Source organism: Chlorocebus sabaeus, chromosome 13 (genome assembly GCF_047675955.1).
Source record: "Chlorocebus sabaeus isolate Y175 chromosome 13, mChlSab1.0.hap1, whole genome shotgun sequence".
In the NCBI taxonomy this organism is placed as follows: Eukaryota; Metazoa; Chordata; class Mammalia; order Primates; family Cercopithecidae; genus Chlorocebus; species Chlorocebus sabaeus.
In genome coordinates this window covers 63,438,249-63,582,427 of record NC_132916.1, presented here as the reverse complement: position 1 = coordinate 63,582,427, position 144,179 = coordinate 63,438,249, and the positions used below count along the sequence as shown (strand labels likewise).

The 144,179-nt window shown below is 39.6% G+C and overlaps 2 protein-coding genes across 9 annotated transcripts; one reads left to right on the top strand and one right to left on the bottom strand.

Moving 5' to 3' along the window:
- Positions 1-8,402: 8,402 nt before the first annotated feature.
- Positions 8,403-23,220, bottom strand: ABRACL (ABRA C-terminal like). Its single transcript, XM_008006851.3, has 3 exons — positions 23,040-23,220; positions 18,058-18,124; positions 8,403-8,992 (listed from the first exon to the last, which is right to left on the bottom strand). The coding sequence occupies exons 2-3, from the start codon at positions 18,116-18,118 to the stop codon at positions 8,808-8,810; spliced, it is 246 nt and encodes an 81-aa protein (XP_008005042.1). The 5' UTR covers positions 18,119-18,124; positions 23,040-23,220; the 3' UTR covers positions 8,403-8,807.
- Positions 23,221-56,558: 33,338 nt separating this feature from the next.
- Positions 56,559-143,820, top strand: REPS1 (RALBP1 associated Eps domain containing 1). Of its 8 annotated transcripts, none has more exons than XM_008006854.3 (20): positions 56,559-57,286; positions 99,879-100,002; positions 102,008-102,204; positions 102,322-102,475; positions 103,078-103,202; positions 103,683-103,845; positions 104,120-104,183; positions 106,206-106,360; positions 118,044-118,165; positions 121,611-121,691; positions 127,013-127,100; positions 127,833-127,934; positions 130,436-130,505; positions 132,053-132,171; positions 133,255-133,319; positions 135,079-135,264; positions 137,592-137,687; positions 140,144-140,292; positions 141,383-141,488; positions 143,555-143,820. In XM_008006854.3, the coding sequence occupies exons 1-20, from the start codon at positions 57,134-57,136 to the stop codon at positions 143,621-143,623; spliced, it is 2,388 nt and encodes a 795-aa protein (XP_008005045.1). In that variant the 5' UTR covers positions 56,559-57,133; the 3' UTR covers positions 143,624-143,820. The 8 variants fall into 8 exon arrangements, with proteins under 8 accessions (XP_008005045.1, XP_008005043.1, XP_008005047.1 ...); XM_008006852.3 differs by having other exon boundaries at positions 130,433-130,505; XM_008006855.3 differs by having other exon boundaries at positions 56,584-57,286; positions 103,078-103,139; positions 130,433-130,505.
- Positions 143,821-144,179: the final 359 nt, after the last annotated feature.

Sequence of the window (144,179 nt, the reverse complement as noted above, 5' to 3'; positions counted from 1 at the left end):
ATTTATGGCCCAGCCTCAGAAATCATTAGGATCATTCCACTGTATTCTATTTGTTGAATCAGTCGTAAGTCTGCCCAGATTCAAGGGGAGGAAATGTAGAACAACCATGGGTTCCGAGAACCGAAATGAGTAGTAGACCCTGAGGCTCAAATGCAGGCGTTCATGATCTAGGCAATGTGCTTATTGTACCACAAAAGCATTCGTAACCCGCGGACAAAACACCCTAAAGAACCAGAGTTATTTCAAGGAATCCAGGAAACCATATGTGTACCAAGCATTGCTAATTAAAAAAAAAAAAAAATCACAAGATCTATAAATTTGGAAAAGGAGACTTTATTTCTTATAAAGGGTTACAACCTGCAAGGTGGTCATGTGGCAAGCTGGGAGGGCTAACTCGAAAGCCAGGCACTTTGAAAGAGAAGGCATTGGGGTAGAAGATATTTGATGAATGGGTTAGCTAAACATACATATTCAACAGGAGCTATGGACATTCATGAAAGTGGTCATGATGCAGGCTAGGGAACAAACATGCATGTTACACACGACCCAGGTTCACCTGCGAGTGGAGACGAAACATTTAAATGTATTACAATTAGGCCTAATTGGGTCTTTTCAGGACACAATTTTGCTCTTTTCAAGACACAAAGACACAACTGTGCAGCCTCTGTAAACTGGCCAGAATGAGTCCATGGTCAGTGGTCTTATCAGGAGAAAGTTACTGAAATTGGTCTCAATTTGAAATGGTTGGGGGTCAGTTAGTCAGCATCTGGTGGAGCTGCAAATTGTTAAAATATTGCATCTCTCAAGGCCAGTGCTCGTTTAGCTGCCAAAGAAGAAAAGCCTCCTGGATGCCAGAATATAGTTATTCTTTAAGTGCAAGAGTGCATGACTTAACCTTTGCCTAGCAGGGCCTCTTGTTTATAATTTGGTATCTTATTGCCACAAAGAGTGTTCTGTCAGACTTATGATCTCTACTATAACATAATGCTGGTAAGTTGTTGTGTCTAAACTCTTTAGGAGTTTAGGGTATGTCTGACCTCCTGTCCTGATAGGCTGGGAACTCACTTTTTAAGGTTTTTCTGAGGTCTTCCCAAGAGGGAGTTCATTAGGTCAGTGGAGGGTTTAGGATTTTATTTTTGGTTTATACATTTTCTGTAGATTGAATAAATAATGTACCTTTTATACATAAATAGTAAATGTATTATTATCTTTAAAGTGTAAGTATTAACTTTATGATTAATAACTCATGTAAAACCTTCACTAGGCCGGGTGCAGTGGCTCATGCCTGTAATCCTTGCACTTTGGGAGGCCGAGGCAGGTGAATCACCTGAGGTCAGGAGTTCAAGAGCAGCCTGGCCAACATGATGAAACCCCATCTCTACTAAAAATACAAAAAAGTAGCTGGGCATGGTGGTATGCACCTGTAATCCCAGCTACTTGGGAGGCTGAGGCAGGAGAATCACTTGAACCCAGGAGGTTCTAGGTTGCAGTGAGCCGAGATCATGCCATTGCACTCCAGCCTGGGCAACAAGAACAAAACTCCATCTAAAAACAAACCAACAGACAAAAACAAAACAACAAACAAAAACCACGTTTGATAAAGATAAAACAGCTTTTTGTATGTGTACTACGTATTATATAATGTATTTTATTCATCATAGATACTGCAAGTACAACAAACAGGTGAGGGTGACATTTTTTATGTTTAAAAAGGGTGATCATATCTTCCAAATTGAAAGTCACTGTCTTCATATTGTCTAATAAATCCCAGAGAACCTCTGAGAAGAGGCTTGTTAGAATGCATTCACAACGTCTGCCGGATCCACAGGCACTGAGGAGGCAGCTCAGCTCCCTGATCCTGTTGCGGGAACTTGAGACAGCCATTTGCCCAGCTCTTCCATCCCCTAACCACAGCCACAACTGATTGGACCAGGGGTAGGCAGCCAACCCAGCCAATCCTGGGCTGGTCAACGACCTATGAGGTGGCTTGGAGCATAAAGTTATCAACTAGGGACAAACCGAGCTACTCAGGATTTTTCTATCTATTTGAATTCAGACCTTGTACAGCATGAAACTGCTAGCAGCAAGAACGGACACCAATAAATCAAAATAATGAGGGAACAAACCAAAGATTAAGTAAAAGCTATGAATTAGAGAAAAGATAGAGGTTGAGGAAGCTAATTAGAAGCATAAAGAGAAGTAAACAGAAAGAACTGTGTTTTATTCCATTTTTACACTGCTGATAAAGACATACCTGAGACTGGGTAATTTATTAAAAAAAAAAAAAGAGGTTTAATGGACTCACAGTTCCATGTGGCTGGGGAGGCCTCACAATCATGGCAGAAAGTGAAAGGCACGTCTTACATGGCAGCAGGCAAAAAAGAGAATAAGAACCAAGCAAAAGGAGTTTTCCCTTATAAAGCCATCAGATCTCATGAATCTTATTCACTATCAAAAGAATAGTATGGGGGAAAACTGCCCCATGATTCAATTATCTCCCACCGGGTCCCTCCCACAACACATGGGAATCATGGGAGCTACAATTCAAGATGAGATTTGGGTTAACACAGCCAAATCGTATCAAACTGAATCTGTGAAAACAACAGAGTGGTGTTAACCAGGAGTCCCCAGTGCAGTAAAGGCTAGTTCTTCACCAGAGCTGCCCATCAGAAGCAGCCTGTGAGACGCTTCTTCATGGAAATGCTTGGGCCTCATCCAGATCGACTGAATCAGAATCTCCAGAGTATTTATTTATTTATTATTATTATTATTAATTATTATTATTATTTTGAGATGGAGTCTGCCTCTGTTGCCCGGGCTGGAGTGCAGTGGTAAGATCTCGGCTCACTACAACCTCCACCTCCCAGGTTGAAGCAATTCTGCTGCCTCAGCCTCCTGAGTAGCTGGGATTACAGGCATGTGCCACCACACCTGGCTAATTTTTGTATTTTCAATAGAGATGGGGTTTCAGCATGTTGGCCAGACTGGTCTGGAACTCCTGACCTCAGGTAATCCTCCCACCTCAACCTCCCAAAGTGCTGGGATTACAGGCGTAAATCACCACACTCAGCCCCCAGAGTATTTAGATGTTGAAAGAGCTACAAAAGTCATTCTGACACGTTCTGGTTTAACAGCCCTCAGTCTGTAGAGGTCCTATAGTGGTAAATGGCCCTCTTTTGGCTTTCAGTGGAGTCCCATATCTTCCTAGTTGCCCCGTATACCTCCTGACAGTTAACCCCTTTTACCCGGCTAAGTGAATCTCCATTCCTTCTAGCCCAAAGTGTCTAACTGAAACATTCAACTAAAGGAGGACTACAAAAAAATTATTTTTTTAAGGAACCGTTTGTTGAGGCTGCTAGAGATAAAAACAACAGGAGAGGAATTTTCGGATAGATCCATCTTCCAGAAAAGTGTGGTTGTTTCAGATTTCTCATCAAAAAAGGCTCCTGAGGAGCTGGTTTTCTTTGAAGAGTTATTTATAACTTTTTTAAAGCAACCGGAAAGCCAGAGATTATTTGTCTATAAATAAATTAAAGGTACACGCATTTCTCTTGACCTTTTCTAGATTTATGAGGCTATACTGAGTCCAATACCTCATGACACAGAGAAATCAGCTTGTTCCTTTGCCATAACATGTTTGTATTTTGTCTGTCAGTTCATTGAACTGTTCCTCCTTATTGTCTGGAATTGTAGGAACTGTGCTCAGACACTAGGGAAATCTGGGATGTCAGTGTTTCCTTATGACAAATTCCTCAGATCCACATTTCTGAATTTTTTTTTTCTGGCTCGTAAATGTTATAACTGCTGTTGATGGTAGAATCCTGGATTCTGAAATAATTTCTTTTCAAAAGTTAATTTTACATTTTAGCTTCAGGTAGCTTCAGTGACTCAGCCATTGTATTGAAAATGAGATAACAATGTCAGTAATCTTTAAATTATGTTAAATAGGCATTTGTTGAAACCTCAGTTCATCCGGTTTGGGAATTATCTAATCCATTCCACCTTTTCAACCCTGCTCAATCATTTGCCCTCCTCCTCTTTTCTAATTTCGGCTATTGTAATGGTATATGGACAATTATCGGCTGACGGGTGAAAAAGACAGTTGCATCAACGTATTAAGTTACCTGGTCTGTAACTTATTTAATTATTTATTTATTTTTATATTTATTTATTTTTTTGAGATGGAGTCTCACTCTGTCGCCAAGCTGGAGGGCAGTGGTGCGATCTCGGCTTGTGACAACCTCTGCCTCCCGGGTTCAAGTGATTCTCCTGCCTCAGCCTCCTGAGTAGCTGGGACTACAGGCATGCGCCACCATGCCCAGCTAATTTTTGTATTTTTAGTAGAAACGGGGTTTCACCACTTTGGCTAGGATGGTCTTGATCTCTTGACCTAATGACCTGCCTGCCTTGGCCTCCCAAAGTGCTGGGATTACAGGCGTGAGCCACCACACCTGGCCATTAATTATTTATTTATTTAGAGGCAGAATTTCACTCTGACACTCAGGCTGGCGTGCAGTGGCACAGTCATGGCTCACAACAGCCTTGAATTCCTAGGTATCTGTGAAAGCCTCCCAAGTAGTGGAGACTGTAGTGGGTCACGCCACCACACCCCAGCTAATTTTTTTAGTTTTTTGTAGAGATGGGTGTCTTGTTTTGTTGCCCAGGCTGGTCTGGAACTCCAGCACTCAAGTGATCCTCCTGCCTTGGCCTCCCAAAGTGCTGGGATAAGTGTGAACCACTGTACTCAGCCAGTAACTTATTTTTAAATTGTGACTCCGGGACACTAGGGCATGCTTGGACTTCCTATGATAGGAGCTTAAGAAAATTCAAGTATGCAAACGTGGTAACTTTAATCAGTTTTCAGTGAACAGTCATTCACTATGAAGATGATAAGCTATAATTATAGATTGTGTTATGTAATCTCAATATACAAAATAGCAATGTTACAGAAGTTAAAAATTAAAGTTTCTTTATAATTAGTGGTACTTATCAAATTATTTTATGTAAGTTTTTTTACAGTTCTTTGTAATTCACCATTATTAAGACATACACTTAGAATTGTTTCTTCTGTCCTAAAGGTTCAAAATCAATGTCCCAACCTTCCTTTCTAGCCTCAACTGTTGTTACACCTCTTTCCTTCCATATCTCAAATTACTTGCCTTTCTCTGATTTTGTATGCAGTGGCGACTCTACCCCTAAAGTCCTACCCTATTATTCTATTGCTTTAAAGCCCCAGGAAACTTCACTTTATCCATGAAAGCCCCCAGGTATCCCCAGGAATGATTCTTCATCTTTGCACCCATATCCCTGTATCATTTACCCAAAGCTTGTTTTATACTATTTATTAATAATACATAGTACTACTTGGGGTTTTTGGAGGACTAGAATTGAATTTTGTTTATTTTTACTTTGCTTTAGTCTTTCCTAATGCCTAGAACAGTGACTTGAACAAAGTAGATGTTCCATATTTTCATTGTGTGAATAAAGGAATGTTGGTGTATAACTGTTGATCATCTCTAATTCCCAGCCAACTGCAGCCAATGGCACTTATTACTGAGATAATTAACTGGAATGCAACTTAGGGCCAAGAAGGAGTATTTTCACTGTATTCACAGCTCAAAATTCACAAGAGTATATTCATAACTCAAAAAAATCAAATCTATGATTTTAAATTTTAACACCATGATCCAAATAAAAGAACTATCTATATGTGAAGTTGATACAAAGGACTAACCATCTTGAATCTAAAGGAAAAAACATAAAACTGTATTGTCGATATCAATGGTAGATAGAAACGATACTCTGTCAGTTTTCTTTAAATAACTGAACAATCACATGAATATACCTTCTCTGGAAGATATTCATTAAACGTTAAATCATCAAGGGCTTGAAACTAAACTTCATTTGATGCTCACCAAGAAGATATTAAACAAATCATGACAGACTGAGTAACAATTTCAACTTCTATAGATTTTTTAAGAGTCTTTTTGATTACACAAGGTCAGCCACCTCATAAAATTCTTAGACTTCTTTGGGCTTCCTACATTGCTTCCATCTAAAGGTTGCTTCAGTTTCTCAGCCTAGACTTTTGCAAAGCCTGTAGATTGTTTGTCTTTTGTATTTTCTAAGTGCCTGATAAATAAAATTTCAATTTAATGTTACTAAGACAGGCAGAAGTAGAATTATCTATACAAATCAAAATTAAAGTGAAAATCAACCATGAACCACAATTCCCAAGTCTCTGTCTACACTCCTAAGCCTTTACTTAGCCTGGGTTCCAGAAGAAAATCCTCACCTACGTACTACACTTTTCTACTTTAACTACCTCAAGTTCGCCATGCTCAGATCAAACTCCCTGAAACTAGCCCTCCTTCTCCATCCAATTTTCCCACCTCTGTTAATTAGTTCATTATTCTCTCAGTCACTGAGGGCATATATGATGGTAGCTTTTGACCATGGCTTCTCATTTACCTTTTCATTTTCTGCCACATAATGGTAAAGATTCATTCTTCCAAAGGTCTCTTATTTCTACAGCGAACCTACATCATTCCCATGTAGCCAGCATCATTGCTTTTGGAAAACTACCCCTTTCTTATTTGAAATGAGGTTGTCAAGCACAGTAACTCACCCCATCCCCACTGAGAAACCAGCATGTGACCTGTGGCCTGTCAGTTCACGGTGTTTCATCCCCCTGGTAAATGTCATTGGTCGAAGGGGTAGGTTTATACTGCAGTGAGACCAATCAGAATTCCCTTCTTGGAATTCATAATTAGATATTATAATAAATGCTCTCTCTACTAGAATTACTAATCTAGAAATAAGTGAATTTGCAACTACCAGAAGCATCTTCCCAGCTATACGCAGGGAGTCTATTTAGAGTAGAAAGAGCTCAAGCCAGAGAAGGCATGAGAGCCAATGTGGAAAAACAGAGAGTTTTGACTTTGTTGAGTCCCTGGAGCCAGCCACGCTCAAAGTCTGCGCCACCCCTGGAATTGCCAGTTAGATGAGTCCAATTTCAAAATTCAGACTCTACAACTTTCTACCTAGGTGAACTTGGACAAGTTACTTGACTTTTCTGTGCCTCACTTACCTCATCTATAAAATGGAAGGTACTATTAGTACCTACCTCACAGGGTTATATGAGAATTAGCATTGTAAATGCTCAATAAAAGTTAGCAATAACCATCAAGTGCCAGTGAATTCTAATATTGTTTGATCTACTTTGAGTTGGGGTCCTGTCACAGCAGAAAGAGCACAGATGAGAGGGCTTTGATTTTAAAAACATGCTTAGAGTTCATTCTTCCCCTGCCTTTGCGTTATCATCATCCCCATGAGGATCCTGAGCAACATTTCAGCTGGCTTGTCTGACCACTTCTTCACTCTCTACAATCCACCCGAATCACTAGTGTCAGGGCCATCTGCACTAAATATCACTGTCATCATGGAATGTCCTTGCTCCAGTTTCTGTTCAGATTCCTCTTCTTGGTTTCCCGGGTCCCACTTTCATGGTCCAATGAACCACCTCTCTCCCCAGAATTCTGGTCGGCCTGATATCTTGCCTTTCACGAGATCATGCCTTGCCGATTTGTGTCCTTCTGCCTTTCCTTCAGTCATCACCCTCATCATCCCGTCTTTTTTTCCCTTGAGATAATCAGCTGCAATCATTCCTCAATGCAAGCTCTGCCCCCTCCAGGATCTCTCCCCTGGCCATTGTGGCTTTCACTGCTTTTACTCTTCTTGGTATTCTAAGTCATTTTAAATTCTGTAACATGCAATCAGAGATTATCCCATATTGTTTCAGATGGGTGTCACCCAACTAGAATTTGAAGTTTATGTGAAGTTTTTAGGTTAGATTTTTTGGCATGTACCCTAACTCAGCAATAAGCACACAATCAGCCTCAAAATAAGTATTTTGTATAGGATCCAACCATAACACTAACCATTCCTATTTCTTTTTTCTTTTCCTTTTTTTTTTTTTTTTTGGTGAGACTGAGTCTCGTTCTGTCACCCAGGTTGGAGTGCCGTGGGGCAATCTTGGCTCAGTGCAACCTCCACCTCCTGGGTTCAGGTGACCCTCATACCTCAGCCTCCAGAGTAGTGGGTACTACAGACATGTGCCATCACACCCAGCTAATTTTTGTATTTTTAGTAGAGATGGGGCTTCACCATGTTGGCCAAGCTGTCTCGAACTCCCGACCTCAGGTGATCTGCCCACCTCGGCCTCCCAAAGTGCTGGGATTACAGGTGTGACCACCTGTGCCCAGCCATTCCTTTTACTGAAATTTGGTAGTTCTGAGAGAATTTGTTTCAGATTAACATAACCTTTACTGCAGTTATCTAATATTGATACAAAAACTCAATTCTGAGAAGCATACAAATACTTAAATGACAAAAAAAGGCAATTTTGAGACAGCTACATATCTTTATTACATAAACATTATAATATTTCTCATAGGAGTTGGTCTTCAATTTGCTTGTTGCTTTCGCAGAATGTCAAATATCTATAGAAAATGTCTAATTGTTTATGAAACAAACATTCCCCTGTCCCTGGCTCCCAAAAAACCTGATTGCCTACAATTCCCAACCGGATTCCTGAGAAAAATAATAGGATTTGTTTATTTTATAGCATCATACATAAATTTTCTTTCAAGATATAAAAAAGGACAGACTCCTAAAACATTAATCTCCTTTTGTTTACAAAGTTCTATAAAAATACATTAAGTATGTTCAAATGTTTGTTCTTTCACTTTATATTCCAGTTTACCAGAAACAAAAAATGGCAGTACATAAAAGATATGTGAACCACATTAATCTTGCAGTAATACAATGTCAACATCATCATGAACACCTTGCAGAAGCAGCTCTCCTGAATACGTTACAATCTTCCTTCGTTTTGCAGCTTTGAGAGTTCCTACCAATGCTTCAAAGAGGTTGGCACATTTATCGTCTCGGAAGAGGACCCCAAATTTCACGCTTAACTTTCCATCAGCATCTAATTTGAGAAAATACATTGTTAGCAAATGTAAAGTCTGTGTCTTACCGTCAAGTATGGCAGATTTACAAAATCTTTAATACATTTCTAACTATGGGCTATCCAAGATTACAATTTAACATTTAACAGTCATAAATTCAACATATTCTCTTCCCACATCCAAAAAGTAATGGAATAAATACATGTTATACGCCTCTTAGCCTTAGGATTATCCGAAGACTGAGAACCAAGAAACATTACAAAAGTTGAATGTGCTACAGTGCTAATATTGCAGATAAATTTCCCGCTTTTTATTTGTTAATTGTTATGTGAGTTTTTGAATCAATAAAGACTACAAATAAAATAGAAAACCGGGATCAAGAGCAGTGTTTCTCTAAGTGTGTTCTGAACACTCGGAATCCCCAGGGTGGGAGTGGGGGCTCCTTAAAAATGCATTATCATCAGCCATTTATCAGGACCACGGAATCTGAATTCCTGGTAGTAGACTCAGAAATCTGTATTTCATATGAGCCCTAGATTATCTTATTTGGAGGCCAGTTTTGAACATAGACATTGAAAATTAAGATAGACCAAAAGTGGATCTGCTGTTAAAAATCAATAACCTGAAAACCTGGAGACAAGAGTAATCTGGGAGACGCCTCCCTATCCTTGGGTGATTCCTTTGATCACCTGACTGAATCCCTGACCTCTTCCTAGCCTTCTACTGCAGGTTCTTCCCTTCCAAAGCTACCCCCACAGTCAAGAGGATGGCCCTCACAGTGAGGAGAGGACCATTTCTTGACCCAAGGTTCTTGAGTGCCCACGCTCCCTGGCGAGAACTGCTGACTGGTTGCTTGGCAAACTCCTACTGTAAGCACAGCACTGTGTTAGACGCTAGAGACAGATATAAGGAAGGAGAGAATTGCTTTTGAACTTTCAAAGCAATGACTCTGAGTCCCATGAGGAAATAAGAAATATACACATAACAAGTTAAAGCAACAATACAAAGCAGTATGTGATTGGATGCCAAATGAGAAGCCAAGAAAATCCATCCCGGCCGAGTGCAGTGGCTCATGCCTGTAATCCCAGCACTTTAGGAGGCCAAGGTAGGAGGATACCTTGAGCCCAGAAGTTTGACACCAACCTGAGCAACATACTGAGACCATCTCTCTCCTAAAAAAATAAACTAAAAATAGCTGGGTGTGGTGGAGTGCACCTGTGATCGCAGCTACTCAGGAGGCTGAAGCAGACGGCTGTTTGAGCCCAGGAGTTCGAGGCTGCAGTGAGCCATGACCGTGCTAGTGCACTCCAGCCTGGGCAACAGAGTGAGACCCTGTCTCAATAAAAAAAGAAGAAAAAAAGAAAATATATTTTACAGTTTAGAGGAGGGCAAGATGTCTTTGGGCAAGAATGGTAAGGAAGACTTCATGGAGGAGGCAGTACCTCTTCCGGATTTGAAAGGAGACAATAACCTGGAGCTTTTTTTTCTTCAGCTTCATTGTGATGATATGCTCTGAGCTTTTCAAAAACCTAATAGTCCTCAGTGGAAATCTCTGCCACCTACTAGTCGTTTGGCCTTGGGCAACTTGTTTAAAGCTCCCTAAGCCTTGGCTTCCTCCTGTGTAAAATGGGGACCTGAACATCTTTTTCTCGGTGCTGCCAGGAGACACAGTTCGAAAGCACTCGGCACACTGCCTGGCACACACTGAGCAGACCATCAGCGACCAGGGGCTCTGCTGTGACTGACACAAATAGGGATAGTGTGCCAAGCCACAGGCAAGGCTAAAAACGAGTAAGGTGGCTGGAGGAACAGTGACCAGCGTGAGTAGTTTACTCACCTGAAATAGATCACCTAAGATGAGAAGGAGGATGAAAGATGTTCTAAAGGGAAAACAGGGAATCTGACTATGTTTGGCCTGGAAAGCAAAGATGTACCTCTTTGATTTTTCAACTTCTACCTGCATGACACTGTGTGTGCAACAGGAACCTGTCACTGATTACAGATAGAAGTGGAGCTGCTGGTAACCTCAGGCAAGTCCTCCAAGCTCTCTGAACTTCAGGTATCCATCAAATGAGGGTAAAAATACCTCTCACAGGGCTGTTGCAAGGATGAACAGACATAATAAAGAAAAAGCCTTTTATAGAGTGCCCAGCATACAGTAAATTCTCAACTTTGGTCAAAATTTTTAAAGGCACCAAAGACAGAAACCTGGGTGTAATCTTGGAGTTCTCATGACCCCCTCATCCCTCAATCTGACACATGTTTGAGTGATGCCACCTTCTTTGTGTCTTCTGTGACTACTGCCTCTCCTCTCCAATGACAGTTAATTCCTTGGTTCAGGTCCTAAGTGTTTCTCACTTGCGTCACTGCAAGCTGCTGAGAACTCCATACCAGCCTCCTTTTCTGCGTTTTTGCCCCTCAATACATCCTCCACATGGGTGCAGAAGAAACAATGTGGAAGAAATTTTATGAGATGCAAACCTCATTGTTACTCTTCTACTTTAATCCCTCTTTCTTTCTTTTTTCTTTTTTTGAGAGAGGGTGTTGATCTGTTGCCCAGGCTGGAGGGCAGTTCTGTGATCATAGCTCACTGCAACCTTGAACTCCTGGACTCAAGAGATCCTCTTGAGCCTTCCAAGCCTCCCACGTAGCTGGGACTGTAGGCATGCGCCACCACACCTAATTTATTTTTATTTTTAATAGAGACGAGGTCTCGAACTCCTGGGCTCAAGCATTCCTCCTGCCTTGGCCTCTCAAAGTGCTGGGATTACAGGTGTGAGCCACCTCATCAAGCCTCCTTTAATATTTCAATGGCTCCCTATGACCTTCTAAATAAAGAGAAGTCCATGGCCTTGCAGAAGAGGCACTTCATCCTCTGGCCTTACATCTATCGCTTGCCTGGCCTTCTGCCATATCACTGCATGTACCTTCTGATTCAGTCACAATGACCTGCTTGCTGTGCCTAAGATGATATGACAGATCCTGCCTTTGTAACAGTGCCCATGTTCGGTCATCTGCCCAGAAACCCAGACACTTTTTCCTAGCTAAATTATTTTTCTTCAGGAATGAATTCAAATGCCACCTTTTCTAGAAGTCCTTCATGATCCCCTCAGTTGAGTGAATAGTTCTTCTTATAAAACTGAGTATATATCTATCAAAGTGTTCACCATCATTTATAATATTAATAGCTAACATGTATTGAGTACTTGCTATGATCCGGAACTGTTCGACACATTTTACAGTCATTAAAATTCACTTAATCTGTATTTCATGGAAGATAAGACACAATTGATTGCAAGAAGCATCATTATTTTATATTACAATTAAACTGCCAATTTAACCATAGCATGCCATGTACTATAAGGTGCATTTTTATTTGAGAGATTTTTTTTTTTTTTTCTTTTCAGTTTCCTTCTTGTTGCCCAGACTGGAGTGCAATGGTGCGGTCTTGGCTCACTGCAACCTCTGCCTCCCAGGTTCAAGGGATTCTCCTGCCTCAGCCTCCCAAGTAGCTGGGATTACAAGCACCCGCCACCACGCCCAGCTGATTTTCATATTTTTAGTAGAGACAGGGTTTCACCATGTTAGCCAAGCTGGTCTCGAGCTCCTGACCTCAGGCAATCTGCCTGCCTTGGCCTCCCAAAGCGCTGGGATTATAGGCGTGAGCCACCGCACCCGGCCTATTTTAGAGATTCTTTTAATGTGAAGAAATGTGTCCTTGAAGTAGAGTATTACTGTTTTACAAACAAGGAAAACAAGGCACAGAAAAGTTTAGTAAAGTAGCCAAGGTCACACAGCAAGTATGTAGAGGAGCTGGGATTCTTTTCCACAGAGTCCAACTTTACAGCGCATATTAATTACTTCCCTCTAGGTACTTCTAATTTGCCTGTCTTTCAGCTACCTAAAGAGAACCTCAAAGATGGAGATGGAATTTTGTTTATTTTTACATCTCCAGTACTTGAGCACAAAGGGGACACTAAAAAAAATATTTGTTGAATGGAAGAATTTAAATATCCAAGTGCTCTCTCCCCATTTAATCTTTTTCACTATATGAAAAATGAGACTTTAAAGAATTTGACTTTGAATGAAAAGATAAAACTAAATTCATCAGTTTTCATCTTGAGCTCATAATATGTAGACTAAAGCAAAATCATTCCAGATACAACTTAAATAATTAACATAACACATTCAAAGATTATACATATCTATATATGCTTTCAAACTCAATAAGTCATCTTTTGCCAGGGATGAGAAAGTCAAGGTATCCTGATGAAGCTGCAAAATTAAAAGTATTTCCATGCTTACAGAAGTTATGATAATTATCTTAAGTCTTCTAACGTGAAAGCTGCTAATTTTGAAGTGGAATTTCAGTTTGCCTTACCAGAATAATGACTAGTACTGTAAAGGTTAGAATTTTAAAACTAATTGAATATGGGCCGGGCGCGGTGGCTCAAGCCTGTAATCCCAGCACTTTGGGAGGCCGAGACGGGCGGATCACGAGGTCAGGAGATCGAGACCATCCTGGCTAACACGGTGAAACCCCGTCTCTACTAAAAAAAAAATACGGCCGGGCGCGGTGGCTCAAGCCTGTAATCCCAGCACTTTGGGAGGCCGAGACGGGCGGATCACGAGGTCAGGAGATCGAGACCATCCTGGCTAACAAGGTGAAACCCCGTCTCTACTAAAAACAATACAAAAAACTAGCCGGGCGAGGTGGCGGGCGCCTGTAGTCCCAGCTACTCGGGAGGCTGAGGCAGGAGAATGGCGTAAACCCGGGAGGCGGAGCTTGTAGTGAGCTGAGATCCGGCCACCGCACTCCAGCCCGGGTGACAGAGCAAGACTCCGTCTCAAAAAAAAAAAAAAAATAAATAAAAAAATAAAAAAAAATAAAAATAAAAAAAATAAAAAATAAAAAAAAAATACAAAAAACTAGCCGGGCGAGGTGGCGGGCGCCTGTAGTCCCAGCTACTCGGGGGACTGAGGCAGGAGAATGGTGTGAACCCGGGAGGCGGAGCTTGCAGTGAGCTGAGATCCAGCCACTGCACTCCAGACTCCGTCTCAAAAAATAAAAAAAAAAAAAGAAAAAACTAATTGAATATGACCAATAAACACTAGGCTGACATGGATACAGAAAAGAAAATCCTACAAATCTTTAGAAATATGCCTTTAACACCTATAACTATCCAAACAACAGTAATGCATGGCTGGGCCCAGTGGCTCACGTCTACAATCCCAGCACTTTGGAAGGCTGAGGCGGGTGGATCACATGAGGCCAGGAGTTCGAGACCAGTCTGGCCGACATGGCGAAATACTGTCTCTAGTAAAAACACAAAAATTAGCCAGGAGTGGTGGCGGATGCCTGTAATCCCAGCTATTCAGGAGGCTGAGGCAGGAGAATTGTTTGAACCCAGGAGGCAGAGGTTGCAGTGAGCCAAGATCACACCATTGCACTCCAGCCTGGGTGACAGAGCAAGACGCTGTCTCAGAAAAAAAAAAAGAAAAGAAAAAGAAAAAAACAATAATAATGCTGCCAAGAGTAAGATGACCTCACTGAGCTCAGGAAAAAAACAGGAGTGTGGGAGGAAGAACAGGAGGGGCATCACTGTGGAAAATAAGACTCATCAGGCCTCCGTCAAGTGGGTGTGGCGAAATGGGTGGGAGAAAAATTGAGTTAGGGAAGATTGTTGATTTCTTTGATTAGGAAACTAAATACATCATGGCCAGACAAAGTGACTCATGCCTGTAATCCCAATACCTTGGGAGGCTGAGGCAGACGGACCACTTGAGGCCAGAAGTTTGAGACCAGCCCGGCCAACATGGCAAAACCCCATCTCTACTGAAAATACAAAACTTAACCAGGCATGGTGATGGACACCTGTAATACCAGCTACCAGGGAGGCTGAGGCACAAGAATCGCCTGAACCTAGAAGACAAGAGGTTGCAGTGAGCCAAGATGGTGCCACTGCACTCCAGCCCGGGCGACAGAGCGAGACTCCGTCTCAAAAAAGAAACTAAATAAATTACATTTTCCAATGTCTTCTCAGTGTTCTCTTCAAACAATACATTCATTCCCATTCCAAAACCAACTCATGGATTTCCCCCTAAACTGACCTGCCCTATACTTCAAAGTCCTACCTGAGATGCAAGACTTCACTGAGTGCCCCCAACTACTACAACTTCCAATAATCTATTTTGAAAGGACCATATTGCATGTCAGCACTTCATAGTTCAGCATACCATTTTTTTTTCTGACAATTGCCTCATGAGTTTTTTATTGTTTTTCTTTTTGTTTTGAGATAGGGTCTCACTCTGTCCCATAGGATGGAGTGCAATGGCTTCAACACAGCTCACTGCAGCCTCAACGTCCTGAGCTCATGCAATCCTCCTGCCTCAGCCTCCAGTACAGCTGGGACCACAGTTGTATGCCACCATGCCTGGCTAATTTTTCAATTTTTTTGTAGAGATGGGATCCTACTTTGTTGCCCAGGCTGGTCTGGAATTCCTGGGCTTACATGATCCTCCCACGTTGGCCTCCTGATGTGCTAGGATTACAGGCCTGAGCCATGGCACCTGGACTATGAGATTTTATTTGTTTTCATCAACTAAGTAGTAAAATCCCTGGGGAAAAGGAACACACTTTATACCACTTGTACTACACAGTTATTAGCACATATAGATACTCAATAAGTATTAACTGATCATGATTCAACTCACTTAGTTGTTGACTACCTTAGGACTTAAGAGTCCACACCAACTTTAATATGCCTCATTTATCTTTTCTTGGGCCATTTCAGTAATGATGACTTGGGTTTGATATAGAAATAGTGACTAAGACAAAAAAAGAGGGAGTAATAGGAAGAATAAAGGCCCCAGAAGATATGCATGTCCAATCCCTAGAATCTGTATGTTACCTCACATGGCAAAAGGGACTTTTCAGATGCAATTCAATTAAGGACCCCACGACAGGGAGGAATCCTAGATTACCTGGGTGAGCCCAGTGTAATCCAAAAAGTCCTTAAAACAGAAGAGGGAGGCAGGCCGGGCATGGTGACTCACACCTGTAATCCCAGCACTTTGGGAGGCCGAGGCAGGTGGATCACTTAAGGCCAGGAGTTCAAGACCAGCCTGGCCAACATGGTGAAACCCCATCTCTTTTATGTTTGCTTGTTTGTTTATTTGTTTGTTTTGTGAGACAGAGTCTTGCCCCACTGCCCAGACTGGAGTGCAGTGGCACAATCTTGGCATAACCTCCGCCTCCCGGGTTCAAGAGATTCTCCTGCCTCAACCTCCCTAGTAGCTGGGATTATAGGCACATGCCACCATGCCCGGCCTTTTTTTTTTTTTTTTTTTGTATCTTTAGTAGAGACAGGGTTTCACCATGTTGGCCAGGCTGGCCTCGAACTCTTGACCTCGTGATCCAACTGCCTCGGCTTCCCAAAGTGCTGGGATAATAGGCGTGAGCCACTGCACCCAGCCAGTGAAGCCCCATCTCTAATAAAAATACAAGAAACTAGGCCAGGTGTGGTGGCTCACACCTGTAATCAAGCATTTTGGGAGGCCGAGGTGGATGGATCACCTGAGGTCAGGAGTTCAAGACCAGCCTGGCCAACATGGTGAAACCCCATCTCTACCAAAACTACAAAAATTAGCTGAGCATGATGGCAGGTGCCTATAATTCCAGCTACTCGGGAGGCTGAGGCAGGATAATCACTTGAACCCGGGAGGCGGGAGGTTACAGTGAACCGAGATTGCACCACTGCACTCCAGCCTAAGCAACAGAGTAAGATTCTATCTCAAACAAACAAACAAACTTAAAAGAAAAAGTGGAGGAGGTCGATGTGATGTAACGTGTGGACTCAATCAGTTCTTGCTTGCTTTAAGACAGAGAAAGGGGACCATGAGCCAAGGCCCCTCTAGAAGCTGGAAAAGGCAAGGAAACTGATTCCCTCCTGGAACCTATAGAAAGGAGTCCCCTGCCAACACCTTAATCTTACTCCAGCAAGACCCTTGTCAAACTCCTGACCTACAGAACTCTTAAGATATTAAATGTGTTGTTTTACATCACTAAATTTGTGGCAATCTGTTACAGCAGGAACAGAAAACCATTGCAAGGGACATTTGATATTAATGGCTTAATGGAATTTTCCAAGTCTGTCCTGTTACTTCAAAGGATTTGTGATTCATGAACAGACAGTGCTTTAAGAAGAATCAAACTATAATGACACAAACCTTGAGAGCTTCTGAGGGACTTTCTAGAACGGGTTTTCACTTGGATGATGTAATTTTAAAACTTCCAGTCCTATTATCCTAGTTGTTGCTGAATACGTCTATTATTCTCATTATTTTCAAAATGCTCCCCAAATTCTTGCATGTCTCGTCTGAGATGTACCAAATACCTAAAGCCACAAGTATAATAGTAATTTTCATTACGACTTAGGAAGAAGACGCGAATACTACCCATTTTGCATGTCACTATCTTCAAGGAAGCTGCCTAGTTATTGCTGAAGAAAAAGATAATTTTTCTTAAACAGTACCTAAAGGGTGATTTATTTTAGTTATCTTACTTAATACCTGATTATACAAAACTCAAGATTTGAGATTTGGAGAAAATAAAGACAATTTAGTATAACTTAGTATAATTTCAATGTAAGTCCCTAGTCATTTACAAGTTTGTAAAATGATGACATTTTAGATAAGATGATTTAAAAAAAGAAGTTTGTAAAATGATAGCAGAACAAAGCAGAAAACATGAATTTTAATAGTATGATAAGTAAAAATTTGAACATGATTCAATTACCAAATTTCAATGTAGTCAGATGAAAGAAGCTTGGTAATTTGCTTTCTATTGAAAAAATAATGAAATATCTCAACCATTCTCTGCATCAGAATCACAATACCCCAAAAGCCCTGTGTCTCCAGATGTCACTTTCTGGCTAAGGGCAGTTACCACCTGGGGCTGTGGGCAGAGCTGCCATACCTCTGTCCTGAACCCCTGGGTGACCCCTTCTAGGCTTCTCCAGCATGCCAGTCTCGCCTGTTCAAGGTAAAGCCACGAGAAATAACTCTATCTCTGTTAGATACTTACTTTTTGAACCCAAACGATGAATTTCCTCCACTAAGAGGTTAACCTCATGATCCACATTCATTGCTGCCTGGGAGAGAAAAAGGAAGTCTAAATTATCACCATTACATTCCATTAAGCACATCCAAATCCAAGGGCCCTTTGTCTTTTTCATGTCGCATTTGTCACTATTAATTTGCCATGTCCCTTTTCCTAAAAATATTTGTGTGATGCATGTGGCACTGAAGTGTCCCCATTTTCCCTCTACCTTTGTAACCGTCCCCTTAGCTGCCTGTACTCCTATTCTCCACATCCGTGGGGGAGAATACAGTCATTCTCCTTGCACCCACGATTCACTCTGAGTAGGTCTTCTTCGTGGTACCCTGCTAGGCACCGAAAATACAAAAGGTGTGTAGCACAGGATCTGCCCTCAGGGATCTCACATTCTAAAGGCAAATGAGGGCCTGCAATGAAGAGCAATGTGACAAATACTCTCTGAGTGGTGGGTCCAAGGCATCTGGAAGCACAAAGGAGTAAACGGCAGGCGGCTTTCTGGAGGTCACTGGGGAGGAGTGGTCCAGCCGGACAGGTAGGGTAGGGCACTCTATACAGGAGGAAATGCATACGTAAAGCAAGGCAACAAAGGAGAAAACGCATAGCACACTTGAGGCAGGCCTAAGCTAGGGGCTGGACACCCCACAATAAACTGACACACACTCCCTGCCCTTCAGCAGCCAGTCTAGTGGGGGAGGCAGATCAATACAACAGCAATTTTAATACCATCCTGTCAATCCAGTGACACACAGGGACATCATGGCCTTCTCTGGGCAATGCCCAGTAAATCCGATTGCAATACATAGCTTGTGGTGAAGATCATTCATCTGCAGATAAGGAGTTCAGAATAAAACAGAAGCTGAGCCTTTCCTTGGCTCACTAAGTCCTCCAACAGCTGGGTTCTGCACACTGTTCTAGCCTCTTCCACCCCCTTAAACTCTAGGCTGTAGCCACATGGGACTTTTTAATCTCTCAAATGCCCCTTGCTCTCTCACCTCCAGCCTTCACACATACTATGGCTTCTATTCAGACTATAGCTATTCCTCTTTCCAGGGGCTAATTCACACACATCCTGCTCCAGCTTAAATAAAAGCCTTCCCTGAAACCCTGGAGAAGCAGTACTCCCTCACTGTGTTCCCATAGCACCGTGCCCCTCATTTCACCCAATTGGAATTACATTTCTGGACTTTCACTACCACAGGGTAAGCTCCCCTCTGCAGGGATCTGACTATAATGCTCACTGCTGTATCATGTCTGACACTAAGAGTAGAGGGTAAAGAAATATTGACCTCATGAACTGAAAAGAACACGCAAAGGCATGAGAGGGATTGGAAGTACACCTGCAGGATGTCAGGAAGTATGAGCAACTGGGTAGAAGATGCATCAGTTCAGTCTGTTTTCAAATCATAATTTTTTCAAATCAAATAAGGGACCAAAACAGTGGAGTTGTGTGTATGGTTTCCTTCGGGGTGATAATTTGCAAGAAACAACTTTATCCATATGGATTGTAACTAATTCTTGCTAGCTGTTAAAAACAAGAGTGACACCTATGACTATATACTACCTGCTTACATGATATTGATTGGGACACTAGATTTTCTATCTGCTAATTATTAAAAGTGCCACTACCATCTGCTCTGTTGCTTGTGTGAATATTATAATTTAAGAAGCTTAGATTGTAATAAAATGTGAAATATTCAATTAAATGCATCTTCATAAAACTTAATATGAAAACTTATAGTGTTTAAATATTGGGGACTTTGTGTTGGTGAAGTCATATCTATAACATTATATGCAATTCAAGACATAGTTTAAGAGCGATACTAAAAAGCTAAAATATACACAGAGTACACAGCCACTAAGCCTGAACACCACGCCATGAGAATAAAAGTAAGAAAAAACTATTAGTAGCAGTGTGGTGGGCAACTGTTGTTTTGTCTACCCAGCACCCATTTCCCATTCTGGCACCGGCAGTCTAAGTTTTGTTTGGATAAAGCCTTTCCCTCCTTATGCTAAACCCATGTATCCTGGGTAGAGCCTTACTCTGGGCTCCAGAAGCAGGTCAGAGCCAGAATAATTGGTTTGATGCATGAGGTAGCTGAGCCCATCCAGAAAAATTAGGTTCAGCCCTGTGATTTTGCTAGAACTATTAGTAAAACGACACTCTCCTTCTACTTGGTTCTAAGATATTAGTTTATAGTCCCTGATGTCAATGGCCACCATGAGAGAACCGCTGGCCAGGAATAGAAGCTAACACAAAGAAATGTCCAGTCATACAACAATGACTGAGCCTATATAAGACCCTGGACTTTCCAACTACATGAACCAGTATCTTTCCTCTTTTTGCTTGTGTTGGTTTGACTGAGTTTCTATTACTTGCACTCTAAAGAATCTTGACCCATAAAGTTAGCTTAGAGAAGAACTGCTGCTTTAAAAACAAAACAAAAAAAAAACTAAAGCTCTTTTTTATGTACTTTACGAATAGACTTTGTGTTCCTCTACTGGGTAGGATGGATAAGTGTAATAGAAAGGCAGATTTGAGAGCCATATAAAAAAGTTCTCTAGCAATTAAAATTGCCCAACAATGAATAAAGTTTGCACCCTGTTCCTAGAAACATTAATGTAGACATAGTAAGGATCTGTGAGGGATGATGAGGAAATTAGCCTGTACTGGACAGAGGGAGAATGAAAATGTCCAAAGAAATTAAGGAACTCCCCAATTCTCTGATTCTCGACCCCCTAGAAAGATGTTATCTCTTTAACACCCTTCTTCACTCCTTCCTCCCAACACCAGCAACACACTTCAGACTTAGCTCTCATTGAATACTGAGAATCAAAGGGGAAATCCATCTATTATATATAGCATGCATACCTGCATTATATTAAGCAAATGTACGTTCATCCAATTTTAAGCATGGAAGGTAACCAGATTTCTTTATACTTAATTACACATCAGGCTCCTTATCTGCGTTAATTCATGTAGTTCTAAGAACCTTACAAGGCATTTATTTATCCTCATTTGAAGGATAACGAAACAGGGGTTAATGCCCCACAACTAAATGCTGTTTCTACCACAGGGTGGTGGCTCTTCTTTCCCCCCTTCCTCTTCCTCTTTTGCCATTATGCAAATACACTAAATATAATGGTGAGTGGGATTGACATGAAATGTGACATGCTGAGCTCTTACCAAGGCAGAATACTTACAAAGCAAGAAAGGCTCCCTGCCCAGACCACTATAAATAGGAAAATAACAGGTTTAGAAACAATTGCTAGTATACTTGACATGTTTTATTTATTTATTATTTAGGAAGGAGAGGGACAAAGGGGGAAAAAATACCTATTGTGACACAATCCTTGAAAGACCCATGGCCTTTTATAATAAGGACAGAATCCCAGGATTGCAGTGAGCAAGATGCAGAACAATGAAGGGGGTGGAGGGATGAAGAGAGGTTGATGGATATAAATACACAGAAGAAATAAGACCCGATGTTGCATTGATCAGTGGGGTGACTATAGTTCACATTAATGGATTGTACACTTCCAAATGGCTAAAAGCAAATAAGTTGAATGTTCCTAGCATAAAGAGATAAACATTTAAGGTGATGGATATCCCAATTACCCTGATTTGGTTATATGAACGTAACACATTCTCACGAGTACCGTGAAACTATGTCTAAGGGAAAAAAAAAAAGAATAAGGAGAGGTGAGAAGCAGAGCAAGTCTAAGGGGAAGAGCTTAATGGTGAAGACAGGAAAATGCTCCAGGGAAGGCGAGGCAGAGGCCGGCCAGGCACTCTAATTGTCGTCGCAGAATCGATTTAGGCTTTGTGCGTGGGAAACACAAAGGAAGCGTAAAGTCGGAGGACTGGGCAGAACCCGAAACCCACCGTCAATACACACTTTAGAATATATTTCAGGACCCTCAGGGCATTGTTGTTTTTCAAAAGTTTGGAGGCAATGCATGGAGATTTTCTAATATCCAAGGAAACATAGCCTACTGGAATAGGTATGTCTGGAACCAGGAACCAACTTTACACACTCGGGCTGGGCACGTTTTCTCAGCCCTCCTTCGCAATCGCGGACAAGCAGCTGGTGCGGGTCAAAGGATGACTGGGCTCCTTCCTCCCTCCGGTCTGGGGCGCGCTCACTCCATATTTGGCCATCCTGCTCCCAGTTTGGGGTTCTGCCTGGTGGCCCTGCAGCCCATCATCACACGGTCAGCGCCGGCACCGGTGCAGGATTGGGGAGCGCCGAGCTGGGCCCCCAGTTGCGGGGCGGCACCGCTGGCGCCCGGGAAGGGCCGCGTCCCGGAAGCCTTTGTCTCCGCAGCTCCCCGCCCGGCGCCGCGGGTCCGTCTCCCCCGTGGCCCGGGCATCCCGAAGCGCCGAAAGAGCGAGCGCCCAAACCAGGAAGGGAAAACGGACCCTGCCCCGGGCTCCAAGAGCCCCTGGTGTCCCCTCACGACTCTGCACCCCCTGACCTGGAGCGCACAGAGCCGCACCCACCTCCGGCGCTGCAGAGTCCACTGCCCTGGGGCCACCACGTTCCTTGGGGCAGTCTCTCCCCTTGCCCCCAGCCCTTCCCCACCCAGCTCTGCAGAACTGGCTCCTGAACCACCGCCAAGTGCAAAGCAGACACGTCGCACCGCGGTAAAAATCGTTCCATTTCTGCCGGCTTCCCAGTCCGCCCCCGGCCGGCGAAACGTCACGTGAGCCGAGTGCGGAAGTCGGCCCTAGAGGTGGGGGCGTGAGCGGCGCGCGCCCCCCGGGACCTCAGCCCTCGAGGTCTCAGCCCAGCCGGTCGCAGCCTCCGCGCGCCCTGGGCCCCTTCCCGGCCCCCTCCCGACCCGCTCCCCACCCGACTCTCACCGCAGCCCGCAGTGCCCGGCGGCGCACCCCGGACACCCGGTCCATCCCTGCTACCTAAGCCACATCTGCCCGGGCGCTCACGCACCTCTCTGCCCGGTTTTCCTTCCCGCGGGAGAACTGGCGCCGCGTGGGTCCGGACCCGGTTACCTTCTTCAGTGCACTGGGGAGGGTGAGGCCAAGAAAGGAAGTGGCTGAGGCAAAGAGAAAGACGGCTGTGGAGGAGGAGGAGCAGGGTAGGGGGAAAAGTAAGTGTTTCTGCGCTCAAGAAAGGGGCCGCCCACACTCCCAGGGACAAGCCTATGAGGAGGAAACTCAGGGGAGGAGACGTCCAAGAAAGGAGCTGACTCCAGACAGGTGGAGCGCCCTGGGCTCCTAGGAAAACGGGTCCGGAGCCTCGATTACCCCACTTTTCCACCGTGCTACTCAGAGCCAAGGATCCCAGGATCTGCAGCTGATGCTGGGCGTCGATTTCCTGCAGAATTTCTCTCCCAACGTAAGAAACAAAGCGCCCCCGAATTGCTGAAGGCAGCTAGAAAGAATGTGGCATTCATGGGTTCCGGACGCCGGGGGCCTCCAGAAAACTACGACTCGTGACTTGAAAATGGCTTAATTCCCAAAACAAAATGCAATATTGAAAGCCAATTTGTTAGACTGCAAAGAAATTTGACTTGGACATAGGTAGTTGTTGACCCTGGATCAGTATCGGTTTCTTCCCTTGTTCATTATTTCCTACATTTAACTTCATAATTCAATTTATTCAGACTCCCTTTGTTTTAGTCACTGTTATTTTAATATATGCGTGTGTGAGAGAGAGATGCTCACCCTACCCAGAGTCCCTTTGGAAAGGAAACAGTTACCCAAACTATTTCTAGAGCAGGGTTTGCACAAATAACCACAAAAAACGTTCCTTACTCCTCCCCACGCCCAGCCCAGCTAGTTGAAATTAAGAGGGATCACGTGACCCAGGAGCGCACAATCCATGAGGTATTCATCATCCTGTGAGGTGGCCTGGAACAAACAGTTCTCATCAAACACGGACTCTGACAATTAGTAAGCAGATCAGACTCTCCCTTGGAAATGGAAAGTGGAGAATGCAGAGACGGAGCCATCTGATGTAAAAGAAAGGTTGGAACTAAGAGAGGGTAAGGCAGAAGGGGCCAAAATGGGCTTCTAGATGCAAAACATTTGAGTAAGCAGAAACCAGGAGAATGTAGCAGCAGGTTGGGTGGAGGCACAAGTGGTAGAAACCAGTCAAAGACAAGCTGAGACCAAGTGATGGAAGAAGAGCAACGAAGACCTGCTTCCCAGGGGCATGTGAGTGTCCAGTTCCCTGGGGCTGCACTGGATCCATCCACTTCCCATGCTTCATTCTAGTCTTTACAGTGAACACCTGTCTCTTGGGTGTGACTGAATGAGTCTCTGTTCTGTAATCTTCAACAAAGGTCTGAGTCTTCTAAGTGTCTCACGGCAGATAAAGTTTAAGGTGACTCCTAGATCTTTTAAGACCTATTTTTTTCTTTTACTTGTTTTATATTGTTACCAAAAGGATTGAGGCCTATTTTTTTCTCACCAAAAGAAAGCCAAAAAGTTATAGTTTATATCTTTCACAGTTGACATAAGGCAAAAAATTATAATTCAAGAAAAATATATTTAGCAATTATCCAAACAGGACCTCGCTATTTTGGCCTGTGACAGGGATCACAATTCATCAGTCAGATAATATCCAATGAAAGGAATAATGAGTCTGGAGTGTACCACTTCTGTTATGATTAAGTAATTAGGATTGTGCTAATTGCCAACCAAAGAAAAAGAAATAGATTACTTTCCCTAAAGAAGTAAACATCCTTGTTAGTATAAAAATAAACTCACCCAAAAAAATACTTGGTTTACACATATGCTAAACTAAGTATAACACAAACTTTATGTTAATCTATAAGGAATTACAATGTAAGAAAGTTGTTTTGTCGGCTGGGCGCGGTGGCTCATGCCTGTAATCCCAACACTTTGGGAGGCCAAGGTGGGCGGATCACCTGAGGTCAGGAGTTCGAGACCAGCCTGCCCAACATGGTGAAACCCCATCTCTACTAAAAATACAAAAATTAGCCGAGTATGGTGGCATGTGCTTGTAATCCCAACTACTCTGGAGGCTGAGGGAGGAGAATCACTAGAACCTGGGAGGCGAAGGTTGCAGTGACCCAAAATCGTGCCACTGCACTCCAGCTTAGGCAACAGAGTGAGACTGCATCTCAAAAAAAAAAAAAAAAGGAAAAGAAAAGAAAAGAAAAAAGAAAGCTGTTTTGATAAAAGAAATATTTAAAAATTTTAGCTAATATTTTTCATATCCAATCCTACTCCTTCAATTTCCAAGTGGACTTCTGTTATCTTTTCTTATTCCCTCAGGAATATCATCATGTACAATGTAAACAATGTGGAAGTTTAACCTATAAAGAAAATAAAATTTATCAGATTAAAGAGTATTTAATATATTTTAAATAAAAGTGCCAGCCACAAAGTGGCAGCCACAAAAGTGCCAGCCACAAAGTGCCAATACTAAATGGTCCAAAGTAGTCGATGACCTGTTCTTTGTCAAACAGAACTGAAAGTAATGTACATTTGAAATATTAAGACAATCCTTATCCATGTATTTAATTGCATAGTATGGACCGGCACTGTCCAAAGGTAATAAAATTGTGAACAACACATGCAATTTAAAATTTCTAGTAGCCACATTTTTTTAAAAAAAGATGAGATTTATTTTAATATATTTTATTTCACCCAGTATATCCAAAATACTATCATTTCAACCTGTAATGGATACTTTGAAATTATTAATAAGATATTGTACATTCTTTATTTCATACTAAATATTGTAAGTCTATTTTGTACTTTACATTTACCCAACATTTCAGGTGTTCAATAGCCTTCTATGGCTAGTGGCTACTGTATTAGACAGTGTAGCTATAGACAATTCCAGAATAAAGCATTGTATTATATGCTAATACTTTACTTAAAAACTTATTACATGTTCCTGGAATGAGAAAAATAACACTATGATATTTAAAAGCTCATGGAAAATTGAAGTCATTATTTTAAAAATGCAGTTGTCTCTACTGTAATGAATAGAAAAAAATTTCTATTTCTTCCTCTATCTTAAAGGATCTCTAGGATGACAATTCCATCCTGGGCACATACCCAACAGAAAAGGGAGATATATTCACAAAAAGACATGTACAAAATATTCACAGGAGCACCAACTATGCATAATATTTCTTTCTTCTTCTTCTTTTTTTTTTTTTTTTTTTTTTTGAGATGAAGTTTCACTCTTGTCACCCAGGCTGGAGTGCAGTGGCGCAATCTTGACTCACTGCAACCTCGGCCTCCCAGGTTCAAGTGATTCTCCTGCCTCAGCCTCCTGAGTAGCTGGGTTACAGATATGCACCACTACATCCAGCTAATCTTTGTATTTTTAATAGAGACGGGTTTTGCCATGTTGGTAGGCTGGTCTTGAACTCCTGACCTCAGGTGATCTGCCCACCTCAGCCTCCCAAAGTGCTGGGATTACAGGCATGAGCCACGGTGCCAGGCTGTATTTCTAAAATACATAATATTTCTAAAATACAGTGACTCAATCCCCTAATAACATCAGAATAAATTGATAAATGCAGTACAGTCATATAATGGGCTATTATCCACCAGCAAGAACAACCAACCAACAGCTGCGTGCAACATGATGATTCTCACAAATACAGTGTTGTGTGAAATGAGCCTGATTATTCCTTTACACAAAGTTTTAAAAGCGAGTTAAACTAACCAGCAGTGTTAGGAGTTAGGATAGTGGTTATTCCTGTTGGAGAGTGAAGGGTAATGACTGAGAGGGGGCACAATAGTGGCCTTATGAGGGGCTGATAATGTTCTGCTTCTTGACCTGTGTACTAGTTACACTAGTGTTTTATTTTTAAGAATTCATTAAGCCAAATACTTTAGATAAATATATATGTATATGTATGTATGTGTGTATATATATGTATGTCTGTGTGTATATATATGTATATTTTTTCGTTTTAAAAAATAAAACATTTTTTTAAAAAAAGTGTAGTTGTCAGGCTATGCTTTTAAACATAAAAAATAAAAATGAAGAGTGGAGTATCACAATCAAGCAAGGCATATTCCAGGAATGTGGGGATTATTCAACAACATTGAGAAAAGTAATAATCCCATATGGCCTTATCTCCAACTTTTATCTTATTCCTTAAAATGAGGTTTCTCATTTGGACTTGTCATTCTGGTTCAGAATGTCATCACCTTGTGCTCTCATTTATGAGGATAGCAATAATAATGATGGTTACATGTCTTGGGCACTAGTTCTTGATCCAATTGTAGTATGGCTTGAGTGCCTTGGATGATATGGAGAAGTAAAAGTAAGCTCTGTGACCTTAAGAAATAATGTAAAAAAAATTATACACCATAAGCAAGTGGGATTTCTACCAGGAATGCACAGTTGCTTCAACTTACAAAAATTAATGTTAAATAATTAATTATATTAATATATATAAATTAAATAAATAGAAAAACCACATAATCATTTTATTAGATGCATAAAGAGCATTTGACACAATTCATTATCCTTTCATGATTAACTGGAAATACAAAGGAACTAGAAATGGAAGGGAATTTCCTCAACCTAATGAAGGGCTGCTACAAAAAAACACAGTAACATCATACTTAATGGTAAAAGACTGAAAGCTTTTCCCCTAAGATGAAGAACAAGACACGGATGTCTGCAAAACAATCCACTAAAAAGCTAACAGAACAAATAAACTAATTCAAAAAGATTGCAGGATATAATATCAATATACATAAATCAGATGTATTTCTATATACTAGCAATGAAAAATCTGAAATGAAAATTTTTTAAAAATTCTATTCCAATAACATCAAAAAGAATTTTTGCACAGGCAGCAAAAGCAAAAATAGACAAAAGAAATGACATCAGACTAAAAAGCTTCTGCACAGCAAAGGAAACAACCTACAGAGTGAAGAGACAACCACTAGAATGGGAGAAAATATTTGCAGACCATACATCTGATCAGGGGTTAATATCCAAAATATGTAAGGAATTCAAACAACTCAATAGCGAGAAAACAACCTGATTTTAAAGTGGTCAAAGGCACTGGGCGCGCCTTTAATCGCGTGTCTGTAATCCCAGCAATTTGGGAGGCCCGAGGCAGGCTGATAGCTTGAGTCCAGGAATTCAAGAGCAGCCTGGGCAACACTGTGCAACCTCTTCTCCACAAAAAAAATGCAAAAATTAGCTGGGTGGGTGGTGCATGCCTGTAGTCCCAGTTACTCAGGAGGCTGAAGTGGGAGAATTGCTTGAACTCGGGAGGCAGAGGTTGCAGTGAGCCAAGATCATGCCAGCACACTCCAGCCTGGGTGACAAAGGGAGAACCTGTCTCAAAGTCTCAAAAAAGAAAAAGGCAAAGAACCTGAGTAGACATTTCTCAAAAGAAGCCATACAAATGACCAACAGGCATATGAAAAAAATGCTCAACATCACTTATCATCAGGGAAAAGCAAATTAAAATCACAATGAGATATCACCTCACACCGTTAGAATGGTAATTTTCAGAAAGGCAAAAGATAACAAAGTGTTCCCAGGATGTAGAGAAAAGGGAACCCTCATTCCCTTTTAGTGTTGGTGGGAATGTAAATTGGTACAGGCATTATGAAACAGTGTGGAGGTTCCTGAAAAAATTAAAAATACAGCTATCATGTGATCCAGCAATGTCACTTCTGGGTATATGTCCAAAGGAAATCAGTATCTTGAAGAAATATCAAGCCAGGCACAATGGCTCACGCCTGTAATCCTAGCACTTTGGAAGGCCAAAGTGGGTGGATCATTAGGTCAGGAGTTCAAGACCAGCCTGGCCAACATAGTGAAACCCCGTCTCTACTAAAAATACAAAAGTTAGCTGGGTGTGGTGGCATGTGTCTGTAGTAGTCCCAGCTACTCTCGGAAGGCTGAGGCAGGGGAATAGCTTGAACCCGCGAGGTGAAGGTTGCAGTGAGCCAAGATCATGCCACTGCACTCCAGCTTGGGCAACAGAGTGAGACTTCTTCTCAAAAAAAAAAGAAAAGAAAAAGAGAAATATCCACAGTCCCATATTCATTACAGCACTATTCACAATAGCTAAGATATGGAATCAATACAAGCGTTAACCAAGAGATGAATGGATAAAGAAAATATAGTATACACATTGTACGGTTTGGTTCTGTGTCTCCACCCAAATCTCATCGCAAATTGTAATCTCCATAATCCCCACATGTCAAAGGAGGGACCTGATGGGAGGTGATTGAATCATGGGGGCAATTTCCCCCATGCTGTCCTCAGGATAGTGAATGAATTCTCATGAGATCTGGTGGTTTTTTGGGAGTTCCTCCTTCACTTTCACTCACCTGCTGCCATGGAAGATGTGCCTGCTCCCCCTTCCACTACGATTGTAAGTTTCCTGAGGCCTTTCCAGCCATTTGGAACTATGAGTCAATTAAACCTCTTTTCTTCATAAATTTCCCAATCTTGGGTATGTCTTTATAGCAGTGTGAAAACGGACTAATACAACACACACACATCCCCAGTGAAATACTATTCAGGCTTAAAAAAGAAGATCTTGTCATTTGCAACAGCATGGATGAATCTGGAGGACATTATGTTAAGTGAAGTAAGGCCAGCAAAGACAAATCCTGCGTGATCTCATTATATTCAGAATCTAAAAAAGTTAAACCCTTGGGAGGTTGAGGTGGGTGGATCACCTGAGGGCAGGAGTTCAAGACCAACCTGGCCAACATTAGTAGAGAAACCCCATCTCTACTAAAAATACAAAATCAGCCAGGTGTGGTGGCACACACCTATAATCCCAGCTACTCGGGAGGCTGAGGCAGGAGAATCAGCTTGAACCCTGGAGGCAGAGGTTGCAGTGAGCCGAGATCGTGCCACTGCACTCCAGCCTGGGTGACAGAGCAAGACTCCATTTCAAAAAAAAAAAAGTTGAACTCTTAGAAGCAAAGAGTAGAATAGTGGTTACCAGCGGCTGGGAGCAGGGCAAGGGATGGAAAGATGTCTGTTAAAGGATACAAAGTTTTAGTTAGACAGAATGAATAAATTCTGAAGATTAACAATGTATTGTATATTTGAAAATTGCTAAAAGATTAGAACTTTTTTTTTTTTTTTTTGAGACAGAGTTAGGCTCTTGTTGCCCAGGCTGGAGTGCAATGGCACAATCTTGGCTCACTGCAACTTCTGCCTCCTAGGTTCAAGTGATTCTCCTGCCTCAGCCTCCCGAGTAACTGGGATTATAGGCATGTGCCACCACGCCCGGCTAATTTTTGTATTTTTAGTAGAGACGGGGTTTCTCCATGTTGGTCAGGCTGGTCTTGAACTCCCGACCTCAGGTGATCCACCCACCTCAGGCTCCCAAAGTGCTGGGATTACAGGTGTGAGCCACCGCACCTGGCCTAAAAGATTAGATCTTAAAGTTTCTTACAACAAAGAAATGATAAGTATGTGAGGTGATGATATGTTAATGAGCTTGATATAATCATTTGACAATGTATACACAATCAAAACATCACATTGTTCACCTAAATAAATATAATTTTTGTCAATTATACCTTAATAACAATTTTAATACTCAGAAAAAATAAAATGCTTAGTAATAAGTTTAATTAAAGGAATGCAGAATTTGTACACTGAAGACTAGAAAATATTATTGAAAGAAAACTTTATTTAGAAAATCTAATTAAATAGAATGACATCCCATGTTCATAGATTGAAACACTTAATATTGTGGTGATGACAACACTCCCTTAAATGATCTACGGGTTTGATGTTATCCCTATCAAAATTCTAACTTTCTTTTCGCAGAAATTGACAAGCTGATCCTAAAATTTATATAGAGATGAAAGGGACCCAAAAAAAACAAAGTTGAAGGACTCACACTCCCTGATTTCAGTTTGCTGCAAAGGTATAATCAGTGATACTGGCACAAGGATAAACATGTAGATCATGGGATAGAATTGAGAGTCCAGTAATAAACCCATTCATTGATGGTGAACTGATTTTTTGTAAGGGTGCCAAAACCATTAAATGGGGAAAGATGGTATTTTCCTTTTTTTTTTTTTTTTTGAGACAGAGTCTCGCTCTGTCACCCAGGCTGGAATGCAGTGGTGTGATCTTGGCTCACTGCAACCTCTGCCTCCCAGATTCAAGCAATTCTCCTACCTCAGCCTCCCGAGTAACTGGGACTACAGGCATGTGCCACCACACCCAGCTAATTTTTTTGTATTTTAGTAGAGACGGGGTTTCACCATATTGGCCAGGTTGGTCTCGAACTCCTGACTTTGTGATCTACCCACCTCGACCTCCCAAAGTGCTGGAATTACAGGCATGAGCCACCACACCTGGCCAAGATGGTATTTTCAACAAATGGTGCTGGGTCACTGGATATTCACATGGAAAAGAATAAATTGGACTCCTATCTCATACCATTATATTAAAACTCAAAATGGATTAAAACCTAAATGTAAGAGCAAAAATGATAAAACTGTTAAGAGACACAGATGTAAGCTTCATAACTGTGGTTCAGGCAATATTTTCTCAGATATGACACCAAAAGCACAAGCAACCGAAGAAAAAACAGATAAATTAGATTTCATCAAAATTAAAACATCTGTGCCTCAAAGGACAATAAAGTGAAAAGACAACTTACAGAACGAAAGAAAATATTTTCAAATCATATAACTAATAAAGATCACATATCCAGAATGTGTGAAGAACTCTTAAAACTCAACAATTTTTTAAAAATCCAATTTTAAAATAGGCAAAGAATTTAAATAGACATTTCTCCAAAGGAGATACACAAATGGCCAATAAGCACATGAAAAGATGCTTGACCTCATTAGTGATCAGAGAAAGACAAATCAAAACCACAATAAGATACTACTTCACACCCACTAGAATGGGTATAATAAAAAAAAGGAACAATAATGAGTCTTGATAAGGATGTTTTTAGTTAAACCTTCATACATTGCTGGCGAGCATTAAAATGGTACAGCTTTTGTGGAAAACAGTTTGTCAGTTCCTCAACAAGTTAAAATATATATTTTACATTCTTTTTTAAGTGTTATTATATATATTATATATAGGATATATAACATGTATATATATTGGACACAGGATCTCACTCTGTGGCCCAGGCTGGAGTGCAGTGCTATAATCATAGCTCACTGCAGCCTCCAACGCTTGGACTCAAGCGATCCTCCTGCCTAGCGCCACCCTCCCACCCCCAGATAACTAGGATTGCAGGCACACTCCACCACACTCAGCTAATTGTTTATAGTTTTTTGTAGAAACAGGGTCCCATTTTCTTGTCCAGGCTGGTCTTGAACTCCTTGCCTCAAGCAACCCTCTCACCTTGGCTTCCCAAAGCCCTGAGATTACACACATGAGCCACTGTGCCCAGCCTAGATTTTACGTTCTTTGATCCAGCATTTCCATTTTTGGTTGTATACCCAAGAGTACCAAAAGCATATGGGCTGCACATAGTGGCTCATGCCTGTAATCCCAGCACTTTGGGAGGCCATGGCCGGTGGATGACTTGAGCCCAGGCATCTGAGACAAGCCTGGGCAACGTGGTGAAACCCTGTTTCTACAAAAAATACAAAAATTAGCCAGGCGTGGTGGCACGCATCTCTAGTCTCAGCTACTCGGGAGGCTGAGGTGGGAGGATCACCTGAGCCTGGGGAGGCTGAGGTTACACTAAGCCGTGATCATACTGCTGTGCTCCAACCAAGGCAACAGAATGAGACCCTGTCTCTAAATAAATAAATAAATAGAATGAAAGCATATGCACACACAAAAACTTGTACATAAATGTTCATAACAGCATTATTCAAAATGGTCTAAAGGTAGAAACAACTCAGCTTTTGAAGAAATAAAACGTGGTACATCTACGCAATAGTCTATTATTTAGCCATAAAAAGGAATAAATGCTGATACATGCTATCACACAAATAAATCCTGAAAACATCATTCTAAATGAAAAAAGCCAGAACAAAAAGGCCACATATTGTGTGTATTCAGATCAAGCAAATCCACAGAAAAAGCAGGTGGATTTGTGGTTTCCAGAGGCTAACAGGAGGTAAGCAGTTACTGGGTGCAGAGTTGGTGTGTGTGTTTGCTGGGGTGGGGGCGGGGGCAGCGGGTATTTAAAATGTTCTGGAATTAGTGGTGAAGGTTGCACAACCTTGTGAATACACTAAAAACTGCTGAATTGCATGGTTTAAAATGGTGAATTTCATGATTCGTGAATTATATCTCAATTTGATCTTTTTTTAAAAAAGGAAACAATGGGAAGACAAGACTGGCTGAATTTTCTTTTTTGAGATGGAGTCTCTCTCGCTCTGTCGCCCAGGCTGGAGTGCAGTGGCGCTATCTCGGCTCAATGCAAGCTCTGCCTCCCAGGTTCATGCCATTCTCCTGCCTCAGCCTCCCAAGTAGCTGGGACTAGAGGCACCTGCCACCTGGCTGATTTTTTGTATTTTTAGTAGACTAGGGTTTTCACCATGTTAGCCATGATGGTCTTGATCTCCTGACCTCGTGATCCACCCACCTTGGCCTCCCAAAGTGCTGGGATTACAGGCGTGAGCCACACTGCCTGGCCTGAAAAAAAAAATCTTGAGAAAAAGGATCGATTAGACTGTTCTAGGAAGGTGTTGCATGTCCCCACTGCTGCTTTATTCATTCATTCATTTATTTACTCATTCATCAAATATTTATTGAAAACCATTATGTGGCAAGTCTCATGTGTCTCCCTCCCAAAGCTTGGTTTGGTCAAAAACAACCTTCTCATATAAAAGAGGATCATTCTTTGTCAAATGAAGACAAGGACTCTTCTAAACTGGCTTATTATACAATACATATCACCATTATTTCTAGAGTTTTCATGGAATTTTCCTTATTTTTCTTTTATCCTTCTTCCATATCTTGCTTTATTATTTTTCTCTCTTCTGTAACTCCCAAATTGGAAACAATGTCTTCAACAAAGCTCTTTAATCGTAAGACATGGAAACATATTAAACTAGCTCCAGTATTGAGTTATTGAAAGGTTACAACAGAAGTTCTCATGGACATCCAAGAATAAGAAACAAAAACGTGCAAGTGACCTTGGCCTTAGAATGGAAACGTTAGGACCAAAGCATTATTGTCTCCCATGAGACAACTCTCCCTTCCTCCCTCCCTCCTGTCCCCCATAACTGATGTTGCAAATGGCCTTGGTCTCCTATGGCACAGCCTCTACTGACAAGTCTACTGGTAATGGTTCAGCTCACCATTACCAAATGAATACAGTCTTTTAGTATCTTAATTCCAGACATTTTTTTTTTTTTTTGAGACCGGGTCTCACTGTCACCCAGGCTGGAGTGCAATGGCATTGTTCACTGCAGCCTCGAACCCCTGGGCTCAAGCAGTCCTCCTACCTCAGCCTCCTGAGTAGCTAAGTCTACAGGCGCACCATAATGCCCGGTTAATTTTTTATTTTTTGTAGAAATGAGTACTTACTATGTTTCCCAGGCTGGTCTTCAACTCCTGGGCTCAAGCAATGCTGTCACCATGGCCTCCCAAAATGCTGAGATTACAGCATGAGCCTCTATGCTTGGCCTCCAGATTCTTTAAACAGAAAACCTAACTGAGCTAGTTTGGATGGATTATTAGTCACACTCCCCCATGCCCTGTCACATCTGCTATGCCCACTACTAGGGCTGCTCCTTCCAAAAGAGATGCATGAGATCGTTTCTCTGTGAAGGACCTGTAGGAGAGGAGTCACCCCTACATATGTCTAACACAGATAACAGCAACTCTTATTATTCAATAAGTAGTTACTAGACCCACATGGATATTTTCTTTTTCATTCTTTTTTTAAAACATTTTTTAGAGACAGAGTCTTGTTATGTTGCCCAAGTCGGTCTCAAACTCTAGCCTTAAGCGAGCCTCCCAACTTAGCCTCCTGAGTAGCTGGGGATACATGGCACCAGCCTCTAATTTTCATTTACACTTAAATTAGTTAAAATGAAATACGACTAAAAATTCAGATCCTCAGTCATAGTAGCCACATTTCAAGTGCTCAATTGCCACAGGGGATTAACGACAACTGTATTGGATAGCACAGAAATTTTCTACTGTTTCAGAAAGTTCTACTGGACAGAGTTGTTACAGATGGTAACAACAACAACAACAACAATGACAACAACAACAACAAAAAAACAAGAACATTGTTAAGAACTCTAAGATGATAACCACTATTTATTTTTCCAATTCATCCCCCACTTTCAACCCACCAACCAACGAATTTACAAATAACCTTTTTTTCTAGGCCTCCTAATCTTGTGATAAGAAATCTAAACTATTATCCCAAAATAATCAACCAAAAAGTCAAAATCTAGGACAGTCCTAGTCAGTTTGGGACAACTAGTCACCCCACCCATGGTTCACCCTTCTGTTTTGTAAATTTCTTTCATTCAGTATACAGTCCTTCTACTTCCTTTTTTCTGAGTCTTTGTTGTAGCTCCAGTAAGAGAGAGGCTACATTATCCTTTATTGAGCCTAGGCCAAATGGTCAGTGCTGCCAACTGAGAATAAAATTTCCAGATCATTAAATTCAGTCATGAGGGCTTAAGTACTAGGTGCAAAGAGCAGCCAGACAGGCAACTGTGGTGATCACAGTGGAGTCAGGGGTCAAGGAGGGCACCAAGAAGCACAATTTCTAACCAAATATCTAAGGTGCTGTCTCGGGAGTCTACAAAGCCTAGAGTGGAAGGGGTTAATGCCAGAAAGCATTGCAGTGGCAATTAATCTGACTACACATTAAGATCACCTGCCAAGCTTAAACAGCAGTACCTAGGCCTTACTCAAACCAATTAATTCAGAATCTCTGGGACACCTATGTTTTAAGGTTCCCAAGTAATTCTAATGTGCAGTTGAGATTGAGAACTACTTGGTCTAGACAAGCTTGTGAAGCCAGCAGCCAGTGAAAGCTCACAGCAGCAGCTGCTCCAAGAAATTCAAAAAAGCTTCTGCTGCTTTTCAGCCACAGGGGCTCACTGATGTCTGTCTAATGTATCCCATAGAATGTAAAGTGTCTCTGCTGCTCTCTTCCTGGGCTCCATCATTCATGGTATCCCTAGGAGGGGCACTCTCTCAGTACGAACAGAGGACAGACTTACACCTCGGCAACACAGGCCCAGCCACGTTGCAAAATGTAAGGGGTGCTCAGGAGTGTCTCTTTCCCCATAAAATATCTCCACACCATGACTTTTCACCTGGAATTCCAGTATTTATACATACGGATGGCTGTCTGTATATGTATAGACACACACGCAAACATGTAAAATAAGCATAGAGTTTGCAAAATCAAGTGTCTGTAGAGACAGGCACATAACAGTGGTTGAAATAAGCCTGGCTGACTTCCTCTTTGGAAAAGGGAGCTCCTATTCAGCTGCATGTGGGAGTGTGTACCCAGTGCTGCTAGACTGTACCGTTTTTCAAGAAAAGATAGAAATCTGGATTTTTTGAAAAACCAAAACTTTCCCGTTAGAAACAAATACGGCAACTCATTAAAATGTTTTAAAAACACTGTCCAGGCCCAGTGAAATCTTACTGCAGGCTGGAAAAAGTCCCTTCAAAATAAGAAATGTCTTTGGGAGTAGCAACAGAATATTTCCTTTCTCTTGTCTCTCTGTTGGGAAATTTTTCTTTTTCTACAAAGCAAATATTTCCTTCAGTTTATTCACGAATTCCTCCCTCAATCCTGCTGAGGGCTCTAGATTCCGTTTTCTCTTTTTCTCGACAACATTTTTCAGAAAGTACTTGAAGTTTGCTGCTTCTATCCCTCACCACCTACCATTTATTTCACTACTTGTAATCTGGCTTCTACCTTCACCTTCTTTCTTCCTTCTTTTTTTTTTTTTGAGACGGAGTCTCACTCTCGTTACCCAGGCAGGAGTGCAATGGCGTGATCCCGGTTCACTGCAACCTCCACCTCCCTCACCATTTCAAGCGATTATCCTGCCTCAGCTTCCGGAGTAGCTGGGACTACAGGCACCTGCCACCACACCCAGCTAATTTTTTTATTTTTATTTTTAGTAGAGATGAGGTTTCCCATGTTGGCCAGGCTGATTTCGAACTCCTGACCTCAGGTGATCCACCCACCTCAGCCTCCCAAAGTGCTGGGATTGCAGGTGTGAGCCACCACACCTGGCCTACCTTCACCTTCTTACTAAAGCTGTTCTCTCTAGCCTAAGGTCACTAATGACTCCCAGCTGGCAAACATAACAGCCTGTTCCCATATCCCAATATTCTGCAGTTCTTGATAGCACCAGACATTGTCACCAGTCCCATCAGTCACAGTCATCCCCCAACAAGGAGGCTAAGTGGTTCAGGCATACTGCTGGCTTGGAATCTGGGCTGCTGGAGATCAGCTTCCTTGTGTCAGAATCTCTAGAGAGCTTTTAGAAATGCAGAATTGTTAGAAATACAGAAGTCTGCATTACATGAAGTTTAGGATGCTCTGTTCTGGTCCACCCTTCAGTCTAATGTCGGGTTAATTTTCTGAAAGTACAGCTTCAGAGTTTGCAAATGGTCTATTAAATCAAATATAAGCTTTTCACCACCTTTTAAAACCTTCCACAACTTGACCACTCTTACCTTCCAGAGTCCTGACCCTCCAGTGCCATCTGTGATAAACCATGGGACCTATCAAACTGCACTACATCCTATTCCTGCATCTGGTCCAGACTATAGTGAGGGCCTGGGGTGGAGATCAGTTCTGTTCTGTAAATGTTTATTTAGTATGTTCTTGCCTTCCTGTCTTTGCTCTGATTGTTCCCTCTGCCTGTTGAGTCCTCCCCTCCCACCCTACCTTCGCCTACTGAAATCAAAGACCAAACTTTGGTGCCAGCTCTGCCACTGAAACTCCGTGTGCATGTACACAGCAGAGGCGACCCAGTCACGCGGGCTGGCTGTAGTTCTGTTTGCGTGTGTTCTTGGAAAAATTACAAACCTCTATGGGCCTCAGTTTTCTATTCCAAAAATTAGTGATAATGAAATCTGCTTGCAGAGTTGTTGTAATGGAGAAGTAAAATTGTGCATGTGTGTGGGTTTTGTTTGTTTGTTTTTTCTGACACAAAGGCTCACTCTGTTGCCCAAGCTGCAGTGCAGTGGTGAGATCTCGGCTCACTGCAACCTCCACCTCCCAGGTTCAAGCAATTCTCCTGCCTCAGCCTCCCAAGTAGCTGGAACTACAGGTGCGTGCCACCATGTCCAGCTAATTTTTGTATTTTTAGTAGAGATGGGGTTTCGCTATGTCGACCAGGCTGGTCTTGAACTCCTGACCTCGTGATCCTCCTGCCTCGGCCTCCCAAAGTGCTGGGATTACAGGCGTGAGCCACTGGGCCCGGCCAAAATTGTGTTTCTTCTTTAAAGCATCCTTCCTCATTGCAAAAGGATTTGAGGAGAAATGAACTAATATAGAAAGCATACCAAACCCTGCCCCTCTTCCTCCCGTCCATTCTGCTTGGTGTCATAACCCCCTCTTGGGAGTCTTACAGCACTTTGAACTTCTTTTGGAACAGTTATCTCATGTCACTTTTTTTTTTCTTCTTTTGAGATGGAGTCTCTCTCTCTTACCCAAGCTGGAGTGCAGTTCACAATCTTGGATCACTGCAACCTCCGCCTCCTGGGTTCAAGTGATTCTCCTGCCTCAGCCGCCCATCTCATACCACTTTTATGTAATGCAAATATCACCCTCACCTTGACTGTACTCAGGTTCATGATTCCACATCCTCTAGGAAGTTCAATGTTCTTCCTTATATTTTTGGAAATTCTTGGGATGTCCGTTCTTATGCTTTCTGCTGGTTCTGAGTTCTCTAATTCCAGTTACTTCTCACATTTCATGGATGTTCAACCATTTCCCCCAAAAAACAGGCATGGAAGGGCTCCATTTCTTAATTTATTCCCCATATCAACCTCTCCCCTGCCCACCCAAGAAAAAAACTAGCATTTGGGGCCGGGCGCAGTGGCTCAACCCTGTAATCCCAGCACTTTGGGAGGCTGAGGTGGGCGGGTCATCTGAGGTCCGGAGTTCCAACCTGGTGAAAGCCCATCTCTACTAAAAATACTAAAATTAGCCAGGCGTGGTGGTGTGCTCCTGTAATCCCAGCTGCTGATGTGGGAGAATCTCTTGAACCCAGGAGGCGGAGGTTGCCGTGAGCTGAGATCGCAGCACTGCACTGTAGCCTGGAGCCTGTCAAGAAGGAAGGAAGGAAGGAAGGAAGGAAGGAAGGAAGGAAGGAAGGAAGGAAGGAAGGAAGGAAGGAAGGAAGGAAGGGAGGGAGGGAGGGAGGGAGGGAGGGAGGGAGGGAGGGAGGGAGGGAGGGAGGGAGGGAGGGGAAGGGAGGGGAGGGAGGGAGGGAAGGGAAGGGAAGGAAAGAAGGAAGGAAGGAGAAAGAAAGAAAGAAAGAAAGAAAGAAAGAAAGAAAGAAAGAAAGAAAGAAAGAAAGAAAGAAAGAAAGAAAGAAAGAAAGAAAGAAAGAAAGAAAGAAAGAAAGAAAATAAAGAAGGAAAGAAAGGAAGGAAGGAAGGAGGGAGGGAGGGAGGCAGGGAAAGGGGGAAGGGAAGGGAGGGAAGGAGGGAGGGGAAGGAGGAAGGGAAGGAAGGGAGGGAGGGAAGGAAGGGAGGGAGGGAGGGGAAGGAGGAAGGGAATGAAGGGAAGGAAGGGAAGGAAAGAAAGGAACGGAAAGAAAGGAAAGGAAAAAGAAAAGAAGAAAGAGATGTCCTATTTCAAAATCCCTTCAGGTGCCCCACTCCACCTGAGGACTTGCCCAGGGCTCCCCCGCTCCTCCCAGCTCCAGCCTCCTACCTGCTGCCAAGCCCTGTCCTCACCTCTCCCTGTCTGTTTCCAAGTTCCTACTCCTCAGGCACCAGAACTTCCAGTTCTCTCCTTTGTTACGCAGAGCAGGTTAGTTTTCTAGTCCAAAATCCAAAGCCTCATTAATGAGCTCTGCTGGGAACACAAAAACAAACAAAAACAAAACACCTTCGCCTCTGTCCCTTGGGCAGCTTGGAAGACCTAGCAGAGGCTTTACAAGTTGTGTTTTTTCCCTTTATTTCATTTTTCTTTCTTCTTTTTTCTTGTGCATCTCCAGCACTAAATCTCTATCAGTGAAAGTAAGCTTTATAGCAACTTATTTTCTCAGTGATGTGAATTATGGCAACGCTCTTAGAAGACAAAGGTGCTAAATGTGTTGTTTTAAATAACATATTTATTTAAGCTTATGTTGGAACTTGTACCATCGTCGTTTGCCCTTAGCAGACTACAGTTACTGAGGGTGGACAGTGTTTTATTCATTTTGTGTCTTTGCAATGCTTGGCCCCATGCTTGGCAGGGAGCGGGTGCTCAATAACTGTTTAGTTGAATGGACTTGAGGGTGGACTATCTAACCTCTTGACCCTCCTCAGGGCTATTTGAAATGAAAGATTAGATGTACGAATCAATTATCTTAGCCATTATAGACCAAATATCCTTTTAAATTTTCACCAAAATTTAAACAAATTTCTAGGGAAGAGGTAATGTTTTAAAATTTACTATGTATTAAATACATATAATTATTTGCATTTATATTCCATTTCCACTGTCTTTTTAGTGAAATCAATGTCTAGTATCTCTGCCCTTGCTGTCTGTGGATCATATTCAATTGAAAGAAGCCAATAAAATTTGTAAAAACTAGTTGCATACATTTTTAATGGGCTTAGGTGGCAAGTAATCACCACAATAAAACTTTCATTGATATTCTAATTTCCAATACGATGTGAATTTCAAATATCATAATTGCATGTAAAATCCTTCATAACAACTGCCTTTTAGCTATCAGTTATTAGTAAGTGGTCATAATACACATTTATTAACTCTTCCTGAGAGAAATTACAGAGACAACAGAATTATGGGTTGATATTTTGAGAACATAAATTTAAAAGATCTACAAGAGTAAATTTCTTAAGTCTTTTGGCAGTCTTTTCTATATATTTAATTGAGAGATGAAACAGCAAAAACATGTGGGGGAGGAACATAGACCATATTCTTTTCTTCTTGGTCTTAGCAGTGTTGATTAAAGCTGTTTAGGGTGTTCTAAATATAAGCCCCTGGAATTCTTTGATAGAGATTTTTTTTTTCTAGAATGAATTCCAATCTCTTCACTGATTTCTTAAACACTCACAACATGGTTTTCATTGCCACAAACTTCCTTAAAATAGCTAATTGTCTTCCTTGGTCTTATGAAGTCCAGTTGATTTTGACAGGTTATCACTCAAATATTTAGATTTCAATTTAAAAATTGAAACATCTGGATGTTTCTAGATGGGTTTCTTTTCTAAGTATTTAGGTGGCTTTGGGGTGCTCCTCCACCTATGACACATATCAAGAAGACCAATTAATGTTAACCAAGTGTATAGAAGATTTTATTTATTTATTTGCTTGTTTGTTTATTTTTTGAGACAAGGTCTCGCTCTGTTGCCCAGGCCGGAGTGCAGTGGTGCGATTTCAGCTCACTGCAACCTCCACCTCCTAGGCTCAAGTGATCCTCCCACTTCAGCCTCCTGAGTAGCTGGGACTATAGGTGCATGCCACCACGCCCAGCTAATTTTTGTTTTGTCTTATTTTGTTTTCATAGAGACAGGGTTTTGCCATGTTGACCAGGCTGATCTCAAACTCCCGGGCTCAAGTGATTCACCTACCTTGGCCTCCCAAAGTACTGGGATTCCAGGTGTGAGCCACTGTGCCCAGCCAAAAGATTGTCTTTGAAACATCAATATTACTATACAGTAAGAACTTCAACTGTATGAAAAATTATGTTATCCACCAGGGTCATCTATGATCTACAAACAGTATTGCTGTACATGCAAAATCAGATTGTTTTCACAAAAGTGGTTTTAATATTTATGGAATTAAAAACAGAATAACTTGGATTTCCTAGTAGTTAATCTAATTCCCAACATATTAATAAAATTTAAAGCTTATGAGAGAAAAGAAAGACGATTAGTATGTTATAGTAATGCAAAAATTTAATACTAGTATTTTGGCAGTTCAGTTATATTTGTCAATGGTAATTATAACCACTAAACAAACATTTATTAAATAGATATTTATTGAGCACCTGCTGTGAACTTAATAAGTCACTTTTTCTCCCTAGTAAGAGGTTTTTGGTCTGATATCTAGGACCATTCACTCTCTGGTATCTATTAGATAATGCTTGACCTAAAATTCTCTAAGTCCTTTATTAAACTCTGTCTCCTCAATACTTTACAATGATCTTCAGAAGCTTTTGTCAGGCTGTTAAACTATTGTTCTGTCCCCCTCAAGAGTAGAGAACCTCTGATATCCAAGTCAATTTGCAAACAAATTAAGGCTAAAGATGGCTTGAATATACATGGGATGAGGCAGTCATTTGTGTGGAAAGATTTGAGGTAAGAAAGACCTTCTACTAAGAATAGCAATTGCTGGCTGCAGTGGCTGATGCCTGCAATCCCAGCCCTCTGGGAAGCCAAGGCAGGAGGATCGCTTGAGCCCGGGAGTTTGAGATCAGCCTGGACATCATAACAACATTTCATCTCTACAAAAAATTAAGAAAAAGGCCGGGCGTGGTGGCTCACACCTGTAATCCCAGCACTTTGGGAGGCCGAGGCAGGAAGATCACGAGGTCAGGAAATCGAGACTATCCCGGCTAATGAAACCGCCTCTCTACTAAAAATACAAAAAATTAGCCGGGCATGGTGGTGCGTGCCTGTAGTCCCAGCTACTCAGGAGGCTGAGGCAGGAGAATCTCTTGAATCTGGGAGGCAGAGGTTGCAGTGAGCCAAGATTGGGCCACTGCACTCCAGCCTGGGCGACAGAGTGAGACTCCATCTCAAGGAAAAAAAAAAAGAAAAGAAAAAAAATTAGCCTGGAGTGTTGGAGTGCACCTGAAGTCCTAGCTACTTAGGAAACTGAGATTTGGAAGAGCCCTTGAGCCCAGGAGGTCAAGGTTTCAGTGAGCCTTAATTGTACCACTGCACTCTAGTCTGGACAACACAGCCAGACTTCATCTCGAAAAAAATAAATAAATAAAAAACACTGGCTGCCATGCACCTACGTGCATTTCCATAGGCATAGAGTTGGAACTCTGACCATTCCAAGGAGGTCATTTTGTTATCAGTGAGGTTATCAGCATTACCTTGGGATAATTATTGTTTTTAGTTACTGTTATTCTACTTTTTAATGATCAAAATGTCTATGTAAGTATGTTTATAATGAATTATAAATGACTTTAAGTACATCATTATTAATTGACTGTATATCATTGTATATTTGCATCAGTTTTATTTGTGGCCCATAATTTTCCAATAAGCCACTGCCAAATGACATATATTGAAAAACACCTCAAATTTGCTGTATGGTACCATTTAATTCATTATATGCTCCCAATGGGTCTATACTATTGAATTAACTTTCATCATACTTACATCCTTACTCACTTATACTTAAGTGAAGTATAATAACTTACTGTGCTATTTTGCCATTTATATATATTGTTTTAAGATATATAAAATGCGTAGAGGCCCTTATTCCTATAAGTAAGCTAAATGTTTCAAGCTAGAAGTTTACTGCGGCTTTTTTATTCTCTTTAGGTTTTTATTATCAAAAAGTTTTTTGTTGTTTTTATTTTTTCCCAACAAGAAAAAGTAGGTCCAGAGAAGCTGGTGCCTTCATCCAACACTTGTGAAATGTTAAAGCACACCCTTTGGTGCCCAACAGGCCATTAATAAAATTCCAGCTCTACCACTTAATGTGTGTCCTTGGGCTCAACTTCTCATATCCCTCATACGTAAAATGGGAATAATAACACCTTCTGTATAGAGTACTCATGAGGCCTAAGTGTACCTAGACCTTCAAAGCAATTATTCAGTGAATGGTAGCCATTATTATTGTGTACTTTGTGATTAAATGATGAACCTAACCTCACACCTGTAACCCCAGCACTTTGGGAGGCCAAGGTGGGTGGATTGCTTAAGACTAAGAGTTTGAGATCAGTCTGGGCACCATAGCAAGCGAGATCCCTGTCCCCACAAAAAAATGTAAAATTGGCCAGGTGTAGTGGCATGTGACTGAAGTCCCATCTAATTGGGAGGCTGAGGTAGGAGGATTGCTTGAGCCTGGGAGGTTGAGGCTGCAGTGAGTCATGATCGTACCACTACACTCCAGCCTAGATAAGAGGACAAGACCCTCTCTCAAAAATAAAAATTAAAAAGATGAACCTTGGCTGCCCAGGCCTTGGAAGACACCTGATCTAGGGTGAGTCCAGGCAGAGTGTTATGGAATTGGTGGGTGGGATTTTTGTGTTTCAGCCTAGGTCCAACACAAGAAAGTTGGTGCCATGCTCCTTGTACTGACTTGCATGTTCTAGGGATCCAGGAAACTGAAGGAACTTACCCTGCTGTCACAGCAGGAACTTCTGATCTTGCATAGACATGGTAACCCAATTTTCTATGTAGCTATAGAGGGGTTAATATGGAGCATATAGGAACCCCCTCGGCCTTCTTCTCATCAACTGGCTGAGACATTCCAGGACTTGCAAAGAAGCCCTTTCAAATAATATCAGGTGTTCAAAGGGATAAGTAAGAGTGTGTCTCAAGCCCACGAGTTTGAGCTCTCATTGTTGTGTGCCAGAGCAGCTTACTTACAGCCTGGTTTTCTACCTGTGCAGCAGAATACAGGAAGCTGTCCCTCAGAAATTGCTAGAAAGCTAGTATGGTTCAGGAAACTAATGAGCATAGTAACTCAAAGGGGCTTAACAGGTGGACCCTATAGGTAGGCTTAACTGGAAGCAGGGTAGTGGTACAGATAACCTTGACTTTGTCCCAAAGCTCACAGATAGAGCCTGAATCTCTCTTTGGGGAGAGGAGGGGAGAACTTAGCCTGATTAGGACACTGGCCAAGGAGCACAAGGTAAGCTGGGGCTTCACTGGGCAGGAAACACAGAAGTTATAATAGAAGGAGAAAAAGTCAAAATTATGCAGGATGGCTGATATGGTATGGGTATGTCCCCATCTAAATCTCAACTTCAATTGTATCTCCTAGAATTCCCAGGTGTTGTGGGAGGAACCCAGTGGGAGGTAATTGAATCCTGGGGGCCAGTCTTTCCTGTGCTATTCTCATGATAGTGAATAAGTCTTACAAGATCTGATAGGTTTATCAGGGGTTTCTGCTTTTGCTTCTTCCTCATTTTTCTCTTGCCGCCACCATGTAAGAAATGCCTTTCACCTCCCACCTTGATTCTGAGGCCTCCCCAGCTGTGTGGAACTGTAAGTTCAATGAAACCTCTTTTTGTTCCCAGTTTCATATATGTCTTTATCAGCAGCATGAAAACAGACTAATACAATGGCCAAGAGCCAAAGGGCCAGAAGTGTAAAGAGCACCAAATCTAGGGGTTTAGTGTCAAGGTCAAGTTCAGAAAAAAGGCAGCTAATATAAGAAAAGGAAGACTATAAGCAAGGCAGAATGAAATGTGGTAGAGGGGTGCAAAAAGGGAGAGAAAGGAATGGAGTTTCTGAAACATTTTCTAGAATATAATTTAATGACTTGTTACAGGAACTGAAGAGGTGTTGGTGGCAAATGCTGCATGTGGGTGAGCACAGATTAAAGAGTCTGGGATAAAGCAGGCAGGTAAGAGGGAGGTCAGTTATTATCTCAGCCGAGGCTGGTTTTAAACTTCTGTGGTCCACCTTTTAACCCAGTATGGGGAACTTCCCACCTCTTTCCCTTCCCCACCAAAAGCAAAGTCCTTGTGTGGATGTTCTGGTCACGGCAATTTTGGTGAGGAGTCCACCATGGTAATCATATGGTGAGTAAGCCTGAAGGAACTTCACTCTGCTGAGCAGACCATGGGTGGAGTCCAGTCTGCATTGGTGTGGACAGGAAGGATGACTGGTTTGGTCTCTGTGTATAGACAAAGGGGTTCTCTAGTAAGTCTGTGTCTCTGAGATTTAGCCTCTTATTCATGGGCCCTTAAACAGTTCCCCTCTTTTTATGTTTTTTTGTTTGTCTTCTTTCTTTCTTTCTTTCTTTCTCTCTCTCTCTCTCTCTCTCTCTTTCTTTCTTTCTTTCTTTTTGAGACAGGGTCTCACTCTATCACCCAGGCTGGAGTGCAGTGGCGCAGTCTCAGCTTACTGCAGCCTTGACCTCCCTGGGCTCAAGCAATCCTTCCACTTCAACCTCCCAAGTAGGTGGGACTATAGGCGTGCACCACCATACTCGGCAAATTCTGTTTATTTTTGAAGAGATAAGGTCTCACTATATTTCCCAGGCTGGTCTCCAGCTCCTGGACTTAATCAATTACCCACTTTGGCCTGCCAAAGTACTGAGATTACTAGGGTAAGAGACAATGCCCGCCTTGGTGGTCCTTTCTGAGATCTGCTTACCCTGCTCCTCTTGAGCAATGATACAAAGCCTTCTTAGGCCTCTTCTCCAGGATTAACTCCAGATTCCCAAACGGTCCTCTGGTAAGCCCCTCCCATGGGAAACCCCTCTGATTGGACAAGCCCTCCTCCCCTACTTCTTTTTCCTCTCTGAGGCATTGCTTGTCTTCCTTCACATTCCTTTTTTTTTCCTGTGACACTTTCACAACAGATCTTGAGAATTTAGAAATTAGTTTACTAATTAAAAACTGAAAACTTCACATTCCTTGAGGGAAGGGAGAGCTTAACTCCACATCCTCCCTGGCAGTGAGGTGGAACATTCACATTCCATCTTTCCACTGCAGACAAGCAAGGGAAGACAGGTTTCCATAGGGAGCAGTCAGAAAGTTCATAAGCTACCACAAAATGTTCACATGAAAGGGATCAAAGGCCTTTAGAGGAGAACCAGACATCCTCAAACCAGGAACAAAACCAAGTTTGGACTTAGAGCTAGAAGCAGGGGTGGGGAGCTACACAGATAGGAAGTGCAACACAGAGAGGAGAAAAGTTAAACAGCATATATTTGTCTTCTCCACTGTATTATAAATTCCTCAATGGCAGGGATCATATCTGACTTTCTGTTCTCAGCATCTAGTAGTTATTAACACATAGTATTGTGAGCCTTGGTATTAGGCAAAAACAATCAGACAAACAAACAAAACACATAATAAATGCTCAATAAATATTTGTGAAATGAATTAAATTGACCAAACTGTTTTGATGGTAGGAATTTATACATATGTTCAAATCCCCAGGTTGCCTTAAAATTCCTATTATCTCAGATAACTTTTGGGGATTCAAGAGTTCATTGATATACTTTTTTTTTTTTTTTTTTTTTTGAGACAGAATTTCACTCTGTCACCCAGCCTGGAGTGCAGTGGTGTGATCTCATCTTACTGCAACCTCCGCCTTCTGGGTTCAGGCGATTCTGATGCCTCAGCCTCCCGAGTAGCTGGGATTACAGGCGCTAGCCACAATGCCTGGCTAATTTTTGTATTTTTAGTAGAGACAGGGTTTCACCGTATTGGCCAGTCTGGTCTTGAACTCCTGACCTCAAGTGATCCACCTGCCTCAGCCTCCCAAAGTGCTGGGATTACAGCCGTGAGTCACCTAACATACATTCATTTAATGTTTCAATGCATCTTGAAACATTAATTGAGATTCCCCAATCTTTTGGGGATTCAAAATATATAGAAACATTAAATGAATGTTTATCAGTGAAGGTCCTGAGAACTAGGAGAAAGACAAAGGGAAATAGGCAGAAAAGTACCTTGGTGTAGAAAAATAAAGTAAGTGGTGACTCTTTTATTCCAAAGGTTGTTGCCTTTTAATACAACTCTACTTGATCTAACTAGAGCACAGCTAGAAATATGGAATAAATAATGTTTATCTCCAAAAAGCATTTTTTATCAAAATGATGCAGGCAATGGGGCAGGAACTACAAAAAGGAAAATGTCACATAGGTTCTGGGGTCTGGCTGGTGTGGAGAATCAATCACTTTGCTAAGGCTCAGTCTGGTCAGCATAAGGATTTGTGTTGTGGAAATATTGTTTTGTTTTTCTCTTTATTTCATCCTTCTGTCCATTTTTCTCACGCTCTTCTATTTCCCTTAGCTTCCGAGGCCACCTCTAGTTCTATTCTCCACTTCCCCATCTTCAATGACCTAATATGAAATGTCATCACGTTAATCTCGTTAACTCTCACATGTCCTGTTCAATCTGTCGAAGTATAGATAGTCATCCTGCAGTTCCTTCCGGAAGGAGGGGTCAAAAGATGAAACTGACCTACTTCTGGCCACTCCAGGCCCGTGCACGACAACTTTGCTGTATATTCTAAATGCACTCTTTCTATTAGACCATGCACCATGCCTTATCGTAATTACTTGTTTACTCATAGTGAATGTCACCATCGTTTGCTTCTTTGCTATTTAAAGGCAAGAAATGTTTTCTTTAAATCTTCAAATTTAGCACAGTGTCTGACATACAGTAAGTATTTAATAAATAAGTAAAAGGGATGGAGGGAAGAGAGAAGGAGGGAGCAAAGGAAAAAAGGAAGGAACAAAGGAGGAGGAAAACAGTTAATTAGTTGGGAAATTCTATCCAAAAAAGAGAGTAAAATTCAATACTAGATGATTTGTGGAAACCAATTATTAATAGGCACTCTTACAACAAAATCACTGTAACTGCTTCTCAACCTGGCCACGTGAAGTGACCTGGCTAATTAGGGAGCATATGTTGAGTTAGGTCAGAGAGACTAACATCACAAGATCACGATATGTTGCAGCCTGCAGAGTAAGGTAGGAAATTTAAGCAATTATTTATTTATTTATTTATTTATTTATTTATTTATTTATTTGAGACAGAGTCTTGCTCTGTAGCCCGGGCTGGACTGCAGTGGCCGGATCTCAGCTCACTGCAAGCTCCGCCTCCCGGGTTTACGCCATTCTCCTGCCTCAGCCTCCGGAGTAGCTGGGACTACAGGCGCCCGCCACCTCGCCAGGCTAGTTTTTTTTTTTGTATTTTTAGTAGAGACGGGGTTTCACCGTGTTAGCCAGGATGGTCTCGATCTCCTGACCTCGTGATCCGCCCGTCTCGGCCTCCCAAAGTGCTGGGATTACAGGCTTGAGCCACCGCGCCCGACCTATTTTTGTTTTTTTTAAGAGTCCTTGATTCGACAAATACAACCATCAACAACAAACACTAAGCCGAACTAACCAACAAACTTCATTTTGTTTTCAGGCAACGTAAGGGAAGTTTTATTTTAGACTTTGTAGCTGCATTTCTCTAGTTCTCTTATTTCTCTTTGTACAAATAATGCTTATCTTAATGACTGCCTTCCTCACAAATAATCCTTTGAAAATGATCCACTTTAGGCTGGGCTCGGTGGCTCATACCTGTAATCCCAGTACTTTGGGAGGCTGAGGCTGGTGGATCACCTGAGATCAGGAGTTTGAGACCAGCCTTGCCAACATGGCAAAACCCTGTCTCTACTAAAAATACAATAAGCTGGGTGTGGTGGCACTCGCCTGTAGTCCCAGCTACCCAGGAGGCTGAGGCAGGAGATTCACTTGAGCCCAGGAGGCGGAGGTTGCAGCGAGCAGAGATCACAACATTGCACTCCAGCCTCGGTGACAGAGTGAGACTCTATCTCAAAGAAAAAAGAAAGGAAAGGAAAGGAAAGGAAAGGGAAGGGAAGGGAAGGGAAGGGGAGGGGAGGGGAGGGGAGGGGAGGGGAGGGGAGGGGAGGGGAGGGGAGGGGAGGGGAGGGGAGGAGGGGAAGGGGAAGGGGAAGGGGAAGGGGAAGGGGAAGGGGAAGGGGAAGGGGAAGGGGAAGGGGAAGGGGAAGGGGAAGGGGAAGGGGAGGGAAGGGAAGGGAAAGGAAAAAAAGAAAAGAGAGAGAGGAAGGAAGGAAGGAAGGAAGGGAGGGAGGGAGGGAGGGAGGGAGGGAGGAAATGATTCACTTTAAATAAATTAGTTTACTGAATTAGAAGAGGAGATTTTCCCAAAAAAAAAAAACTACTTTGGTAAAATAAATAACTTTCTGTCTTTAAATCAAAGTATTGTTCCAGGAAACATGGGTATTGTGAATCCTGGGGCCACTGAGACTAAGTATTCTTATTGACTTCTTATCGGATTGACACCTTGAATGTCTTTATTATATGTCCCCTTTGTCTGGGCATCTAGGCATTTCCATACATCCTCTGAAATCTAGGGGGAGGTTTCCAAACCTCAGTTCTTGACTACTGTGTACCCACAGGCTCAACACTATGTGGAAGACGCAAAGGCTTAGTTCTTATGCCCTCTGAAGCCACGGCCTGAGCTGTACCTTGGCCCCTTTTAGCCACAGCTGGAGTGGCTGGGATGCAAGGCACCAACTCCTTACCCTGCACACAGCAGGGCGGCCGTTGGCTCAGCCCATGTAACCATTTTTCCCTCCTAGGTTTCTGGGCCTGTGATGGGAGGGGCTGCCACAAAGGTCTCTGACATACCCTGGAAACATTTTCCCTATTGTCTTGGTGATTAACATTAAGCTCCTTGTAACATACGCAAACTTATGCAGTGGTCTTGAATTTCTCCCCAGAAAATGGGGTTTTCTTTTCTATTGCTGCAAATTTTCCAAACTTTTGTGCTCTGCTTCCTCTTGAACACTTTGCCACTTATAAATTTCTTCTGCCAGTTGCCCTAAATCATCTCTCTCAAGTTCAAAGTTCCACAGATCTCCAGGGCAGGGGCAAAATGCCACCAGTCTCTTTGCATAGGAAGAGTGACCTTTACTCCAGTTCCCAAAAATTTATACATCTCCATCTGACACCACCTCAGCCTGGAATTTATTGTCCAGATTATTATCAGCATTTTGGTCAAAGCCATTCAACAAGTCTCTAGGAAGTTGGAAACTTTCCCACATCTTCCTGTCTTCTGAGCCCTCCAAATCTCTAGGAGGTTCTAAACTTTCCCACATTTTTCTGTTTTCTTCTGAACCCTCCAAACTTTTCCAAACTCTGCCTGTTACCCACTTCCAAAGTCACTTCCACATTTTCAGGTATCTTTACAGCAGCACCACACTCTTTGCAGTACCAATTTATCGTATTAGTCTGTTCTCATGCTGCTAATAAAGACATACCCAAGACTGGATGATTTATAAAGGAAAGAGGTTTAATTGACTCAGTTCAGCATGACTGGGGAGGCCTCAGAAAACTTACAATCTTGGTGGAAGGGGAAGCAAACACATCCTTCTTCACATGGTGGTAGCAAGAAGTGCTGAGCAAAAGGGGAAAAGCCTCTTATAAAACCATCAGATCTCCTGAGAACTCATTCACTAACATGAGGACAGCATGGGGGCAACTGCCCCCATGATTCTGTTACCTCCCAACGGGTTCCTCCAATGACACATGGGAATTATGGAAACTACAATTCAAGATGAGATTTGGGTGGGGACCCAGCCAAATATAAAGGAGCAAGTTTTTTGTTTTTTGTTTTTTGTTTTTTTTCTTTTTTTTGAGATGGAGTCTTGCCTTGTCACCCAGGCTGGAGCACAGCGGTGTGATCTTAGCTCGCTGCAACCTCTGCCTCCCGGGTTCAAGCAATTCTCCTGACTTAGCCTCCCTAATAGGTGGGATTACAGGTGCACACCACCATGCCCAGTTAAATTTTTTTGTAATTTTAGTAGAGACAAGTTTTCGCCATGTTGGCCAGGCTGACCTCGAACTTTTGACCTCAGGTGACTCACGGCCTCAGCCTCCCAAAATGTTGAGACTACAGGTATAAGCCATTGTGCCCAGGGTAGGGTGCATGCTTATTTCAGGACTGGAACGTGAGAGTGAAAGGACAGCCTTTTATGGACTGAGAAAGAAGGTTCAGAGTTCTAGAACTTGGAAGTGAAGTGATCCTATAATTACTTTGGGTTGCTAAAGAGGAGTGGTGCTGCGAGGTCAGGAAATTGAGACCATCCTGGCTAACACGGTGAAACCCCGTCTCTACTAAAAATACAAAAAATTAGCCGGGCGTGGTGACGGGCGCCTGTAGTACCAGCTACTTGGGAGGCTGAGGCAGGAGAATGGCATGAACTCGGGAGGCGGAGCTTGCAGTGAGCCGAGATAGCGCCACTGCACTCCAGCCTGGGTGACAGAGGGAGACTCCGTCTCAAAAAAAAAAGAAAAAAAAAAAGAGGAGTGGTGCTGGAGGTTGCTAAGGTTAAGGGTGCAAAACTATGAGGAGATTAGAAGACAACAGGTCCTTCGATAGCAGCATTGTTTCATTATAACGTTGACGAGAAAAAATAAATCCATTCCCTGTAGGGACCACTGTCTGTGTGAAGTCTGCATGCTCTCCCTATGTCTGCCTGGGTTTTCTCTGAATCCTCAGGTGTCCTTCCACATCCCAAAGATGTGCACATTAGGTAAGTCAGGGTGTCTAAATGGTCCCAGTCTGAGTGAGCGTGGATGTGTGTGTGTGTGTGTGGATATGTGTGTGTGTGCACTCGGTGATGCAATCACATCCTAGACAGGAGCTGGGTGGGGCCTACCTGTCCCATGAGCCACTGGGATAGGCTCCTGCTACCCACAACCCCGAATTGGAACACGTAGGTAGGAAAATGAATGAATATAAGTGACTGAAAAATAAAAATGTGTAAAGCATATGATGGTCATACAGACGGAAAACAGTAAACAAGGTGGTGCTAGAGAGCTCAGCAAGCCACCATGTTTGTGATGATTTTGAACTTCACTTTGCAGACATTCATTCCTTGATTTAACCCACCACAAGGACAACCGTCGTAACTCACTAGTACAGCAAAAATAGGGTAAGGAGTTTTTTTTTTTTTTAATTAATCATTTTGGTTGCATGTATAGCTTTCATTTACTTAATTAAATGTTTAATATTAGAAGTGTTTTGGTCTCGATTTAGAAATTTGGTGATTTTTTGACCAGAAATATACCACAGGAACTTAACTCTTGTTTGTAGCAAATTATCAATTAGCCTTGATAAAATTGGTTTCGTGATACTGTAACCAAGTGCAGACTTGGCTGCACGCCCCTTGCCAACCCAATAACAAGGATGAAGTGCAGTGAAAGGAAAGTGACTTTATATTTTCAAAGCTAGCAGTGGGGAAACAGCCAGCTTGCACACCTCTGGAAACTGCTTCAAAAGCCTGGGTTGAAGGCAGAGGTTTCAAAAAGAGAAGCTCGATATGGGAGACATGCAAGAGTCGTGCCAGGAGCAGGGGTTGTGGTGTCTTGCTTCAATGCCTATCTTGAGTTATGGTCCATCTAAAATGCAGGCTGGCGTCATCTCGCCTGTGGCCAGGCTGCAGAGTATCTACCTTGAGGCAATCTTTAAGTGGGTGACAATTCTGCAGCTGGGCCTTTGTGCCTAGCTCATTTTAAATTAGCCCCTGGAATTTTTAAGCAGCATACAGTTAGATAAATGTGCATTGGGTAAGGGAGTACATTGTGGGAAATGGAAGGGAGTGGAGTTTCAAAGTATGTTTCAAGGCTATATTTTAAGACTAAAGAGAAAAGGTTTCTACAGTTTGTTTCAAGGTTACATCTTGAGACTGATAAGAAAGGAGAAAAGAAAAAATGTTTTGTTTTGAAGCTAAACTACTTGGTTACAATACTTTGTTTTGCTTAAAATTAGTTTCCAAGGACCTATCCACAATAACATTAATTGAGGACTTACTGTATTGAATGGCTTATCACATCAATGTCGAAACTGACGCTTTCATTCATTCAACAAATTATTATTGATACACGTTATGTGTCACATACTGGGTTTTGGCACTGTGGCAATGAAGAAATATTTCCCTTCCCTCCCCTCCCCTCCCCTCTCCTACCCTTCCCTTCCCTCCCATCCCCTCCCCTCCCTTCCCTCCCTCCTCCCTTCCCTTCCCCTCTTCCTTTCCTTTCCTTTCCTTTCCTTTCCTTTCCTTTCCTTTCCTTTCCTTTCCTTTCCTTTCCTTTCCCTCCCTCCCTCCCTCCTCCCTTCCCTTCCCTTTTTTCTTCTTCTTCTTTTTGATACAGAGTCTCATTCTGTCACCCAGGTTGGAGTGCAGTGGCTGGCACAATCACTGCTCACTGCAGCCTCTATCTCCTGGGCTCCAGTGATCCTCCCACCTCAGCCTCCCGAGTAGTTGGGACCACAGGTGCACACCATCATGCCTGGCTATTTTTGCATTTTTGGTGGAGATGGTGTTTCACCGTGTTACCCAGCCTGGTCTTGAACTCCTTAGCTCAAGCAACCCACCCACCTCAGCCTCCCGAAGTGCTGGGATTACAGGCATGAGCCACCACACCTGGCCAAGAAATATTTTCTTAATAATAAAGAAAGTAGACAGGCAATACAAGGTAATGATTTTAGAGTTGAGACAGCCTGGAGTTTGAATCCCAGTTCCAGGTATTTAATAGCAACATGACTTACACAATACTTAACCCATTTTGCCTCAGCTTCCTAATCTGTCAAAAAAAAAAAAAAAAAACAAAAACCCTAGTAGTACCTACTTAATAGGGTTGTTGTGATTAATGCGATAATTAGTGTAAAGCTTTAGAACAATGCCTGAAACTTAGTAATTATTCAATAATTAGCTATTAAAAATGTAACAGATATATATGTAACGTCAGATAGTGACAAGTGTTATAAAGAAAAAGAATTCAGGTTGGGTGCAGTGTGGCTTATGCCTCTAATCCCAGCACTTTGGGAGGCTGAGGAGGGTGAGCCCAAGAGTTTGAGACCAGTCTGGGCAACATGGCAAAACTCTGTCTCTACAAAAACCAAACACACAAAATTTAGCTGGGCATGGTGGCCTGGGCCTGTGATCCCAGCCACCTGGGAGGCTGAGGTGGGAGAATCACCTGAGCTCAGGAGGTCGAGGCTACAGTGAGCCAAGATTATGCCCCTGCACTCCAGCCTGGGTGACAGTGGGAGACCCTGTCTCAAAAGAAAAAAAAAAAAAAAGAATTCAGATAAGCGGATAGTGCATGGTGGGACTATTTTAGAGCAGCTGCTGCAGGAAGGCCGCTCTGAGGAGGTGACATGTAAGCAGGGACCTGAAACCATGTGAGAGAATATGCCATGCCATGGTTTGTGGAAGGACTATTTTAGATGGCAGGAACAAAGGCCCTGGGGCAGACAAGGGCTGCAAGGCCTAGGAAAGGTGGCCGAGAAAAAGATGCAAAGACAATTGTGAGCCAATCTCTACCCCTTTGTGCTCTTCCTGTTTACACCTTTGGAAGGCAGCTGTCTGGGGGGCTCTGATCACTTCCTGCAGGTGCCCTGAAAGGCCACATGAGGGGCTGCTGTAGCAAACTGAAAGTCTTAGAGATGGGAAATAAGCTTAATGGATAGTATATACTTACCTTTATCAAATACTACTAGTCAAGTCAGAAGATATTGACAGGTCTACAATCTCTTACCTTTCTTAAAAAATAGAAAGATAATAGAATGCCTGTAACTGTGTACATATTAACATTCCACAAAGGCCTGGAGTAAAATGAATAAAAATTGACACTAAGTGACATCCATAAAGGCTAGAAATAGCTTCATGCAAGCTTAGTTTAGATTTTGCAGGGCAGGTTTTACTTCCAAAGGGTTACAAAAAAGTCTTTGAATTTTCAGTGCTCTTTGAATTTTGCAATTACAGATAAATGACTGGGAACCTGTAATAATTTCCTCATATGTGTCATTTATAGGATCCGCACTCTGGGAAACAACTTGTAGAAGACAAAATAAAAACCAAAACTCTGTGTAATTCTGCCTTAGCTACCGTCTTTGAAGTATTTTATATTTGCCAAGTATAAATTCTTAAGATATTCTACTTGAAATAGCTGAAGAATCCCCTAGAGCGCCACTCCATGATTTTCATAAAGGAGAAAATAAGGAAGGCAGCACCTGTGGGCAGACCTGGGCCTACATGAGTTGATAGAGTTGACGGTATAAATGTAGAGTATTAAGTTCCCAGTGACCGGAATGACCTTGTGAACAAAGAGGACAACTTTGCCAGTTTTCCCCTCTATTCAGCATATTTTGTTTCTCAGGTAAACATGGCTTAAAGCACGAATGAGACGAAGCCTCAATGTTGGTGTCTACGTGGAGGCTTCCGGGATAGCCTGGATGTTTATAGCCCTTCAGAACAGATGGAAATACTGCATTTATCTTCATTTGTACCAAAAAGGTACAGATAGAATGATAATAACCTGAACAAAGCTCCCCTTTCAATCCAATTATTTAGACGCTTAGGACCAGAAGCTGCGAAACATAAAAACTGCAACCCGTATCTTAGTTATCTCGGCCTTAATGAGCTGCTGGCTGTTTTCCTCTGCACCCCCCTTTCCGGGGGTCTTGCTGAGGTCTCCGCGCAGAGGGCGGCTCGGTCATCCCGCCGCCGGGCGCCGGCCACCAGGGGGCGCTGCGGCCTCCTCCCTCTCCCGGGAGCGGCCAAGCCAGCCTGGTGGGTGTTTCTCTCTCCCTCTCGCGCTCTCTCCTCCCGGCCTCACATCCGGGTCTGGAGCGCGGCCGCCGCTGTCACTGTTGGTGCGGGCGCGTCGGGGCCGGGCCGGGCGCTGTAAATGGCGGCGGAGGGAGGCGGAGCGGCGGCCACGCTCAGCCCAGATCCCCCGAAACTTTAGGTTCGAAGCCCCACAACTTTCCGGGAAGCGCTGCCGCTCCGGAGGCGTGGACGGAAGGGGAAGCCGAGGCGGGAAGTCTGGGGGAATCGGCGGGGAGCCGGGGAGACTCGAACCCGCGGCGGGGGCGGAGTCCACCAGTGCCTCTCGTCTCCGCGGCCCCCGCCTCTTTTTCTGCACCCTCCCGGCGGCCGCGGCCAGGGTCGGAGCCGCAGCCGCAGGCGCGCGCTGCGCGGAGCCCGGGACTGCGCCGGGCCTCGCAGGCGGTGGCGCGCCGAGCGCAGCCGGGCTCCCTCCTCGCGACCTCTGGGCCCTGTTGCTTGGGCGCACCTGGCGCCTGTGAGGCCGGGGCCGGCGACTTCGGGAAGCTAGCAGGAGGCCGGGCCACGCGCAGCCCTTGCCGGCCCAGGGTCCTGGGGCCGGGCCCCGAGTAGTGCATGCGGGGCGGGGCGGCCGTGAGCCGGAGGCGAAGATGGAAGGCTTAACGCTGAGCGATGCGGAGCAGAAATACTATTCAGATCTCTTCTCCTACTGCGACATTGAGAGCACCAAGAAGGTGGTGGTCAACGGGCGGGTGCTGGAGCTGTTCCGGGCCGCGCAGCTGCCCAACGACGTGGTCCTACAGGTAACGTCGCGTCCCGGGGTCGGCGGGCGGCTCAGGCCTGCAGTCGCCAGCCTCCGGGAGTGGGAGTGGGCGCCGATTCCTTGGGGACTGGCGGGGGTCTGGGTCGGGGTCCCCGCAGCGGGTAGGGGCCGCAGGTGCCCGGGAGGCCTGGACTCGCGCCGCGGCCGAGGGGGAGGGGATGGCTCTTAGAAGACGGAACTCCTGTGGTGGGGGTCTGAAGAGCCTCAGCCGGTATCCCCCACTACCCTGAGAATCTGTGCTCTGCACTACAAGAGCTACCTCACGTGAAGGATCTTAGGTTGTCAATGTGTGTGAATCCTAGAACCTGGCATACAGAGCTTTTCGGATCCTGCGGAGTAGTGAAGTTATCAGTATGGGCAAAATGGTTTTTTTAATTCTTGAATTAACCGAGAAGACGCGATAAAGTGAGTTTTACCGGTTTAGGCATCGAAGAAACTTTTGTTAAAGGAAGCAAAATTCTTAGGGCAATTTTTAAAAATGTGAACTAGTGAGTAGTTTTACAAGTAGGCATACAAGAAGTTGTAATTATCTGTAGAACGTGTGTATGAGACTGAACAGTTTTTTTCAACAGGCATTCGAAAGCATTTGTGGAACTTGCGGATTTGGATTGGGAGATGAGTATTGAACAGCTGGTAGACAGAAGTGCGTATTTTCCCTAATCTGAAGCCCTGGAGGAGCAAGCCCTATAGGTTTCAAGCCTTCTTTATCATATATGCTTTTAAAACAGAAGACTTCCTAGAAATTCTTATCTAATGTATGTGGTGAGCATTAGTGCTACTCTGTTTAATGATTCATAGCTGCTAGTAGGAGTCTGTCTAAACAGCATATTAGGAACAGGTTTTAAGCATTCATCTTTTATATTGATCCAAGCTAGTTATCCACATCATCCACATCTCCAAAACTTAAAGCCACATGTGTAGTCGTATGTAGTGGACTGCAGAGCATTGGACCAGGGTTTTGAGGGCTAGGTCCTTGACCCTACTCTGCTGTTAATCAGCAATATGACTTTGGGTCAGGCACTTTCCCTTTTCAAGCATAAGTATGTTCATCCACAGAATGAAGGCAAGTTTCTTCTAACAAAAATTCTGTGAAGTATAAAAATGTCCACACACAGGCCTCTGTTTTAGAAGTTAGGTCCGCATTAACTATGACTAAGTTGAACGAGTTCGATCTTTTACATGTTCTTGTGTTTTATATTGCTTTTTTAAAACCTTGGGAGGAAAAATTGGGGTGTCTTACGTGCCAGTGAAGGGCAACAAGGAGTCCAATTTCATCCTGTTGAAAAGGGACAAATAGTAAATATTTTGGGCTTTGCTGGCCATATATGCTCTCTGTTGCATATTCTTCTTTGTTTTTGTGTTTACAAAACACAAATATGTAAAACCATTCTTAGCTCAGAGACATACAAAACTGATTCTGTGGTCTGCTAACAGAGGGTGCTGGTAGTGTGGTCTACGGTACTCTCCTCTTACAACTTTGGAGTAGGACTTAAAGATCTGGTCAGAACATGCTCATTAATGATCCTCTTTTTGCTCCTTTTGAGGAAATAACAGAATATACCTTCAAGTTAGGATCTAAATAAAATTAAGGAAAAGCCTGTGTTCTATTTTGGTTTGTCTTTGAGGTGAGAAGGAGTTGAAATAAAACTTTCAGTCTTTTTAATGATACGCAAAGACTTTAGAACTTGAAATGTAATTTTTAGGACAGACACATCAGCACTAATGAATCTTTACTTGAAACATGTTTAATCCAATGCAAGTTATTTTTATGTTTTGCTCAATTTTATTAACATTCAAAAAATAAATTTCCATTGTCTTTTGGCATAAAGAGAGAGCTTAAATATTCAGGGTTCAGTTACAAGTTGGAACTCCCTGAAGCAGAACTCTACAGTAATGTATACTAAATAGCAATCCAGATATCTTGAAGGCAGTTTACTTAAAAATTGGTCTAAGACATAGACATATGAGACAAAAGGAGAATATGTGCTTACTTCCCTTAAGGGAGTTTGGGATTATCTGAAAACAGTCCTCCATTGCTATCTAAGTGGGAAACATTTGGGGAAGCTCATATCTAGTACCAAGTTCTCTGCTTAACACTGGGCTAGGCATTGCAGGCATCGGAAGAGGAGTAAGAAGCTCTTAAGGATCTTGTCAATTACAGGAGTACTCATGTATAACATAAGGTAGAATGTATGCCATAGGAGAGGTGCCAAGTGTTATGTAAATACAAAGGAGGTATGACCAAGAAAGGCTTTTTGACTTAATTCAGATGGACTTTAAATTAGGGTGGAGTGAGGGGAGTGGAATTATGAGGGCTTCCAGGCAGAGAAAAAATGTGATCGAAAGTGGAAAGTGTAGGAGCCTTTTCAAGGACTAGTGCTTTCAGGATAACGGAACATAAAATTAGAAAGAGGCCATATTAGGAAAGACTCTGAAGAAGGGCAGTAGGTACGATATTTCAGCAGGCAATGGAGAACCACTGAAAAGTTTCTGACTTTGAGTGGCAGAGAGGCTAGGGAATGAGACTCTTTTAGTGATCTGGATTGGGTGCTAGGTCATGGACTTCCAACCAGGGTGACACCAGTAGAACAGAAAGAGAGAGACTGGATGTGTTATTGAAGGACTGCTGGGTAGCCACTATATGAGGTGCTTTGTGGAATAATGTTTAATTGAAGCCAGATTATCAAGGTTGGATGGAGAGCTTTGAACTAATTGTGAAGGTAACAGGGAGTGGTAGATTTAAAGAAATGACTCATAAAGCAGTGCTTTAGGAGTCATTTGTCAGGGCCACAGGAATTAGAAGAATAAAACTGTAGACTTAACTTGGGGGCTGATTTTGTATGGCAGATACGAAGTAAGAAACTGGGCCAGTGGTACTCAAACTTGGGAATGAGGGTGACAATGGGGAAGGGGCATTTGGCAGTGTCTAGAGACATTTTTGATTGTCATAACTGGAGGGGAGAGAGCAGTTCTACTGGCATCTAGTGGGTAGAGGCCAGAAATGCTGCTAAACATCCTGCAGTGCACAGGACAGCCTCCACAAGAATTATGTACCCAAAATGTCAGTAGTGCTGAGACTGAGAAACCCTAACCTGGAATATAGTGGTGGGAGTGGGACAAACATGAGATATGGGCCAGGCACAGTGGCTCACACCTGTAATCCCAGCACTTTGGGAGGCCGAGGCAGGTGGATCACCTGAGGTCAGGAGTTCGAGACCAACCTGGCCAACATGGTGAAACCCTGTCTCTACTAAAAACACAAAATTAGCCGCGTGTGGTGGCGCATGCCTGTAATCCCAGCTACTCTGGAGGCCAAGGCAGGAGAATCACTTAGAACCTGGGAGAAGGAGGAGGTTGCAGTGAGCCGGGATCGAGCCACTGCACTCCAGCCTAGGTGACAGAGCAAGACGCCGTCTCAAAAAAAGAGAGAGAGAGAGAGAGGTGGTAGAGATTATGAAGGTAAACTCGAGAGGCCTGGGTTATTTGGCAGTGTTTTAGTGAGAGTACAATGGGGCAAGGGTTATTCTTCATCACACCACTCACAGTTAGAAAAGGAGCAGGAAGAGGGCTTACTTTTTAAAAGAGACAATGATGAGTTTGGTTTCAGACATTTTTAGATGGCAATTCAGATCTCTTGGGGACAGTTGGAAGTGGGTGGAGATTTGTCCTGCTGGTTCTTACAGCAGTTCAGGTTCAGGTGTTTGGGGTCTTTTCCTCTGTTTTGCTCACCTAGGTGTTTAGGGATGGGAGACAGTGTCACATAGACTGGGTATGCACATACATATCAGGACCTTGATTGGTACAGTAGTTTACAGTGTTTGTTAGTAAAAGTTAGGAGGGGACTGAGTCATCTGGGGACGTGAGTGTAGAGAACAAAGAACACCGAGCCCAGAACCAAACGAGGAAGGAGCTGGCATTTATTGAGTGCCTATTACGTTCTTTGACCAGGCAAATCATTTTCATGGAAGAACTCATTTGATCCTTGCAGCACCTTGTGAAGTGGGTGTTATTCTTCTTTATTTTTATTTTTTATTTTTTGAGACAGTCTTGCTCTGTCGCCCAGGCTGGAGTGCAGTGGTGCGATCTTGGCTCACTGCAACCTCCACCTCCCAGGTTCAAGTGATTGTCCTGCCTCAGCCTCCTGGGTAGCTGGGACTACAGGCATGCGCCGCCACCACGCTCGGCTAATTTTTGTATTTTTAGTAGAGACGGGGTTTCACCATATTGGCCAGGCTGGTCTTGAACTCCTGACCTTGTGATCCACCCACCTCAGCCTCCCAGAGTGCTGGGATTACAGGTTTATTCTTGTTTACTAAGAACTTGATAGCAGGGAATTTAAATAATTTATTTGTGAATAGTTCGTATCTCTCCCTTACTATTATTCACCAGCCTTCTCTGGTCATGTGGTTTGGGGGCAGGGTAAGGAATAAAATTCAGTTGGTCTCATTTTGACTTGCCCACAGTTCTTATGAACAGTAGGGATTTTGGAATATTTGATTTTGAGTTACGTATCAACTTCCTCCTTTGCATAGTAAGTAGTTTAATGTATGATGATGTCTTGAAACACAGCCACTTCAGAGAAAGAGGGAGATTCTTGTAGTTGGTATCTGGGGCACACACAGATACAATTTTTCTTTATTACAACTGTCAGATGTTTTAAGGTGTGCTCATTATACTTGCTTTGGAATAGCAGAGGAAAATCTATTCTGAGTTTAAGAGTTTGTTTTTGAAGACAGAATGTCAATAGATAAACTGAAGGAGTGGATGCTTTGTAAAATTATGCTCCATGCCACATAATAGCAAGATGAGGGGGAGAAAAATCTGGCTCATAGGATTTAATCATGAGGAATTTTGCTGTCTGCTGAGCAAGACAATATTCAGTGTTGTGGCTTAAAAGTCAGCTTTTTCCGAGTAGTTTATTTTATTTTTTAAAGATTAGGAAAGATGTACTATTTACCACACTAATCAGAATGTTTTCTTTGCTTTCACCAAAAGCTTCTGTTTGGGAAATGTCTTAAAACTTCATACAGACTTTGAATGCATAATAGGTTGATAAAAGGTTCTAGTACTAACTGTTCTTTCATTGAGGTTTGTGAGCAATGTACCCTGTTAATGAAGCTGAAAATCTTTAGATCATTTGTGTTGAGCAATATCTTGGTAGAATATTTGAATAACACACATAAATTTAATGGGGAAAAGCAATAACAGTGAAACAAACCATTTTGTTTTTCTCTTGAAACTTATTTAAATCAATTACAAAATCTGGCATTAGCGATAAGTTTAACAATAGGAAAGCAGAACTCATTTATGTGTTGAAAGATATAAACTTAATAAGTCTCGGGTTTGGTATTCTGGAGTAGTGGTTTTTAGTTCTGAATTACTAAAATAATTGTAATAAACTACAGAAATAATCTTGCCTTAATCACTTACCTATACACAGTTGAAAAAGATACTGTTTGTGAAAGAAGTCACGGTTAATGTCTTTCTGTAGTGTCCTATTTACTTTTAAAATTTCTGTCTTCTTGAGTTTCTTATGTTAGTTTTAGTCATTTTGTTTGCTTGTTTGTTTGTTTGTTTTTAATCAATAGCCCAGAGTTAGAGTTTTAGTATATTGGGAATTCATGCCAAACATTTGATGGAACGACACAAGAGCATGAGAAGGTGGTATGAAGAGCGCTAACTGTGTGGCAGGCAGGTTCCAGTCCTGGCATCAGCTAACTTTGTGACCCTGAACAAATCACAGAATGTCTCGTTTAGCTATGGAATTGGGTTTTCATGATTTCTGACTCAAACGAGACTATCTTTGTGTAGGAGCAGCTAATCTATTCCAGACACACCCCTTTAAAAGTAGCACAAAGTCTTGTGGTTAATTGCTCCACTATCTTGACACTGGAACTGGATTATTTGACATTCTTTGAGGACTATAAAGAGGAGATATATATAAGAGGAAACTGATAGAAGGGTCATAAATCCGTGGGTGCTTAGTTCTTCAAGGCCATGAGAATTTGAAATGGGTGATAAGACTTGTCATTTCTGATGTTTTCCCTTATATATGTTTTATTTTCTGTAACCTTTCCTGTTGTAGATGCATCTGCACTCATCTTTTCCCTCTGTGTAATGGAAGTTAAACCATATACCACATTTCATTGAGATTTGATGAATTCTAAGACTTAGGCTTTTTAAAATTAAGAATACTACATCTGTTCTCCATTTTGTTTCAAGAATTAGCCATGTGTTGAATTTGGGGTCTATCATTAAATAATGAAGCCAGAATGTATTAGTCTGTCTCTTTTGGGTTGTTGATTCCTTTGAGATTCTGGTGTACACACTGGACATCTGCTTAGAAAACATAGTTCCACAGAATTTTGCACTTAATTTATGATTTCCAGCCTTCCCCTAATTGAGTCAAGCTTATCTTATGGCCTTCTACATTAATTCAGTTTTAAGGAAGAGCACGCTGACCTGAGAAATGTTAAACATTTCTCTGTCTTAAATCAGTTTTAAATATTTGAACTAAGACTTCCTTGTGGCTGTTCTTTGTATACATGCAGTGGTGAAGGATAAAGACATGTTCTCTGACTTGTGCCAATGTCAAAAAGAAAAAAAAATGGCCCGGCATGGTGGCCCGTAGTCTCAGCTACTCGAGAGGCAGAGGCAGGAGGATCACTTGAGCCTGGGAAGTCGAGGCTGCAGTGAGACATAGTAGACATAGTAGTGTCACTACACTCCAGCCTGGGTGACAGAGCAAGTCTCCATTCCACCCCCCACCACGTCCCCCCCAAAGAAAAGAAAAGAAAAAAAGAACTGTATACAATAATAGAGAATCATTGGATGAGGAGGTAGTGGGGACCTACTTAGGTGTAAGGGAAGGCCCCTTAGAGGACGCCTGGATGAGGGGTCGGGGAGGGAGAATAAGGTGTTTCATATAGAGAGAACTGGGAAGGGCCTGAGGCTGTCAAGAGGGCAGTGTGTGAAACTATGGACAAGAGGGGAGAATGGCAGGGACTGCATAAGGCAGGCCCTTGTACTCAGTGAAAAGGAATTTGGATTTTAGTGGAGATATACGAAAAGTTTTTATTTGGGGGTGTAGCATCACCTGAATTTTTTATATATATATATGTATATATGTTTTTTTGTTTGTTTTGTTTTGAGACGGAATCTTGCTCAGTCACCCAGCCTGGAGTGCAGTGGCCAGATCTCAGCTCACTGCAAGCTCTGCCTCCCGGCTTTACGCCATTCTCCTGCCTCAGCCTCCCGAGTAGCTGGGACTACAGGTGGCCGCCACCTCGCCTGGCTTGGTTTTTGTATTTTTTAGTAGAGACAGGGTTTCATCGTATTAGCCAGGATGGTCTCAATCTCCCGACCTCGTGATCTGCCCATCTCGGCCTCCCAAAGCTGAATTATATTTTAAAAGATCATGCTGACTGATGTATGAGCAAAAAGAATACTGGGGGCAAGTGGAAGTGGATAGGCTAGTGGATATGCAACAGTCCAGGCAGCAGACAGCAATGGCTTAAATTAGCGAGGTGGCGGTAGGATAGAGAACAGTGGACATATCCGAGAATTTTTTAGGTGGTAGAAATAGGAAGGCATAGTAATGCATTGGATATGGAACGTAAGGGAGGGGAAAGAACTTGAGGATGTTGCTGGAAGTTGCCACTATTGTATGGTTGGAAGAGGAATGGATTTTGGCGGGGGTTGTTTGGGTGGGAGGGGTAAGGGTGAATTCAGGAGTTCCCCTTTTGTCTAGTTCTCAGAAGCCTGTTTGTCAAGTAGGCCTGTTAGAGAGATCTATAAATCTTGAGGAATTCAGAGATACTTGGCTTAGATATGTCATTTGAAGATTGTCACTATGTTAGTGACATTTAAGGTAATGAAAATGAATGAAATAATTGAAGAAAAGAAAAGAAAGAAAGATTGACTAGAATTGGAATCCTGAGGAATGCTGAACGTTTCTAAGTTGAGTAAACTGGAAGGCCTCTTGGAAGGAGGCTAGAAAGCACACAACCAGAGTGGTACAAATTGGGAATGTGTAATGTACAGTATTATCATGTCGTGGATGCCAAATAATGCAGGTATTTCAAGGGGGGTGGGTAGTCAGCTGTATTGAGTTTCACTGAGAGGCTGAGAAGATGTGGGCAGGAATGTGGCCATTGGATTTGGCAACCTGGAAGTTATTAGTAACTTCAGTGAGCCAGTTTCCTGGACTAGTGTAGATGGATGCCAGATTTGAGTGATTTGAGGGATAAATGATGGCTGAGGAACTAGAGATAGGGTGTATAGATAGCTTTGAAAGAAGTTTGCCTGTGAAAGGGAATAGATACAGGGTAGAAGCTAGAGGTGTATGAGGATATAAAGGAAATATTTTTGTTTGTTTCTTTTTGAGTGTGAGAAATTCTGCAGAATGATTTTAGTTGTTAGGATTGCTAAGATAAGGGAGATGAGAAGTCCTTGAGAAAGCAGGAATGGTCAGGATCCTGACTGCACAGTGTCCTTTGATAAGAAGGGGATACTTCCTCAGTGTTTTTTTTGTTTGTTTTGTTTTGTTTTGTTTTGTTTTGAGATGGATTCTCACTCTGTCTCCCAGGCTGGAGTGCAATGGTGTGGTCTTGGCTCACTGCAACCTCCGCCTCCCGGGTTCAAGCGATTCTCCTGCCTCAGCCTTCAGTGTAGCTGGGATTACAGGCGCCCACCACCATGCCTGCCTGATTTTTGTCTTTTTAGTAGAGAAGGGGTTTCACCATGTTAGCCAGGCTGGTCTCGAACTCTCGACGTCGTGATCCGCCCGCCTTGGCCTCCCAAAGTGCTGGGATTTCAGGCATGAGCCACCACGCCCGGCCACTTCCTCAGTTTTAACAGTGGTGAAGAAAGAACAACATGGTTACAGAGGCAAGTAGGAATATAGATTTAGTGGGTGGAATATAGATTTAGTGGGAAGATGTTCTGGCCTAATGGCTTTTATTTTCTACAAACTGAGGCAGGATTAACAGTATAGTAGTGACATAAAATCTTAATATGAAAGTAAGGGAAAAAAAAAACAAACTTACATTAGTTTCAAAGAGGCCTGACATACTTAGGAATAAACTTAAGAAAAGAGTCACCAAGATTTTTGTATTAAAAACTACAAAACAGGGCTGGGCACAGTGACTCACACCTGTAATCCTAGCACTTTGTGAGGTTGAGGTGGGCAGATCACTTGAGCACAGGAGTTTGAGACCAGCCTGGGCAACATAGGGAGACCCCTGCCTATAAAAAAAGATAAAATAAATTAGCTGGGTGTGGTGGTGTGCACCTGTGGTCCCAGCTACTTGGGAGGCTGAGGCAGGAGGATGGTTTAAGCCTGGGAGGCAGAGGTCAGGGAGGCAGAGGTCAGAGAGACCCAAGATTGTGCCAATGGACTCCAACCTGGGCAACAGAGCCAGACCCTGTCTCAAACAAAAAAAAAAAAAAAAAGAAAAAAAAAAGAAAAGGAAAAGAAACAAGAAATAATTCGGCTTTATTAAATATTTTTAAAACTTTTACACTTCAGAGGATACTTAAGAAAGCATAAAAAGATAAGCCGTAGATTGGGGAGAAATATTTGCATATTATAAACATGGTAAAGGTCTTTAATCTAGAATATATTTGAAAAATCTTACAACTCACTTATAAAGGGAAAAAAAAAAAAATGGGCAAAAGCCCATTCTTAGGCTTAAGCCCGTTAAATAGGTATTTCACCAAAGACAACTATAAGAATGGCCAAAAAGCATATGAAAACATCATTAGTCATTAGGGAAATGCAAATTAAATCACAGTGATATACTATCACGCACTGACCAGAGTGGCTATAATTAAAAAGACTGACAATGCCTAGTATTTATATTGTTAAGAAACTGGAACCCTAGGCACTTGGGACTGTAAATGGCACAACCACTTTGGGAAACAGTTTGGCTTTTTCTTAAGTTAAGCCTAAATTTGCCATAGGAACTAGCAGTTCCGCTGTTAAGAATCTACCCAAGAGAAATGAAAATACATGTAGAAATAATGGCATGTACATGTCTGTTAGCATTATTCACTGTAGTCAAAAACTAGAAAACAATTCAAATATCCATCAAATGGTGTTTGAATACATAAAATGCGGAAAACTATTCTGCAATAAAAAAGAAACAAATTAGTGATATATGTTATAACAAACATGAATGTCAAAAACATGGCTCTGGGCAACATAGCAAGACCCTGTCGCAAAAAAATTAATAAATAAAATTAGCTGAGTGTGATGGCACCTGCATATCATTCAGGCTATTCTTGGAAGGCTGAGGAAAGAGGATAGCTTAAGCCCAGGTGTTTAAGGCTGCAGTGAGCTGTGTTCACGCCACTACACTCCAGCCTGGGTGACATAGCGAGACCTCATCTGTAATAACAACATGCTAACTGTCAAACCAAATACAAAAGAGTACATATTGTGTGGTTACATTTATATGGACTGTCTACAAAAAGCAAATCTATAGAGATATAGCAGATTAGTGGTTGCCTGAGACCAGAGCAAGAGAAATGGTCTGGAGGAAAATACTTGGGTGACAGAAAAATTCTAAAATTAGATTGTAGTGATAGTACTGTATACACTCTATAATTTTCTTAAAACTCAATTAATTGTACATGTACGATGGTTGGATTTTACGGTTTATAAATTATACCTCAAAGCTATGAATTAAAAATTACAAAATAGTCATCTAGGAGAATGTAAAAGTTGAGTGTGGTGGAGAATGAAGGACTGTGTACTGCTTACATAGTTTAATTACAAAACTTCAGCATAATGTAATCTGGCATTTGATAAAGGATTTAAATTTTGAAAGATGATATACTGATAGATTTTTACATGTAGCGGAGATTGCCATATCTCATCTTCCAAGATTCATTAGAACTGAGTATATTTACATTATATTACATTAGCATCAAGCTAACATTTATTCACTGTTCTGTGTGACAGGGACTGCTCTGCGTGCTTTTGTATGTGTTGTTTTACAAGTACATTATTTATTGACCTTAGAAGGGGCTAAAAATAATATGATTTAGAATGAAGACCAGTTTCCATCTATTGACCTTTAGTGGTATGATGAATTTTTGTACACTTAACTCAGATATTTTAATATTATGGGAAATTACAGAAATATAATACTTCAAAGAATAATGCGAATTTGAAGTAGTCATGACTGACAAGTACTAATTTTAATGAAATAGTGGTTTCAATCTACAGGACTATTTTGGGTTGGTTTGTCCACTGGAATAATCACTGTCGCTATCATGAATCTTTTTGGGGGCCATTCTAATGTTACTTAAAGGGACTGATTTGGTGTTTTGTATTTTGAAATAGCTGTATTCAATCTGAGTTTGCATAAGTAGCTAGATCTTGGGCCTAATACTCACAATTATAAGTGTGTTCCTTTGGAGAAAAAAATAGTTGCATAAAGTGATTATTGCTGCTTTTTGCCCATGAGTTATGCAAAATGTTGTACGTGGAAATAGAAGTATCTATATCCTTGAAACAAGAATTCATTGTTTGGAAACTAAGAGTATACTAGTTTTTCTTGGTGTCTCATTTGTGACTAGAAGGATCAGAGGTTTGACTTCAAAGTGTTTAATGATACTGTATGTTAATAGCTGATTTAGAAGAATGCATATCTTTTCTGAAGCACTTCATTATATTCCATAGAAAAGTAATTACAACACCCTCGTAATTTTCTGTGTCAGCAAGTATTGAGTGTAGTCAATAATAGCATAGACTTTGGAATATGACAGTTCTAGATTTTGAATCTCCAGTTGGTGCTTATTAACTTCTCATCCTTTGTAAGTTCTTAACTTCTCTTGAGATTTCATTTCCTCATCTGTAAACTGAAGCCAATACCATTTCTGGAGGTTTTTTGTTTGTTTGTTTTGTTTTGTTTTGTTTTGTTTTGTTTTAAGACGGAGTCTGGCTCTGTCTCCCAGGCTGGAGCATAGTGGCACAGTCTCTACTTACTGAACCCTCCGCCTCCCGGGTTCAAGCTGTTCTCCTGCCTCAGCCTCCTGAGTAGCTGGGATTACAGGCCTGCGCCCCACGCCCAGCTAATTTTTGTATTTTTTAGTAGAGATGGGGTTTCGTCTTGTTGACCAGGCTGGTCTCAAACTCCTAACCTCAGGTGATCCTCCGCCTTGGCCATTTCTGAAGTTTTAATACTACCAAACTGATAGTGCCTGATTCTTAGAAGGTGATCAAGTAAGTTTCACTCACTTAAGCTCTGCTGTATATGAGAAAACACAGAATTTGTAGAATCTTGGCTTTAATACTAGAGAAAATTGTCTGTTGTTCTTCAAATCTAGCTTTATACCTATCATTGATTTTGTTGGGTGAACTTCATAATGCTTTCCCAACCTTTCGATTCTGTCAGTAAGCCTTTTGTTTTGCTCTTTCACTGGATAGTTAATTTGAGGGTTTGCTCTCTTGAAGTGAAGTTTACCACTAGAGGACTCAAAGAATGATTCTGAGGTTTGGAGCCTACAGAAGGGTGATGCCATTAACATGGAAATAAAGAAGCAGAGGGCAAGGTAAGGGGTTTGGGGAGAAGATAATGTGGTGAATTTTGGATGTGCTGAGTGTGATGCCATGTTCCTTCCTTCTGGGCAGCAGAGTTAGGTGGACATTTGAAAGCTTGAGAGTAGCAGCAGCTGGGTGGCTTTAGAAGCACGTGCAGACTTGGTGGTGGTTCCTGAATGAGGCCAATCACTAAAAATGAGGAATGCAAGCCTAATTTTTTTTTTTTTTTTTTTTTTTTGAGACAGTGTCTCACTCTGTCACCCAGGCTGGAGTGCAGTGGCATGGCATGATCATGGCTCACTACAGCCTCAACCTCCCAGGCTCAAGGGATCGTCCCACCTCAGCTTCCCAAGTAGCTAGGATTACAGGCACATGCTATCATGCCCAGCTAATTTTTGTATTTTTTAGCTGTTAAACTCCTGGACTCAAGCGAGGATTACAGGCATGAACCATCGTGTCCTGCCTTAAAGTCTTTATATTTGAAATGTTCTTTCAGAGTTAATTAACTCTGAAATTGTCCCAGAGATTTAGGTTTCTGTTTTCACTTAAGACCTCAGGAGTTTTCTGAAACTTTCTTGAAACTGTTAGGAAGGCCATGTGGGTATGGAAGTATAATATCTCTTCATCTGAAATTAGGTCAGCCTCCAAAGACTTGAATCTTGGATATTAAACCCAAAGGCACCTTACATTTTAAACCCGTAACACATTTGGACATTTAATACAAGAGGTTTTAGCTATTTGTGTAAGCAACCACTAAACACCTGGACACAGTAATTGTATTTAGCTGAGGAGTGAGCCTCGGAGCTGAAGAATCTAGCCTACCTCTTCACGTCAGCATCTTATTGCAGCTTTGTGATTCTCATTTAACACAGGATCTCATTTAATCCTTGTAATAAGCGTGTCATTTCATTAATTTTTATTAATAGGAAAATGTATGCTCTTATGATGTTCAAGAATCAATAGATTCTTGAAGGTTTGTAGACAAATTTCTTGAGGTTTAGTTATCCTGTGGCATTGCTGTACCATTTGTTCAGAGGATGGTTCTATTGAATTCCTATTCTCCATATATTCAGAATTTTGTTTTTCAATTTCATGTCCTATAATTACGCTTTTCATTAATTAAACAAACACCATTAAACACCTGCTGTGCTCCAGGATCTGTCCCTAGGGCATTCAGTATGCAGAGGTGAGTGAAGGAGACACGGTTTCTGTCCTCCTGGAAAACCGAATCTTCTGATCTCCAAGGGGTCACTGTGCCTATCTGCTTCATGACTGTATTCCTAGCACATTGTCAGTAGTGAATATTTGTTGAATGAGTGAACATGATTTATCTTTTTTCCCCAAAAATATGTTTGCTTATCTCTAACCTTAATGTACATTGCCAGCCAATTCAAACGATAGTAATAATGCTGATGTAGTCCCTACTATATCAGCATTGTTTGTGGCCCTTTATATATGATAATTCATTTTCGTTTCAGTGATGTGAAGTGGACACAGTTTATTATCCCTATTTTTAAAATGACACAGGATAAGTAACTTCTCTACAATTATACAGCTAGTAAGTAGTAGAGCTGGGATTTAAGTAGTCCTGCTTTAACCTACTACGTTCTATGTGTGTTTCATGGAAGCTTAAGAGTGAAAGTCAGATTACTTTCTGACAAGCTTGTGTATTACTCCTTCAAAAATGTTTTCTTATTCAGACTCTGACTGATTCCCAGGAGATTTTTTTACAGTCTCTATATTATTGTTGAGGTTTTATTAAACTTACTGTATTTTTTCCTGGGATCCAGAGCAGATTCTTCCTATGATGAATTATTTTCTACATTGAGATATTTACAGACTAACTCATTTTATAGTCCTTTGGTTTCCTTCATAATTTTTATCACAGGCTTACTTACCTAAATCTGAACCATCACATTATATCTCTGGAATGTTGTATCATCTTTCATGGAATTAGAAAGGTCTTTGAAATAATTTCTGAACTTTCACTTAAAATACCATGCGTTTTTTGTTTTTTAGTTTGACCTCCTACTTGAACTTTTTCCTGATCATCCCAACCAGATAACCCCTCCTTCTGTAGTCTCCCAACTCTGTTCTGTATGTTTGCACTTGTATACAATTTGTACTGTAGATTATTCTTTCTGTGTATCTTTTTCCCGTGATAGGTGGCAAACAATTTGAGGGTAAGTTTTAGCCTTGTTTCCCGTATTATCACTTTGTTCCTGTTAGGTACTCACTCGAAGCCTATTAGACTGCTTAGCTGGTGCTTTAGAACTTCATTCCTCATCAGTACATTGATGGGTCCCAGCCTAGCCTGTTCATTTTATCATACCACTTAAAAACTTCCAAATTATAATTAATGAGTTTTTTTCAACAGTATGGAACTCTGAGAACAGACTGCATAGTGCTTTCAATTAGACTGTGAATATTCTCGTTAATACTTTTAAAATTGGTCAGGTGATGCTAGTCAAACACACTGAGCGTGCATGCTAATAACTTTAAGGAATTGTTACATCAAGGCTGTTCTCTTAATTTTTTTTTTGTTTTTTTAAGTGGTATCATGGCTTACTTTAGTAGTAAACTCACATGCATTTCTCTGCCCTGCAGAGGCATAATTTTCAGTTGTTGAACTTGACAGTGAGCAAGCACTGGTAGACAAGCATGTAATCTAAATCAGAAAACAGGTCAGTGGAGTTTCTCATTTAATTTAGGTAACTCTTTTAGAGAGAAGGTGTAGCATTCCCATAAAATGAAGGGTGATACAGAGAGCATTTCAAATCTGAGTAGTCATGCGTAATCAGCCTTAAAAGCTTCTGCCAACCCACTGCTACATCTCACAGGCTTGTTTCTGATTATTCTCCTAATAGGGACTTTGTGTTCCCTCCCAGCAAATCTGTTTTTCTGTTTCTCACACAGCTTTTACTTGTTCTTCATCTATTCTTTTTTATCATGTAACTTCCTTCATGTACAAGACTCTGTCCTCACTTCTGTGCTTATTCCTCCCCCCCTTTTCAAAACATGGCTTAATTGACTTTTATAGGTTTTGGAAATTAATTTGAACAACTTCACTCTCACTGATACCAATTTCCCTGCTGCCTATCCTTTTATATATGTTTTGTACTGTATTGATTTTTGTTCATTTATGCTGTTTCTTGGTGTGTTTATGCCATTGCTTGGCCGCTTCTCCAGTATCTCTATATCCCAGCAATATTGTGAGCAAGTTGTGGTTAAAACTCAGATTTCCTTTCTTTCATGATGTGCAGAACAGCAGAAACACGTAATAGATGTTTAGAAAACATAGGCAACTTTTTGGGGCAAGCCATTTGCTTAGCCCTGCTTTGGTGTGCATTCATAGACGTGATTGGGATGATGACTTAAGGCAATTCTGGGCTCCTCACCCAGGGAAGTGGAAAGTGGGGGTGGTGAAGCTTGAAGCCTTGGATGTTCCACTGCCTAGCACTATGGGTACTCTCTCCCCACCCCAATCAACATTCTGAGCATGAGAAGAGAAGGAGGCAGTAAGAACAGAAACAATAGCACAGAATTCTCTGAGCTCTGACTTCGCTGCTTTGCTGACAAGACATTGCTGCTTTCCCCTCCCTCCCTTTCAGAATCTTTTTCCCTTACCTACCCCCACTTTTTTTTATATGTAGCAGAGTAATTGTAAGAAATTTTTTTAAAACTGAATTTATTGGCAACTAAAACAATAAATTATGGTAGAATCTGGATACCTTGGCACTATAGCATATACTTTTTTTTTCATAAAATATAATGAGGCACAACTTCTACAGAGTTCCAGTGTGCCTGGCTGCAAGTGGCGGCCCACAAGTCAATTTAGAGATGAGGGTGCTGGGTTGAGTGATGGTACACTCACAGGATTTCACACATTCCCTAGCACAGGCCACTGAGACATGTGCCATGTCAGAATTACGGATTGTACTACTTGTCATTAGGAATAATAGAAACTACAGATCTTAAACCTTTGAAAGCTAATGACCCACTGTATTCTCTGCCTTCATTCAGAACACTAAAGAATTAATGGCTGGTGGAAGGGAGCTTATGGTTAGATTTTCTGTTTACCACCCACAGTTGTGAACCCTGAGAGATAGAAATCTTTTACTTCCCTAAGTACATTTCCCTCTAAGATTTGATTCTGGAGTGAATCCAAACTTAGTGTTTCTTGCTAGCACCTAACAAATGGCAAAAAGGGAATTGTCATAGTTACTAATTGTATTGTTTCATGGTTATTTTCTACATAATGTTCCTTTTTGCTTCTGGTGTTTTTCATTTGACCCTGCACACCCATCTAGCTGCCTTCCTATTTTTCTTCTTCCTTTTACTGCCAAATAACAAATGACCTGATTTCTTCTCTACTGCCTGTACCCTGGCCTGTTCTTAAGCACTAGTAATCTAACTTTTATTTTTATTTGCTGATTTATCTTTTGAGACAGGGTCTTGCTCTGTCACCCAAGTTGGAGTGCAATAGCACGATCTTGGCTCACTACACCTCTGTTACCTGGGCTTAAGCGATCCTCCCACCTAGCCTCCCAAGTAGCTGGGACTACAGGTGTGCACTACCATGCCCGGCCTTTTTTTTTCGTGTTTTTATTAGAGATGGGTTTTTGCCATGTTGGCCAGACTGGTCTTGAACTCCTCAGCTTAAAAGCAATCTGCCTGCCTTGGCCTCCCAAAGTGCTGGGATTTTAGGCATGAGCCACTGTGCTTGGTGTAATTTAACTTTTATATGCCCCCTCCTTTTTGTTTTTTGTTTTTTAAAAATATTCTTAAAGTTCGTTGTTACCGTAATCACCAAATTCAGTGACCTTTTCTTAGGTCTTATACTGTTGAACCACTTTCCTTGCAATTGGCAGTGAATCACTTCATGTTGGATATTATCTCTTCTTGTTCATCATGGAACTGAAATATTCTGTCTTTAACATCCTGATTGTCTTCTTACTGTCTTCTTTGGAGTCAGCTTTGACTCATCTTTTCCATTTATCCAACTTTCAAAGTCCTTCAGATTCTCTTTGAAAGAACTTAGCCAATCATTCTTTTCTGTTCTTAGCATTACTCTAATCCAAGCTCTGAACACCTCATTGATTACTATAGTGGCCTCCTAAATGTTAAGCTTTTCTGTAATTGCTAAAGAATAGATTAGTGAATTATAAATTATATGATACTCTTAAGAAATGTTCGGTGAAAATTAGTGTGGCATTTAGAGCCTTCATCATCTAACTTCATTGTACCACCTAGCCACCACTACAGTTCCTGAATTGGCTTATTGGCACCCTGAATTGGATTGCCTCTCTTGTTTTGACTGACCAAAAACCTACCAATTCTTTAAGGACTAGAGATTGGGTACTTATTAAAAAAAAAAAAATCCCAACTCACAGTAACCACTCTTTTTATTTAATTCTTTTTTTTTTTTTTTTTGAGACAGAGTCTCGCTCTGTCACCCAGGCTGGAGTGTAGTGGCCAGATCTCAGCTCACTGCAAGCTCCGCCTCCCGGGTTTACGCCATTCTCCTGCCTCAGCCTCCCGAGTAGCTGGGACTACAGGCGCCCGCCACCTTGCCCGGCTAGTTTTTTGTATTTTTTAGTAGAGACGGGGTTTCACTGTGTTAGCCAGGATGGTTTCGATCTCCTGACCTCGTGATCCGCCTGTCTCGGCCTCCCAAAGTGCTGGGATTACAAGCTTGAGCCACCGCGCCCGGCCTTTATTTAATTCTTACAGGGGTCGAGTACTAATTATATAGCACCTATAATGGGCCAGGCATCAAGCTATTTGACATATATTTAACTTTACATTTAGAGATAGGTATTATTTCAGTTTTTCAACTGAGCAACCTTGAGCTATAGAGTGGCTACATGTGCAACATGCACTGGGATTCAAATTCAGTTTCGTGTGATGGCAAAACTTGTGCTCAGGTTGCCAACCATTTTGATGCTTAAAATTACAACCTTGCTGGGTATGGTGGCTCATGGCTGTAATACCAGCACTTTGGGAAGCTGAGGCAGATGATTACTTGAGCCCAGGAGTTTGAGACCAGCCTCAGCAACATAGTGAGACCCCATTTCTACCAAAAAAAAAAGGCCAGCTGCAGTGGTGCATGCCTGTTAGCTACTAAGGGGGCTAAGGCAAGAGGGGTTTGAACCAGGGAGGTTGAGGATGCAGTGAGCCGAGATCACGCTACTGCACTCTAGCCTGAAAGACAGACCTTGGAGACACAGTGAGAACTATCTCAAAAAAAAAAAAAAAAAAAAAATACAGCCTTATATCATAGGTTGTGTGGTGTTTGCAACTAGGGCAGAAAGTTTTTGAGAAAAAGGGTTTTGTGTAAAAATTTTGTTTTCCTCCCAGGGCCAGGTATATATTTTCAACATTGTATGTGAGTACTTAAGAGGAGAAGATTTTGATGAGATGTTTCTATAATGCTACTAGGTATAATAACCAGTCTGCTACTCAGTGTTAGCACATTCTCTGCAATATTGAGAAAACATGAAAGACTGCAGATATGGGTGTGTACTTGAATCAAGGAGAGGCAGTAGAGCAGCCTTATATTTTGTTCCCCAAAGCGTGAGATGTGTACCCAATTCTTGCACATAGTGAAGAAGCTGTTCTCTTTTTTATTGTTTTTCACATCTGATTATTCACGGAGAAAGTTTCAGATTGGAGCTAGTAAAATTTTTTTTTTAACACCGTTCCCGTATTATTTGCTCTCTTTTAATAAAGGACAGGTAGGCCTTGATGTGACTGCAAGCACATTTAGCAGACAGTGGTATTTGGCTGAAATTACAGTTTTGTTTTCATTGAATATATTATTTTTTTATCTCTGTTTCAAGTGAAGTAGAATTTTCCATTTATACATGATACAAAGTTTCTTTTAAAATAAGTTTAACTTTAAAAAAAGTGTCTCATTTGAAGAAAAAATACTAAGTACATAACAGTGCAAGTGGTCCATGAACATGGCAGAATTTGTGAAGGTGGTATGCAAGTGTCTGAAATTTGGGAGATACTGGCATAGTGAAAAAAGCCAGGCTTTGGAGGTCTATGAAGCTGGGTTCATATCTTGGCTCTACTAATTTCTAGTCAATATCCTTGGCCAAGAACTTTCTCTTTGCCCATTACTTTGATTTGTAAAATGAAAATAACAATGTGTAATTTTTAGGGTCATTTTTGAGGATTGTATTAAAGAAGTGCTGATACACCACTCAATAAATGAAAGCTTTTTCATCATTGTCACTTTTATTTTGTTTATTGTTTATTTTCATTTAGTCAGCTTAAAATCCTTGATGGAATTTTTAAGTTGAAGTTGAGTTCTTAGGAGTTACCACCATCAAGTAAGTACAGATGGTCCCTGACTTACAATGATTTGATTTAGGATTTTTCACATTTACAGTGGTGTTAAAGTGATACACATTCAGTACACTCCTCAACTTCTGATGGAATCATGTCCCAGTAAACCCATCATAAGTTGAAAATATTGTGAGTCGAAAACATACTTTTGACTTGGGATATTTTCAGCTTAGGTTCACATTTATCAGAATGTGACCCCATCATAAGTTAAGGAGCATCTGTACTTAACTGCTCTGAGCCTTAGTTTCTCTGGGCATTAATTAGTTTTTTTCTTCCTGTGTTTGGGGAATAAAGGTAACCCTTGCCTCTTAGGATTGTTTTAAGGACTAAATGAATTCATTTGTAAAGTACCTGGAACAATGCCTGGTACTTGGAATAGTGCTTTATATAGCTGTTAGCTACTACTGTTGCTATTCTCCTAGGAAGAAGCTTGTTGGAGATCCTGAGGCTCTTTTTCTTTGTTCTTTTTTTTTTTTTTTAAAGATATATTTTATTTTAAAAGATTTATTGTAATAAGGTATTTTCTGTATATCCATTATTAAAACATAGTCTTGCACACTAAGTGCCTTCTGTCAACTCCTTCTGATAGGTAGAAGGAGTTCTGTGAAGTTTTCTTTCTTTTTTTTATTTTTATTTTATCATTATTATTATTATTATTATTATTATTATACTTTCAGTTCTAGGGTACATGTGCATACATCACTAAACACACTCCATCCCCAACACATGATAAGAACAAAGAAAAAGAGTTCTTTATTCTTATCATGTGTTGGGGATGGAGTGTGTTTAGTGATGTTTGTATATGTTCATTAAGTACCTACTGAGTATAAAACGTTGCTGTACTGGGATTATGATAAATAGTCAAGGGAGAACAAGTCTTCAGCAAAACTACCCTGAACTACCTTTACCCTAAAATTATTGCTGCATATAGCTATAGAAACTCAAAAGGAAGACACTAATAAATCCCAGCAGATCAAGGGGCCTAAGGTTGAGTCAGCCTCAAGTTTTGTGTGTGATACTGTACTTTTTAATTGAGTAAAATGTGAATATAACTTCTTGTATATTTGATCTCATAATCATATTTAAATACATACCTGTGTTATTTTTCAAAGGAGTCACATATCTATGTCTGGCACTTTGGCAGAAATAGATTTTTAAAGATTAGATGTTGTCTTGTCCATTTTATGTTGCTATTTTAAACAGAATACCATAGACTGGGTAATTGGTAATGAAAAAAAAGTTTATTTCTTCCAGTTCTGGGGGCTGGGAAGTCCAGGGTCGAGGAGCTCATATCTGGCTGGGGCCTTCTTGTTGTATTATCCCATGATGGAAAGCAGAAGGGCAAGAGAGCACAGTTGCATGCCCAAGAGCGGGCCCAATTCCCTTTTATAATGAGTCAACTTCTGTGATGATTGCATTAGTCTATTCACGAAGGCAGGGCCCTTGTGACCTAATCACCTCTTAAAGGTCCTGCCTCTCAACACTGTTGTTGTATGGGAGATTAGATTTCCAAAGCATGAACTTCAAACCATAGCAGATGTTTTCAGCAGGTAGTTTGTATTGTTGTTATATGAAATGTCAGGAAATTAGCATTCAGAGAAATGATATTTGTATTAGAAGGGATCTTAGAGATAGAATTCAACGTTTTCATTTTTTTAGGCAGAAGCTTGAGAAATATGACACCTATCGAAACTTGGTTCCTGCGGCCTTCCAACCAAAAACTTCACAACTCTTGTTTTATGATGTAACATACTAAAACTGTAATAATGCAGCTTACTAGATGAATGTACTACTGGGTATATATGATCCCTTATAAAATAGTGAAGTGATAAAGAACATGGGTATCAATCTAAGTTCTGTTACTTGCCGTGTGTCCTTGAGCAAGTAACATGGTCAGTTCTCTCAACTGTGAAACAGTACCTACCTCATAGGGTTGTTAGTATGATTAGGTTAGTTAACATGATACAAGCTTGGGACAGTACCTGACACATTGTGTGTGCACAGTTAATGCTTGTCATTATTATAATCATCTTTTTTGTCATTCTCACCCTGTGATAACCCATAGTGCTGGTGTAGTACATTATCCTAACAGTGGAATGGGTTTCTCTTTATCATATTATAAGTAAAGACATTTCCCTGTCCCATTTATTCCTGCTTGACCACTGGTAACAAATGTATACCAGAAATTATATCATTGGTGCTTAACTCTGTGTAACCACGATTCTACTCACTTGAGATACTTGAGAGCTCCACTGTATTCTGTGCACTTAGGAAAAAATTGTGGGCTCCTGCTTCTCCCACTAGAGGAGCAATAGTGGCAACATAGTACAGTTGGTAAGAACACACTCTGGAATCTTCAACTTCATCACTTACTGTGACCAGGGGTGAATTACTGAGCCTCTCTGTACTTCAGTTTTCTCACCTGTAAAATAGGATAGAAATCTCTGTCCTTCTGGGCTAAGATGATTAAATGAGCTATAAAGTGCTTAAAATGATGCCTGGGCCACTGTGTTTAAATGTTTTATTGTAAACTTTTATTATTTTTTAAAATTTCTGATTAAATAGGAGTCATTGTGGTTCTGGAATAATCAGGTTTCCATGTAAGAAAAGAGAGGTTTGATTATTAGTAACTGGTTCTTGAAAAATACTACTCCTTAATCAAAACATCAATATTTTATATGGCATGTTGTAAGGGAACAGGTTGCAGGTGTTGTCTTTCCATGTCACCTTACACACTTTATTGGTTGAATGGGATTATTTATCTTCAATGAGTTTTAGAAGCAACTATAAGTCTGAGTTTGCTTAAGATAGCCCTGGTTTATGCCTCTTGTTTAGGCATAATTATAAACAGTGCCTCTTTCACTCTACACATGTCTCAGTTTGGATGTAAATTTTATGATCACTCTAAGTGTTAGATAGTGATCAAATTAATTTTATTGGGCTATCTCCATACCCTGTCGTATTTTCTAAAGTCAACTAGTACTATTTCAAGCTTCAGTTTTAGATGGTTGTAGTATTTTTCAAATTACTTTTGCATATTTGTGGTTTTTCTCCTTTTTTACCTTTAATCTTATTTGTGTTTTTTTAAAAGTCTTTTTGTTGTTGTCATTGTTAATGTAGATAATACAAATAATTATTTTAATTGGGAATTTGAGACCTGGATCAAACCGTCAAACTTTAAAAGTAGTCATATTGGAGTTCTTATGTTTGAGGCTATCAGAAGTGTTTTATTTGTTTAGATAACAATGACAGTGAGACTGATTATAAGCAGTACAATATTTATTGGCCTGTATGTACTACTATTATCAGAGTAGACTGACAGTGGGAGTTTATATTTCCTAAAGGAAGAATTTATAGCTAAAGAACCAGGAATCACATGTTGCTAAGGAAAATCTCTTTAACTACATATACTATGCAGAAATTAAAGTCAAGAACTATAAACTTCTTAAGTTGCCTCAGTCCTCTTACGTTGGTTGTTTGACTCAACCCATTCTTCATGATTCCCTTCTATAGCAGGTTGAGTGAAATCTACCCTGCAAATATTAAGAAGCTTCTAGGTCCTATAGCAGTAATCTATATTGTGATGGTGAGTTCTCTTGATGAATTTCTATGAAAATATTAGTAGAGGAGAAAGAATATGTATATATATTTGAACTTTCTGTGCTGAAAAGTTACAGAAGACATTTCTAGGGTTTGTTTTTTTTAATTGAGAAATATACCTTTCTTATATTTATATACTAATACTTGTATAGAAAGGAAATTCTTATCTCGTACTTATGTACTTTTTGTCTATTTTAAAAATTTTTCCTTAACTGACAAATAAAAATTGTATATATTTATTACATACAACATACTTTGAAATACGTATACATTGTTGAATGGCTAAATTGAGTTATTTAACATACTTGCTTTGCGTGTGCATGTGGTTCTAATATTTGTGTTTAAGTACCTAATATGCAGTAAGGGCTCAAGAAAAGTCTAATGTTACTATTTAGCTGTAGTAATTCCTCTATGATGAATTTTATACATTTCTTATTTTTTGAGTTTATAAAATAATGGACATCATTACGTCAACATCATAACATACAGACAGTTCATTTTACCTAAGGACATAGTGTTGGGGAAAAGACCTGGAGAATTTTCCCTCACTGAAGTAGGAAAGTGGTTGAAATGTAAATTGGAAGTTACAGATAAGTAAAATGGAGTTTGGGTGAAAGGTAGGAAAAAAAAAAACAAGAGAATGTCTATTTATGTAAATGTTAAGGTAAAATCATGGCAAGAGAAAGGAAAGAAGCAATGTGGTCTTGGTGTGCAGGCTTGAAATCAAAAAGCATTTGAGTTGTGTAAGCAAAGCAATGAACAGTTAAAAGTTTTAGATGAGAAATGTAGTGAAAGTGAGATGAGCTATTTGCTTTAATATAACCGGTAAGTATCTAGTATCTCAAAAGGGTTGAAATGATTGCATTTCACTTTACAAAGGAGTTTAGGAGGGAATTGGCAGGGGTTGGTCACTAAGGGATAGCAAGAGTCACTTAGGAATACATACATGGCTTATGAATACAGTGATGGATATGAATTACCCTCTTCTTTGTTGGATTGTGCTAAGTATTGAAATGAACTTGTTTTTGTAAGGAAATAAAATATTAGAGATTAGTATGTACCCAAAGCTAAACGTATTCTGTTTTGATAGCAGAAAGGAAACAGCCGTTTTGGAATGACTGGGCTCTGAAGATGATGTAAAGGTGTGCATGGATTGTGTGTAATCAAAACCACTTGGACAAAGCAAACATTGTTTATTATTAGAAAATGTTTAATTTTTAAAGAAATGGTGAACATGATCTTTCCAAGTAAGAAGGGGTTGATTCAAAAGAAGACTAACAATGAATTCGGTAAATCAGGAGGGTGTGGGCATGACAGGGAGCAATTCCCTTCAATAGGTATTAAGTGCCTACCAAGTGCAAAGAACATTGCCAGACCTTGCAGTGGATTTCAGTGTACCCAAGCCATAGTCCTGCCCTCAAGGAGCTTAGTGGAGGGGAATGTGGGTATGGAATGTGTGGTGTGGTTAACATAATAAATGGATAATACTAGTAACTCAAATGGCGTTGGGGTACCAGCACAGAGAAAGAAAAGATAATTTGGTTATGGAGTGGGATGGATAGACAATGTTACAGGAAGGAGGTAGGTCTTCAGATGGGTCACGAAAGAAGGAAGGGTGTAATTTTATTTATTTATTTATTTGTTTGTTTGTTTATTTATTTATTTTGAGATAGTCTTTCTCTGTCATCCAGGTTGGAGTTCAGTGGCTCACAGCAACCTCCCCCTCCCAGGTTCAAGCAATTCTCCTGCCTCAGCCTCCCAAATATCTGGCATTATAGGTGCCTGCCACCATGCCCGGCTAATTTTTTTATTTTTAGTAGAGATGGGGTTTCACCATGTTGGCCAGGCCAGTCTGGAACTCCTGACCTCGTGATCGGCCCACCTCAGCCTCCCAAAGTGCTGGGATTACAGGTGCGAGCCACTGCGCCTGGCTGGAAGGGTGTAATTTTAATAGGCAAAGATAGATTACAACATGATCTTGTGAGAGAGAGAAAAGCAAAAGGATAGAGGTAGGAAAGCCCAGTCTAGGTTGGCCAAAGTAAGTTTGGGGAGGAAGGTTGGGGTTATATATTATGGAGAATCTTGAATGCTGGACTTAGAAGTTTGTTCTTTAAAATATAATAAAACTGTAGGGAACTGTACTTTAGGACTGCTAATCTGTGTAGGAGTGGAGAAGGACCACAGAAGAATTTATCGTAAATAACATTTCATTCATCGAACCAACAAATATATATTGACACTGTGGGTTAGGAGTTGCTCTAGGTGCTGGGAATATAAAAGGCCTTCTTTATTCTCTGGACTATCATTCTTTTGGGAGAAACACAATAAATAACAGTAGAGTGCTCTAGGAAGGCCTCTGAAAGCATGACATTTAAGGTGAAGCCTGAATGACAGAAGAGGTCTGAGGGGAAAACATACTGAAGATACAGCAAGTGCAAAGCAGTCTTGACTTACTGAAGAAAGAAGAGGTATTTTAGAATTCTTGTATTATTTATGCTATTGGAATATGTATTTAAGGGCTGTACTGACATACTGGTGAAGGATGAAATAATGTATTTTTTAGTAATTAATTTCCCTTGGTGACTACTCAGTTGTCTTAATACCTTGAGTCATTTTGCCAGATAACAAGATCTTTTATAAAGCTATTTTTTATATATATATATACACACACACACACATATATACACACACACATATATACACACACACATATATACACACACACACACATATATACATACACACACACACTATATAATAATTCCTCGATGGCCTTAGAATAATTTTTTTTCTGGGCACCCAGTGTCTTAGGCAGGTGGAACTCTCTAGGACCATTATATATTTGGGAAAGCAGGTTAATATATTATAATCCCTGTATGTAAGATTATCTTTCATGAAACTTGGTCTTACCCTTCTTTCCCACCCTGCCCTTAACTTACTTGCTAAAGGACACAAAGGGACATTATTGCAGTCTTGCCATTTATTTTATTGCCATTTTTCCAGTATTACGAATACCTTTGGGACAGAACATGCAAATAGGTGGTCCAAGTGTTGTGTTTGGTCTGCATATTTTTAAAAGATGATTTTGAGTCCACACTAGCATTTGAAAGTGGGAATATATTATAGAAAATTCTGTGTATCCAACTCTACAAAAATCTCTTCATGGCGTCTTTAGGCGAGTATTCTTCAATAGCAGCAGTCAGCTAGAGTTGAACAGCAGCTGCTTCCTTTACACCTGCACTCCATAGTTCACTACTTTCCTCACCTTGCCAGTTTCACTAATTCATATTAATTGCTTGCTCCCATAAGACATCGTTTTCAGTGGCTGCTTTAAGGAAGGTGTAGTACACAGTGGTGGGATCAAAACCAAGAATTCCTTTTATCACTGTCCTCTGTTTTCACTCTGTGATAGCATTTCTCAAAAATGGGGAGGGGGGAGGGGGGAGGGATTGCATTGGGAGTTATACCTGATGTAAATGACGAGTTGATGGGTGCAGCACACCAACATGGCACAAGTATACATATGTAGCAAACCTGCACGTTGTGCACATGTACCCTACAACTTGAAGTTTAATAATAATAAATAAATTTAAAAAAAAAAAAAAAAAAAAAAAAAAAAAAAAGTATGGTCTCCAGACCCTGGTCTGTGAGGTCCAAGTTATTTTCATAACAATAGTATTATTAATTACCTTTTTACTGCGCTGACACTTGCATTGATAGTATAAAAGTCATGGCAGATAAAACTTTTGGTTTCTTGGCACAAGTCAAGGCAGTAGTACCAGACTGTGCTAATATTGTATGCTGGACTGCCAAGCAGTTTCACTTAAGAAAGCCCTTTGAGCCCGGTGTGGTGGCTCACGCCCAGCACTTTGGGAGGCGGAGGCGGGTGGATCATGAGAGGTCAGGAGATCGAGACCATCCTAGCTAACACGATGAAACCCTTTCTCTACTAAAAAGTACAAAAAATTAGCTGGGCGTGGTGGCGTGTGCCTGTAATCCCAGCTACTTGGGAAGCTGAGGTGGGAGAATGGCATGAACCTGGGAGGCAGAGTTTGCAGTGAGCTGAGATCGCGCCACTGCACTCCAGCCTGGGCGACAAAAAAATAATGCCATTTGAGTAGCAATAAAAATTACTAATTTTATTAAAATTTGACCCTAAGCATACATCTTTTTAATATTTTATGTGATAAAATGCTAAATGTGAATAAAACACTTCAGTTCCGTAATGCCTGTCTTGAGAAGTACTTACATTATTGTGTGTATCGAGAGCTAAAGTAACTACTTTTTTCATGAACATCATTTTTCTTGAAAGAATAGCTGACTTAGGTATTGGGCAGACAGGTTCTTGAAAATGAAGGAAGTGAGCCTGCCATTTAAGGAAAACAGGTGATGTTCTTTGTTGCTAATGATAAAATTCAGGCTTTCCATTGAAAATTATAATTTTAAAGAACTTTTATCTGCTACCATGTACAGATACTTCCCAACACTTAATGACTTTTCTGGTGAGATCAGTGGTGATATTAACAAAAATATGTCACATTTAGAAAAGTTTGTTGATGTGGTTTCGGATTTATATTGAAATTAACCTTTAAGTACCACTTGTTGAATTTTGATGTAGTATCAAAAAATAATAATCAAAATTACCTAAAAAGCTATCTAAATACTCCTTTTCCAGCATGTATCTGTGCGAAGTGTGCATTTTCTCTACAGTTTAAACGAAGCAGCGTATCACAATAAATTGAATAAAAAGGCAGATAAGAGAACCTTTTCCTAAGTTAGACATTAAGGAAATTTTCACATTTGTAAAATAATACACTCTTCTCACTTGGTGTTTTTTTTTTTTTTTTCCAGTTTTGGAGAATAGTTATTTGTATAAAACTGTGTTATATGTAATAGGATTATTGTTTTACGTGAATTTATTGATACTTTTTGATTTCCCGTTTTAAATTCTCATATGGTAATATCAATAAATATAACCCATAAAAACAAGAGAGGGAATGGGGTCCTCAATAGTTTTTTAAAGTACGTGTAAGGGATCCTAAGACCAAAATTACTAAGAATCACTGCTCTAGAGTCTACAACATTGAATCCCAAAGTGTTTTATATAAAGCATCTGATACATGGACCATTGATTCTAAAGCATTTTTGTAGGTATTAAACCAAAGGGAGTTCGTTTCTAGACGGTAGGATTTTTTAAAATTATGTCTTGTGGGCTAAAAATGCATTCTGAAATCTCCAAAGAGGCTGTTATATACCTCAACTTACTCGACTACAACTTTAACTGGACTGATGTTGTTTGGAATACATTTTGAAACTACTACTCCATAAGCAAGCACCATCGAAGTTTTGTCTATTTATGTCTTGGAGGCATATGGGAGCAGGGAGTCTTCATACTGCCCTGGCGTTGAATCCTAACTCTGCCACTTACTAGCCTCAGTTTTCTTTACTATGAACTGAGGAAAATGCTAGCCAACATTATTGGATTGTTCGGAGCATTAAGTAGAGTAACAAGTAAACACTCCTAATAATAGGTGTTTGCTATAATTGTTCCCTCCTTTATTGTAGATGTGAATCTTCATTACAAGGATTCCCATGTTACTTAAGGTAGTGAGTCAGAATAGTGTGACCTAGTCTAACAAGTTAGTAGAACAATAGAAGTTATATAGTGATTGGCTAGCCAGTGTTGTACATTTATAAGTCGATCAGACTAGGCTTTTAAGCCACCAAAAAACATAGCATGCTCACTGACCCAGTTCCTTTTGAACTGAATAATTTTTATGAAAATGAAAGCAGTAGAATAAACTTCTCATTTTTAACCTGTTAATGACTGAAAAGGGAAGATCCTAATTTTGATTCCATTTTGTTATATTAAACTCATTCATAAAATTTCATTTTGGAAAGGATATTGGCAGCTTATCTCAGTGTGGTGTATAGTTCCAGTACATTTGTCATCGTGTCTTTTGAGTTTTTTTGTTTTGTGATTCAGGTCATGGATTCAGGCACTTAAACGTAATTGGACATCTACTTGACTTTGGTCTTTTTTTTTTTTTTTTTGTCTTTGGTCTTTTCTCACCTGGAATAAGAAGTCACTTCTGTGTACCTTTATTGTTCTTAGCATTCCCTGCAGTCTAATTCTGAGCATAGGAACAGAGAACCTCACTATGCATTTAACCAGTCTTGCTGTCACTATGTGCAAGACACTGGAAAATCAAAACATGCTTCAGGACTTCTTGAGGGTACTTACCCTGAGGAAGCTGACGTTATCCTGGCAAAAAGACTAGGTACAGCATGTCATGGTGGAAGAAGAAAGGCATACATTTTTATTATAACTCTGCCTTTTATTGGGCCCTCTGGCCTTAGGCAAGTTGCTTTTCTCTTTTTTCCTCTGTAAAATGATAGTACCAATTCCACTCCATTATTTTTAAGAATTAGATGGGAACACCTTGAGTGTTCAGCACTGTGTCTAGCATTGTGTGTGCTCAATGAATGTTCACCTCCCCCCCATTTTTGTATTTCTGGAAATAAAAATAGATTGCTCATGTAGTTTGCTCCTTGGAGAGTTCTTTGGGTCCTTATTAAAGAACTATTCTTGTTTTATAGTTTTAAAAACTCATTTCTGTTTTTTTTTTTTTTTTTTTTGAGACAGAGTCTTGCTCTGTCGCCCAGGCTGGAGTGCAGTGGCGCAATCTCTGTTCACTGCAAGCTCCGCCTCCTGGGTTTACGCCATTCTCCTGCCTCAGCCTGACAAGTAGCTGGGGTTACAGGCGCCTGCCACCACGCCTGGCTAATTTTTTGTATTTTTAGTAGAGACGGGGTTTCACGGTGTTAGCCAGGATGGTCTCGATCTCCTGATCTCATGATCCGCCCGTCTCGGCCTCCCAAAGTGCTGGGATTACAGGCGGGCCCATTTCTGTTTTTAAGTCTGTGGCATGCAAGGCAAAAGGACAACACCTAGAGACTGCTGATAGAGCAAAAAACGATAGTTTGGCAATAACAAAAAAGTCACAGATTATTACAAAGAACAATGCAAAAACTCTGTTAATAGTGTTATTTTATTATGTGAAAAAAAAAAATTCCACTTTTTTTTTTTTTTTGAGACAGAGTCTTGCTCTGTCCGCCAGGCTGGAGTGCAGTGGAGCGATCTCGGCTCACTGCAAGCTCCGCCTCCTGGGTTCATGCCATTCTCCTGCCTCATCCTCCTGAGTAGCTGGGGCTACAGGCGCCCACCACCTCGTCTGGCTAATTTTTTTTGTATTTTTAGTAGAGACGGGGTTTCACCGTGTTAGCCAGGGTGGTCTCGATCTCCTGACCTTGTGATCTGCCTGCCTGGGCCTCCCAAAATGCTGGAATTACAGGCGTGAACCACCGCGCCTGGCCACATTCCACTTTTTTTTTTAAGGCCTCGAGTATATAATTGCAGTATCCTACAATGTACTAATATGTTTTCAAAATTTGCATTGTCAAAAATCTATATGCTTTTGTTCTCACTCATAAGTGGGAGTTGAACCGTGATAACACCTGGACACAGAGAGGGGAACAACACACACCACAGCCTATTGGAGGGTGGGGGGCGAGGGGAGGGAACTTAGAGGACAGGTCAATAGATGCAGCAAACCACCATGGCACACGTATACCTATGTGACAAACCTGCACATTCTGCCATGTATCCTGAAACTTAAAGTAAAAATGGTTTCCATAAAAATAATTACTGCTCATGGTTTTAAAAAGTCAGATAGTTCACAAGAACTTACAATAAAAGCAACCATTTCCTCTACATTCCCCTTTCCTGTACTACTTAGTGTTGTTTCCTGCAAAGTCACTTCAAACTTTATTAAACTCTTTCTTCAGTGATTATTTCCATATCTCTTAAAACCCCACTTTATCTAGATTCATCAGTTATAGACATTATCCAAATATAGGAAGTAAATGAAGATTTCGTTCAAGTTACGTCTCTGTATTCCCTCAAATTTCATGTCAGGTCCTCTGTTACCTTTGAAACTTTTCTTTCTTCTTGTCCTGTTGATGCGTATTCAAAGTTGAGAATGTGAGCCATTGCCTTTTCCTTTCACCTTTCTTATACTTCTGCTCGGTTTCTTAGCAGTACTTTCACATATGTAATATTAACATTTATATTGTTCTGTAACCATAATTAATTGTTTAATATGTTTTGACTTTAGGTTGAATATAAAAGTTGAAAATGAACCAAAAATATTCATGCGATGACTATATAAATATTTTCATGGCAGAGCTGGGTATTCAGTAGTGTACTGTGCTTACAGCTTTTCTGCTGGGATTCTTAACTGTCTTTCCTTTTTTCTCACACTGTTTGCCTTCATAGCCGTTGAGTTCTTCTTCCTCTTTATTTTTCCTTAAGCTTCCTCCTGGAGACTTCTGTCATTGTACTTTGATCTGCAGTGGTGGCTCTGTGGGCTGGTTGTGTAGCTGACATCCTGCAACTTTTTTTCTTTGCTTTCTTAGCATGTATCTACTTTTCCTGGAAGCTGTGTCTTCACACTTTACTGAATAACATTCTTCAATATTTTTCCAAGAATGGGTTCATAGGAGATAAACATTTAAAAATTTCTGACTGGTTGAAAGTGTCCATTCTTTCCATAATCTTGATGATAGTTTGGATAGAATTCTAGGTTGAAAATTTTTTTTTCTTAGATCTCTCTGGATATTACTTTGTTGTTTTCTGATATTCAGTGTTACTGCTAAGTCTGATTCCAGTTTACTCGATATTTCTTACATGATTAACACTTCTCTGCCATCTGTAATGTTCTCCCCCATCTCTAAATGTTTTAGGATCTTTGTTTTCTCCTTGCTGTTCTGAAGTTCACAGTAATATGTTTAGGAATTTTTTGGTTCATTTTGAGCACTCAGTGGATCTTCACACTCTGAAAACTTGTGTCCTTTAGCTTTGGGCAAAATCTCTTTAATTATTTACTCTTCTATTTTCTCTGTATTCTTTGTAGACCTTTTTTAAATAAAAATTTGGTCCTTCTAGATGAATTCTGTATTTTTTTTTTGTATTTTTCTAATTTACCTTTAATCTTCCTACTTCTGGAGACTTTTTTCTCTATTTTATCTTCCAGTGTTTCTATTGAACTTTGTATATTTCAAGATACCTTGCTCTCTAATTGTTCTTTTAACATAGTATCTTGTTCTTGTTTTACGAGTGGAGTATTTTCTAAAATCTATCAGAGAATACGCACTAGAGTATTTTTAAGGTTCTTTCCCTCTGTGTGGTTTTTTTTTTCTGTTGGTAAATTTGGCAGTCCTCTTCAACTTTATAGGCTTTCCCAGATGCTTATTGAGCTTTGGTAAGCTGTTCATATTTACGGATGAGACAATAGAAAAACCGACTGAGTTCTGTGTACTTGGGTGTCGCTTATCTTTTTTTGAAGGGCTGGGGAATAGCTTCTTAAAAGGCTGTCTTACTTTAGGTGGGGTGGGTCAGGTGCTGATCCTTAATTGGGATTAGTAAGTTCTGGAAAGACTTAACAGGGGCAACAACAAAGTCTATACCAGCTGTCCTAGTTTTTCTCTAACATTTCATTCTTTTAGATATACCACCATCCGGTGCTTGTTTGTTTGCTTTTGTTTGGAGGGTAGGTTATGGTTGCTAGTATCTGTGAGCAGCAGTAGAAATGGGGATCTTTATTCTCTGTCCTAGTCCCATCCTAGTCAATCCTAGGTATACCTAGGATTTCTGGGTGAGTCTCTGGATTTTGTTGGGCAAATTGGTTCTTCTCCGTGGGTATTCTTGGCACTCATTTCTTCCACCGTACTTCATTAGTCACTATTCTGTTTTCTAATTGGAAAAAATTATTGAAATTTTCTGTCAGCTAACTTCCCCTTTATTATTGTGGGTTTATTCCCTTACTGTCGTTTTTAATGAGTCCTGAAGGGAGAGCAGGTAAAATCCTGGGCTCAGAAGTTGCAAATGCTTAGGAAGACATGAGAGCATCTATTTTAGAAGGCTTTCCATCAAAAATTATAACACTCATATTAGTGCGTAAAGGCATTAACTCTTGGCTCTCAAGAAAATGTGGTTTTCAAAAATGACTTAGTCTTTGAAGTCTCTATATAAAGTCCACTATGATCAGGGTATTAAATGGAAAGTATTAATGATATTTCTGGGCCAGATACTTATTGAAATGCTTTATTGAATACAGTCTCATTGAATGCTCACAGCAACTGCATGAGGTAGTGTATTATTTTCCTCAGTTAATATATGAGGGAACTGAGGCATAGTAAAGTTGGGTTCTTGCTGAAGTACTGTATGAACGACATAAACCATGATTTCCTAGCCGTGTTGATCTGTACAGGAGTCAAGTGAACTACAGTCTAGTTTATCTTTTTTCCTAGAAGTTAGTGGCTTTTTGGTAAATATTATGGAATGAAACATTGAGAAAAGAAGTACTGACTTCTCTAGGGTGATACTCCTTGGTAAAGCCAGTAAAGTTAAGGAAAACGTTAACTTTCCTCTCTTGTCTCAGACCACAGAGCCAGGATTTTGTGCTGGTCAGTTAGATGTAATACTCACTCATAGTTTTTAGTACTTGACTGTTACTTACACACACACCACTTTGTTTTGTTTTTGTTTTTTTTTTGGGGGGGACGGAGTCTTGCTCTGTTGTCCATGCTGGAGTGCAGTGGCGTGATCTCATCTCACTGCAAGCTCCGCCTCCCGGCTTCATGCCATTCTCCTGCCTCGGCCTCCTCCCGAGTATCTGGGACTACAGGCACCCACCACCACGCCCGGCTAATTTTTTTTTGTATTTTGAGTAGAGACGGGGTTTCACTGTGTTAGCCAGGATGGTCTCGATCTCCTGACCTCATGATCCAACCGTCTCAGCCTCCCAAAGTGCTGGGATTACAGACGTGAGTCACCGCACCTGGCCTTTTTTTTTTTTAATTTCAAGAGACGGGGTTTCATTCTGTTGCCCAAGCTGAAGTATAGCAGCATGGTTCCTAGGTCACTGTAGTCTGGAGCTCCTGGGCTCAAGTGATCTTCCCACCTCAGCTTCCCTAGTAGCTAGCACTACAGGTGTGCCGTCACACCCAGCTTTTACATATATATATATTTATTTCTTGTAGAAACAAGGTGTCTCCGTGTTGCCCAGGCTGATCTTGAAATGCTGGCCTCAAGCAATCTTCCTGCCTCAGCCTCCCAAAATATTGGGATTACAGTCATGAGCCATTGTACCTGGTGGACTATGGGGGAAAGCATATTCCATTTCTAGAGATTTGTTCTGTAGTTGTACAAGTGCACAAAGACATGGCCAGAATTGTTTGCGATATTATTTGTAATAGAACACTGGAAAAACCTAAATATCCATCAATAGAAGATTGGTTAATTTGTGATAGGCACGTCCATCCACACGATGAAATGCTTTATAAAAAAAATGAGATGTATGCAGATAGAGAAAGATCTTTGAGTAATATATGAAAAAAATCATGTACAGTGACCCTACTTGTGTAAGATGTGTGCTTGTGTGTTTGTATACATGTAGCAAAAAATTAGAATATATGAAAGGAAGTGTTCCTTTAAGTTTACCAATGTGGTAGGTTTATTACAAGTTGCTTTCAGATTTATATTGCATAGCTAATAGGATACCTCGGGATTAAAAAGTTACCTGTCTTATGTAATCACCTTTTATTTTCATTTTATTTAAAATAATTAATAATTGTATATATTCCTGGGATACATGGTGATGTTTCAAATATATAATGCGAGCTTGTCCAGCTTGCAGCCCACAAGCTGCATGTGGCCCAGGATAGCTTTGAATGCAGCCCAACACAAATTAGTAAAGTTTCTTCAAAGATCATGAGATTTTTTTTGTGTGTGATTCTTTTTTTTTTTAAGCTCATCAGCTATTGTTAGTTTTAGTGTATTTTATATGTGGCTCAAAACAGTTCTTCTTCCAGTGTGGCCCAGGGAAGCCAAAAGATTGGATACCCCTAATATAACGTATAGTGGTGAAATCAGGGTAATTAGCATTTCCATCATCTCAAACATTTATCATTTCTTTGTGTTAGGAACATTCAATATCCTTCTCCTAGCTATGTGAAACTATATATTATTGTTAACTGTGGCCATCCTAGAGTGGTAGAACTTATTCCTCCTATCTAGTTGTAATTTTGTATCCCTTAACAAATCTCTCCTTATTCCTCCGTTTGTCTACCCTTCCTAGCATGTGGTATACTCTGTTCGCCGTTTTGCTTCTGTAAGATCAGGTTTGTTTTTTTTTTTAACTTCCACATATGAGTTTAACTTTCTGTTCCCTGGCTTTTATTTCACCTAACATAACATCCTCCAGTTCCATCCATGTTGCCATGAATGACAGGATTTCATTCTTTTTTATAGCTGAATAGTATTCCATGGCATATTATAGCACATTTTCTTTATCCATTTATCTGTTGTTGGACATCTGAATTAATTTCATATCTTGGCTATTGTGAATAGTACCACAGTAAACATGGGGGTGCAATGGCTCTCTGATACGATTATTTCTTTCCTTTGGATAAATTCTCAGTAGTAGGATTGCTGGTAGTTCTATTTGTAGCTTTTTGAGGGACTTCATACTGTTCTCCATAGTGGTTATAACTAGTTTGCATTCCCACCAGAAGTAGATGAGTTCCCTTTTTTCTGCATCCTCACCAGCATTTGTTTTTGTTTGTTTGTTTGTTTTTATAATAGCCAGCCTACCTGGGGTGAGATGATACCTCATTGTGGTTTGGTTTGCATTTCCCTGATGATTAGTAGTGATGAGCAGGTTTTCACATATTTGTTGACCATTCATATGACTTGCTTTGAGAAATGTCTTTTGGGATCATTTGCCCATTTTTAAATCAGTTATTTATTTATTTATTTTTTGCTGTTGAGATATTTCAGCTCCTTATATATTTTAGATATTAATCTCCCATTGGATGGTTAGTGTCCAGATATTTTCTTCCATTCTGTAAATTGTCTTTTACTCTGTTGATTGCTTTCTTTGCTGTGCAGAAGTTTTTAGTTTGATACAATCCCATTTGTTTATTTTTGCTTTTGTTGCCTATGCTTTTGAGGTCTTATTTATAAAATATTTGCCCATACTGATGTACTGAAGCATTTCCTATATGTTTTCTTCTAGTAGTTTTATTATTTGGGGTGCTATATTTAGGTATTAGATGCATTTTGAGTTGATTTTTGTATAGGGTAAGAGGTAGGCATCTAATTTCATTCATAAAATATGTAATTTGGCCCGGTGTGGTGGTTCACACCTGTAATCCCAGCACTATGGGAAGCCGAGGTGGGCAAATCACCTGAGGTCGGGAGTTTGAGACTAGCCTGACCAACATGGAGAAACCCCATCTCTACTATAAATACAAAATTAGCCGGGCATGGTGGAGCGTGCCTGTAATCCCAGCTACTTGGGAGTCTGAAGCAGGAGAATTACTTCAACACAGGAGGTGGAGGTTGCGTTGAGCCGAGATTGCGCCATTGCATTCCATCCAGCCTGGGTGACAAGAGCGAAACTCTGTCTCAAAAAAAAAAAAAAAAAATCCCTCTCTCTCTCTCTCTCTCTCTCTCTCTCTATCTCCCTATTTCATATGGATATCCAGTTTTCCTAGCACTGTTTGTTGAAGAGACTGTCCTTTCCCCAGTGAATGTTCTTGGCACCTTTTTCAAAAATCAGTTGGCTGTAGGCTGAGTGTGGTGGCTTATGCCTGTAATTCTAGCACTTTGGGAGACTGAGGCAGGCAGATCACTTGAGGTCAGGAGATCAAGACCAGCCTGGCCAACATGGTGAAACTACGTCTCTACTAAAAATACAAAAATTAGCCAGGGGTGTTGGTGGACACCTGTAATCCCAGCTACTCAGGAGGCTGAGGCAGGAGAATTGCTTGTACCCAAGAGGTGGAGGTTGCAGTCAGCCAAGATCGCACTGTTGCACTCCAGCTCTAGGTGACAGAGCAAGACTCCGTCTCGGGGGGCGGGGGGGGGAGAAAAAAAACTACTGATTTTTGTATATTGGTTTTGTTATCTTGCAACTTTACTGAATTTATCAGATCTGAGGGTTTTTTGGTAGAGTCTTTAGATTTTTCCATTAATATAAGATCATGTCATCTGCAAACAGGGACAGTTTGACTTCTTCCTTTGGATGCCCTTTCTTTCTCTTGCCTAATTGCCCTGGCTAGGAGGAATTGTTACGTCTGATGGGGAATATAGGAACTTTAAATTCTATATCCTTAACTACTATTTTATTTTACCATGAGCATGTATATTTTATAACATTAAAAAAAAGCATGATAGTTTTCAGTATTATAGCAACAATCACCAACTGGCCTTTGGTGATTTAGATTTCCTTGGTGAGTTAGAAATCTAATGGGAACAGTTTGGGAATCTGTATCCTAACAGGTATTTCCTTTTTTTTTTTTTTGAGATGGAGTCTCGCTCTGTCACCCAGGCTGGAGTACAGTGGCACGATCTTGGCTCACTGCAACCTCCACCTCCTGGGTTTAAGTGATTCTCCTGCCTCAGCCTCCTGAGTAGTTGGGATTACAGGCGTGCACCACCACACCTGGCTAATTTTTGTATTTTTAGTAGAGGCGGGGTTTCACCATGTTGGTCAGGCTGGTCTCGATCTCCTGACCTCGTGATCCGCCCGCCTCAGCCTTCCAAAGTGCTGGGATTACAGGCGTGAGCTACCGCTCCCGATCCTAACAGGTATTTCAAGTGGTCCCCATGGTCAGGTAACTGTGCTAGAGAAAGAGTGAACTGCATACAAATATGCATAATTAAGATTAAGAGGAAATTACCATAAAAGGAAATTAAAAGAATGGGATTGCTTTGAATGATGCTCAACTAAGAAATTGTAAAATTTGGAGATGATAAATGATTCTCTAGGAAATTATCAAATCTTAGAGATAGTAAACCTAGCTTATTTCAGATAGAATGGAAGAAACTAAAAAACATATGAGAGCTATTGCCTCACCTGTATCACTGGTGAATTATTTCAAATCTTCATGAAACACTTAATTCCTAATCTATTTAAAGTATTTCAGAGCAGAGAGAAAAAAGTAGTTTGCAAATTCTGCTGAAAAAGCCAGTATAACACCAACTCCAAAGCATGGCAAAGATTATGTATGCTTTGAAACTTAATTATTCTAAGATTGTGGTTAAAATATTTTATAAATATTATTTGGGAAAGTAATACACCACGTCTAAATGAAATTCATTCCACGAATCAAAGGATGGTTCTATGTTAGGAAATCTGTTAATATACTTACTTATATCTTAATATACTTAGTAATATCAGTGGGCCAAAGAGAAAATTATGATCTTTTAGTTTTCTGCACAAAATCCACATATGATAAAATTAACATCTTTAAGTGGTTTTTGAAAATATAAAACCCAAAACAAGATTCTTAGAAGAACAGAACTAGAACTAGCTTTTTGTTTGTTTTGTTTTGAGACGGAGTTTCCCCCTTGTTGTCCAGGCTGGAGTGTAATGGCACGACCTTGGCTCACTGCAACCTCTGCCCCCCGAGTTCAAGTGATTGCCCTACCTCAGCCTCCTGAGTAGTTGGGATTAGAGGCATGTGAGGCATGTGCCACCACACCCGGTGGTAATTTTGTATTTTTAGTAGAGACAAGGTTCCTCCATGTTGGTCAGGCCGAACTCCTGACCTCGTGATCCGCCCGCCTCGGCTCCCAAAGTGCAGTGATTACAGGCGTGAGCCACCGCTCCCGGCCTTAAGAGTTTCTTTAACCAAAGGTGTTGGCAGAGTGTTAGCTGGTATCATGCTTAATGATAAAACACTAGAAGTGATCTTGTTAAAGTTTGGAACAAGACCATAAATCAATTGCTATCCCAAATAAAATCTCAGTTTATTCTGACAAATGATTCTAAGGATTATTTAGAAGAATAAATATATGAGGATAATTCAGAAATTTCTCAACAGCAAAAAAATCGAGGGTGGACTAATCCTATCAGATGTTTAAATATTATAAAGCTAAAGTAATGAAAACACTGTGTTACAGCTCCAGGACTAGCATACAAAACTAAAATAAGGAGCCCAGAAATAAGCACATGTAAATATAGGAGTTGCTTTTCAAGTTAATGGAGAAAAGAGTTTTTTAATAAATGGTTAACTTTTTCTTTTTTTTGCGGGGGAGACAGAGTCTTGTTCTGTTGCCCAGGCTTAAGTGAAGTAGCACCATCATAGCTTACTGCAGTCTCAAACTTGTAGGCAAAAGTGATCCGCCCACCTCAGCCTCCTGAGTAGTTGGGACTACAGGCATGTGCCACCACATCCAGTTAATTTTTAACTCAATTTTTTTTTCATATAGATGAGATCTCACCATGTTGCCAGGGCTGGGCTGGTCTTGAACTCCTCCTGGCCTCAAGCAGTCCTCCTACCTTGGCCTCCCAGAAGTGTTGCAATTACAGGCATAAACCACTGCTCCTGGCCTCAATGGTTAACTATTGAGGAGGATCAAAAGGATATCTGGTTTGCTTCTCATTCCAAAATAAATTCCAGTTTTGTCAGATTTGGATATTTTCAATATTAATCATAAACATTCTAGAAGAAAACATGTATAAAGACCTTTTTTCTAAGTCTAGCAAACCCAAAAGTCCTAAAAGGGGGAAATTATAAGCTTGTATAAAAATTGAAAATTCTGTATCACCAAAACAGCTTTTTTGGAAAAAACAGATAAACTAGAAAACAACGTGTACAATATTATCTGGCTTCTGCCTAAGTCATCAGCTCCATCTGCTGCATTCCCTCCTCCCCATCAATCCTACACACACTTAAACTACACACACTTACAGCTACACTCCGGTCTTTCCTTCCTGAGGGTGCTCAGTAAATAGTCATTGAATAAATGAATTAATTCTGTGAGAGTTTGCAGGTCAATATGTATGATATAATAAAACCTTTTTTTAATGAGATGGAGTTTCAGTCTGTCACCCAGTCTGGAGGGCAGTGGCTTGATCTCGGCTCACTGCATCCTCCACCTCCTGGGTTCAAATAATCCTCCCACCTCAGCCTCCTGAGTAGTTAGAATTACCAGTGTACACCACCACACCTGGCTAACTTTTGTATTTTTAGTAGAGATGGATTTCACCGTGTTGGCCAGACTGGTCTTGAACTCTTTTTTTTTTTTTTTTTTCTGAGATAGAGTCTTGCTCTGTTGCCCAGGCTGGAGTGCAGTGGCATGATCTCAGCTCACTGCAAGCTCCATCTCCCGGGTTCACGCCATTCTCCTTCCTCAGCCTCCCGAGTAGCTGGGTCTATAGGTGCCCACCACCACACCCGGCTAATTTTTTGTATTTTTAGTAGAGATGGGATTTCACCGTGTTAGCCAGGATGGTCTCGATCTCCTGGCCTCGTGATCCACCCGCCTCGGCCTCCCAGAGTGCTGGGATTACAGGCATGAGCCACCATGCCTGGCCCAAGTGATCAGCCTGGGCCACCTTGGCCTCCCAGAGTGCTGTGATTACAGGCATGAACCACTGTCCCCGGCCATAATAAAACTTCTTAAAATGAATAAAGAAGATTAACAATCCATTAAAAATTGCCAGAGAACAAGTTGGGCAAGTCAGGAAATTTTTTTGCATTTCTATGCAAATGACTAACAAATATAGAACTTTTAATAAATACCAATTAAAACAGCATTGAGGTTCTGTCTCCCTTCTTGAACACTGCCTCCTCATTTCTAACCATTTCCTTGGTGTCTTCCCAAAATGTCAACAAACCATACTGTGAACTCCTTTTAGGTCTTCCCTCTGTCTAGCATATACCTGGCATACATTAGATGCATTGTTATATAAACAAAAGTATCTGAGATATGTAATGATCCTCTGCGAGGCGTCAAGTGGGCAGAAAAGAGTAGAGGATTGAGGCCGAGTGGCCTTCCTTTTTTAACTCTCCTTTTCCTCATAGTTCCCTTAATGGTGTTAGCCTGCCTCTTTATTCTCTTAGCCCTTTTAAATTTCTTCAGAAGGACATGCTCCTTAGTGGCAGGAACAGGAACTTCTTTGAGTGCTGGTCAGCCAGCAAAAATGACTCTTTTTGTGTATGTAAACAAATGGTTATTATTGTTGTGATACAATTGCTTAATCATTAATAGGTGCTTTTTTTTGAAGTCCTGTGAATACTTTTCTTCGGACTTAATACCACAGCGTCTCAGATACTTTATCTTCCTTTGAGCGTTTTGGAAAAACAGACTAAAACTGTTCTCTCTATACAAAAATTTGTATTATTTGAAAAGATACAACAGGGATACCTAATGTTTAAGATAAGATTATAATATCTGCATAGTAGAAACCTCCAGCTTTTAGAGTTACAATTTTGTAATCTGAAATCCTATTTTTCGAATGTAATATTTACTTGCGCTAGCAAGTCTGGAAATACTTGTTGAAAGACTGGAATGATTAATGTAGATCCTTGAACACTTTCATGCTTTAAATAAAAGGACAGACAAATTTTGTTCATTTTAAAGAACAGTAGTGTAGCCATATTAAATACATTTGGAAAATAAGAGGGAAAAATCCGACTCTTAATCTCACCTAAAAAATTGTGATAGACTTTTTTTTAATAGTTTCCAAATTTGTGTTTTTATGGTTAAAATTATGTATATTGCCTTTCTTCCCCACTTGATAAATCCTTAGCATTTTTCCATGTTGTTACGTCATTTAAAGACTATCACTTTAAATGGCTGCGTAATTGTCTCTTAGTCACATGGTTGTATTGTATGTGCAGTGCTTATGAAGAAGAGTGGGTGGTATGTTGTTTCTTTAAACATGTGACTCGTAACAAAAAGTTTTTTCTAAGAGAACTGCTAATTGTATGGATTTTGATAAGTAGGAGAACGGTGACCTTACTGCAAAGCAGTGACTTTTTATTTGTAAACATATGAACCTGAAACTTGAGGAAGTTGGTTGTCAGTTGTGTTAAACCATCTATTAGATAGATATTTTGAGACGTTACAAAGAAGTTGGGTAGCTGCTTATTTTTGAAGGGAGAATTTTGTCGTGAATCTTAATGTTAACATTATGTTATCTTATAGATCATGGAGCTTTGTGGTGCAACAAGACTTGGTTATTTTGGAAGAAGTCAGTTCTACATTGCTTTGAAACTTGTAGCTGTTGCCCAGTCTGGTTTCCCTTTAAGAGTGGAAAGTATAAATACAGGTAAATATAGAGTACACTAGTAACTGAAAGAAAATAGGCTTCTATTACAAATGAAGTCAAGTCAATAGAACTCTTGTGTCTTTCTGATCTTATAGTGGCATTTGTGACCTTGAGTGAAGTGTTGTGACTTTATTCCCGCTACCTTGCATTTCTCACTTGAAAATACTAGAAAAATATGTCTGTCTTTTATTACGGCATAGTATATGTACTTCATCTGTATTTGACTGTATGTACTGTTCAAATGGCAAATTTTTAAGAATTTACTAAAAGTTGTTTAGAAATATTTTAAGCGAATAGTTTTATTAAGGTAAATGATAAATTATAGTGACCATCTTCATATATAGCATCCCTGTTTTCTTCATTTCTAATAAAACAACATTATACTTTGTATTTTTGTTTGTTTGTTTGGGAAGGCTATGGAGGCTCCAGTTGAAATTAAGAAGTAACAGTTAACCTAAACTTTTTGATTGATAGAGACAATATTAAAATATTGGTAGACTAAAATCTAGTTACAGACATCTGACCGCAGTACAAGTTTGTATTAGTCCGTTTTTACACTGCTATAAAGAAATCCCTGAGACTGGGTAATGTATAAACAAGAGAGGTTTAATTGACTCACTTCCGCATGACTTGGGAGGCCACAGGAAACCTACAATCGTGGCAGAAGGTGAATGGAAAGCAAGGCATGTCTTACAGGAGAGAGAGAGAGAGCGCAAGGGGGAATTGCCACAGACATTTAAACCATCCGATCTCATGAGAACTCACTCACTATCACAAGAACAGCAATGGGGGAATTGCCCCCATGATCTGATCACCTCCCATGTGGGAATTACAATTCGAGATGAGATTTGGGTGGGAACACAGAGTCAAACCATATCAAAGTGTTACATCATCAGATAATTTGTTTTTCAAGTATTTAGAGACTTGTTGATGTGAAAGAAGATAGAAAGTCTACAAAGATAGGCACTTAAATGCAGAGGGTTCTTTCGTTTTCATAGAGTAAAAGGGAAAGAGAAAAATTAAGATTTTTAAAATAATCTGTACAGAAAAATTGCTGTAAAATTCTGTAAATATCAGAATTTGTAGAAATAGTTTGAAGTACCAGTTTAGTTTATTGGTCAGCGGAGGTTTTCATTGTGGACCTCTAGTGTGCCACACATCTTCTAGTGTTGGGAGTTTACATTCTTTTCAGGTAATTTTGAATTCTTTTACATGTATATTGAATAAGCTTAATAGTTTGCCTCCTTCATATGGAGGTTCTAAAGAGAGACAGAGGTAATCATATAATGGAGGTAAGTACACTTTCCTCTGAAATGATTCTGTAGCTGTATTTTTTCTGGTCTAAAAGTATCACTTATGATTTTACCTGCAAACAGTTTTTCAGTCCTTCCCCTTTCTCCTCTATTTAAAATTGAATGTAGACTAGAATACTGTGTACCATGTTTTTGGTAGGTGAACAGTAAGTTATTTTTAGGAATTTCTGCCATGAAAATTTCTAAATCTAGTCTCAGACTTAGTGACATATTCTGTGTTTTACTTAGAGGTCTAAAAGCTTACTTTAAAGACCCAGTGTGAGTAGAAGCAGCCTAGGCTTTGGGGTCTGACTGACCTAGGTTTAGGTCCTGTCAGTTACTACGAGCATGACCTTGCCATCATGAAACCTCAGTTTTCTTTTCTGTAAATAGGGACTTTGCAGGCGTACTGTGGTTACGAGGTGAAATAAGTGTTCAATGACAAGTGTAGGGCTAAACATACATAGACATTTGATATAGCCATTGTTATCACTCACTAGAAGGACAATTTGGTTTTATTACTTCTTTCTAGGTAAGAGTCTCCCTAAATAATGTAAGGGAGATTATGGTCCATATTTTGTGGTGATAGACATTTTGTGCCTTTTGTTTCTGTATACATTGTTACAAAAATTCTGATATCTAATTCTTGCCTTTAATTTTTAATATATATGTCCTTTTTTATTTTAAAGTAATGATTATTTTGTGGTTAACAGTAAAGGACCTTCCTCTGCCAAGATTTGTTGCTTCAAAAAATGAACAGGAATCTCGCCATGCAGCCTCATATTCTTCAGATTCTGAAAATCAAGGGTCATATTCTGGTGTAATTCCCCCACCACCTGGCAGGGGGCAAGTGAAAAAGGGATCCGTAAGCCATGATACGGTTCAGCCTCGTACATCTGCAGATGCACAGGTAATCACATGCATGTAAATATTAGCAGTTGATGCCCTGTGCAAATGCTTCACTAAAACATTTATTGGTAGCTTAATAATTAACATGTTACAATTTTAAAATATTGTTCTTTTCTAGGAACCTGCCTCCCCAGTAGTTTCACCACAGCAATCCCCACCAACTTCTCCACACACATGGAGGAAGCACAGCCGTCATCCCAGTGGTGGGAATAGTGACAGGCCTCTTGCGGGACCTGGGCCATTTTGGTCTCCCTTTGGTGAAGCACAATCAGGTATTTAGAGATTTATTGATTAGAGTGTGTCATTGTGTTGCCCAGGCTGGTCTTGCACTCCTGGGTTCAAATGATCCTCCTGCCTCAGCCTCCTGAGTAGGTGGGGATTATAGGCTTGTGCCACAGAACCTGGCTTAGAGATTTTTTAAAAATAACAATTATTTAGGGTTGTAAATTGAAGGAAACTTGATAATATTCCTTCAGGAGTTGCCTTCAAGACAGTTTTTAATTGTAAGTTAAGTTAAATAAAAGCAAAAGCCAACTATGAAGATTTATAAGTGGATACATTGCTTTGAAAAGTGGTAATTGCATTTATGTGTATCTATGATGCTTAGACACATTTATAGATACCAGATTCTCTAAAGGTAAAATGAATAATTATTTCCCACAATATTATGTATAAATTACATAAATTTTATTGACAAGGAGAGCACAAAATAATTGAAGATATTTAAATGAGGTATAATTTCTAATTGAACAGAAAAGATTCCATTTTGGAAATTGTTAGATTTCTTCAGAGTAAGAGTTTGAAAGAAAACTTCCTGATAACTTAAGTTTTTTCCTCAAACATGAGTCAGCATGTTTACCCATTCTCCTTATAGGTTCTTCTGCTGGTGATGCAGTGTGGTCAGGGCATTCCCCACCTCCACCTCAAGAAAACTGGGTCAGTTTTGCAGATACTCCACCAACCAGTACTCTTTTAACCATGCATCCTGCTTCTGTCCAGGTGTGACATTTTATTGGTATTGCATTTTTATTTGCTTCATTCAGAGTATTGCTCCAGTCATCATTTTTATATTTTGCTGTTGCAGATTTTATAAATGCAAATCCATTCATTTATTTAAAAGCAAAATTCTGCTCTGTGCATTTCAAATCTGTTATCATTGGAATGTTTCAGCTGATTTTATTTCAGTTTCTGATTTCCTAGTGAAGTTTTGAAAGGTTTCTGCATCTGGAAATATATTTGCTTGGCTTTCTTAGCACATTTTCATAACTCTCTGTTGCTTGCATAATTGCTGTCATTCTACTCATTTCTATAATCATTGTGCAAAAACATATCCAATAATCTGACTAACAGATATGTGGTTTTACATTTTAAATATCCACAAAAAGCAAGTTTTATTTTCAAAGATAAATAACCTAGCAATCTTGGTCCATATAATCATGTAGGTAGATACTGTACTGAGGAAAAAATGTTTCATTACAGGACCAGACAACAGTACGAACTGTAGCATCAGCTACATCTGCCATTGAAATTCGTAGGCAATCCAGTAGTTATGATGATCCCTGGAAAATAACAGATGAACAAAGACAGTATTATGTAAATCAGTTTAAAACCATTCAGCCTGATCTAAACGGATTTATTCCAGGTGAGTTGTTGAAAACAGAAGTTCTTCTAGATGGGACAGGACAGTCTCAATTTCATAATCTCAAAGATACTGTTTTATTGGTCATAGATTTTAATTATAAAATAATTATCAGATTATTTGTCTAAAGAATTTAAAATCACTGGGAGCCAAAAACATGACATATTCACATATTAAAAATATCTTTTCCCAGTTAAAAAAGTCTAAGACTCTTACATTCTGTTGGTGGATCCGTAAGTTCAGAATAACATTAAACAACACTGTTTTAATATTTCAGGATCTGCAGCTAAAGAGTTTTTTACAAAATCAAAACTTCCTATTCTTGAACTTTCTCATATTTGGTAAGTGTGGTATATCATTAGTTGGGTGACTGGGTTGTTTCCAAGGAGTTTCTAGCAGATAGATTTTAGAGCCTTAAAAAATAAACAACTAACCCTTCAAGAATGCTGTCAAAGAACTCAGTATTTCCTTACAATAGCCAGCTTCTCTCTCATTCTGCAGAAAAGAAATAAGTGATACTGATACAGTAGTTCTTTGTAAAGAGCTAAAATTCTTTAAGCTGTATCAGCTGTCTTTTTGTTGCATGAGATAAAAGTTAGTTTGCACATACATGGTTATATTTATCCCATTGGTGTTTTATCAAGTTTAGTTAAGTCCTATACCATGCCATAACTTTAGGAATGGTGTTAGCTTCCATTTAACCAGAGACTTAAGAATAGCTGTGTTGGAATATGGTTGGAATTGGCCATTAGAACACAATGTGTAATCACAAATTACTTTATAAAAACAGGCGGGGGCCGAGCACAGTGGCTCATGCCTGTTATCTTAGCACTTTGGGAGGCCGAGGCAGGCGAACTGCCTGAACTCAGGAGTTTGAGACCATCCTGGGCAACACGGCGAAACCCTGTCTCTACAAAAAAATTAGCCGGGCATGGTGGCACATGCCTGTAATCCCGACTACTGGGGAGGCTGAGGCACGAGAATCGCTTGAACCCAGGAGGTGGAGGTTTCAGTGAGCCAAGATCACGCCACTTCACTCCAGCCAAGGTGACAGAACGAGACTCTGTCTCAAAAAAACAAAAGCAAACAGAAAACACAGGCTGGGAGTTGTGGTTCACGCCTGTAATTCCAGCACTTTGGGAAGCCGAGGCAGGCAGATTGCTTGAGCCCAGGAGTTCAAGACCAACCTGAGCAACATGATGAAACCCCGTCTCTACAAAAAATTAAAAAATTAGCAAGGTGTGGTGGTGCAAGCCTGTAGTCCTGGATACTTGGGAGGCTTACATGGGAGGATTGCTTGAGTCCAGGAGGCAGAGTTTGCAGTGAGCTGAGATCATACCACAGCACTGTAGCCTGGGCAACAGAGTGAGACTCTGTCTCAAAAATAAGTAAAAAATGATTATCAAATAAACATAAATGTTAATTTCAGTGTGTATCAATGTATTTCTCTATATTCTAAATCATTTTTAATAGGTTTTTGGTAGCATAGAGTGCTTAATACAAGGTATACTTAGTACAAGCATAGAGTGCTTAGTACAAGGTAGGTAGATAACACCTAAAACTGAAAACTCAAAAACTAGTAATATATGCATGCTATTTATAGTTTAAGGCAATCAAGACAAAAGTGGTTGTCTGTGTATCTAGGAAAGGGCATAGACAGCAAGGTGGAGTGGCTGTATTTCTGTTTTAAGCCTTACAGTTCTACTCAGTGATTTAAAGTATGTACATGTTGGCCGGGCGCAGTGGCTCACGCTTGTAATCCCAGCACTTTAGGAGCCTGAGGCAGGTGGATCACATGAGGTCAGGAGTTTGAGACCAGCCTGGCCAAAATTAGTCGGGCATGGTGGCGTGTGTCCGTAATCCCAGCTACTCAGGAAGCTGAGGCAGGAGGTGGAGGTTGCAGTGAGCCAAAGCTCATGCCACTGCACTCCAGGCTGGGCGACAGAGCAAGACTCCATCTCAAAAAAATGTAAACAAAAAATAAAGTACATACATGGTGAATTTTGATAACATAAAAGCAAACTTTTAAAAAATGTCACTAATTTATTACATGTGCCTTCTAAAAATGCATGTGAGTTACAGGTCATTCTTTTTGATGACCTTAATTATTGGGGCCACTTTTTAGAGAATTTCAAACACACAGGAAAGCTTAATAGTACCATAAACCCTCATATACTACCACCTAGATTCTGCAGGTAACATTTTGCTACATTTGCTGTATTACACATCTTTCCGTGTATGGGATTTTTATAATTACTGAGGTTTTGCACTTTCTCATGGAAAATATTTCTCTTGCTTCTTTTTGAGAAATGAAAGGATCCAAAGCGGAATGTGATTATATTCACAATAAACTTATCTTCTAGGGAACTCTCAGACTTTGATAAAGATGGTGCATTGACACTGGATGAGTTTTGTGCTGCTTTTCATCTGGTGGTTGCTAGGAAGAATGGCTATGATTTACCAGAAAAACTTCCTGAAAGCTTAATGCCCAAACTGATTGATTTGGAAGATTCAGCAGGTAAGACTGGGAGCTAAAGAGAGCTGTTTGCATGCCTTGATAAACATCATGCTTGATTCTGAAAGAAAAATCAAGATAGAGGTTAACCAGAGCTTAATAGCCAAGGTATTTCATCAAGTGTACATTGATTTGTCATCAGAATAGGATGTATGAGCCAAACTTGGATTTGTCTTATTCAGTCTACTTTTAAAGATAAAGATAAGTAATATATACCACTATTTTACCTTTATATTTGTGGCTTGCCGAGATTTGAAGAGCATTTCAGTGTCTTGTTATTTTGCTATCCTTTAATTGTGATAAATATTGTCTCAAGTGGGTAAAGTAACCCATCTTCATTATAAACATTTTTCTCTTTAATACGTCTTAATTTGTTGAAGGGAAATTACCTGGTTCATCGTTAGACCTTTACAGTTGTGAGTGTTTTTCTTTAAAATGCCAAGCTCTCTTCTGCAGACTCAAAGAAATCTGGAGTTTTTGTGTTTGATTTTGGAGAATGCTGTGTTGTTAACAAGAATGCTAAATGCTCGTATTTATTGGGACCTTTCTTTCTTTCTTCCTTCTCTTTTTTTTTTTTTTTTTTTTTTTTTTTTTTTTTTTTTTTTTTGAGACGGAGTCTCATTCTGTCACCAGGCTGGAGTGCAGTGGCATGATCTCGGCTCACTGCAGTTTCCACCTCCCGGGTTCAAGCGATTCTCCTGCCTCAGCCTCCTGAGTAGCTGGGACTACAGGCACACGCCACCATGCCCAGCAAATTTTTGTATTTTTAGTAGAGACGGGGTTTTACCACGTTGGCCAGGATGGTCTGTATCTCTTGACCTCATGATCTGCCTGCCTCGGCCTCCCAAAGTGCTGGGATTACAGGCGTGAGCCACCGTGTCTGGCCTGGACCTTTCTTTAAAAAGGAAAAGAATATCAAGGGCTAAAAATTAGTACATTTTTCTTAAATTCTGAGTGAATAAAAGGAAATCTAATGTTTAATTCGTAATGAGCCTAATTAAAATAAATTATTGTCTTCAGTGTTTCTAAATTCTCATTTGGATGTGATGATGGAAAGAATTTGATACTTTTAAAAGGGAAGTTCAAATAGAATTTGGCTCTCAAAAGGGCATTTTTCTATCAGGCAGCATCTCTTTAACCTAAAAATATACATGTCTGACTTAGTTGTCTAAATTACACAGAAGGAATGAGATGCATGAAATTACTGTCACAAAGAGAACAGTCTCCTTGGAGTCAATAATCTGAATGTGCTTCTAGTTTTGCTAATTTCGCCTGTGACCTTGGGCAAGTTCTAATCATTTACTGTATTTTTCCCTTCTGTTTCTCCACCTGAAATGTGGATTTGATGCCATTCACATTTCAGGACCTGACTTGTACACTGACCTTTTATCAACCAATAGGTTGATTCTAAAAATATGGCATTGATTTTAATTTCTTAAGCACATTTTTCTATGATAATCCTAGCAATTTGGGGATTATTTCAGGTAGTTGTGAAGCATCAGCCTCTAACTTGAGCTGAAAGCTTAGTATCTTTATTAGGTAATTTTGATTCAAAGTACTTTGATTTACCTACTTAAGAAATAAAAACAACTTCTTTGTTAAACACCTATGATAGCAACCAAAAGAGAGAAGAAAATGTGGTAACTTCACACTTTCAGTATCATTGATTTAGAAATTGGACTTGCACCTAGAGCTTTTATATGACTTCAAGCCTTTGAAAACCGACAGCACAATAATACAAGAAACTAATTTAAATGAAGTTTAATGTCTTGTAGGTGATTTTGTAGAGGCTTATCTGATTCTGTTGTCTGCTATATTTGTCAGTGAATCTGGCTTTTGCATACATTTATTGAGTTTCTTTTTCCTTTATTTAATTTAAATAAAAATCAAGTTCTTTGTAAATTTGATCTATAAGGTTGATGGTCCAGGAAGTTTTTTTCTGGGCATTTATCTTTTTGTCTAATTTTACACCCATTAGATCTGTTTAAAAGACAGACTGATTTTATTGCCTGTATGTATCTATGTACTGTTGCCCTAAATATAATTTTGAAACTATCAGAGACCCAGATAGTTTTTTTTTCCCCTCACAGCATATGGTTTTCTCACCAAATTTATTATAAACATTTGGATCACACGGTATTACATTCAGATCTGCTTTTCATATTTACAAATGATAAATTTTGGAATTCTGTTGATTCTGGGGTGATGTAATACAAATTATCATTTTTTCCCCACCTATCATAAACCTGAGATTCACATGACAAAAGGTCCTTCGAGTATAGAAATTGTTTTGCGACTCTGTGGGTCAGTCAGTATCCGTAAAAATCATTATAAAAAAAAATTAGCCGGATGTGGTGGTGTGTGTGCACCTGTAGTCCCAGCTACTTGGGAAGCTGAGGCAGGAGAATTGCTTGAACCCTGGAGGTAGAGGTTGCAGTGAGCCAAGATCGCACTACTGCATTCCAGCCTGGGTGACAGAGTGAGACTGTCTAAAAAAAAAAAAAAAAAAATTATAAAAATAGCTGTGTTTTGGCTGGGCGCGGTGGCTCACGCCTGTATTCCCAGCACTTTGGGAGGCCAAGGCAGGTGGATCACGAGGTCAGGAGATCGAGCCCATCCTGGCTAATACAGTGAAACCCCGTCTACTAAAAATACAAAAAAAAATTAGCCGGGCATGGTGGTGGGTGCCTGTGGTTCCAGCTACTCGGGAGACTGAGGCAGGATCATGGCATGAACCTGGGAGGTGGAGCTTGCAGTGAGCTGAGATTGCGCCACTGCACTCCAGCCTGGGGGACAGAGCGAGACTCCATCCCCCAAAAAAAAACAAAAAGAAAAAATAGCTGTGTTTTTAAAAGGTCAGGGTTAAGAGGGTCATACTCAAATAGTTTCTTTTGGCTGACATTAGAATTTATTGTAAGTATTCCTCTGTGGAGCCTTTCTGACTATAGGCAGAGGTAGTTTATCTCATTTCTGATCTCTTATGGCATTTTCTACATGCTAATTACTGAAACATACCACACTAAATCCTGGTTTTTTTTCCGCCTTCCTATCACTATACTCTGAATTCCTTGAAATAAGGGAAACGTATCCTATTTATTGTAGTATGCTTAAAACATACCACTTTGCCAGGCACTGCACTAATATTGGATGAATTCTACATGTGTGCCATTTTCAAAGGAAGGTATTTTTCTTGACATTTTTCTACCTTTGAAAATATAGCGATTTGTTATCCTAGGTTTATGATGTTGGGACATACTAAAACATTAGTTCCACAAATATTCTGTACTTAAAGTTTAACTGTTAGAGGCAAATAGATGGTGAGCAGTGGTCACTTGAGTTATAGCTCCTTGGAGTAACATGCTAGGCTTTCTATAGGCATGCAGACTGGGTGGGGTAAATGTGCATTTTTTTCCAAAATTACTTGAACAGGTATGCAGGGTTAAATCATAGATAAAATAGAACTACTAAGGATTATAGGTAGAAGTACTTCTGTCGACCTGAGTTAGAATATTTAGTAACATCAGCACTGAATTTGGCAACTAAAATAAATAGAAAGGGAAACTTGATTTTTGTTGTCTTACAAAGGAAAGCATACAAAATTCATCTGCAGAAAGAGCTTTCTGAAACTGAATTAAAGAATATTTAGCTTTTTAAGAGTGTTTGTCTTCTTTAAAAAAAAAAAGATTAAGGTGGCCTGCCACAAACACATTGAGGTACTATACATTTTAATGTCTAAAGAATCTTCTCCTTTGCAAAGCACAGTTGCAATTTTGATGTACTTCTGTGATTGTTTGATACATATCTTTCTCTCAAACTAAACTAGAGCCTTCTAGGAAGGTAGGAACTGGATCAGTTTTGTTCATTATATCTCAGTGCCTAGCAAGGTGCAAATTGAGTACAGGAATAGACATTCACATTGTTGAAATGATTAAATGACTGAGCCAATGAGTTTTAACTGTTTTCTACCTCTACACCACACTGCTCACATGTGCAACTCGCCAATCTCTGAGATGCTGAAAGAAGGAAAGGGATGTGTGCTTCCCTGTATCCATCTCCTTCCGCATGATCACTACTTTACACAGTAGATTTGGGCAGATGTTTCATTGTTGTTTATAGACTGCGTTGCATGGATCTACAAACTCTAAGAAGTACTTCCAACATGAATTTTTTTTTTTAAGCCAGAGAAAAGAAGGCACATGAGACTTTCCATGAATAGTTTACTAGAAATCCACATAAATTCAGATTTGAGACTACCCTTTGTGTAAGTAAATCACTGTTAAGAGTTTCTCATATTCATCCAGAAATTTTTAACATATATATAAAAACCTACACACAGGTATTGGTGTTTATGCAGATGTAATCATACTACACATCCTTTTTTTTTTTTTTTTTTTCTTACAATGTTGGACATCTTTGTACTTTACAATTGATATGGTTTGGCTGTGTCCCCACCCAAATCTCATCTTGAATTCTCAGGTTTGTGGAAGGGACCCAGTGGGAGGTAATTGAATCATGGGGGCAGGTCTTTCCCATGCTGTTCTTGTGATAGTAAATAGTCTCACGAGATCTGATGGTATTATAAAGGGAGTTTCCCTACACAAGCTCTCTCTTTGCCTCCTGCCGTCCATATAAGATGTGACTTGCTCCTCCTTGCCTTCTACTATGATTGTGAAGTCTTCCGCAGCCATGTGGAACTGTAAGTCCGTTAAACCTCTTTCTTTTGTAAATTGCCCAGTCTTCATATGTCTTTATCAGCAGTGTGAAAATGTTCCGATACAATAATATATGGAGCCATCACATTTATGATTCAAAGTATTCCATAATATGATGTGCTTTAACCAGTTTCTTATTGATGGATTTTGGGGTTGTTTTCTGGCTTTATCTTTAAAACACTGCTGCAGTGAACATGATTATATGTATATCTTTGTTTTATACAAATAACCTGGAATCTTTGTTTTTGAAAATTCATTATTCAGGTACCCTTAGTTGCAGAAGAAAAAATAATGAAAATATGCACTAATGCTTATCATTAGCTTTCTAATTAAGAAATTACTTCTCAAACCACCCCTGCCCCCCAGACATACTCTGTCGCTGTCTGTCTCCCCGCCTCCCCTGCTGTGTCTCTCTGTCATGTGTCATTTCTTTCCAGATATTTGGGTATTGTAGCTCATAAATCAGTACAGTTGAATTACAGATATTAGTAAAGATATACCATTTAATGAACTCGGTCGAAGTAAATAGAACTCAAATCCTGACAAAGACATTGACAAGCAAGGGCAGATGATACTTGAAGGGCAAAAACTCTATGAGGGCAATAACAATAGTAGGGGCTTTAAAAGGTTATGGTTTGGGCCAGGCACAATGGCTCCCAGAAGCATTTTGCTAGGCCAAGGTGGGAGGATCACTTGAGGCCAGGAATTCAAGGTTACAGTAAGCTGTGATCGCACCACTGCACTTTAGCCTGGGTGACAAAGCGAGACCCTGTCTCTAAAAAAAAAAAGGATTATGATTTCAAATTCAGCAGATTAGTAAGTATCCTTGGGAGTAATTAATGATACTTACAATTATTTTTTTGTAGAAGTGACCTTTTTCCTTTGCAATTGTGCTATGAAAGTCAAAAGTGAATGAAAGATGAACGTCTCTGTCTTCCTCTGTTAGAAGGAGAACTCCATGGGAATGGGACCCTTGTCTTACTCAGTACTGGGTCTCGAGAGCCTGGAACCCCATAGGCCTTCAGTAAATGTTCACTGACTCAATTAGTGCTTTTTAATTTTGCTACCAAATTATACCCCCCAAAAAAGTAACATGTTTCTCCCCGCCCACACCTTCCCCACCGAGATGGAGTCTTGCTCTGTCGCCCAGGCTGGAGTGCTGTGGCGCGATCTTGGCTCACTGCAACTTTCCCCTCCCGGGTTCAAGCAATTCTCCTGCCTCAGCCTCCCGAGTAGCTGGGATTACAGGCATGCTAATTTTTGTATTTTTAGTAGAGACGGGGTTTCACCATGTTGGCCAGGCTGGTCTTGAACTTCTGACCTCGTGAAGCGCCCACCTCGGCCTCCCAATCCCAAAGTGTGGGGATTACAGGCATGAGCCACCACTTTATCTCTCATTCTTTGTTCTTTATACTCTATTTCCACTATTTTCTCTGTAAGTTTTTAAGATAAAGCTCCAATTAACTGTTTTCCTCTTTATGAAATTTTAGTATTTATTTTGAAACTATTAACTTTAAATGGATTTTTTCCCCATGTTTAGCTTTCTTTGGATAATGGGAACCTCCTATATATTGTAGGTAATATTCTTTGAACTATAATAGTTGAGTCAGATGTTGATCAGTACTGTCAAATGTTGATCAATGCTGTAAAAAGTCAGCAAGTTCAGTTTAATAAGAATTCTGGGTGAATCTTTTGTTTCTTTTCAAACCTTATTGGACACATTTTTACTTTGGTTTTTTTAAACCTTTGGTTTTAATTGAAAACAATTAGTCTTCTACATAGACCCTCTTTTAAGGTAGTTTTATTGAATAAGTTGCATAAACCCTCTTAAGGTCTGCTTACTAAGTTTCCATTTTGTGAAGTGTTAGGGAAAAGTAGAGTTCATTTTGGAAATAGAACTTACTAGTTTTTTGATGCATATAATATCATTCAATAAAAAAAGCATATCTTAAATTTTATCTTTCTACATATGCATTGCTTATGCCTGTCTTTTAAATATGAATGAAAAAGTTACCATTTGTAGTTTTCCTTGAAGACTTAAAAGTCATGAACACTTGATTGTTTTTCATTTTACATAGTTTTTTCTTACACGGTCTTTTAAATATGAATGAAAGTTACCATTTGTAGTTTTCCTTGAAGACTTAAAAGTCATGAACACTTGATTGTTTTTCATTTTACATATTTTTTTCTTACAAGAATAATAGTCTTCAAATAAGTTATTTCTGCCTTGATGAAATTATTAAATGAGGTTGGAACATTGAACGTTCGTTACTGAATAAATTCCTAGATTTGTTTGCTGCTTGAAGGCAAAGTAAGTTTTAAACTGTAAGACTTTAAGGGAGTATATATATTTCTGTAAGATTAATAACAGCCAGCACTTTTGAGACAATTTTTTAGTATATCAAGTATAATACTAAGAATATAAGAGAAATTTAGGATGTGTAGGTTACAAAGCTAGAATAAAACCAAAGCTCTGAGAAAGAGGTTGTTTAGCAGGTAGACTGTACTGAATTGAATCTGGGAACTTTCCAGATTCTTTGAAAGGATAGAGAGGTGAAACTTCTTCTAGTGTTTGCAAAGTTAGAATAAATGTAGAATAAGCCGTAGGTCAGTGTGATCATACTGGGTTGTCTCTTTCAGACACACTTTTATACGTGGAAATACTTTTTGCGTAACAGCCCATTTGGGGTTAACTTTAACGAATAATTTAGGCTCATGCTCTTCTTTTTCAGCCCTGATGCTCTGATGATGTCAGGGGCAGAGCAGAACCCACAGGAGGGAGGCAGGGTTGACACAGTGTTCCAGCAGGAGGCTAGGTTGGAACACTGCATCAGGTAAGAGTAAAACTACACCCCTGCCTCCGGAAAAATACAGTCTTAAAGACTAACATTTGTGGGTGGGCAGGAAGCTCTTTGTTGGAGTACTTATATGGAGCAAAGTTGAAGGAGGTACAGTTTATTTCTAGACCGAATGGTTGTCCGTAGACTGACTCTTGGTTTCTAGAACATAGGAAAGAAGCAATGCGTAATTTTGCTAATTTATCCCAGAAACAATTTTTGGATTTTCTAGGACAACAATTTTTCAAACTTCTAAATCTTTTTTTGTTTGGTTGGTTTTTGTTGTTGTTGTCGTTGTTGTTTATTTCAATGTGGAACAAACTTTTAAATCTTTAGACCCCTTTAGACGTTCTTAAAATTTGTGGACCCCAAGAGTCTTCGTTTACATGGGTTAGATCTATCAAATACTTACATTATTAGAAATTAAAACTGATTAATTTTTGTTTTTACTTTATGTAAAAAAGCAATAATCCATTACCTATTGGCATAAATATTTTTAGGAAAATGACCATATTCTCCAAAATTAAAAAATTATAAAAGGGGTGGCATTATTTTACATTTTTGCGAATTTCTTTTACATCTGTCTTAATAGAAGACAACAAAATTGTCATAGTTGCTTCTGCATTGTCTGTTGGATATGTTGTTTTGTTTGAGGTATACCAGGGGTCTAAAAACTAAGCCCTGTGAGATAGATCCAGCCTACTGCCCATTTTTGACTAGCCCACAAGCCAAGAAAATTTTTTCTTTTTAATTGTTGAAAAGAAATCAAAAGAATATTTTATTACACATTAAAAATTGTATGAAATTCAAATTTCAGTGTCCATAAAAATTGTATTAGAACACAGCAGTGCTCATCGTTTATTTATGAATTGTCTAGGACTGCCTTTGCACCATAATGGTGGAGTTGAATTGTTGCAACAGATACCTTATAGCCACAAAACCTAAAATAGTTACTATCTGGCCTTATGGAGAAAACAGTTTCCAAGTTAAATCTAGCCTTACACAATAAAAGGAAGCACTATTTCGTGGCTTTTTCAGATAACGTAATTATTCTTTGGTACCACATCAAAGCACAAATGATAATTTCTTAAAGGTTACTTGCAGTGTGGAAGCTGAAGCCACTTTAATGCATTTTTTGTACTTTTACTTGATTTTATACCATAATGCATTGGATATTTGTAAAATATCAGATCATTGAGTTACACACATCTTTCAGATGTTGACATCTTTCATTATAAAATATTTAAAAAGTGTATTTGCTGATTTCACAACCTATCTTATCAAAGAAGCCTTTAAGTGCTGGAAGCTCTTGAGATTATGGACATGGATATACATTTTCTAAAATTTGAGTTTTCCCTTGAAACCCTCAGCATTGTCATTAGTAACCATTGGAAACAAATACTGAAAACATTGCTTTCCTTGAAATGACAAGCTCACTTCGTTCATTTTTGAGAAAATGCCTGCTCGATAACCAAGTCTGAATTATTATAGATTATCAGCTCTTCTTTCAAGAAAAATGGTGTTCCATGAAAAAAGTGGCTTGTTCAGCTTACAACTGAATCATACAAGTACTTTTGTGTGAGACAACCATTGTACCTATTCATATGCAGCAGAAGTGTTGTGTGTATATATTTCCCATTTTGACACATAGAGGAGGATGTGTTTTTAGGGCTGAGATTTAATAAAATTAATTTGTACTGCTTCATGAACATTCATAAGTGAGATCAGCATACATATTTATTTTCATTTATTTAAATTTAATGCTTATGTATGTGGGGGGGTAAAAAATACAATAACTGTAAGTGAAGAGTACAATGACTATATTTTGTTGCCACTGCCTTGATTCAGTGCAAATGTCAACATGGGAAAAGCATTATTACAAGAATAATTTTCACCTTTCAGATCTCTAAAAGAGTCTTGGGAAGGGACTCTTAGAAAGGAGTCTGTGGTCCACAGTTTGAGGACTACAACTCTAGGAAAATAACTCTATTGAAATGGCTGTAAAGTATAATTGTTTGGGTGACTAGCATTTCACTTCACAGCCTCAAGCAACTAGACCCACTGCAGCTTTGTACCAGTGAACCAGAAATATTTCGAGAATCTGTCCCAAATTATAACTGCCTTGAGGTGGGGATGTGGTACAGCCTGGCCCTAAATTTGTCAGTAGATGAAATCATGAGAACTGTGGTCTTGAAAGCCCAACCAGGACTTCCAGATTGCCCTTAGATTGATATTTAAAACTGAAGTAATAGAATCTTGTTTTAAATAAATTCTTTCAAAAATTAGTCATCCTGTAGTTAATACTGTTTTAATTCTATTTATTTTCTTCAATACTCACCTGCTTTGGGGAATCCCCTAAAGATACTTCTTTATTATTCTCCTAGTAGACTTTCACTTTCAGTAAATTGTCAAATTTATAGCTACTATTCCCCTTTCCCTTTGTTATCACTGGGGATAAAGGTTCATAATGTTTTTTTTCCCACTGAAAACTATCCAGTGAGGAATTTGCTACTACTGTTTATCCTAAATAATTTTTTCATAAGTTCTTCTCTAAGAACTTTGAGTTGAGGTCTTCATAGAATAATATCTGAAGTCTTCCTACCTCTATACTACCCAGACACTTCTATTGAGAAGATATAGGACTCAAGAAAGAAATAATTTCTGATCTTAGAAAACAAAAATTAGTCAGAGTACAATTCTGAACTGCAGATTAGAACTTGCAATGTGGTATAATTATAAAGGTATAACATCTAGGTAAGTAAAAAGGAAATATTTTGAGGGAGGCATGTAACAATAGCAGAAAGGACATTTGGAGAACTTTTTCAGCTATCAGTACTTAATTGTGGTCCTAGGAAAATGACAGTAAAGGAGAATGAAGTTAAATAAAAAACATTACCCAAGGCAACTGATTCAGTAAACACCTGAGTGCCCGTATGTATTAGGTCCTATGTTAGGCACTAAAACTTAAAGGATTTACTAATGAATAGATTGAAAAGTTAAAAGCTATACATTGCTAGGTTGTATTATATGGCTGTCTATTTAGAAATCTGAAGTATAGTGCTGTTTAATGGCAGCTGTCTTTCTGATGGAGAAACTCAGGTGCTGTTTTATTCAACTTGCCTATGGTCAGACACAATGATATTGAAATGATATTTTTGATAGGAGTTCTAAACCGATTAGGTACTCCCTGTTGACTGGGGTTATATTCAAAGCCAGCTTGGAAGAATTGGAATGAGAGTTTAGTGACCTTTGAAATTCCTTCTGTTTTTAAACATAATTTAGAGTTATTTTAAATTAAGGTTAACTATGCTTAAAAGTAGAATATGAGACCTCAAAATACTTTAAAAACCGTTTTGAAATAGTGTAATGGATTTGTAACTACCTCAGTTAAGTCTGTAAGTGCCAGTGAGCTTAGATAAAAGTTAAGTTTCATACGGGGCTTATTGACTTTGCTTTTTTCCCGTGGATGGGGCCTCTCTTCTTTTGCTGTGTACCTTGCAAGTATATGCTGTTTTTTGTTAACAAGGGAGATTTGTAGAGGATATGTGAGTGAGTTAGTATAAGTCAGCAGTTTCCAAAGTATATTCCAAGGGAATACTGAAGAATTTTATTTGATGAAAAGGATGTGTGTCTGGAAAAAAAATTGATTTAAACAAAGCTTATTTACTTCGAGACATCACAAGTCTTAATATACAAATGTGCATACGGATGCTCCAACAAAGAATTATTGTTTCCCCAAACTTGCTTGAGCAGAAAACCTAATTTTTCAAAGCCACCTTACTGATTAGTATTCCGTGGAAGAGAATACACTTTGGGAAACTGGTATAAATCTGTTTCTATTACCAGAAAATGATTTTAAAGCATGTGACCTATTGCAATATTACTATGTATAACCTTCTTTTTATTCCTAACTAGATTTTATTTTCATGAAAAACTGTGGTTTTGGGTAGACCATAAGTAGCAGGAATAAGTAATGTCTGTTAAAATGCTCACTCTGAGAACATGAGGAAAGGAGATTTACATTATATATTACTATTTGTGAAAATCATCTGTTAGCTTTTTTTAAAATAAGTAAATATGCCTAAAATAAACTACAGTGTAGTCTTTATAGAGAATTTCTCTATTTTTAAATTGCAGATGTTGGGGATCAGCCAGGTGAGGTAGGTTATTCAGGCTCTCCTGCTGAAGCTCCTCCAAGCAAGTCACCATCGATGCCGTCACTAAACCAGACATGGCCTGAGCTGAATCAGAGCAGTGAGGTTAGCAAAGCTTTCCTTTTCTTTCATTAAAAGTTAACTCTTTTAAGGTAAGATGTTCCAAAGAGGGTAATTTCAATCTGTCTCTTCCAGCATGCATGCATAATTGAGAGAATATATCAGATATACTATGATAAATGTTTGTAATTATGTGACTTTTTCGAGGTTTTCAAAGTATATATTCTGTCATTTGATTTCCACCACTTATCCCCATTAATACCTTGTGAGTTTAGAGAGGCAGATTTAGAAAGTTTAACCATCAAAAGGTAAATGACTTGGCCAAGATCTCATACCCAGTGAGGGGCAAGAGCTAGGATTTGAACATAAGTCCTTTGATACTTAGTCAACTGCCACATCCACCGTGTCACACTGCCTTCTCAGTCCTGTAAACAAGGTATGTAATAATACATTTGGGATCTTAGCATTGGAAATGATAAGAGAAGTGACTGATTCAGTTTCCATGTGAAGAAAGTATGTTTTACAACCCCAAAACTCTGTATAATTAGTTTTATTCAATATAGAATGTTTAGCCATATTGAATGTGTTAAAGATGTGTTATATATGACCAAGCACAGTATGCAAAATGGAATTTGGGACAAATGCACTGTTTCCCAATTTCTTTGAAACTGCATTATCTAAAACATCAAAAGGGCCACTGATAAGAATAAGGGAAGAGGAACTGAGGCCCTGCCTCCCCTAAAACACCTGCTTAGGCCCCTATTAGAGCAGTTTTCTTTGTGAACAAGTTACGTTTTTTTTTCTTATTTTTTTTTTCTTTTTGTAGCATGTAGGAAATGCTAAAAATATAAATATATAAAAGTTTGTTCACTTTCAGGAAGAAGTTCTAAGCTTCTGTCCTTTGCATGCCCTTTACAGCCAGAAAAATGCTGGATTGAAGAGCATGCTAGATATTAATGATTTTGGATGGTTGGAAAACAGAAGTAACTGTAGTTTTATACTACTTCCTGCTCTATGACATAATCGGAGCCAAGATACTTGTGTCTGAGACATTATAACATCACACCATCCATCCTACCATTGGATGCAAAACCATTAATACAAGTGCTTTTCTAGATGAAGGGAATAAACCTTGAAAGAATTTGCTAATAGAGAGGGTTTATGGAAAGTAAGGTAATTGTTGTTGAGACACTACTGTTTTTGCTGTGTCTATTCATTTTGTGTCATTTTTAAAAAACCAATATATTAAAAGAATATTTTTATTCCATTGATATCAGTTTGTAAACAAAAACAATTCTTTCTAAAGCATCTCAAATCTAAAGCCCATGTTCATTCTAAATAAAATCATATGTGATCATTAGAGACTAAAGATAGAAGTCCCTTCTAAATTCAGATAGTAGAAGTTGCATTTTTCCCTACTGAAATATTGCCATCAAGTTTTATTTATAGTATTTGGTAATGAGGTCATAATTTTTTTTCTATATGTGAAAAATCAAAATGTTAATAAAACATTGATTTTGAGACATTTAATGGTATTTCTAAAAATATCTAGTTAGGATATGGAATTTAGATTACATTTTAATTGTCTTCCACAAAGCACTAGTAATCTTTCAACATAGATTTATTTAGCATCTGTGGTTATGGATGAGACAGTATAGGAGATGACACTAATAATCTGTAACCTTTATGGAGCACTTTTGATATGTCAGTTCTGTTTTAAAAACAGTACAAAACAAACTCTTTATGTATATTAACTCCTTTAGTTCTCTGAACAATCTTATGAGGTAGATATTATGTTACAGATGGAGAAACTGAAGCACAGAGAAGTTATGTAACTTGCCCAAGTTTGCACAGCATAACTGGGATTCCAGTAGCTTGGTTCCACAGCTGTGAGCCCTTCAAAATTAAGTATGAAGATGATAAGAGTGTCCCTTTGTCCTCCAGGTAGCTTACATGCAGTCTTGTGAAACTAAGTTAAACTTCATGCCACCCAAATGAGATACACAAGTAAATACCTTCTTTTTGGCAAAAATCTTCTGTAAACTTTTCTCCACAGTTAGATAATTAGGATTTTAAAACTTCCTTTTCTGTCCCTGTAACAATAATTATTGAGGAAAAAACTAATTATATTAACAGATATTGATAAGTAACTTTCCTGAAATGATGCCACATGATAAAAGCAATTATTGTGGGATTTTTAATTCATGAAATACTTTGAATGGATCAGTATTTCTCAGAATATCTTAATTTTCGTATGAAAACTAATCTGTAGGAAAAGTGGAATTATTGTATTAGCCATTTTTGTAGGTAATTTTCACCAGTGTGCTCATTTGCTGATACTTAATTTTTACATATCTTCTCAACTTAAATGTCACTATTGTAAATAGTAAGTTGAACTTTGAAGCATAAAAATGTATACTTTCCCAAAGAGGATTTTGGTTTATGGGGTAGTTTTGTCTTTTGTGTAAATATTTGTGTGTATACATTGTGTGTGTGTAGATGTTTTTCCTCTTTAGAGGATAACTGATAATTCTTAAGAATCAGATTTAAATGATAATTTTGATACAATTTTGATGTAAAAATTCTATACCATTTTATTACTAAGATCTCCAAAACAAATGGAATTTACTATAATTAATATTGACTTATCACTCCACCTGTTTTAAGAGGTATGATATTTTTTTGTGTACCTCTTTTATAAGAGTAGTATTTCATATCAAAGTACATCTTCTGTATATAACTCATGCTCAGATGCTTGATTTGCTCTCATTGTGGCCGCATTCTGATTTTTCTAGCATGGGGTAGGGAGTGGGGAAGCGGGGGTGCCTGATTGGCAGTTCTGTCTTGTGATCTGGCATGGCCCTGTTTGTAGTGCTGATTGCAGGGGTTGACTTGCTACAGATTGACATAAGCTCTACATATATTAATTCCAGAATTCTTTGCATTTTATCTCAATTATATTTTATTAAATATCTATACATTTGTGTAAAATATGTGCACGTACATAATAGAATCATCTTTCAGGGGTCGCACTGGCAAGTCGCACTGACTTGCTTTGTTTTGAACAAAACTTTGATTCTTTAGGATCACAAAATCAGTACATTAACATTTGAATATTCAAAGAGGGATTTGATGTTATTCTTTCTTTAGTCAAGACATGCCTCTTTAGTATTTTTACTTGGTGGACATTTATATCACTTAGACTTTGTTCCTGTATTGTGTTTTATTTTAATTCTGTAAGGCTTTAAATCTCTTCCATAGAGATTGCAATAAATCATTACTATACTTTTGATTGTGAAGCTCCTTACCTCACAAGATGACCCAGAATAAATATAAAATGTTGATGGAAAAATAGAAATTACTGAATTTTGTTAAACCTGTGAAACACAACTTGCAGTGCAACCTCTGAATTACTTTGCTAAATCTTCTCCAGTGATCTTTTACTCCATCTTTCTCATCATGCTGACTTGTCTCTCCTCTGTCTATTCAGCAGTGGGAGACATTTAGTGAACGCTCTTCAAGCTCACAAACTCTGACCCAATTTGATTCTAACATTGCACCAGCTGATCCTGTAAGTCAATCACTTAGCTTGCTTGTTTGAGATTAATTTTATTAACCCAAATTTCCATTCATTATCGTTTTTAGCTGATATGCATGATTCAGTGGAGTGCTTAGAAGGAAGTGGTGGCAGGCTTTTCAGTTTTTGTGTGCTTAATGGTGGGAAAGACATTTTTTGCCATTCCTTTTTTCTAGTTATTTTGTTGAGAGAAAACTACGTTTTTAAAATCTGGTACATGTGTCTAGAGAAGCATTTTTTGTGACAATCTATTTGGTTACCCTTATCATTTGCTAATTAAGTGTATATTTTATATACATACTGTTTATTTCAGTGTAGTGACACTTTATGTAAATACTATTTGTATGCTTACACATCATGTAATATGTACTACATATGTAACTATTTATGCAATGTCATCTTTTATTTTGACATGCCAAATGACATGGCTTTTATTTAATTAGTATGTTGAGTCCTGTTAGAGAGACTCAAGTTCAGCAATACAAGATGTTGGTCAAATACTCCCTTATGCAAAGGAGCCTCTGTCTTGTCTTCTTGTGGCTTACTGTGTTGCTTTGAAAATGCTACAAAGTTCACATCCTGATTTAAAAAATAAATTATATCCCCACAGAGTTAATTTAATATATGCTTCACCTGTCCCTTGGGTTTTTTGAAAACCTTAGCTGTTAATTGTTCTTCTCCCTGTTCACTTCTCTGCTTTTCCTTTTTCTCTCTTTATTTATTTATATATATATATATATATATATATATATATATTTAAAGACAAGGACGTGCTAATAAGCACTTTCCAAAAAGAAAAGAGGGAGTAAGCAGGAAGTGAAGAAGTGTGTAAAGGCAAGATTTTAAAAATGAGCTGAGTAGAAAGATACGGGGAAAATGACATAAGACATTCTTTTTACATGATCTGATCAAAGACAGCCAGCATTTATTAATTAAATGTAAAAATGGTCTTGTCATCTAAAGAGATTTTGAAGAAGTGGCATTTAAAGATAAAGTATACCTTTAGCAGTTAATGGGTCTTTGATGTGGTTTGTTTTTTGTTTTTTTGAGATGGAGTCTCGCTCTGTCGCCCAGGCTGGAGTGCAGTGGTGCGATCTCAGCTCACTGCAACCTCTGCCTCCTGGGTTCAACTGATTCTCCTACCTGAGCCTCCCGAGTAGCTGGGACTACAGGTGTCCACCACCACGCCCAGCTAATTTTGTGTGTGTGTGTGTATGTGTGTGTGTATATATATATTTTAGTAAAGGCGGGGTTTCACCATGTTGGCCAGGGTGATCTTGGACTCCTGACCTCCAATGATCCACCCACCTCGGCCTCCCAAAGTGCTGGGATTACAGGCTTGAGCCACCACGCCTGGCCTGATGTGTTTTATCATTTTAAAGAATTTATATGAAATCTAGAGGCTGCTGTTGTATTTATTGAATTCAAACATAATGTATGTTTTTTAAATGTTTATTTTATAGTCTATTAAGTATTCAAGGACCAGTTGATATGTAGATTATCTCTGCCTTTTGCTTCTCATTTCTTGCTACATTTAAGGCATTTATTTTTTGTTTTAGTCTCTGAAAAATGAAGGAGAAATACAAGGCAATGCTTGAAAACTTTGCTGCTTATTGGCAACTATAATTAAGATCTCTTAGGAATTGACAAGTTCTGTAAATTAAAAGTTTTACCTTTATGTTTTCTTTTTAAGTTTAAAGTTTTACCTTTAAGCTTTAAGTTTTGTTTCTCTATATTATTCCTGTCTCATTATTGTACAGTTAAGCTAATATGAAAGTACTTAATGAAAGTACTCTATATGGGAAGGAAGGTTTGATATAGCAATAAAGAAACTATTATATTCTCTAACCCTTAAAAAACAGGGACAGTAATCACACATAGTATTATGATTCTTTGTCAGGCCAGGCAAGAACATTATGTATAAAAATCTAGAACTCAGAAACAAAATAAACTGACCTATGGCTGACAGGAAATGTAGAGAAATAGTTGGTTGAATAGCAGTGATGTTCTTCACACTTCTTGGAAATAATACTCAAATTTGCAACTCTAGTGTCTAAAATTATGTGACTCAGTACTTTCCTTTGTTATCTCTAGTGTGTCAGGAGGCTCTCAGAAAATAGAGTGATTAATTTGCATTTTAAACTTGAATTTAGACCTCTGAATTTGATTTTAAAAATTGTCATTCTTAAATACTTATATTTATAATCTAATACCTAGAAATATCTTATTTATTTTATGGTGGCAAACTTAAATCTGATCTTTGTTTCCCAACCAGTATTCTTACTTTAAATTTTTTATTAGAGGAGTAGCCTGCCTTCTGTTAGTTGTGTCCTACAGTGTCTAAGTTTGTTAACCTTCATTTAATACTTACCTGAAGTATTACCCATCTACAGACCCACTACAGCCTGTAGCCACAATCCCACATGATCCTTTGCAAGGCTTTTATAAATAAGGATTATAAGTAAGTAAATAAGGCACATTCAGATTAGAAGGGAATCACCTAGGGGGAAGAAACCTAACACTTCTAATGTGAATTTAACATTTCTTACAGTATTGGAAATATTTAACGGACTATTAAAAAGAAACTAAATTATAATAATTTGCCATTTGCTCAGTAAAAGTCTGTACAAAGTTCCAAACTGGTCTGTAGCATTTAGAGACAACCACTACACAGTGCAGTGACCCCATTTGCAAACCAGATGGTTAGTTATTAAGCTTTCATAGTTCTGGTGAAATTGAGATTCTGATGGTCTTGTTTCCAGAAACTTGATCTCTTTTCTTGAACTGCTTGTCAGTTAATAGCCTTTGGTAGAATCTGCTTCTGCTAGGATATACATGAATGAAAACACTAGGAAAATTGTAGGTGGATGAGAAGTGTAATGCATTAATTAGTCTTTGCTGTGATTGATTGCACTGCAAATATATGAAAATGCTAGTTAACATTCCCAGCTGTTCCAAGCTTTATAAATCTGATTTTATATACACATACACATACATTGAATATAGATTTAGATGAATGTTATGAATTAAAGCATCTAAGAAGTTTTTCTTTTTTTAAATTCCTAATTTGCTTTCTGTTTGGAATAAGAACTTATTTTCTCATGAGCTATCATTTTTTTCTCCTTTAATCATGCCTTATAAAGGTATATTCTGATTTTCATAACAGTTATTTCTGGTATTAAATGTAAATTAAGAAAATAGTAGAGTTGCTCCTAAAGCCATGTTTTTATAACCAAAATATAACTTAATATCTTAAAGGTATTTTTATAAATACTTTCCTGAGAATGACTCATTATGTGACAAATCTAAACTTTCATCCACCTATAATGTTAATATTATTTATAACTATAATTTTTTAGTTGTAGGGCAAGTGTTAGGTTGATTGGTTAAGTACATGAACCCTGTTGAGATTCTCCCTGGTGTAGGGGCAAGAAATTACTTTGAATGAATTTGGTAGTATAATAGATGTAGAGAATTTGTTACCAGTTGTTGGAATTCAGAGATGAGCATAAGCCAAGGAGATATGTCAGATAAGAGAGGGTGTGCTGGAGCTTTGCCTTCTCTAGCAGGGGCTTGGTGTTAGCACAGTACTGTCTCACTAAAACAGTTTCCAACTTAAACTGAAAGGCCATTATCCTCCACACTAAATTATAAACTTAATTCATTACTAGATATTAAAAATTTAGGATCTCAAATTCAGTCTTTAGCAGCCGCACATACAGAGTGTGAACTGACCCCTCATAGGAGGAGCTGAGCCCCCTTGGTGATATTTCTCAGCTGGTCTATTGCTGTTAAGCTGGGTGCTTGATCTGGTTCTGGTTTCTGCCTTGGGAGTCTCAGTCCCCAAGATGAGCCCTACCTGTGTCCCAGGTACGCCTCTCTTTTCCTTCTTTTTCTGAGAGGCTACCATTGTCTTCATTCTCTCACCCTTTCTTTTGTGCTTTCATTCTAATCAGAAGTCTTTACTATCAATTCCTTTAGTCCTCTGACTGGACTAGACTCTAATCTAGTCTAGTTTAGAAATAATCAGCTGTATTACAGTAATGAAAAAGGTTTAAGAGAAGTATTACCTTGTTAGAATGGGAGTCTTGTTTCTCTTTTAAAAAAAGGATTCCTTTGTGGCAGTTTTGTGCTAAATTTTGAGACAATCAAATTTAAACACTTTGAATTAATCTGTAGGAAGTATGTATTGTGCCTACTATTGCAATGTCATAGGCATTTCAGTAACTTTGTTTCATACGTTTAAAAAAGTATCAAATTTTTTTGAGCAGTTTACTGAAAATGAGTTTTCAGTCTGTTATCTAGTTCTTGGATTCTCATGAAATAGTTTATTTCAACCTCAAGACTCACATTTGCATAATTTTGTCAGATCATTCCTCACTTTTTAATATTGTCTTGAACTGTGTTTTTATAAGAGCATGTTTTAAATGTAAATCTTACACACACACACACACACACACACACACACACACACACACACTTTTCGAGATGGGGTCTAGCTCTCACCTAGGGTGGAGTGAGATGGCATGATCACAGCTCACTGCAGGTTCCACTTCCCAGGCTCAAGGATTCTCCTACCTGGCCGGGCACAGTGGCTCAAGCCTGTAATCGCAGCACTTTTGTAGGCCGAGGTAGGCAGATCACAAGGTCAGGAGTTCGAGACCAGCCTGGCCAGCATGGTGAACCCCGATTCTACAGAAAAACAAAAACAAAAATTAGCTGGGCGTGGTGGCAGGTGCCTATAATCCCAGCTACTTGGGAGGCTGAGGCAGGAGAATCGCTTGGACCTGGGAGGCGGAAACTTGCAGTGAGCCAAGATTGCGCCACTGCACTCCAGCTTGGGTGACAGAGCAAGACTCCATCTCAAAAAAAAAAAAAAAAGGAACCTCCTACCCTAAGTAGCTGGGACTATAAGTCGTGGGCCATGGCCAGATAATTTTTATATTTTTTGAAGAGACAGTGTTCACTATGTTGCTTAGGCTGTTCTCTGGGCTCAAGTGATTCTCCTGCCTTGGCCTCCCAAAGTGCTGGCATTACAGGTGTGAGCCTCTGTGCCCAGCCTTCACGTAAATCTTTAATCACTCCACTTAAAAAGTTTTTTTTTTTTAATTAGCAGATATTAGGCATATATAGTGAGCTTGATTTTTAAATAGAATTCTAGAGCTTTTAACTTAAAAAGCTTATTTTCATGCCTGCCTTAGTGTAAATGGGAAAGCCTGTCCACTGGTTTTTACAGTTTTATTAGTTTTGGTTGTTGCATGGCATTAGCTTGACATTTTAATACAAATTCTGTATTTCCTCCCATTTGTCTCTAGGATACTGCTATTGTTCATCCAGTTCCCATTCGTATGACTCCAAGCAAAATCCACATGCAGGAAATGGAACTTAAAAGAACTGGCAGTGGTAAGGAAGCTGTTGCTGGTTTGTATTTTAGTTTTGCATCAAACTAAAATACATAAGTAATTTTTCTGTCAAGGTTCAATTTTCTTTCATCGTTGCTTATTTTTTAAGCTAGTACTTTCTATAATTATGTGTATGTTCATGCATATTTATTTATGTTGCAGTTTTTAAAAGGAATTTATTTTAAATTGTAGAGTTTTAAAATAAGGACATACGAAAATGTGACATTTCTAATACCCTGTGGGTTTTTATGGTCACCCTTGTAAATTTACATTTAAAATATGTTAAAACTTTAACTGAAGAGATATATGTTAAAATAAATTTTGGCTTGGAAATTATATATTTTACTTGAACTCTTGGAATGTCTCATTTTAGACTAAATGTTTCAGGGTTTCTCAAAGGTAGATTTTTTTTTTTGTATAAATCAGCGTTATAAATTAACTTACTTTACAGCTTATATATGTAGTGTTTTGTTTAAGTGTGCTACAGGAATAAAATTAAGTGTGAACATGCAAATAAACTTTTTCATTATAAACTATCTTCTATTATGACAGAAAATAAAATTCTAAGTAAATAGTTTTACATTCGTTTTTATTAAAAATATTATTTTGTCTTACATTTTATGTTTTTACCTGCCACTTGTTTGGATATTTAAATGAAGTCTTGCACTCTGGGCTTTATGAGTTTTATCAGTTCAAATACCTATATCTTGTATTTTTACCTATTAATTCATAGATCATACAAATCCCACTAGCCCATTACTTGTGAAACCATCTGACCTTTCAGAAGAAAATAAGATAAATTCATCAGTGAAATTTGCTTCTGGTAATACTGTAGGTAAGTGAAGTATTACATCTTCCATTTGAAGTTTACTAAGTCTGGATTTAGAGTCTGACTATTTCAGATGTGTACCCATTTAACACTGTCTTCACTAGATAACACTTTGGCCTGTCTGTGAATAAATGGTTGCCCATTGACTCCTGCTTCAATGCAGGCCTCCTGTTTGCCATCCCTCTCTGTGTAGCCAGGTTTGGTCTTATGGCTCTTTCCCAGTAGTTCCTTCCTTTTCTATCACACAAGAAATTGTGTATATGTTTATTCAGCCAGTGTTAATTGGATACAGTATACCAGGATCTGTTCTAGGCACTGGGGATTGAACAGTAAAAAAAGTCTTTGCTGCTATAGAGTTTACATTCTGTAAGGGAGATAAAGAGGGAATAAAAAGTAACTCTTATATTAGAAAGTAACTAATACTGTGGGTAAAAATAAAGCTGGGAGAGGGTGGAGAGAGTGCCATTTTAAATAGGATGGTCAAGGAAGACCTTACCAAAAAAATGTCATTTGAGTGAAAACTTGAAGGAGATGAATTAAGCTGTACAAACCCAGAAGGAAAATTAAGGCCCAACAGACAGCAAATGTAGAGCCCTAAGGCAGGACCTGCTTCTACTAGAATAGCAAGCAAATACCTGGAATAGAATTAGTTAGCAAATTTGACAGGGAAAGATAGCAGTGGTAGGACAGTAACAGGAGGCAGTGTCAGATTTTCTTTGACTTAGTGAGATGAAAAGCCAATCAAAGGTTTGAATGGAGGAGTGATGTGTTCTGAGCCTCCTTTTTAACTGGGTCACTCTGGCTGTCCTAATGATAATAGGCCAGAAGAAGGTGAGACAAAACAGAACACAATTTAGGAGACGGGTAATCAGGCAAGAGAAGATGGTGACAGCTTGGTGTCTAGGGTGCAAGCAGTGGAAGTGATAAGAAGTGGCTGGACTCTGGCTGTTGTGTACATTGTGGAGGAAAAGACCTCAAGAGTTGCTTTTACCTGTGTGGTATGGGATGTAAGAGAGAAAGGAGTCAAGGGTGGTTCCAGGGTTTTTGGCCTGTACAACAGGGAAATGAAGAAAACTGATAGCAGTAGGTTTGTAGGGAAAGAATCAAGTTCAGTTTCATATGTGTTAAACTCGAGGTGCCTGTTAAAATATCCAGATGGAAATATGTTCATTTTAATGTCATTCTTGTACCAACTAGATGATTCTGTGATTTACAAGAGACAGGAAGGAGATATATTTTGAAATACAACTAAAATAGCCAGTGCCTTCAGATTATGACTGTTGAACGTATATAGTAATATTCCTTCAGATTGTCTCTAGAGTTCCTATCTTAAAATTTCTTTTTTCTGTCACAACTCTTAGTCTATTTCTGGGATTCTCTTCTGTAAGCACATTTTATTCCCATGTCAAATTAACAATTTTAAAATTACTTTATTTAAAAGTTTCTAATTTGTTCTTTAAAAGTGACCTTTTTGTCCATTACAGAAGTAACATATTTATTGTAGAAATGTAATAGATAAAAATGAAATAATTATTTATATTCTCACTAGTCCACCAATGTCCATGATTAACAGATTCATTGTCAACTTTAGTTCTCATTCTGCACATACGTAAGTTATGTTTGTATCTAATGTGAAATTATAATACAGTCATCCCTCAATATGTTTAGGAAATTGGTTCTAGGACCCCCATGGGTACTAAAATCTGTGAATTTTCAGCTCTCTGATATGTGGAATGGTGTAGTATTTGCATGTAATCTATGCACATCCTCCTGTATACTTTAAATCATCTCTAGATTACTTATAATACTTAATACAATGTAAATAGTTGTTTTATTGGGCCAGGCACGGTGGCTCACACCTGTAATCCCAGCGCTTTGGGAAATCAAGGTAGGAGGATTGCTTAAACCCAGGAGTTAGAGACCAGACTGGACAATATAGCGAGACCTTATTTCTACCAAAAAAAAAGTGTGTGTGTATATATATATATATATATATATATATATATATAAATAAAAAAAAATATATATATATATATATGCACGCACACACGCATGCGAACTGTATTAAAAAAAACAGTGGTCATGCTGTATGGTTTTTTATTTGTGTTATTTTTATTGTTGTATTGTTACTTTATTTTCTAATATTTTCTGTTTGTGGTTGGTTGAATCCTCAGCTGTGGAACCTACAGATACAGAACCACAGATTTGGAGGGCCACATTGTATATGTACTGTTTTGTGACTTATTTTGAATATTTCTGCATCATTAAGTATTCATTATTTTTTCTAGACTATAACTTGCTTTGTCTACTGTGTAAATATGCCATGATTTATTTGATTTGTAGTTAATTTTTTACAGTTAATAACACCAGGATGAACTGTTAGCCTATTAGCCAATCTTTGACTATCTCTGGCTTGAAACAGCATATCAATTATTTGTTTGGAGTAGATAGAGCAAAAAGTAAAGAAATGATTATTATTAAATAGGACATATCCCATTTATCAGCAGATGGTTACAGTAGTTCAGACTCTTTTACTTCTGACCCAGAACAGATCGGGAGCAATGTAACTCGTCAAAGGTCAGTATTTCTGTCAATGAAAAGCATGTTAAACTATCTTGCTGCATTTTAATGTTTAAAACTATTTAGAACGAAGCACAAATGATTTTGTTATCTGAAAGCTGGTAGGTTACTTTTTGATTTATGTAAAAGACAAGTAATTTTGATCCTTTCCACTTGAATAGAAAAACAAAAAGAACCCTGGCTTTCTAAATGGTATTTTGTGGAAGCTTTAAAAAGAGGTGATAACTTCTTGGCGATAGAAGTTTTGTAAGTCCTTTTTGTACCTAAAGAGTGAGAGTCTGTTAAGTAATACATGTATAGCCTTATGGCAAGTACCAAAAGAATTCTGTGTTTTAAAACACCATCCAAAAGCACAGTCCAGTGGTGGGCCACCTCCCCACCCTGAAGTTCTACATTACATATAACCTTTCAGGCACAAACAAGAAAGGTGTGGGATAGGGTGGAGGATGGCTAGAGATTTGTCTGCAAGGGCTTTACCATCCACTAAAAATTGTGCAGGACAGAAGCGTCTTTCTCTCCTCACTTTTTGCACGTGGTAAGTATCATTTTACTGCATGCCTGGTGTAGCGAGGATGCAGAATCTCCAAACAGCTTAGAGTCAGAAGGCTGCTTGTCTTCCTTTCTGATTCTTCATGTAGTTCTTCCTGTGTTTCTTAGCATTCTCAGTCATCTTGGATTTTACTCTGCTGTTTATTCTCATATGTGAAGATCAGATTACCAGAGTCCTTGGAGACTCTTTTCAGAATATGAAAGACTTTGGTAGCAAAGAAGTGAATCTCTAGGGTTCGTTGAGTTTGAGCATAGTCACCTCTAAAATGAGATGGTCTGTGTGGACACATGAAAGGGTACTTCAGCTCACCAAAATCCAGACCTTAATAGGTTGAAAGCTAACCATATCTGAAAGTAGACTTCCCTTTTTACGATTTTTTTTTTCAGACTATTATTACCTTTAATTGAATGGGAAAGATTACACTAAGTATGCAGTCTATTATGAAATCATGTTGACAACTAAATTTCTTTTCAAAATTTTTGAGGCTGGGCACATCTGTAATCCTAGCGCTTTGGGAGGCTGAGGTGGGCGGATCACCTGAAGTCAGGAGTTCGAGACCAGCCTGGCCAACATGGTGAAACCCCGTCTCTACTAAATACAAAAATTAGCCGGGCGTAGTAGCATGCACCTGTAATTCCAGCTACTCGGGAGCTGAAGCAGGAGAATCGCTTGAACCCAGGAAGTGGAGATTGCAGTGAGCCAAGATGGTGTCACTGCACTCCAGCCTGCGCAACAGAGTGAGACTGTCTCAAAAAAAAATTGAAATTTTGCTTAATAACTTTATTTAAAAAAATTGTTAGCCACATAAAATAATCAGTTTAGGATACATCAAAAAACAGTGCTATCTTAATTTATTGTAACACTTACATACTTGAGTGTTGAGAAAATGTCATGCTAATAAGATCCTTTGCTGCTTAGTCAAGTTTGAATGTTTAAAAAGAAAAAAGCTCTGATATCAGTAGTATGACCAATTATGATGGGGTGAATTTTACAGATCTCATTCAGGAACATCGCCTGATAACACTGCACCACCACCTCCCCCTCCAAGGCCACAGCCCTCTCATTCCAGATCATCGTCTTTAGATATGAATCGGACCTTTACAGTCACCACAGGTAGGGGCTAGAGAACCATAATATACATTATCATTTAATTTTAAAGTTAATCCAACACACATACACATTTTATTTTTGTTTCTATTAACATGTCTTTTAAAAATATTTATCTGGCCGGGTGTGGTTGTTCACACCTGTAATCCCAGCACTCTGAGAGGCAGGCAGATCACTTGAGGTCACAAGTTCGAGACCAGCCTGACCAACATGGTGAAACCCCATCTCTACTAAAAACACAAAAATTAGCCAGAGGTGGTGGTGCATGTCTGTGGTCCCAGCTACTTGGGAGGCTGAGGTGGGAGAATCCCTTGAACCAGGGAAGCAGAGGTTTCAGTGAGCCAAGATTATTTCACTGCACTGCAGCCTGGGTGACAGAGTGAGACCCTGTCTCAAAAAAAAAAAAAATTATCTGAAGGAAAATTCGGGTTAAAAAGATAGCAGATGAGAGGCAATTTTTTTTTCTTAACGACTACTTAAAGTGTGTTTGAGTGCAAATGATGAAGATGGGAACCTGAGAGATGTCACGGGAAATTTTAAAAGAACAATGTTGTGATATCAAGTTGGGGGGACTGATAGATCTCAATTTGGCTGATGAAGATGAAAAGTCATAATTTACCCAGGTTTTCAATTTTTGAAGAACTGGCATTATTGTTGTTACCTTGGTTAACATAGAAAAGTTAGGGCAGAGGATGATGAAGTGATGTTTTAGTCACTATGAGTTTAGAATGGTGAGGAAAAGTGAAGTGTTAAGTGAAAGGGAAATTTGGAAGTTTTCCTGTGATACTTAAACAGTAGTCAGAGATATGAGAAGAAAATCAAGGTTGTTTACTATTATGGAAATAGGCAGGAGTATGCCAGGAGGGCTTCATGTGATAGAGGTAAGAAGCAAAGCAACAACTTATGAAAGGCTGTCAGATTTGGTCTTTAGGTTACATATAGACCGTGTAACAAGTTAGTACCTGCCTTCTAATACTTAACAAACATTCTTAGAAATCTTTATCATGTAGTCACATTCATTCATCCTATTTCTTCTATTAACAAAGTGATTATACAGTTACTAAAAAGAAGACTTTTGTATTCATGCAGGACAACAACAGGTTGGAGTTGTTGCCCATCCTCCTGCAGTGCCTCCAAGACCACAGCCCTCACAGGTAATTCTCCAAGGTATTTATTACTAAACGTCCCATGATCACTTTTCTTGCTAGGTATTTAATTCTGTTCTCAAATTATTTGGAAGGTCAGGAATGATCTGATGGTCATCCTTAATGAGCATTTAATTCAGTGAGGCTAAATCTCATTTTGAAAGATACACATTTCTAGAATGATCTGAGTTGTTTTTTGAAAGAGCCTTAAAAGTGAAAGAAATGATAATGTCTTGACAGAGAAGAGTTTAGTTGAAACAACAATGGATTGGGAGATAGGAGAGATCCATTACTGTCCTGGGTGTAGCAGTGACTCACAAAATCACTTGACTGGGCTGGGTGCAGTGGTTCACACTTGTAATTGCAGCACTTTGGGAGTCTAAGGCAGTAGGATTTCTCAAGCCCAGGAGTTCCAGACCAGCCTGGGCAACATAGTGAGACCCCCGTCTCTAAAAACAAAAAAAAAATTAGCTGGGTGTGGTGGTGTGCACCTGTAGTCCCAACTACTTGGAAGGCTGAGGTGGGAGGATCTCTTGAGCCTGAGAGGTCAGGGTTGCAGTGAGCTGCACTCCAGCCTGGGTGACAGAGTGAGACCCTGTCTCAAAACAAAACAAGATACCCCAAAATAACCTCACTGCATCTCTCTGGATGTGTTTACTACATGAGTTAAGGAAGTATAATGACCTCTGCATCCCTTCCCCATCAAAATTAAGAGTGCTGTAGTAGACATTTATAAAATGCTTTGGGACAGCCTTAGTGGCTGAAGTTAAGGATCACATTATACATAAAATGTTGGAATGAGACTTAGCAGGGACTTAAAAGATAAATTGGAATTTATTGGAGAGAAGGTATTCCAAACCGAAGGAATGACATCCACAAAGCCATGGAAGTGTGTGTTAAGCCTGGCACATTCCTCAGGGGAAAACAAGTTCGTTCAGCACAGCAGGAGTAGATGTGCGGAGTGATGGGAAATGACGCTAGAGAGGTAGGGAGGAGGCAGAGCATCTCCCATATCATAGTAAGAAGGACAGAGTTTTTCTTAGAGGAGATGAAGAATTTTTAAAGGGAAGAGACTTCAGATATCTTTCTTTAGTATCCTTTACTTCCTTTGTCATAAAACATCTCACACTCTATTTTAATTTCTTATTTACTTATTCTCTTCTGCTCCAGAGAGAAGCAACTTTATTAGGGTATAAGCGGGCCTCATTTGTTTTGTTCACAAGTAGATATTCAGTAGACATATTTTTAGACTGAAGATGGAGCAGCATTGGTCTGGCAAAGGAGTGGAAGATGGATTGAAGGGAAGTGTTCCTGACATGTTGGGAGAATAGTTAGAGCAGTGGTTTTCACACTTTAAAAAGAGCAACCTTTTTAAGAAACATAGTGAAACATTAAAAAAAAATAACTTATTTAAGGAACAAACTATTGTGTATTAGCCCAGTTAGGAAAAAAATACATGCAAATGGAGAATGGGGGTAGGGCCAGCCCTACCCTCTCCTTCAGTGTACTTTCTTTGCAATATAGTTTTTGAAAAAAATATCTTTTTATTGGAAGTTTATTATCTTAATTTTTTTTTAGTGTCTTAGCTTTTCACTTACGGTTTAATCATTTATTTAGAGCTAAATGTTACTGTAATACACCTCTCTGAACTTACAGATAATAAAACAGGGCATCTTTATATACTAAATTTTCAAAGAAGAAGAAGATGACTCTGTGGCACTGATAGGCTGATAAAATGTGTGTTCCTCTGTTTTGAACCATTGCACAGGCTCCTGGTCCCGCTGTGCATCGCCCAGTGGATGCCGATGGCCTCATAACTCACACTAGTACCTCACCTCAGCAGATACCAGAGCAACCAAATTTTGCAGATTTCAGCCAATTTGAAGTATTTGCTGCATCAAATGTAAATGAAGAACAAGATGATGAAGCCGAGAAACATCCAGAAGTCCTGCCGGTCAGTTTTCAAGGGCTTGGCTAATTTTCTGCAGGCAGTCACTTCCCGTACCATGTTGAGTCAACAGAGCAGATATTAGAGGTGACATCAGTGAGTAAAATATTCCCTAGGTCAGTGCTTCTCAACTTTTTTATTGACCTCCAATGTCTGCTGGTTGCAGTGTAATGCTTACTGAGTATCAGAGTCTGGTGGCGGTGGGGGATTGATACCACATGAAAAGACACCACCACCTGGCTGTGGCTAAAACACTGCTTTGGGGGTTTCCATCTTAATGCTAAGCATCTGACTGCGTGATTTGGTGAAGATTTCCATGTGATAAAAGGCCATGGTTACCATAGCTCCACTCATTACAACTTTTCCACAAGGGGACCTTCACTAGATGTAACTTTTAGATCTAATTACAACTTTAACTATAACCAAATTTCAGCCAAACTTCTAATTAAAGCATTTACAATTTGTATGAGACTAAGTTGCCTTAGCTAAGCAAAGACAATAGGATATCAAAATTTAATATTCAGTGTTCTAGGACATTCTGTTGTAGTTCCAATGGCAAGAACTTCTCTAGGAATCTCTGACCTAAATTGCTGACCATAAATGTGGAGTTGGAAAGACCAGAGGAATTCTGCAGTCTCTTTCATATAGATCATGGCCATGGAAAATTTCCTACCAGCTCCCTTTTCAAACCTATAACTTTCTGCTGTGCCCATTAGGGGACTGGGCTGCATCTAGGAGGGTCAGAGTGGGCATGTAGAGGTGTGCACAGGGTACCGTACTCACTCCCCTGGGTGGATGCCTGCCTCTCCCAACCACAAGGACTTCCCAGACTAAGCACTTAGAGGTTCAGTGCAGTGGCTGCATCCTCACCCTGTCTTCCTCTCCCTCACACATCTATTACCTGCATCCTCGCCCCATCCTCGTCTCCCTCACACATCTATTACCTGCATTCTCACCCCGTCCTCCTCTCCCTCACACATCTATTACCTGCATTCTAACCCCATCCTCTCCCTCACACATCTATTACATAGCTGCCTCCTCACCCCGTCCTCCTCTCCCTCACACATCTATTACATAGCTGCCTCCTCACCCTGTCCTCCTCTCCCTCACATATCTATTACATAGCTGCCTCCTCACCCCATCCTCCTCTCCCTCACATATCTATTACATAGCTGCCTCCTCACCCCGTCCTCCTCTCCCTCACACATCTATTACATAGCTGCCTCCTCACCCCGTCCTCCTCTCCCTCACACATCTATTACATAGCTGCCTCCTCACCCTGTCCTCCTCTCCCTCACACATCTATTACATAGCTGCCTCCTCACCCCGTCCTCCTCTCCCTCACACATCTATTACATAGCTGCATCCTCACCCCGTCCTCCTCTCCCTCACACATCTATTACATAGCTGCCTCCTCACCCCATCCTCTCCCTCACACATCTATTACATAGCTGCATCCTCACCCCGTCCTCCTCTCCCTCACACATCTATTACCTGCATTCTCACCCCGTCCTCCTCTCCCTCACACATCTATTACATAGCTGCCTCCTCACCCCATCCTCCTCTCCCTCACACATCTATTACATAGCTGCCTCCTCACCCCGTCCTCCTCTCCCTCACACATCTATTACATAGCTGCATCCTCACCCTGTCCTCCTCTCCCTCACACATCTTATTACATAGCTGCCTCCTCACCCCATCCTCTCCCTCACACATCTATTACATAGCTGCCTCCTCACCCATCCTCCTCTCCCTCACATATCTATTACATAGCTGCGTCCTCACCCCATCCTCCTCTCCCTCACATATCTATTACATAGCTGCGTCCTCACCCCATCCTCCTCTCCCTCACATATCTATTACATAGCTGCGTCCTCACCCCATCCTCCTCTCCCTCACATATCTATTACATAGCTGCGTCCTCACCCCATCCTCCTCTCCCTCACACATCTATTACATAGCTGCCTCCTCACCCCGTCCTCCTCTCCCTCACACATCTATTACATAGCTGCGTCCTCACCCCATCCTCTCCCTCACACATCTTATTACATAGCTGCGTCCTCACCCCATCCTCCTCTCCCTCACACATCTATTACATAGCTGCCTCCTCACCCCATCCTCCTCTCCCTCACACATCTATTATCTGCTCTCCCCTCTGCCTTTCAGTAGCAGAGAAATCTCATTTAATGAAGTTCCTTCAAGTTTCTTAACATCATCTCAGTTTTCTTGTTGTCTGAGTATTTAACATTTTACTCTGATTTGTTACGTATGCTATATTTATGCATAATTACATGTTATGTATAATTAATAGTGATAAACATATTCATTTTTAGGCTGAAAAAGCTTCTGATCCTGCAAATTCTCTCCGAGTTGCCAAAGCAGATAGTAAAACTGAAGAAAAGACAGCTGCTAGTGCTCCCACCAATGTGGTATGCAAAATGTCTTTTATAATAATAATTTTGTACATCATAAGTTATGTGAAATAATTTTTAGAAATAAGGTCAACCAGAAATCATCTAACCCGTTTCTCTACCTTTAACTGTAGTATAGTCAGTCTATCACCGAACAAAGTCTGCCTATTTAATGGAGATGATATTCTGTAATCTATGTTAAATATGTGTCACAGGTTCTCAAAATTTAAGTGGTTATTACATTCTTCCCACTATATAAGGTAGAACTTCTTTATAGGTGAAATTCAGTTTCTTTTATTGTAGTCTTGAATATAATAAAGAAAAATTATCAACTCTCTAAAGTTATTGTTATTCCTTTTGCTCTTAACTTGTTCTTTAACTGTTTTAGGAATAATTTTCCCCCAACATTTTATTATGAAAACGTTTAAGCATACAGAAAAATTGAAACAGTTTTTCATTGTACATCAGTAAATTCACTACCTTATACCATTATTATTTTACTATACTTGCTTTACTACATATCTCTCCATGCCTTCTGTTCATCTGTCAGTCCTTATCTGTTTTATATATGTGTTAGTCCGTCTGTGCTATAAAGGAATATGTGAGACTGGGTAATTTGTACAAAAAAAAAAAGAGGTTATGTTGGACATAGTGGCTTACACCTGTAATCCCAGCACTTTGAGAGTCCAAGGCAGATGGATCACTTGAGCTTAGGAATTCGAGACCAGCCTGGGAAATGCAGTGAAACCCTGTCTACAAAAAGCACAAAAATTAGCCAGGTGTGGTGATGCACGCCTATAGTCCCAGCTACTTGGGAGGCTGAAGTTGGGGGATTGCTTGAGCCTGGGAGGTGGAGATTGTAGTGAACTGAGATAGTGCCCTACACTCCACCCTGGGTGACAGAGTGAGACCCTCTCTCAAAAAAAGAAAAGAGGTTTATTTTGCCTCATGGTTCTGCAGGCTGTACAGGAAGCATGGTACCAGAATCTGCTTCTTCTAAAGCCTCAGGAAACTTAGATTCATGGCAGAAGGCAAAGTGGGAGCAGATGTGTCACATGGCGAGTGAGGAAGCAAGGAGAGATGCCAGGCTCTTCTAAACAGCCAGCTCTCATGTAAACTCAGAGTTAGAACTCATTCATTACCGTGAGAAGGGCACCAGGCCATTCACGAGGGATCTACTCCGTGACCCAAACACCTCCCACTAGGCCCACCTCCAACATTAGAGGTCACATTTCAACATGAGATTTGAAGGGGACAAATACCTAAACTATATCAGTGTACCTCAGATTGCAAATATCAGCACACTTTCCCTTTGAGGGAATAATTTTGGTAACTTTTTTTTCTGTTATCATCTAGACATTCCCAATAGTTATAAAAACAGCATGTGTTTCTGAAGTGCTTCAATTCTACTTTCTGGATGCTGTGTGTGTATTAGTCTGTTTTCATACTGCTGTAAAGATACCACCTGAGAGTGGGTAATTTATAAACAAAAGAGATTTAATTGACTCACAGCTCCGCATGGCTGGGGAGGCCTCAGGAAATTTACAGTCATGGCGGAAGGCAAAGGGGAAGCAGGTGGCAGGATGGAAAAAGAGCGAGGAAGTGCCTCACTTTAAAATAATTAGCTCTTGTGAGAACACCCTCACTCTCACAAGAACAGTATGGGGGACCACCCCCATGACCCAGTCATCTCCCACCAGGCCCCTCCCTTGACACACGGGGATTACAATTTGAGGTGAGATTTGGGGGCACAGAGCCAAACCATATCACTATGTTTTATTACATTAGTAGTCCTGTGAGTTTTTAAGTAATGAACTTTATTTTTGTCAACTCACAGCAACAAATTAAAAATATCACTTAAGAGATAGCAGTTGACTATTGTTTTTATTTATTTACAGGTAAATCAAGTTATGGTAAATGCCAAAACGCTGTTTTTTATTCTGCTGAGGGCAGATTCATAATCGCCAACAAAATGTCAACTCATTTTCAAAAGTTTTAATTACTGTGCATATTAATAGTGATGTTTTTGGTATTTTAAAGAGTTGCTTAGCTTTCCATTAGTTTACAATGTTACTTTATTCATTAAGATACATGTTAGTATTTTTGAGTAAGAAATCCTATGGTCATAATGCTTAGATATTTCTGGAGACTGCCTTTGTTTATTGTTGAACAGGTATATATTGATTCTGTATCATATGTATGTTAAAACTGTGAATATTAACAGTTTTGCATCAATATGTTATTCTAAAAATATTTATATTGCAGGTACATTCATGATTCTGGTGTCAACTAGAAACATCTTTTCCCTCTATAATTTAAGTTAGCTCTTGCCACAAATACATAGATTTAAAGTAGGACAAGTAACTTTCAATTTTCCAAGAGCAAATGACTTAAAGAAAGCAAATGGTGTTGCCAAGTGCTAACTATGAATGTCTTCAGAAATGCTTATTATTAATGGAATTCTTGTCTTAAAGAGCAAAGGCACAACACCTCTTGCTCCACCACCTAAACCTGTTCGAAGAAGATTAAAATCAGAAGATGAATTAAGGCCAGAAGTCGATGAACATACACAAAAGACGGGTGTCTTAGCTGCTGTTCTTGCATCACAACCTTCTATTCCCAGGTAATCAAAGCTATTCCTAGGCACATTTAATTACTAGGAAGAAAAAGCACAACAATTAAAAACAATCAAACTGGGCCGGGCATGGTGGCTCACACCTGTAATCAGCAGTTTGGGAGGCCGAGCTGGGCAGATCATTTGTGGTCAGGAGTTGGACCAGCCTGACCAACATGGTGAAACCCTGTCTCTGCTAAAAATACAAAAAAATTAGCCAGGTGTGGTGGTGCACACCTGTAGTCCCACCCAGCTACTCGAGAGGCTGAGGAGAGGCTGAGGCAGGAGAATTGCTTGAACCCAGGAGGCAGAGGTTGTAGTGAGCCAAGATGGTACCAGTGCACTCCAGCCTGGGCAACAGAGCAAGACTGCATCACAAAAATAATAATAACAACAATAATCAGACTGAAATAAATTATGGTCACACTGGTTCTTTAATTGAGCAGAGCCATGTCATGTATGAGTAGGTATTCTTCCCATGTTTCCCCTTTATTATTAAGTTGTATTCCAATTCCATTTTAACACCCTGTTTCAATAGCAGTACGTTCTTTAAACTTGATAGTTTATAGTAAAACTGGTATTTTAATTATGGTGTTCTAGACCAAGAATCAGCAGATTAACTCTTAATGGGCCAAATTCATCTCAGCCTATGGCCTGTTTTTATATAGCCCATGAACTAAGAATGACTTGTTCTTTTTTGTAGAAGAGAGAAGAAAGAACAGAAGAGAAAAGAAAACAAAAAACTAGAATATGAGACAGAAACTATATGGCCCACAGAGCCTGAAATATGTACTGTCTGGTCTTTTACAGAAAAGGTTTGCCAGTACCTACTTTAGACTCTTTTACTTAAACTCAGGTGATTCTACAGAAGAAATTTTTTTTAATAATTTCTTTTTTTTTTTTTTGTTACCTCTCCTATAGTGCTGAAGCTTATATACTTTTGGTTTATCACTGCAACTGAGCAAGTGATGTTGAGCTGTGCTAGTAAGGAAAAAGATGCTCCTTTTGCTTCTCATGTTTAGAAATAGATCAGGGAGGAATAGAGAGGATTTAAGATAAATGAATGTTACAGGTTTTTTTGCCTTCTTTGTCTTCTCAGATCTGTTGGGAAAGATAAGAAAGCTATTCAGGCATCGATTAGACGCAATAAGGAAACCAACACCGTTTTGGCCAGATTGAATAGCGAATTGCAGCAACAATTAAAGGTAATATAGTTTCTGAGTCTTTATAATATTCCTTATCTTAGTAAAGAAACCTAAAGAGAAGGAATGTGATCTCAGACACCTCCAAGATCACATACATAGTTCTCTTCTCTAATTTTCTAGATGCTTTGACTGTGGTTAGTTTACCCCCCCCCCCCCCGCCCCCGCCCACCACACACACACACACACAAACACACACCCTTTTTTTTTTTTTTTTTTTTTTTTAAAAGAGACAAGATCTCGCTCTGTCACCCTGGCAACCTGGGCTCAAGCTATCCTCCCACCTCAGCCTCCTGAGTAGCTGGGATTACTGGCATGAGCCACTGCACCCAGGTCCTAGTTTGTCCTTTTATCAAAGACAACTCAAATTCCATTAAAGGGACTTAAACAGGTCTAAAAGAAGAAGAGAGAGGTGGCAGCAATTTCAGTCATCTTGCATGTGGAAAGAGAAAAGGCAAGCCTTAAATAGAAATGGTGCTTATGCACAGTGTGTACTACTGTCATCTAATACTCGAGAGGAATGTGTTTGTTTTCTAGTAACTATGATTTCTTTGCTTCCCTAGAAATAAAAATTACTCCTACTTACTCCTTCCTTACTGGGTCAAAAAAAAAATTACTCCCGGAATCACTTATGGTTCCCCAACATTATTAGGTACTCATGTCTTACAAACCAGTGGTTCTCAAACCTTAATGCATATACAGGTAATCTTGGATCATGTTAAAATGAAGATTCTGGTTTTTGTAGAGCTAAGGTGGGACCTGGGAATTCCAGGCAGTGGAGATGCTGGAGCACTGTTGGCCCCACTTGGAATAGAACAAAGATGAGATGAGAGTCCGTGGAAATGACAAATGAATGCAGTTAGTTCATTCTTGTAATATTCTGTTCATGCTCCTCATTTAGCATTTATTACACTGTCCTGGAATTACTATCTATGACACATTTGTCTCTCTGTCCTATTACAGTGAACTCATTGAGGGTAAGTCATAATCATTTCTGTTTAGGAAGATCATGTAATATACCATCCAAATCAAGACACTTTTGAGAGGAAAAAAAGAGGGTTGCATTATCATTATTTAGGCCAAGACACTGGATATAAACTGGGATTGTCCTAGATAAATTTATGACCATCTTGTCCCTCTCCTCAAAACCTAGTATGCTAGGCATTTGTTAATGTGGGATGAATGATATAAACTTATGACCACTTTGTCTCTATCCCCAAAACCTAGATCATATGTTAGGCATTTGATAAACATCTATTGAATGAATGATATTCTTGTATAACTCTATGATCAAAGGAGAAGACATTTATAGTTATATGATTATTAATTTAGTCCATTGTACAGGAAAAATGAACTTAAAGACAAGCTTAGTAGTATAATACCATGAAGATGAAAATTTTGTTAATGCATGTTTTTCTGAACCAGGGAAGACCATTGAAACAAGTATATTGAAGCTATTTTGAAAAATACTTTCTTCCTTACTTCTGAGAACAGAAAATAAGAAGTAAGGTACAAAATAGAAAGAGGTAGTTCTGGTTAAAACATGATACTGTCAATTTGAAAGAGAAAAAAAGAAAGTAAATAAGTTAGAATTTGGTGGCTAACTGAAAAGACTCCCTAAAATCAACATTGATTAAAAATTCTGAATGCAAAATTATTATTTGGGAAACTAAAGCTCAAAATGAGATCTAGGAGTTGATACAGCCAGATGTCATCACTAGGGAAAAGAAGCTATATTAACAAATTCATCTACAGTTAATTCAGGGGCAGGCTTATTGCAAAATTCAGGTGTTAATACCTATTTGTTGCAAACACTGACTTTTCTAATAACTAGACATTCTGTTACCCTGATTTGTGTAATAAGAAAATGTGTGAAATTACTAGGATCTTTAGTATTAACATATAAAGAAACTATGTTTCTAAAGTGAAGTATACTTTTAAAATATGAATAAGCTCTCCCTTAGTCGTCTTGACAAATTTAAATTATTTTCTGGAAGCAGAGCTATTGTTAGATATTCCTTCATTTTTCTATACTTTGAAACATAACTTGGCCTTTGCATCTTTTTTAGGATGTTCTTGAGGAGAGAATTTCCCTGGAAGTTCAACTGGAACAACTTCGACCATTCTCTCACCTATAAGCCAATTGCCGTTAACTGTGAACATATTTGTTTTTAAGTGGTTTTGGGTTCAAAGCCAATTTGGAGACCCAAACATTCAGCTCACTGCTTAACTCAACATTAAATTTTATGATTCTGTTTTGCCCTATATGTTCACCATTGTATTTAAGTATCTTTTATTTTTTAATTTCAACAATAAAAAGGTCAGGATGACGTTTTCTGGAGGGTGTGTTGTGTTTATTGGCACACTCACCTTTTCTGTTCCATAGCATCTGGGATATGCATTGTTTCTATGGCTAATACCACACACCAATTTAATTTATAGAATGGGCTCCTCGTTTACATCTCAGTCACAGACTCAAATAAATTGTCAGTTTGTCCTTTTATGTTTGTTTAATATTTTACATAAAGCGTCTATTCCATAAAAATCTTCAGAAAGAGTTTCCCATTTAATTTTTGATTTTAAAGAATTATATTGGATAAGGCGGTTTTCACCATAAGCTAATTTACTCTCTGCAGCTGTCTGCATTCTTCACGAATCATGTGTTACGTTCAAGCCTCTTTTACATGTCAACTT

Excerpts from the sequence above, each read along its gene's own strand:
- ABRACL (XM_008006851.3), bottom strand. The coding sequence starts at position 18,118 with ATGAATGTGGATCATGAGGTTAACCTCTTAGTGGAGGAAATTCATCGT. Across the intron at positions 8,993-18,057 it reads TCATCGTTTGGGTTCAAAAA|ATGCTGATGGAAAGTTAAGC; the intron begins GTAAGTATCTAA and ends TTCTCAAATTAG.
- REPS1 (XM_008006852.3), top strand. The coding sequence starts at position 57,134 with ATGGAAGGCTTAACGCTGAGCGATGCGGAGCAGAAATACTATTCAGAT. Across the intron at positions 106,361-118,043 it reads TGATTTGGAAGATTCAGCAG|ATGTTGGGGATCAGCCAGGT; the intron begins GTAAGACTGGGA and ends TTTAAATTGCAG. Across the intron at positions 135,265-137,591 it reads AACATCCAGAAGTCCTGCCG|GCTGAAAAAGCTTCTGATCC; the intron begins GTCAGTTTTCAA and ends ATTCATTTTTAG.